At 43.2% G+C, this 121,896-nt stretch overlaps 2 protein-coding genes and 2 long non-coding RNA genes across 5 annotated transcripts; 2 read left to right on the top strand and 2 right to left on the bottom strand.

The window, feature by feature from the left end:
• The first annotated feature begins 55,719 nt into the window (after window positions 1-55,719).
• Window positions 55,720-97,084, top strand: LOC144310421 (uncharacterized). Of its 2 annotated transcripts, XM_077891353.1 has the most exons (6): window positions 55,720-55,824; window positions 59,028-59,095; window positions 59,836-60,019; window positions 87,124-87,251; window positions 88,618-88,705; window positions 96,771-97,084. In XM_077891353.1, the coding sequence occupies exons 3-6, from the start codon at window positions 59,977-59,979 to the stop codon at window positions 96,911-96,913; spliced, it is 402 nt and encodes a 133-aa protein (XP_077747479.1). In that variant the 5' UTR covers window positions 55,720-55,824; window positions 59,028-59,095; window positions 59,836-59,976; the 3' UTR covers window positions 96,914-97,084. The 2 variants fall into 2 exon arrangements, 1 of the variants encoding a protein (XP_077747479.1); XR_013376151.1 differs by lacking the exons at window positions 87,124-87,251; window positions 88,618-88,705; window positions 96,771-97,084 and adding an exon at window positions 61,162-62,223.
• Window positions 83,645-85,577, bottom strand: LOC144304955 (uncharacterized). Its single transcript, XR_013371965.1, has 2 exons — window positions 84,698-85,577; window positions 83,645-84,355 (listed from the first exon to the last, which is right to left on the bottom strand). It is a non-coding gene; the product is annotated as an uncharacterized LOC144304955 (long non-coding RNA).
• Window positions 97,085-104,498: 7,414 nt separating the features above from the next.
• LOC144310422 (uncharacterized) lies at window positions 104,499-107,156 on the bottom strand. The gene is made up of 2 exons (XR_013376152.1): window positions 106,980-107,156; window positions 104,499-104,895 (listed from the first exon to the last, which is right to left on the bottom strand). It is a non-coding gene; the product is annotated as an uncharacterized LOC144310422 (long non-coding RNA).
• A 122-nt stretch (window positions 107,157-107,278) lies between these two features.
• On the top strand, window positions 107,279-121,626 carry ERRFI1 (ERBB receptor feedback inhibitor 1). Its single transcript, XM_077891354.1, has 4 exons — window positions 107,279-107,427; window positions 117,604-117,797; window positions 117,917-117,993; window positions 118,909-121,626. The coding sequence occupies exons 2-4, from the start codon at window positions 117,676-117,678 to the stop codon at window positions 120,069-120,071; spliced, it is 1,362 nt and encodes a 453-aa protein (XP_077747480.1). The 5' UTR covers window positions 107,279-107,427; window positions 117,604-117,675; the 3' UTR covers window positions 120,072-121,626.
• The last annotated feature ends 270 nt before the right edge of the window (window positions 121,627-121,896 follow it).

A 121,896-nucleotide genomic window follows, 5' to 3' on the forward strand; every position in this document is an offset into this window, starting at 1 on the left:
ACAATAAGAAACAAGTGTCTGGAACACTGAGATCTCCTGTGTTGTTTAGAAAATTTTTGTAAGAATATAAAGAACAAGAGTGCCTGGGTGGCTCAGTCAGTTAAGCATCTGCCTTTGGCTCAGTTCATGATCTCAGGGTCCTGGGACGGAGCCCTGCATCGGGCTCCCTGCTCAGCTAGGAGTCTGCTTCTCCCTTTGCCTCTGCCTGCTGGTCCCTCTGTTTGTGCTCTCTCTCTCTCTCTCTCTCTCTGTCAAATAAATAAATAAAATATTTTTTCAAAAAGAACATAAAGAACAGAGTTAATCAGAATTCACTATCATTCTTTATCCTATATAAGGGACTTTAATTATTTGAACAAATGTTTAATGACTTTAATTGTGGAAATTATAAAACAAACACAAAGATAGATCAGCTTAAAGGACCATCTGTGCCCACCCCCATGTTCCACGATGAGCAACACTCCACCTGTTTAACTGGGAGCATTCAAGCCGAATCCCCAAATCCCTAGTGTCACTGGTTGTGTGACAGACAAGGGTGGCATGGAGTCAGCTGTTCCACAAAATCATACTCTCCAAGGTGTGACAACTTTTAATTTACCAGAGAGCTGGAAGGAGGTAGGAGGAATTTAGCCCCTAGGGCAAATGTTTATACTAAAGAATCCTTTTTACATTTTTAATTCAAATTATATTCCAATTCTTTTCTTTTTAATATTCCAATTCTTGATAATAGAAGAGGCACAAATCACTTCAGTTGCTTTTGATTTGAGCTGTGCTCACAAGTGTCAAACACTTTTGCTGCCAGTGGATCAAATAAAAGCTCAAAACTTCTGATGTCAATGGACCAAATACAGATTTTTAATAGTGGCCTCATCTTGCTGCATCAGTGCATTTATCTACCGAGACACCCACACCCCTAAGGCCTAGAGAGCTGTACCTAGTAGCGCCCTGCAGACTTTGTCATATTATGGCCTACAAAGAAAATGCAGTGTCTTAGGCACACTGCGGTAAACAGGTGGAGAATGCTTGTAGCCAGGGGCCTGGGATTAATAGGTCTGCCACTCACGTGAAGCCTTTGTGCTTTGCATGACGGTTGGGAAGTTCTGGGCTGCAGTAAGTGCTATATATATACTGACTTATTTAATCCTTACAGCTACCCTACTAAGAAGGCACTATCATCCTCTGTTCAGTTACAACAAACTGAAACACAGAGGGGTGAAGTTGCTTACCTGAAATCACACAGCCAGGAAGAGGCAGGAATTGCTGGTACCAGATTCTGTGCACTATCGGCCTCACTAGTAAATCTTTCCTGATTACCCCATGTTTCCAACTAGGCCACACCATGACATGCATGAAAACCCAAATTTATGGCCTTGTTTTTGATGTGTCCTCACATGTCATCCATCTCATCTGTCCTTTCAGATTCTCTATACTAGGTTCCAAACCACTGAAGAGCCTGAACACAGAATGATACCCAAATACCTTCTGGCCAAATAACTCAATCACATGAAAACTATTTAACCCTTAACACCTATAGACATTCAAAATATTTGATAACGATAAAAATGAGCCAAAAGTAGCAAGACAAGATCTGTGAGAGATGATTGGTAACCCATTTTATCAGTACTGGATGGGTCAAAAGCCCAGAAAAGAGAACACTTCTAAGTTCCTCCTGTATACAAGATGCAAACTGAACACTTGAGTGTTCTTCTGATTTTCTGCTCTTATGCTTTGTTCTGGCATCATTTCAGATCTGTGTTTTCATCTCTGTGAATTCCTGAGAATGCAATCGTATTACCTAAGTCATTCTATCTGCCCTAAAACAAATATGCAAACAAAAAGCTTCAGAAAGCTCAGTGATTACCTGAAATTAATGCCAGTGTAGACTGACACCGTGACCAGCACAGAAGGGGCTGCTGAAATGAAGCAATAATTGTTTTGCAAAGTTTTTATCATCCAGAACAGCACAAATCTTTCTTTTCATTGAGATGAATCACCTAGCTCAGGAAACAAAGTGATTTTAATAATAATCACAATGACACATCTTATTTGTAATTACAAAACATTCTTGACATCATCAAGGCCATGGGCCTGGAAGAGGGAGGAGGAGAAAAAAGAGCAGGAACATTCCCTCAGCACCTACTATGTGCCAGGCAATTCCATTTCCATGATAAAAATCTTAGAGAGGCAGGTGTGATCATTCTTGATTTCCAGATGAAGAAACAGACTCAGAGAGATTAAGGAATATATCCCAAATCACACAACTAGAAAGTGGCAGAGCAAAGATTAGGAGGAGCCAGTTCGGCCCAGCACTAAAGCTCATGTGTTCCTATAAGCATTCTGCTGCCTCTTAAAATATCCTGAAAAAAGCTTTGAGAAATTATGTGGACTCACTAATTTCCCAAAGATTTGATTTTAACCCTACACCTAATCAGAAAATAACATTTTCTCAAGATGCAAAACTTAATAGTACCACTATTGAGGAAGAGTCAAAGATAATCAACATGCCTGAGGTGTCAGATCACTGGCTTTGATTACTGGCAAAGTTGTGTCATCTTGGGACTAGAATTCTCCAATGCTGCTTGGTGAAGAGTGTGGAAACCTGTATCACGATGGTCATAATCCTTCCAGATATAAATGGATTAAATCTATCTGTTAAAGGGCAGACATTATTATACTGGGAGAAATCCTGTTTGGGATACACCTAAAGCAAAAAGACAAGGAAAATTATGAGAATAAAGGATGGGAGAAGATATGCCAGGAAAATATTAACCAAAAGAGAACTGACATGACTATGTCAATATCACAAAAAATAGGCTCTAGGACAGAAAATGTTACTATATAACGATATAATTTTTAATTCACCAGGAAGACAAGAATTCCAAGTGTAAATGCACCTAATAAAAAAGTTTTGCACCATATAAGTAAAAACTTAACATATAGGGAGAAAGGGACAAATCTACCAACAGTTCTCTCTCAGTTATTGCTAAGTGAGCAGCAAAAAAAAAAAAAAAAAAAAACCTCAGTAAATATATTTGGACAACTGTAATGGTCATACATAAAATCCTGAATGTAACCATCAGAGAATATCCATTTTTCTTAAACACACATGAAATGGTTACAAAAATTAGCCATGTACTAGTCATAAGGCACATCTCAATAAATGTCAAAAAAGTAAATATCACATCCATCACATTCTTTAAACACAGTATAATTAAGTTGAAGTCAATAACAAAAAGATAAGAAGTTATCATATATTGGAATTTTAAAAATAGAATTCTAAATAATTCATAACTCCAAAAAGAAATTATCATAAAAATTTAGAAGTATTTAGAATTATAATGAAAAACACATACTTGTGTGTTACAGTGAAAGGGGCATTCAGAGGAATGTGTAGTCCTAAATAGAAGGGAAAGGATAATGAAGAAAAGAGTAGGCATCAATGAAGTGTGGGGGAGGGGTGCCATACACTGGAAAGAATTGACAAAGTCAAATACTGGTCCTTTAAAAAGATTGATAAAATAGACATTTCTGATGATACTGCTCAAGAAAAATAAAAAGGTGCAAATATTTAAACATAAATCCAGCAGAAGGTATTTAACTACAGATACAGCAGAAACGAAAAAGTGGAATCAATAAACAGTTTTATACTGATATACTTGACAATTAGATAAAATAGACGCATTTCTGGAAAAATGCAACTTTATCAATGCTGACTCAAGAAGAAATAGAAAGTTTGAATAGTCCTAAAATTACTTTAAAAGTTAAAACAGCATGAAAAGTCCCGCCAAAGCAAAACATCAGGCTCAGATAGTTTCACAGGTAAGTTGCCCCAAATCTTCACAGAACCAATCATTCCAATCTAACAAAAATTCTGCTTGTGTTCAGGAAAAAAGACATCACTGTCCAACTCAGTGTAATCTTAATTTACAAAATCAGGCAAGATCAGTAAGAGAAATGGAAATTATAACTCAATCTCATTCATAAATATTGGTGCAGAATCCTTTTAAAAATTTGCAAAAAAGATCCACGTGTGTTTTTAAAAATATCATGTTAAATTATTCCAAGAGCAAGGTTGGGTTGACTTCAGGAGACCTACGAGCATCACTGCCTAGTGAAGAATTCACTTTTCCCAAAGAGAGATCTGGCCTTTGTTCTAGCTCCTGGGAAGTATCCCCCAAACTCTTGAAATTTCCTGAGGGAGAAGAGTGTCTTTGTTATCCCTGGGCCACACTTGAGAGTCTACCTTAATGAGATGACTCAGGGTGGGGACTGTTCATGCCAGAAAGACCAACTATGTGATTAGAGAGCTGGGGCTTTGGGCCGCTTGAAATCAGCCTGACTTGGGCAAGCAGTGGTGCTGCTGGAAACTGAAATCAAAACCACGTGGGCAATAATTCAATCAATCATACCTATATAAGGAAGCCTTGATCAAATTCTGGACACCAAAGCTTGGATGAGCTTCCTGGGTTGGCAACACTCTGCTTATTACCACACTTTGATGCTGGGAGGGTAATGCCTCCCTGAGGACACAAAGGCTTTGTGTTTGAAACTGAGTTCCAGATTCTGCCTCATGTCTATTCCCTTGGGGGTTCTATTTTGTGTCCTTTTGCTAAAAGAAAACTGTAAGAATAAGTATAGCATCTTCCCGGGTGTGTGAGTCATCCTAGTAAACCCAGCAGTCCACATCCCTAACTGTGTAGACAGCTGGTCTAGGAGAGGATAGCCCTGAGGACTCCTGAACTTGACAGTCTGGAGGATTATGCCCTTCGGCTTGAGTTTGGACAACTCTGGCCTGACATCCATCACAGTAACAGACTGAACGAGAAAAAAATTTGAAAATCTCAATGCACGCAACGTGCTTCCTCATTTTGTTTAAAAAAAGAAACTTTTAGTAAACCAGGATTACAATGGAACTTCCTTAACCTGACAGAGACTAAACAAACAAACAGTATAAATACAAAACTGTTTGCAGTATTTCCTTTAAGATCCGGAGCAAGACAAGGGTGCCACTATCACTACTTTTCCCCCCAAATTGCTGGGAAACTATACAACGCAATAACCAGAAAAATAAATTCAAGGAATAAAAAGACAGTTACTATTTTCTGGTGATATAATTTTCTTTCTATAAAACCCAAAAGAATATATAGATATATTTTCTAAAATAGTAAGTTTAGCAAAGTAGCTGCCTATAAAAGCTATATTGAGAAATCAGTTGCATATCGTAACAGATTTAGTCTGGACACAAAATGCTAAGCAGGGAAAAAGGTCCCATAAGATTATAATCAACACGTTGCCATTTCTATAGAGCTCAAAACCTAGCAAAACTAAATAATAAACAAGCATACATACATTTGAAATAAGACCCCCCCCTCTCTCTCTCTCTCTCTCTCTCTCTATATATATATATATATATATATATATATATATATATATATTTAAAAACAATGATGCACACAAGAAAGAATACCAATCACAGTTGTTTGGTAGCCGTAAATAGGAAACATCCTACATACCCATCAACAAATAAATAAGGCAATAATGGGAAACAGAGTGTAGAATGTTCATACAATAAAATATTATTCTATAATAAAAAGAAAGAACTCCACATACACTCAATAACATGGATGAACTTCAAAAACATTATGGTGAACAACACTTTTTAAAAACTAGACACAAAGAGTAGACATTGCTCAATTCAGTGTACATGGAATTCTAAAACAAGCAAAACTAATTTACAGGGGAGAGGAAAGAGCAGTGGCCACCTCTGGCAGGGGAGAGGCAATTGGATGGCAAGGTATATAAAGGACTTTCTGGGGTAGGAAATACATGTTTTGAATAGGATACTGGCTCTGTGGGTGCAAACATTTCTCAGAATTCCTCAATCTATACACTGAAAGCCTGCACGTTGTTTTGTATATAAATTACATCTCCATTTTTTAAAAAAAGAACATATTAAAAAAAAAAAAAAAGAACATATAGAGGCACCTGGGTAGCTCAGTTGGTTAAGCATCTTGGTTTTAGCTCAGATCATCATCTCATGGTTGTGAGATCGAGCCCAAGTTGGGCTCTGCTATCAGCGTGGAGTCTGTTTGTCCTTCTCCCTCTGCTCTTCCCTTATTCTCTTTCTTGAATAAATAAATAGATAAATAAAATCTTTAAAAAAATTTTTTAAAATAATATATGGAAAGAAATTATGTAACCAAAATACAACAAAAAAAAAGCAAAGTCTTGAGAAACACAAAATTTAAGATTGTAGTTACTTGGGTTTTGGGGGGGAGAGTAGGTAAATTGGGAAAAGGAAGGATCACAACTCATTGGTGATATTCTAGCTGCTGATTTGGGTCCTGGGTCCAAGGATTCATTATATCTTATTTAACATATATGTCACATTCAATGTTTTCAAAGTATCAAATAATCTATCTTTAAAGATACTGAAAGCAAATGACCACTTTGAGATGAGAAGAATAAAAAAGATCCATGAAGGAAGTACACCTGAAGGAGAGAGAAAATTTTTATAGGCAAGGTTGGCAACAGAAATTCTAGATAGGATACTGATTTTAAAACTGGCAAACGCTATACTCCCTTCAACAGCACATGTCCTAGAATTGGCAAACTCCCAGACGTAAAGCAGAGCAAGTTCTTTTCGAATGACTGAAGCACTTGATTATAGCCTATTTTACCTTGTTCTTGCTTCTAGAATGGAGGTCATGTGTCACCAACAAGGTGAACTTCGTTGAGCATATGGACCAGGTAATATACTATTTTTTAGCATCTCTCAAAGAGCCAAACATTTATATAATATTTGGTCAATAAATGTGTTGGGCATCTAACCTTGGTCTACAATTGGTTAAACAGAACACTAAAAATTATTATTTTTTTAAAGATTTTATTTATCTAGTCATGATAGACATGGGGGGGGGTGGGGGCAGAGACAAAGGAGGAGGGAGAAGCAGGCTCCATGCCGGGAGCCTGACGCGGGACTCGATCCCGGGACTCCAGGATCGCGCCCTGGGCCAAAGACAGGTGCCAAACCACTGAGCCACCCAGGGATCCCCAGAACACTAAAAATTAGATAAATTTTCTTCTCTGGTTATTAAACTTATATGCTAACTTTTTCACTGATGTTTGTGTGCACGTGTGCGTGCATGTGTGTATGTGATGACGTTTACACAGTATTGGCTCAGAGAATACTGTCATTTTTTAAAAAGACTTTATTTATTTATTCATGAGAGACACACAGAGAGAGGCAGAGACACAGGCAGAGGGAGAAGCAGGCTCCATGCAGGGAGCCCGATGTGGGACTCGATCCCCAGACTCTAGGATCATGCCCTGAGCCGAAGGCAGACATTTCAACAGCTGAGCCACCCAGGTGTCCCGAATACTGTCATTTTTGATAAGCAGGAAGAATTACTGAATGTTGTTGTGAGTCGTTACAAAATATTTAAGAACAGTAGAAGTCCTAAAATCTAATGTGAGTAGGACCTGCAGTTGGTTGGATGATTGAGAATTTGGGTCACATTTTCCATCCTGAAAAGTGAAATATACAACCCCTAAACATTTTATTAGGACTTAAACCGAGCGGTCTCTTTGCACACCAGTCTGCTGACAGGACCTGAGCTGGGTTTTGCACAGGTCCCTAACGCTGGTCATCTGCAGGGGTCCACGGTGGCCATACATCTCCAGCGGCACTCAGCATGCCTGGAAACTCCACCAGGCTGTCGCATGTTTGCTTTCCTCCCCCAGTGGGGCCTCTGGGGCAGCAGCTCAGATCACCTGGGACCGTGTTAGGAACACAAATCTTCAGGCCCTGCCCCAGACCTGCTGAATCAGAAACTCTGGGGGTGGGGCCCTGATACGTATTTTAACACAATCTCCTCATGTTGCTGACGCATGCTAATGTTTGAGAACCACTGTGCTTCGTCCCGAACTCTCTGTCCCTTTCAGTTCCTCAGGCTGCACTGAAAAAAAAGAAAACAAAAAATTCAGAAGTAAACAAGCTTGTCACCGTCAGAATCACTCTTTGCTCCTGCCCTGAGAAGGCGCACCCAGTTCAGATGCACAACGCACCTGGGAATCATCCTCAATTCCTTTCCCTCCTTGATATCAAGTCCTGTCCCCAAGGCGTGTCCCAGGTCACCCACTGCTGTCCATCTCCTTGCCACACCCCAGTCAGAGCCACCAGCCTCTCATGACCGGATTCTGCAATAGACTCCTCCCTGGTCTCGCTCCCTCCACCTCTGACAGCCACAGTCCATTCTCCACCAGGACCCAGGATGCGCTCTTAAGCACAAGTCAGATTCCACTGCTCCCCTGCTCAAAGCCCTTAGGATGGCTGCCCCATGAACCATGAACCTGGAGCAGAAGTCAGACCCTCTATCCAGGCTTAAAAGCCCTCCCTGACCATTGCTCACACTGTTCCGGGAAAATGTTGCTCCCCATACTGGGCTACATTGACCTTCCTTTGGGAAATATACCAAGGCTTGTTTCCACCTCAGGGTCTTTGCACCTGCTGTTCCCACCTGCCTAGAAGGTTCTCCTCAACTCTGTGAAGCAGGATTCTTCTTGTCATTCACATCACAGTCGAAACAACACAGATCCTGCTGCCTATCTGCCTAATCTAAAGTCACTATACCCGACACAGCCTAGCTATTGGGTTTTCCTGTCGGCTTCCCCACAGGGCAGAGACCATTAGGGTCCTTTTTATCACCCCCGCATCTAGAGCAGAGCATGCAATGCGTGCTCAATACCCATTAGCAAATGATGAACACGTGTCGACAGGAGCGTTGGGGAAAGCTGTTGCAAAGCGCCCGTCGCTGTGCATGTGGCCCTCCGTGCCCTCTTTTCCAGCTGCTCACAAAACCCTCCACATAGGGGATGCGCATGTCTCCAGAGAGGCACAGGTCTGACTTGTGCTTCTGTTGGATGCATCACAATGCAAGTTACATTTTATTTAGAATTTCTGTAGTCTAGTAAGCTACCACTCTCCATAGACATTGAAGTATAAAAAGGTCCTCCAGATTCTTATGCTTTGTGCTTAGGATTAATTAGAATTCTCTCGGAGCGCCTGGGTAGCTCGGGGGTTGAGCATCTACCTTTGTCTCAGGTCATGATCCTGGGGTCTTGGGATCGAGCCCCACATCGGCCTCCCTGCTCATCAGGAAGCCTGCTTCTCCCTCTCCCTTTGCCTGCCTCTCCCCCATCCTCGTTCAATGTGTGTGTGTGTCAAATAAATAAAATCTTAAAAAAAATTTCTCTCATCTCCATACTTAGAAGCCCATGATTATATAAATTTCTTTTTTATTTTTTATTTAAAGATTTATTTATTTATTTATTCATGAGAGACCAGAGAGAGAGAGGCAGAGACACAGTCAGAGGGAGAAGCAGGCCCCATGCCGGGAGCCTGACGTGGGACTTGATCCCGGGTCTCCAGGATCACACCTTGGGCCAAAGGCTGCGCGAAACCGCTGAGCCACCCGGGCTGCCCATAAATTTCTTTTTTCTTTTTTTAAAAATCCTATCTCCTTCTTCACAGATTCCTGCACTATTCCCAACTCCCTTCAACCTCCCCACCGTCTCTCCCCAGGGGCTTTCTTGCCCTGCTGCAAATCCTCCCTCCTCTGCCCCCTTGACCTGTGGTGGGCCGCCACACTGCGCTGCCTCTGCACCACTGCTGGACCTGACTTTGAAAACATGTATCTCCCGAAATCGATTCCCTGCTTTGAATGTCCCTGGATGTCACACGGTGCCTTGCCAGCTAGCTTTAACAACCCCCATGGCGCTGCCACCCCTTCACCTCCAGGGGAGTCTTCACTATACCTACTCTTGCCCTGGGTCCCCCTTTACCCCTTGCCTGCACCTTTCCTTTCTGTCCTGCTCTGATCTGCAGCTGGGCATCCCCTCTGCTGTAAGGCCAGGGTGGCCCGGCTCAGAGCAGCCCTGGCAGTGACGGAGGAGCCCATCCAGGACAGCAACAGCGGTCAGCTGCGTCACAGGCACACTCAGTGGTCAGCCGCCTTTACCTCCCCTCTCCATGGCTTCCTCCCTAAAGAACAAGCACCGTGACAATCCTACAGGTGGAGCCCTGAGGCTGATTGCAGTAAGGTATCCCCCACCTGGGGATGGTGGAGCAAGGCTTTGGACAAAGCCTTCTGAGCCCCGAGTGCACAGCCCTGACCCTCGCCTTGTGCCGCCAAGAGCAGAGCAGGGCTCCGGGTGACCACTAGGTCAGTGGAGCTCTTGCTCTTGCCGGGGCTCCCCTGAAGCTCTGGTATGGGCCTTGTTAAGACCAAGGTGACACTGGTGTGCACTCAGGATTCACAGTGTGCAGGTCTGGTCCTCACAGCCTCTAAGCTCTCAGCAGCTGCACTTCTTCCCCATGAGGACAAGGGGAGGGACAAGCTCTGTCCTGGAGCTGCCCAGTCCGCCCCGGGCCACAGAACCTGAGATCGGATGACACGGTTGGCCACCAATTGGTCACACTTCACCCAGGGGCAGATATGTGACCTGCATTTAAGGGCAGCCCCTCTGCATTGCTGATGAGGTTGCATTTGAACAGGATGAAACTTTGGCCTTTGCCACTTTTTATTTTTTTATGTTTTTAATTAAATTGCCTGGGTCACTGACACCTGCAGAGACTATGAAATGCAGCCTTGCATTTTGTTAATGATACACCATCTGTTTGTTCACACTGTGCGGTCACATGATCTTTGCTCTGCAGAACATCCTGTCTCACTGGCCTAAACCAGTTTGTGGGTGAAATGCTTGGGATGGGTGCCAGAAAGTCTTCTCTTCTCCTTTTTTCTTTCTTTTTTCTTTCTTTCTTTCTTCCTTCCTTCCTGTCTTTTCCTTCCTTCTCTCCCTCCTTCTCTCTTTCCTCCCCTCCTTCTTCCTCCCTCCCTCTCCATTTCCCTCCCTCTCCTCTCTCTCACCCATTTTAAGATTGGCTATTGACCTCTAACTGAATTTATGTTACTGTTCATGCCACCCAACAGCCCCGTTTCTGTTGCAGTATTTTGGTCTGACTTCTGACAGGTGCCCCTGGAGACCAGAGGAGGTGCAGACAGCTCAGACAACTGGGGGAGAGCCCACAGCAGACGCTGGAGGGCAGTGCTGCCCACCCAGGCTCAGAGGTTGCAGAGAAATCCACTTACACCCCTGGGGCAGCAGAGGCTGAGAGAGGCTGGAGAACCCCTCTGACCTCACCCAGAGCATCATTGACTCATCTTCACCCATAACATTCAGGACAATTGGCTCATCTCACATGATAATTAGATTAGTTCCCCGAAGAGTGTTGTAGCTGGGGAGTTTTAAGAGCTTTAAATTTTATGCATTTCGATGAAGACTGGTCCTCACAAAGAAAAAGTAGCGAAAGCACAGATTTTGACGCTCCGGTGGGAAGTTCCATTGTTCTTGGACCCCGACGGGGCGGGGGCGGGGGGTGTGGAGAGAGAGAGCCCAGGCTGCTCTGTGATATCTCCCCACGCCCAGGTGCAGGTGCGGGGTGGGGAGGGGGAGCACAGCCATGGATGAGACCCGGGTGTTGACCTCGAGGCACCTGGTATTCGTGTCACGGTTGCATGGCCATGAAATATATTTATGAAACAATTCAGAACTTAGACATTCCAAAAAGTTTGAATGTCTGCCCTCAGACACACAGCTCTGTAGCCTGAGAAACTATGCTTCAGTCGCTGTGACACTATGTGATATGGTGACAAGCTCCAAGAGTGCTCTTCTGAAGGGACCAGGTGCCCAGAGCACCAGGAGGCTGTGGGTAGGATACTGGCAGATGGCCCAGCCCACTGGCATTTAAAAGCCTGGGATGCTCATAGGCGTGGAATCCCAAGGATGCACCTGCCAACAACGACCCCTTGGTCTCCTGGCTTCTTCCTTAGGCTGATAAGACCCCTGGGACTGCCCTCTTCCTTGTCTTATATCAGATTCACTTTCTGGTTGTAGTTGGCGAGGCGGGGTGCCACGCATTGGCTGTCTGATTTCCCCACTTCCTCAGGGGCCCTGATGACAAGGCTTAAGGTGTTCGCACATGTGGTTGTGTTCATCTCTGTGTGTGTGTGTGTGTGTGTGTGTGTGTGTGTGTGTTGACGCCAACAGACAGATCGTTTTGTGGAGGACATGGCCCATGTGGATGATTCATCCTTAGGTGTTTCACACTTTGGGCTTAGGAAATACTTCTCCAATCAGCAGAGAACCAATAACCCAGAACCTCTCTTATCAGCTTCTGATAGGAGTCTGCAGCCCATAAAACCCAGCTCGCACACTCCCTGCTGAGAAACATGTGCACCTGCACTACTTGGCCCAGAAGGTTATTACTCAGTCACTTCGTGAGTCAAGTGCAGGCATTGTTCCTCCTGTCCCCTTGTCGCTGAAGAAGAGCAACCCTGCTCCAAGAGTGGACACTGGGGACCCTGCCGGACATGGGTTTCTTAGCTACCACTGTCGGCCCTCAGAAGGACCACAGCACAGCAGGTTTTCCTGGAGAGGCAGTGACTGATGCTAATCATGGGGGTTTCCTGAGATCTACTCAATACCTCCACACTAACTCAGTTTTGGGAGATCGACCCCTATTGGCACTAAAATAATTTGTGCTGTTATTCCTAGATGATGAGGCTAATGAAAGAGAGAACAGTGGTTTGTGGCCTGCACCAGGAAAGGAACATGACATACTTTTCAAACTTGCTTTAAGAATTCCAGCCCAGCTTCACCAATGAGCGCTTGGTTTTATGCATAAAACAGGTCACATGCCGCTGTCACCCAGGGGTGGCTCTTTGGGCAAGAGCATGATTCACTTTGAGAGGCCACTGACCGCTGGCCATGCTGGGCTTGTGCCGTATTCCTTTTCCTCCTCTGCACAGTGCGACTGCATAATCTTGTAATCCAAAGAAAGCAGAACTTTTTTCTTACTGCCAGCTCCACTACAAAATAAAATAAGATGTCCAATGAATGACCAATGTGTGTTCACTGAGGAGCTACAGACAAGAAAATCCTCAATAATGGAATCTCCTCCTCAGGAGGTAAATTGAGGAATGGTTATTTTTGAAGCAGCTCCAGCCTTGGAAGAAAATTAGAGCAGAAATGTGGTCTTTGCAAGTATCGACCTCAGTTGAAATTTGTGAGGGGGCAGCGCAACTCTGACTTGGTCTTTTCCAGAATCCTCACTCCCCAGCTTCCTGCCCACCCCTACCATACCCATCCTTTTAAAAAAAAAAAAACAAAAAAACTTTTATTTTATTTAATTTTATTTATTTATGATAGTCACACACACAGAGAGAGAGAGAGAGAGGCAGAGACATAGGCAGAGGGAGAAGCAGGCTCCATGCACCGAGAGCCCGACGTGGGATTCGATCCCGGGTCTCCAGGATTGCGCCCTGGGCCAAAGACAGGGGCTAAACTGCTGCACCACCCAGGGATCCCTACCCTACCCATCCTTCAGGGCCTGGATCAACCCTGCCTCCTACAGCAACCACCCCAGGTCCTCCCATGGGTGAACTCCCATGGGACGTAGGGTGTATCATTTAGGACCATCTAGGTCAGGCCATGGCCCTGGATAACCTCAAATCTTACATAGTCTGCAAGGTTCTGGTCTTTAGAGTCACACGGGCAGACAGGGGCCCCATGAGGCATACATTCCTGTGGTCATTGAAGGGGAAGGAAATGGGGGACAAAGAACACTGGCCTTTCGAGTATCCACCCAAAGTGCTATGTATCACTTCTGCTCATGTTTCATTGAGTCAAATGGCCACTCCAGCCACAGAGGGAGTAGGAAGCGCCATTGTACCAGGAGCTCAGAAAGGAAGAGCCACAAGGATCTGGAAAAGAACTCTAGTGACTTCCACGGGGCCCAGATCACCACATGTGGTGCTGCAGCTATGCCAACGCCATTGCCCGGGGAGCCCCAGGCTGGAAAGGGAGGCCCACTTGGTCAGCCCAGGCCATTCCATCCACATGGTCAGGCTGCAATGCATTGCGCTTGGTTCCATGCGAGAACAAAGGCTTCTTTCTCAATGTGGTCGTGCCCCTGCTGCCTGCCCAGGACTGGTACCTGTGGCCGCTCCACAGACACAGCAGGGCGACTGGGGCCTCTGTGCTCCCCAAGGTATCAGGATAGAAGTTGTGCTGCTCCAATTATACCATTGGCTTCCTGAGGTCAAGAGCTTGTCTTCCCCTCCTGAGCCTTCATTAATTCAATAGTGTGCGCTCAGCTCTAGACTCAGAAAAGAAAAAGGAAAAAAACAAACCAACCGCAATCTCTGTCGTCCAGGGTCTCAGACCAACTCTCCTGTAAAACACAGGAATGACGGGCCGCATGCTGTAACCCCACACCGCAGACATTTCCACGGAGCACCTGCAGAGCCCGGGGGAGGATGAGGTGACCAGGAAAGGCTTCTGTCTTCTCTCGAGAGACCAGTAGGCAAAAGCACAGAGAGCTGAAAGTGCTTTATCTCCACATTCCAAGGGCGTAGGGATGGCCAGCCAAACCCCAAGGGTGGGTAGTGATGTTCTAGGCTTTGTGAGCCACATACTCTCTCTGACACATTTTCTTTATGTGTGTATATGTGTGTGTGTTTTATAACCCTTTAAAAATATAAAAACTATTCTTAGCTTGCAAGTAATACAAAAACACAAACAGGCTAGGGCACACCCAATAAGATGGCTAGAATCGAAAAAGGCAGTTAATAACAAGTACCAGGGAGGATGTAAAGAGCCTGGACCCTCATACTTCGCTAGTGGGGGTGTACAATGGGGCAGCTGCTGCAGAAAGTGGTCTGGTGGGTCCTTAAAAGGCTAAGCACAGAGTTACCACGTGACCCAGTGATTCCACCCAAAGGTATAGACCCAAGAGAACCAAAAACCTATGTCCACACCACGCTTGTGCATGAATGTTCACAGCAGCATTATTCATAATCACCAAAAAGTGGAAACAGCCCAAATGTCCATCGACTGGTGAATGGACGGGCAAGATGTGTTATATCTGTATAATGGAATTTTATCTAGCAATAAAAATGAATAAAGGACTGCCACACATTACAACGTGGATGAAGTTTGAAAACATGCAAAATTAAGGAAGTCCGACACAGGAAACCACTTACTGCAGAATTCCGTTGATAGGAAATGTCCAGAACAGGCAAATCCACTGAGATGGAAAGTAGATGAATGGTTGCCTTGGGTTAGAGGGGTTGGGGATGAAATGGGAGTGACTGCTAGTGGGTACAGAGTTTCTTTCCGGGGTGATGAAAATGTTCTCCAATTAGATAGTTGGGTTGGTTCACAGCATTGTGTGAATACATTAAAATACACTGAATTTTATATATTGAGTATAAATTTTATATATGTGAATTACACCTTGATTAAAAAAAAATTTTTTTAACAGCCCAAGGACCTTGGTCTGCCAAAGCCTGGGTCAGTGAATGGAAGGAAGCAGAAGGAAGCAGAAGGAAGAAAAGTACATGAGAGTTTTAGTCTTGAGGGTCATGTTAAAGGGCTGGGCTTGGTCCTCCAGGAGATGGGGAAGAGCCATCCAGGGGCTCAGTGTGGAAGGAATATGAATGGAGGTGCTTAGGAAAGGGTGGAGGCAGGAACACCACCCGGGTGGCTGTCCTAACATGGTGAGAAGGAAGATGGGTGACTGGACTTTTGTTCTAGCCCAGGACTAGAGGACTTCTGTCCTCCCTCTAGGGGAGGAATGGGGGAAGTCCCAGAGGAAGTGTCAGCAGGCTTGAAGATGGAGTAGTTGGTCCACAAGAGTGAAGGAGAGCGAAGACACAGGTGCCTGTCATTTCTAGATTAGGAGTCGGATGCAGATGCCTGGGTCCCAGGATGCAGGAGAGTGAGGAGGCTGAGGAGTGGGCAGACAGGTCCTGAGAGCCCGCTCCTGAATGACTCTGAGGCTCCCGCAGGATGGCCAGGTGGAGCACGTTGATGCCAAGAGATGGAGGGAGAGAGGGTGGGGTAAATACACAGACTGGACATCAGGCAGTGTGCAGGCAAGGGGCATCACGAGAATGCCTAGGGACTGGAACAGGGTTTCTGCTAATGGGGCTAAGGATGGGAATCTTGGGAACATCCACATCTGAGGGATAAGGAGAGGGAAAGAAGGGATCCAGGTGGGAAGAACTGGGGGTGGTCATGGAGCCAGCAGAGGGGGGTGACAGGTGACAGAGGAGGGTGTCGGATATTATAGGATGGTTGGATAGAGGCTAGCGGCACCACCAAATTTTAGAAGAGGCATTTTTGTGGTGTGGTGAGAAGAAAGCCACCAGCGGTGGGCTGCAGAAGGAACCCAAGCTGTGCAGAAGGAAGCTGCAGCCGGGGAGGAGAAAGCAGGTGTACCCCAAAGTGGAGCGTGCTGGAAGGAGGAGTCTTATTGTAGGAGAAGACATTCCATCCTGCGTGAAGCTGAGGAGGAAACACAGGTAAAGGTGCTCAATAGAAGCAAACTATCCTTCCAAAGAGGAGAGGACTCAAAGATGAAAGGTGTGGAACCTTTCTGAGTCTGGTGGGGGAGGCATGGGGTCTGGCCATTCAGAAGCACTCACTCTTTCTCCTGCCTGCATGAGGGTGAGGGTCACCTCAGATGGGAGTCTGGATGCTTCTATCTTGGAGTCAAGTTAGAAGAGTAAGAATGTGAGGTGTCTGGGTGGAGCAGTTGGTTGGGTGTCTGACTCTTGCTTTCATCTCAGGTCATGATCTCAGGGTTGTGAGATCGAGCCCCGTGTCAAGTCTGCCCTGGGCCTGGAGCCTGCTTGGGATTCTCTCTACCTCTGCCCCTTTCCCCTACCCCTTCCCCCTGCCCTGAGCACATGCTCTCTCTCTCTCTCTAAGAAAAAAAGAGAGGGGATCCCAGTGATTCCACCCCAAGGTATAGACCCAAGAGACCCAAAAACCTATGTCCACATCACATAGGTTTAGCACCTTCCTTCGGCCCAGGGCGTGGTCCTGGAGTCCCGGGATCGAGTCCTGCATTGGGCTCCCTGCATGGAGCCTGCTTTTCCCTCTGCCTGTGTCTCTGCCTCTCTCTGTGTCTCTCATGAGTAAATGAATAAAATCTTAAAAGAGAGAGAGAGAGAGAATGTATGATCATACACATATCGTATATGTGTGTCAAGTATAAATTTTAACAGAATCACAAATTTGAATATACAAAAAAAAAATCATTGTGATGGTTAGTTCTTGTCAACTTTGCTAGGCTGTCCCATCCTAGTGTTTAACTCAATGCTAATCAAGATGTTGCTATCAAAGTATTTTGTAGAAGTATTTTTGTGGCCAACATCTACAAATTGGTTAGCTTTAAGTCATGGAGACTACCCACGATAATGGAGGTGGGACTCATCTAATCAGTTGGAAGCCTTAAGAACAAAAACTGAGGTTTCCCGGAGAAGAAATTCTGGTTCAAGACAGCAGCATTGGTGATTGCCAGGGGTCAGGGGTGTGGAGAGTGGGAGTCAGTGTTCAACGTGGATAGAGCTTCCGCATGGGGTGATGAGAAAGCTCTGGAGGTGGGTGGTGGTGATGGTTGCACAAGAGTGCAGATGTACTTAACGCCCCTGAAATGTATGATTAGAATGGCTAAAATGGGAAATTTTATGGTATGTTTATTTTATCACAATTTTTTTTAAAGCCTGCAACATCAACTCCTACCTATTTCCACCCTACTTAACCCCACCCCATGGATTTCAGACTTGCTGGCGCTCACTGAGCCAGTATCTTGCGATGTGCATCTTAATGTAACTGTCCTATTCTATTGGTTCATTTCTCAGGAGAACGCTGACCCATAGTCACATTGTCTGCCTCTTGACAGATGAACTCACCCTTTAGCCATTTGGTAACTGAAAATCTAACATTACAATCCAAAGTAAGTTAGGTTCTTAGTTTAAACTCTGTTTATTTGGCATAACTGGCTCCTCTGGTCACTTTGGGATGCTCCTCACCCTCACCCCATTCATCGGTCCTTATCCTGGATAGGACCTGAATTCAGGGGAGTGTGTCTGAGTGTCACAGACAGAGGTGCACATCGGGTCCATGACTCTCTGTCTTTTCTGACCTCTCCTGACAATGACCTGTTTCACCAGGTTTGGGGCATCACCCTTCATTCGTGGCCCTTGTGACAATGTCCAAGAGTCTGTCAAGGTCTCCAGTTGTCAAATATAGTACTCTTTTTCTCTTGGTGACCAAGTCTGAGGCTTCTTCCAGTCAGACCTCCTGTCCTCAAAGTCATTTCTGTGTTCCTCTTGGGGTGTTGGGATCTCTTGTCTGCTTCTCCCCAGCTGCACTGGGTGTGCAGGTCTCCGTAAGGCTGTCTGGGAGCCCATCTGCACAGATAACTTCCATGCAGGAAGCTGTCCATTGCTGGACATTGCTGTCCATTGCTTCAGGAGCTTCTCTGCAAAACCTCCAGTGTCCAGGTGCAGGAGGATGCAGAGTTAGGGAAGAGTATTTTTAGGGTCAAAAATACCAGACTCCATGTGTGTGGCACAAGTAATGATACAAAGCATTGTGAGAAAAGCTTCATATTCCAAAAAAGCCCAGACCTTCCCTCTGGTCCTGTTTCCTTTTGAAAAACAATGTGTGCAAAGAGCAAGAATTAACCATCAGAGATCTGGGTTGTACCATCCCCTACATGATTTGGGGCAAATTCCTTAATTGTCTTGTGTCTTGATTTCCACCTCAACAAAACAAAAAGGCTGGGATGGGCTGCTGGTTATTCCAGGCAGGTCTCATCTCGTGTGGCCTGGTGAGAACTCAAAGATCCTAGGATGTGACCAGTGTATGCAAATTACAAATTAATAAACCAGAATAAATGTAATGATACTGCCAGGTGAACTGTTTTTATTCACACCTCCTTTGACAGCAGATGTGTGAGGTTTTTTTCTCACACCAACACCAACTGGGTGTCCAAGAATTTAGTTTGAGTCTGACACTACCCAGAGTTAGAGCAGACCCCACAGGTGAAGGGGTTCCGTCCTCATGACCGTCCTCACCTCAGATGCCAATCACAGATCCTGGACACCAGTCCTTCTTGATCAACTGGCTGTAAATCAGGGATTCTCACAGCCCTCTCCTCAGGTTTGATAATTTGCTAGAATAGCTCCCAGAACTGAAGAAAGAGCTTTACTCACTGTTATTACTGGTTAGTTATATACAGGATACATCTCAGGAACAGCAAAATGGAAGAGACGCATAGGGCAAAGTATGTTGAAAGGAGCGTGAAGCCTCTGTATCCTCTCATGCCACCCTCCCAGCACCTGGATAGGTTCACCAACCCAGAAGCTCTCCCAACCCCTTGGTTTGGGTTTTTTTTTATGGAGGTTTCACTATGTAGGCGAGACTAAGTCTTCAGCCAATGATGATTAGCTCAATCTCCAGCACCTCTCCCTTTCCTGTAAGTCCCAATACTCTTGTTTTTTAAGATATTTATTTATTTCAGAGAGAGAGGGAGAGAGAGAGAGAGAGAAAAAGAGAGAGAGAGAACACAAGCAAGTGGGAGGGACAGAGGGAGAAGTAGAGTCCCTGCTGAGCAGGACCCTGGGGTCATGCCTGAGCTGAAGGCAGACGCTAAACCGACTGAGCCACCCAGCTGCCCCAAGTCTCAACCCTTTAACCATGCCTAGGTCTTCTTGGTGACCAGCCTCAATTCTGAAGCTGCCTGGGGACCCCCAACCCCCAGCTCCCAGCCAACTCATTAGCACCATTCCAGAGATTCCAAGGGTTGTAGGAACTGTGTGCCAGGAATAGACCAAGACCAGTATCTATTTCCCACTGTACCATACCAAGTACACTGGATACCTGTGTCAACTGGTCAGGACCTCCGTGGCCAATGGTGAAACCTAACCCAGTCATCAGGCCGGATATGAGAACAGTATAACTCTCATGTAAGAGCATCTTTGGAATGGAAGAAGGGAGCAAACCCCCTTTCACTAGAGATGAGATGAACCCAACTTCTTGATAAGATTCCTTACTTTTTAGGGGCACACAGGTGGCTCACTGGTTGAGCGTCTGCCTTTGGCTCAGGGCATAATCCCAGGGTCCTGGGATTGAGTCCCACATCAGCCTCCCCATAGGGAGCCTACTTCTCCCTCTGCCTGTGTCTCTGCCTCTCTCCTCTATCTCTCATGAATAAATAAATAAAATCTTTAAAAAAAAAAAAGGAAAATAAATAAAAAGGATTCCCCACTTTTTAAACTCCCAGAGCTTTTTTACAATGTAGTAGATTGTGTTTTAAAAAAAATAATAAATCCACATCAATGTTAGTGGTCAGAGACCTGGGTTTAAGGGGTCAGGGCCAGAGGAAGGCCAGCCAGGGGGAAAGATGGGGAGGCAGCTTCTCTGGGGCCACAGGATGAGGCGCGTAGAGAGGCTCTCCAGCTCCTGGAGAACCAGACTGCATTGCTGTGTGGTGCTTCAGAGGCCTCCCCCTCCTCCTCCACTAAACCACATTCCCAGAGAGGTGGAGACTGAAACCAATTTTTCCTGTTGGGACTGGGCAAACCTGCGCCTTTGCCTTCCTTCAGCTTCTGGTTCTTCAAGGGCTTCCAGGAACCACAAAAGCCTGGCTGGGTGAACAGACCAGATGCAGAGCAGAGCACAAAAGAAGCAACTCATGAGTTAACTACTTGTAAATCTCATTGCAAAAAAACACATTGCTTTAACATTTTTTTAAAACCACCTGAACAGTAGTAAATTCTACTGGGGGATGCCTGGGTGGGCTCTTTAAAATAATTGGAATGAGAGTAAGTAAATCCATACATAATACATAAAATTGTATTGAAGACCCTTTGATCCTTGTCAGTGCCTAGGAGACAAATTTCTCTTATGCTTGTTGTCCTAGGATAAGGGTCAGAGGAGACAGTTTCCCTCTTCCTAATAACCAAGGATTGTGCCATTTTATTACTTTTTCCCTTTTAACCCTGTTTTCCTTTTTTACTTACCATTATTTCAAAAATATTTCTATTTTCTTTCTTTTTTTTTAAAGATTTATTTATTTATTCATTCAGAGAGAGCGAGAGAGAGGCAGAGACACAGGCAGAGGGAGAAGCAGGCCCCATGCAGGAAGCCCGGAGCAGAACTCGATCCCGGGTCTCCAGGATCACACCCCAGGCTACAGGCAGCACTAAACTGCTGCGCCACCAGAGCTGCCCAAAAATATTCCTATTTTCCCATAGATCTATAAATTGAAAAAAAATTCAGACCCTGCAGATCACCTACATCTTCACTTTTAAGAAGACATATCTTTTTCCAGGACAAAGAAATGTTTTCCTTCTTCATCTAAAGAAATGGGAGATCTCAAAGTATAATCATGCACATCTTTTTCTTTAATAAAAATACAATTTTTCTCACTTCTGACAATGGAATTTACTTCATTCCTAGAGTGAATTTAGTTTTCGCAGAATGACATTTGTATCTATGTGAGGCGTGCTTCGCCCCAGGCTCTCTGTCCTGAGCGAGAGCAATCCTGCAGGAGTTACCCTTGACCGTTGAGTCCACACAGGTGGCACCGTAGCTGCTGCAGGGCCACCAGTCACCCATCATCCGGGGTAGCTCAGCCCACCAGCCGCTGGAGGATGCTCATGAACACATTCTTTGTCCTTGAGGGGTGAAGAAAGTCCAGACATTCATTGACCCTTGGGCTGCCATCAGCGTCAGAATCCACGGTGTTTGGATAAAACAGTAAAAGAAGTCACCAGTGGAGAATTAGCACTCTTTTTTATTTTATTTTATTTTATTTTATTTTATTTTATTTTATTTTATTTTATTTATTTTTAGGACTTTATTTATTTATTTGAGAGAGAGTAAGCACAAGCTGGGCAGAGTGGGCAAGGGCAGAAGGAGAGGGAGAAGCAGACTCCCCACTGAACAGGGACCACCCCACCCCACCGATGCAGGGCTTTATCCCAGGACCCTGAGATCATGACCTGAGCCGAAGGCAGACACTTAAGCAAATGAGCCACCCAGTAACCCCGAATTAACACTACTGATGAGGCTTGATTTATTAGCCTCAGGGATGCTTAGGTAGCTTCATCTTTACCACCCTATAGTAACAAACAACATTTCAGATCAGTATTACAGCAAAAGGGCCCCCAGTGGCAGCTGTCTTCAACCAGGCAAAGTAGACACAACTGCTGGAGTGTCAGCACAGGCCACAGTGTGCAAATACCCAGGACACAACGGCCAGGATTCTGCTGACAAAGCCATGGCCAGTCCCCGAAGCACTTTCATGACCCCCCAGCCAGCAGTGACACCAGTAGAAAGTGACAAGATTCTGCTTTTAGGCTGACTTACGGAATGCTGCAGTTGCTGGCTTGCCTGGGAGGTGGGGAGTGTGAGATAATCAGGAGAGCATTTCCTATTCCTCTGGAGCCTATAACCCCACCCCGGGCGGTGCCCCCGTAGCTCTGCTTGCATCGTGTGAATGGGGCTTCCTAAGTTGCCGCCCAAAACCCTGCAAGCCCGATGGCACACGTCCTCCCGGAGGCGGGCGGGTCACTTGAGGAGGATGGCGAGGTCGTGCAGGTGGCAGCGGGGCAGCCCACTCCAAGGCAGCTGCGTAGTCTCCTTCCGGGTGTCCCTCCTGCCTCACCCGATGGCAAACGTCCCTGAAGTTGGCCTGACCCAAGGCAGTGCTTTTATGTCAGCAGAGGGGTCAAGCGCATCATTTAACTAATATGAACCTGAGCCCTAGAACCAGCTCTGGTGTTAATTAGCCACGTGCCCACAAATCAACTGGATACATTTGTCTGAGCCCCTTCAATTGTAAATGAGGGGGACTCCTTGGTCTTCAAAATCCTTTCCGTTCTAACATCTATAATATCGTGATTTCCTTTGCTAATACAAGGAAATCGAGCAAGCCGATTATATCCTAAAACCCTAAAATCCATCACAATAAAAATACTGTGCATTGATTTTTACAACAGTCATTTAAAAAAAAATTGAGCACATAAGGAAAAATAAGCAACTAAGACACGTCTGGCCCAGCATTGGCTCACCTTGGAAGCTGAGGGACAAATCAATATTCATAAGATATGATCATAATAAGCACTCCTCCAGAAAAGGGATGTCTCTAACCTCCGCTCTACCCCACAGATGAATCTTTATTAACTACAAGGTCACATCAGGCCCTCCCGGATTGTTTAAATCAGAGGGTTACTAAGAAATGGCAATGTATAGAGAGAGCATCTAGTGGAAGTCCAGACAAGGTCATCACCCATTATGTTGTTGGTCCCTTTGGAATGAAAACTGTGGGGCAAGTTCATCTCTGGGCTGGCTTGCGTCTCCTGACAAACAGATCTACTTCCTTTTGCAGACAATATGCCCTGTGGAATCCATCCCTCCTTGCACCTGCCTGCCGGAGAACGTCCGAGTCAGGGTCTGGGTTTAGCTGAGTGCTTCTCCCCAGTGGAATACAATTCCACTGTATACACTGTTTTAATGGTCTTGGGTTGTACTGAAGTACTGATTGCTTTTAAAGACTTTTATTTATTTATTCATGGGGAGACACACAGAATGAGGCGGAGACATAGGCAGAGGGAGAAGCAGGCTCCCTGCGGGGAACCTGATGCAGGGCTCAATCCCAGGGCCCCGGGATCTCAATCTGAGCTGAAAGCAGATGCTCAACCACTGAGCCCCCCAGGTGCACCAGTACTGATGGCTTTTAATAAGTTATTTCATTCAAGGAGTTTCAGGTTTACAGAAAAATGGAACAGGAAGTACAGAGAGTTCCCATATATCCCCTTCTTCTCCTTGTATACAGTGTCTTCTGTTATTAACATCTTGCACTAGCTTGGTACACTTCTTACGGTTATGAGCCAGCCTTGACACATTATTAGTAACTAAAGCCACCTGTTTACATTAGGTTCACTGTGTGTGGTGTGTTTCAAGGGTTTTGACAAACACGTAAAACCATCTATCCACCATGGCAGTATCATACAGAATAGTTTCCATGCCCTAAAAATCTCTTGTACTCCAACTGTCCATTCCTCCCTCCGCCATAACTGCAGGCAACGGTGATCTTTCTGCTGCCTCCAGAGAATGGCACGTCGCTGGAATCCTACAGTATGTTTGTATCCTCTTCCAGATTGGCTCCTTTCACTCAGCAGTATGTGTCTGAGCGTCCTCTGTGTCTTTTTGTGACTTGATAGCTCATTTCTTTTTATCACTGAATACTATTCCATGGTACGGCTGTGCCACAGTCTGTTTTGTCTATTCTCCTACCAAAAGACATCTTGAGTGCTTCCAATTTTTGGTAATTATGAATAAAGCTATGATTTCTACAGATTTTCATTGCTATTATTTTACTCTGAGCTGCCTCAAATCCTTTTTGGAAGCAGATGGGAGTATAAATTAGTATTGCAACATGCTTAAAAAGTAGTTCACAGGGGTGCCTGGGGGGCTCACCTGGTTAAGCGAGTCTGACTCCTGGTCTCAGCTTCAGGTCATGATTTCAGGGTCATGAGATCAAGCCTGAGGTTGGGCTCCATGCTCAGTGGGGGAATCTGCTTGAGATTCTCTCTCTCCTTCTCCCTCTGCTCCTCACCCCATCCTGCTCACTTGCCCTCTTTCTCTCTAAAATAAATGCAATCTTTTTTTTAAATGCAATCTTTTTAAAAAGGCAGTTAAGATTATATGCTTCTTTGTGTTCACATTCACATTTATGTATATATTAAAATTATATATTTGAAACCCTGCCAATTTTTTTTTTAAGATTTTATTTATTCATGAGAGACACAGAAAGAGAGGCAGAGAAATAGGCAGAGGGAGAAGCAGGATCCCTGCGGGGAGCTCAATGAGGGGCTCAATCCCAGGACCCCGGGATCACGACTTGAACCGAAAACAGACACTCAACCACTGAACCACCCGGGTGCCCTGAAAAACCTTCCAATTTGAATCAAATTTACCACTGATCTGTCTGAGAACTGATCGTGTGTGATGACTGGGACATCCCTTGAGCTTTCTGAGTCTGATGTGGACCAAGCATTGCTCTGTTAGTGAAAGGCTTTGGGGGAACTTCAAGACATGAAAATTTGCACCTCCAGTTTTCTTTCGCTACCTAGCTGGCATCTAACTGAAATCGTCATTCATCAGAAACAAGCAGATAAAATTGCACTTTCTACTATTAATGACACTACAGGATTCTTAGCATGCAACAAATTATTTTCATTATTAACACTATGTTCTGTCTATGCACTTAGAGTGTGCACAGCCTGGGTAATAGGCCGGAGATATGAAGGGCAGAAGTTCTTTATGGGGCATAGATTAGGTTAAGCTCGCCTCTGCATGATCGGAGCCAAAGTTGGGAATTGAATACAAGCCCAAACTGTTTTTTTAACTTTTATTTTTATCAAGGTGAAACATGAGTGTCTGGTTATTTGGGGGTGGGGGGAGCAATTTGTTTGCTTGTTTTATCAAGTAGTGTTAAAAGGTTTATGACAAAGCAGAAAACCATCTATTGACAAATAGATGACAAAACAATGACAAAACAAAAGCCATCTATTGCTCTACTCAGTTTCTTTGGGTCCTTCAACTCTTAGCAGATCCCTCTGATAGTTACTTCCATGTGTTTAAGTACAGTTCTACTACTCTGCCTCAATTAATTCATTTTAGAATCATGTATTGTGATAGTGGAGGATTTAGTGCTCTTGCATCTGAAACATAGATACAGCATTACTTGTGGTTAGATTGATATTCAGTATTTACACTATTAGAACCATGTAAATATTCTTCACTGCTGAATCAAGCAATAAACTATGAGTGTATTTTCTTTCATTTACAACTTTTTTATGTATCCTAAAGTTGGTAGTAGTTGCCTCGTATTTGGCTTTACTTTTTCTCATTTGTACCTTTGCTGTCTTCCCACACCTCTTAGTATCTTCTCATGCCACAGGACTAAAGCTATCTGATAATGAGTTGGTTCCATTTTTGTTTCCCAGAGACTCCTTCTTGGGTGCTGGGCTCCCTAATCCTAGTTAGTCTGTTCCCTTGGTGGCTGCATAAATTAGTCCTTGGACTTCCCATCACCACCACCCTGGAAATTCCCTGTGCTCCCTGAATCCCTCCTTTCTGGGATTTCCTGTCTTCCTTGTTCTTGGTTCTTCTTGGTTATTCCCCATCCTGATGGACCACATCTTCCAGAAGCTTCCTGAGAAAGTATGCAGAGCTAGCTGAAAGGTGGGTGCTGGAGCCAGAGAGACGGGGATCAAAACACCAGCTTTTTTACTGCTGAGGCTGTTTGGAGAAGGCGGCTTTTTGTCTGCTGGCCAAGGAAGCATCCTCCCACTGCACCCTAGAATTAAGTGCACCCACTCAGCTGTGCTGGAAAATGGCAGCCTCCCCAACGGACGAGACTGGCAGGACACCTGCTTTCTGCACACCAGCAGAGCCCAAAGAGAAGAGTGGGAAGGGAGCAAGCATAGTCCTTCTCAATGTCCCCGGTCACATGAGTTACAGCCATGAGTTACAGCCACATGAGTTACAGGGGAAGAGTCACGCATGGAAAGGGGTGGCCTGGCTTGGACATTGGCATTTTTCAAGGTCCTTGGGTAATTCAATGCAGCTAGGGCAAGACGCTGGCCATGAATGTGGCCAAAGCAAGAGAGGTGAGAAGGCAATATCTAACATTTTTATAAAAGCCTCACTGTCTTCTGCCCTCACCTCACTCTGGCCCTGCCCCTCCACTTCCCAGGCTCTAGGATGCTTCCTTGCTTCTTCTGCTCCCCTTCCTCATCAGTGACAGTTCAGTTGTATGATTCTGTCCCAGTTTCAGCTAGGACTGAGTTTGTGTTTTGTTCTCTTGTTTTTCTCATTTTGAGAGGGATTTCCAAGAGTTGGTGGAGGGGAAAAAAGGTGTCCACTGCCATCTCAAAAGCAAACTATTGAGCAAAACCAAACTAAATGCTTTTACCAAGCATTTTACTTAAAGTTTTGAGAAATGACCCAGAGAGATAACAAATGGGTCTAGCTCTATGAAAATATTTATTGTTTTGAAAAGGAATTAAAGATAAAGGGGCATAAGAATTCGTAGCCAAGTGTAGATGGCCTTCAGCCCATATGTAACCTGGGGACCGAGAGCTGCCTGTGTGGGTGTAGGAAAGGCACAGGTGGTGTGGGGGAGGGGGCACCAACAGACCCTCTCCTTTTTAAATTGTATGGTAAAATTCTGTTTATTATAGCAATTTCCAAAGTTATCCCCTTTACACAGTACTGCACAGCATAGCCATCCCCCTCTTCCCCATGTGAACAGGGAGTCCTGACTCTGGCACTCACTGCAGCTGTGTGATCTCTACTGAGGCCTCTAACCAGAGGCACCAATGTGATCACATATGAATGGGTGTTTGTGACCTGGAAGGCATTAATCAGAGGTGTTACCATTATCATAATCCGCCCAATATTTTTTCCTTCAAGCCAAACAGGTAATCTCAACTGTCTGGCAGTTTCCCCACAGAGCATACCCTTCTGCATGGCCAAATAAAGAAGACGGAGAAGGAGAAGAAGGAGGAGGAGGAGGACGACAAGGAGGAGGAGAAGTGGGGAAGGGAGGGGAGGAAGAGGAGAAGAAGAATTCTCTACTTTCACATTCAAAAACAATTATCAGGGTAAGGAGAAAACAAAACATAAAGACAAACATGAAATATCCTATATTTTTAAACCAGTCTTACACATATTTTGGGAAGGAAGAGTTTAGGGAAGCACGGACTAGATTTCAATGAGAAAGGAACGGGGCAAACCACTCGGCAATAGTCTGCTGGGGCTGCCATAACAAAATACCACAGACTACCACAGAAATTTATTTTCTCAAAGTTCTGGAAGCTGAAGGTTCAAGATCAAGGTCTAGCATAGTCAGGTTCTGGTATTAACTGTCTTGCCGGCTTGCAGATGGCAGCCTTCTGGCTGTGTTCACGTGATGGAAAGAGTGCTCTCTGGTGTCTCTACCTCTACTCATAAGGACATAGGTCCTGTCAGATCAGATCCCCACCCTGATGACCTCATTTCACCTTTGTCACCTCCTTAAAGGCACTATCTCCAAATACGGTCACATTTGGGGTTAGGGCTTCAACAAAGGAGATTGGGGGAGACGGGGGACACAATTCAGGCCACAGCACACAACCTCCTCTCACACGTGAGTTCTGTGTCCCTGAACAAGCAGTGACGGAAGATAGTAATGTTCTGGGGTTGAGACAAAAGCTTAGTCTAGACCAAAAGTAGAAAAAACAAAAAACAAAAAAACTGGAATTCACATAATTAAGACTATGGATCAAAGCCAGGCTGGTCTCACAGGCTTGGAGAGCTTTCTAGACTCTGGGGCATCAATAAGAACTGTCTCCTAAAAACTCACTATCTTCTGTCTGCATATTCACGTTCTCGGATATAGGTTGAACCCTTGTAAACTTTCAACCACTATCCTGCAGCCTAGTTGCCCTCACGCAATGATTCTGGAAGCATTTCCTTTTGACAACCGTAGGAGAGGGCTATGGAAAAGCTGCATTTCTGATTCCGAAACCACAAGAAGATTGAAGTGTCTGCATGTTGGCGGTGAGGTCAGAGGATCTGCCACCACGGAATTCAGAGTTCTTTGTGGTTTGACATAATAGCTACCTATTAAGTTCGCATTCTGCCTGACTTGTGGGACTGCCATTTAGGAAGAGAAAGCTATCATCCATCATGTGTCTTTATAAAGAACTTCTTTAACCTTTTTATTATGAAACTGTATTCACAATTATTTAGCTGAGCTCGGTTTCCAGAACAATATACAAGATGTGCAAGTAGAAGGGAAATTGCAATCCTCTAGGATCATGCCAAAAATATCTTCCAAACCCACAAGAATAAAAGGGTTTTGTCACCTTTTTTTTTTTCTTTAGAAGGACATAAATCATAATGAAATATGCCCAAATTCAAGATTTACTTCCAACCAAAACGTCCAGATTATTTCCTGGTGTTAGTTGGGTTATTCATTCAGTAGGCCTCGTCCAATATCCTTCTGTCTGCACCCCTTTGCAGTGATAATTAACACTCAAAGCCTATGCTGATTCCAAGGCACAGTAAAATCCTGAGTCATAATTCATGATTAAGTACTGCTCAGTGGAATACAGAGAAGTGTACTAAAATATTTAGCTGCCTCTGATAGTTTGCTAACTTTAAGTCCTATAAAAATGATGGCTTTATGTGCACTTTTAAAATTTCATCATTATGAAGTGTATTGTCATCTAGGCGGATAGAACTTATTTTCTTTAACAGTTAGCATGATTGATAATTTTTAAACTTGGACAATGTGAAGGCCTCCATCTGTGTTCTTGCCCAGACCCCCCGAAGGTCAGGGCAGGCCTACCTGCTACAACAGGACATTTCAGGCTCCTTTTATCTTTATGCTTCTCTCCTCCTCTGAGCATAAGACTTTTAGCTTCATGGTTTGGGTTTTGTTTTTTTTTTTTATTCAAGGCCTCAAGATGGCTTCTCCAGCTCCAGCCTCATGTCCATACTCCAAACAGGAAGAGGAAGACAAAGAGAAAGAGGACAAGGCAGTGCTACATCTGAAAAGAATTTCCAGAAACTCCTGACAGATTTCCCACACATTTCAGAATCATGTCACCTGGCTACCCCTAGCTGCAGAGGCCTCGAGAAATGTGGGTATTTTATCTGGGCACTGGTGCTGCCCTGAACAAAATTGGGCTTCTAGTAATTAGGGAAGAAGGAAGAATGACTATCAAGTAGGCAAGTAACATATCTGCTACACACACACAAGCAACAGGAGCAGTGACTCCTAGGAAGGCTTGGTCTCAGATTTAATGGGTCATGCAAGAGACAGAGTAGCCCATTAACCATGCCTGGATGACTGTGTCTACACCAGAAGCTACTGGAAGGTCAAGGTTCTGTTCAATCTGTGTGTGGAACCTGGGATAGGGCTCAGACCAAGCAATGAGACTTGGGATAGGGCTCAGATATCTCCTGGGATATCTTCTCAGACCAAGGAGATAAGGGATAGTGTTCAGACCACCAACAAGAACTAGGATAGGACTCAGACCACCAAGACCTGGGATAGGGCTCAGACCAACCAACAAGACCTGGGATAAGGTTCAGACCAACCATCAGGCAGCTCTGTGTAAAGCAGTTACACAGAGGCAATGGCCCAAGACATACTGCTCCCAAAATTGTTCTAGAAGGTAATTTGGCAACTCATGTCAAAAGTTTTGTGACATGGGAACTTCTCCTTTTCAAGAGGCTGCCCATTTGTTTCTGCTCCCCAGGGAGTCCCTGGAACTATTCTGAGACCTGGTGACTCAGCTTTTTCTCCATCCTTCCATCCCTCAAGACCACCTGACACATTCTTTTGTGCCTTCCTCAGTTGGAGCTGGTTTCAGTGGCAGCCTCGGATTTTCCATGCCAAGGGCCTGAGGGGCAGTATTCTGGTAGAGGGTGTAGGATTTGCACAGCAAGATGCTGGCATTTTCAGATCATGGATTATTTAGATTGTCCGGGGGTGAGTGTGGGTCAGGAAGCAAAGTCTTACTCCCACAACGTCTGTTACTGTTGCAACTGGCCAATTTCTACTGCAACCCCAAAACCCAACTTATGCAAAAATAGATATTTCAACTTTATCATACTTAAGGAAAGAGCTATACAATTTTACTTAAAATTAATCACATTAGGAAAAGTATGATTTGCTAACAAATTTTAAAGTGATATATTTTGTGATAAATGTAGGCTTGAGTGTGGATTAGAAGTTACATATGTTTTAAAGCGTCAAAAAAAACCACCCCTGGTTCTATGAACTGCTTGGAATCTTTACACTTTTTAAAATGAGTTTTAATAACTGAGGATTTTTTGGTATACATAAGTCTCATATTTTGCTTCTAAATGACAAGACAGAAAGTTCCAGACAGCTTGTGGTAAGTGCGCCTCAGCAAAAGCAGAATGTGGGTGTGGGTAATCTTTATTCCTAAAGAATGACGAGCAACACTCGACGTCATTGTCATTACATGTTTAACTTCCCATGCTGGACAAATCTAATTTTGATCCAATGAAAATGACTAAGAAATCTGGGAAAATTCACATGGCGGCCAATTTGTAGAAATGTTATTCTGTTCTCTTTGTTAGCCCTCATTTTCATAATTGTGTTCCTTAAGTTTGCTTTTAATCTGAGGTGCATTATGGGTGTGGGTTTTAACATGTGGGTTTCCAGTGTCTGCTAGCTGCCCTGGAGGCCAGTTGAAGACCCAGATGGAGGGCCCGAGGGCTCAGCGCCATCAACTTCTCCACCTGGGGGTTAAAAGAACTTTAATAATTGTTTTTTAATTTTTAAAAAAAGAATCAGCAACACTTTTCTGCCTTCAATGATATGAATCGTTTGGTCCACTTCCTTCCACCCCAAATCTGTTTACCAGTCCCTCAGATCCGCAAGTTGAGGGCCTTCCTTTATAGCCAGCAGATCCTTCCCCAATCCAACTCTGGTCAGACGTCCTGAGCATAGAAAGCCATCCATCCCTTCCGACCAGAGAGAAGCATCCAGCCATGCAGGCCCTGGTCAGGATGAACTAAGCCTGTCATCCCTGGGGAGCTGGTAAGTCAGCAGCTGTAGAAACATACGGTTCTGTTTCAAAACCCAAATGACCACATTTCCCTGACCCCGGGTGTTCTCTGAAACATTCCCTATGAATGACTATAAATCCTGCTCTTGGAATGTGGTAAATTGGGAAATTTAACACAAATACCCCAAGCTGATAACCTGCCTTCTGGCTCCATTATTCATGGAGCTAGATTTTAGAAAATGAATTCTTTTGTTTGAGGTCTTAGGTCTTTCTCCCCCCCCCCCCACCCAAACTGTAAGTTTGTGTCTAAGAGGAAGCTCTTCTTCCTTTATGTAAAGGGACTGTGGATCAGTGTCGGGTTTCAATTGTCTTCTGACCATTCTTCCTTGCCATAGATAGCACCTGGATTTCCTTTTATGGGCTAGCTTCTTCCCCTTTGGGGCAATCTGATGGAATGAAAATCCCAGCACGCTCCTCCCACTGAGAGTGTGAAAGAGGACAGCGCTTCCAGCTCTCCAGAACCACGTTATTTCCACTTCCAAACCCAGTGCCTCAACCTCACATCCTTTCTAAGAGTTCCTGAGATCTTTCCAATGCTGTCCCTTTTATTTAAACTAGACTCTGGGGATCCTGGTGTCTATCATAGGAGCTCACCCATATCTGCTCTGTACCAGATTCCTGGGCAGGACTTTTTTCTATCTCAAATGTATATTCTTTGATCAAAATGCATGTGTTAGATGCAGACTGGAGTTTCTCAGACTTGGAATTCTGACCCGTAGGTGCATTCCCCTAGATCCATGAGGTCCTTTTTTTTTTTTTTTTTCTTTTTAATGAGGTCCTTTTTAAAAAAAAAAAAAAAAAACACGTTTCTTATTTATTTGAGAGTGAGAGAGAGAGAGAGAATATAAGTGGGGAGGTGAGGGAGGAGACAGGGAGAGGGAGAAGCAGACTCCCCACCCAGCAGGAGCCCAACACGGAGCTCCATCCCAAGACCCCGGGATCATGACCTGAGCCAAAGGCAGACGCCTAACTGACTGAGCCACACAGATGCCCCCACAAGGTCTTAACAAAAATATTTTACAGGTTTTCTTTCTGATGAAAAACTGAAAAGAGATTAATACAATCACCTTCTGGTGGGATGATGGTGCTCACAGCACTCTGAATCAAACATTTCACAGAATTGCAGGAATAAGTGCAGGAACACTGACTTTCCAGAATGGCAGCGATCTGGAGGTGGTGATGGAACTTGAGGAGGCCCAGATTCCCAATGTCTCTTCCCCCTCAGGAACTGCCTTTGCTGAAGCAGAGTTTGGTTCAAGAAACAGGAGAGCCCAGTGCTGGTAAATATTCTCTTGAATGAAAGTCATTGATTGCTGGAGCAAATTCTTCTTGAATTGTGGTAAGTGCAGAATATAAAAGTTCAAGGACATAGCAAGACTCGCAGACGGTGATGACTCACCTCCCCACCCCCCCACCCCACCCTGTTGGGGAGACCAGGGGGGGAGCCCAGTGCTAGTCCCTGGGGAGCTGCACTGAGCTATGTTCCATCTGTTTCCTATAAGCTTCTTCGTACTTTTATGAGCTTCCCTCTCTGAAATAAATAGAGAATTTAATCTTACGGCGAGGGGTATGTGTGGTCTTTTCCTACTAGACGTTTATCCAACTGACATACTACAGCTGGTGTCAAACAGGAGATTGGCACCACGGTGCTTACAAAGCTCAGCAAGCTGGGGGAAGACGCAGCAAAGTAAATATTGCTGAGAGAGACAGACTAGCTCTTGGCGTGAGGCCAGAGAGGGGAAGATGTTTCATCAGTGGATTCATCTAGTTTTCCTGCCCGAAACATTCAGGCTCAGCGATTAAGAAAGCTGAGGTGAGGGTAGTATATAGTATAGCCCAAGGGCTGTTTCCTGGCTTCTCCCAACCCCATCAGCCTAAGACTGGGGAGGACAGCTTAGCAGCTATGAGGGAGGTAAGAGCTAAGGAACCTCAGGCATTCTTTTCTTTATTTTTAAGATTTCATTTATTTGAGAGAGGGAGAGAAGCAAGAGCTGGGGGGAAGGGCAGAGGGAGAGGGAGCAGCAGACTCCCCGCTGACGACGCGAGGCGGAGGCACAGAGGCTCAGAGGCTCCATCCCAGGACCCCGAGATCATGACCGGAGTCAAAGGCCACCAATTGAGCCACCCAGGCACCCCAAACGTTCTTGCCAAATAAAACAAAACAACACAAAACCCTGAATCTTACTAAACCTCTAGAGGTGATTTCCATTGCACCAGGAAGATAGAGGGGGCTATAGTTAGGATGTGGGGAATTTCTCCCAGATCAACAACCAGGCTTCTTTGTCAGGGAAATAAGTAAATGTCATAAAAAGTGAGAAAGAGAGAGAGAGAGACTATTATAAATTAAAGACACTTAAGAGAAGTAACAGTCAAATGCAACATGTGGATCTCTTGGGGGACCCCAATTTGAATAAACCAAGTGTAAAAACCCATTATCAAGGCACTAGGCAACAATTCAACGTGGACTGGGAATTAGATGATTGTGGTGGTATGTACTGTGTCATCTCGGCTAAGCTGGAGCTAGATATTCCCTGAGCCCCTACCCGGGGGGCCATTCTAAGCTAGTGGAGGCCAGAAGAGGAATTCCCGTGGGACTTGGTGGAGGAAGGGGAACAGCCACGACTCTCCCAAGATTGTCATGATCTGATGCAGGACCGACAGACACAGAGGGGTCGTTGAATTGCAGCTTGTCTTCCCCGTCCTGTGCCCCCACCCAGCCCTTCTCCCACCACCAGCTCTGCTGACCAGCCGCGGCCCAAAGCTAATCCCCAGATGCTTGGCTGCAGGCCACTGTGGCCCAAGTCGTATGAAAGGATTTTTGTGAATGTGTTAGGCCGATAATGGCATGGCACTCACGTTAGAAAAAAACAGAAAAGTCCTTGACTGTTATAGGTACATACTGAAGTACTTAGGGGTAAAATCATGTTCTGTGTAGGATTGGCTGGAAAATAGTGCAGGAAAACAAGAAGAAAGGTTGGGTTTTGCAGGATGCACGCACAAGGCAGAGCCTTGGGAATGACTGGGAAGGTGGGTGGGGGGCACTGCGAGAGGGGCTGGCCTAGCTGCCCTTCGCATCTGCTGTGTTTGTGTGTGTTCGATGGGGAAAAGGGGAGGCAGGAGATGGTTGAGGAAATGAAAAGGTCCTCAAGACTCAAGTCCTCAAGAAACCCCAACCCTAACTAGCACCCAGCAAATTTGCACAACAACTCAGGTGTGAGATAAGGGGAGGGGGAGGCGGAGGGGCCTAAAAATCCTTCAATGATCCTTGAGCATGTGTGCTAAAAGTGGGGAGGGAAATCTAGAGGTGGCTGGAGGCAGATTAACACAGCTCACACCCAGAAGGAGAAAGAGAACCAGTTAAGCCTCACTGCTGGTGCACCTGGGTGGTTCATTGGTTGAGCGTCTGCCTTCAGCTCAGGTCGTGATCTTAGAGTCCTGGGATCGAGTCCCACAGTGGGCTCCCTGCAGGGATCCTGCTTCTCCCTCTGCCTGTGTCTCTGCCTCTCTTTGTGTCTCTCATGGATAAATAAATAAAATCTTAAAAAAAAAAAAAGCCTCACTGCTGTTTTCAATCCAGAGTGATACATTTGAACGTGTGTGAGCTGTAGTTCTTCCGAACAAGAGGAAAGAACCCATGATCTTGGGATCCTGACATGTGTGCGGACTACTGAGTTTTTTAAAATGATGTTTGGAGGCTGGGGTTTCAGACCAAAGTACGCACTCTTTAAAGGGTACCTTCAAAATGGAAATTTTAAAGTATTTAATTGGGACATAGAACCATTTTTCCAAGAAAAATGTAGAAGTCTTCATTCTGTCAGGCATTGTTTTGGTCAGGACAGAAGAGGCCAGTGCAGGACCGGCCAGGACCAGCCAGCACAGCAGTGGGGAAATGGCAAGGGGCCCGCACTTCTGCACACGGATGTTCTCCAAGGCTAAGCTTCTTGGAAAGGGATTTCTTTTACGACTATTAGTCCCATCATCCCCCAGCTCCGCTTTTGGGTCAGTTTAGGATCTCTGTTGGTAGTCATACAGCTTCTTCAGGCTTCTGAGCCAAACTCCTTCTTTTAAAACAGTGAGGATTATTTAAAATGAGAACTGCTTTCTAATTGGGGATTATTTATGAAGAGGAATGTTACATGGATGAGGTGAAACAGAAGAAAATATTTTGTATTGGAAAAATAAATTATCAATGTGCATAAACTGTGTAAGGTCAGTAAATTCAGATGAAACATGAACCCCATGGAAACAAAGTCCAGAGGGGAAATACTGTATGATATTTTTAAAGAGACAAAAGCTATGCTGAGTGCCCCATCTCAGGATAGGAGAGCAAGGAGGCAGATGGCAGGAGGGGTGCCCAAGGCAAGAGAGAGGGGGTTGCATGCAGGCTCACATTCATAATGAGGAGGGACTCAGACTATAAAATGCCAACCCCTAGAGGACAGCCAGCTCCATCTCCAGGCAGACTAACCTCAGGCCCTCATATCTCCTCATCCCACAGTAAAGTACCAGTAAGATAGTAGGGCAGTCACATGGGGAGCAGAGGCACTGAGTCTTCTAAAAGGTTCTGTTGTGAGTGGTTTGCCCTATGAAGGGGATCAGAATACAGCACCCCCACATCTGCCTCATTGGCATAAGTATTATTTTTTTTAAGATTTTATTTATTTATTCATTATTTATTCATGAGAGACACAGAGAGAGAGAGGCAGAGACATAGGCAGAAGGAGAAGTAGGCTCCCTATGGGGAGCCTGATGTAGGACTCCATCCCCGGACCCCAGGATGACGACCTAAGCCAAAGGCAGACACTCAACCACTGAGCCACCAGGTGCCCCCATAAGTATTATTTTGAGTTGAGAGCAATTGAGCATCAGCAAGTGCAGGGAGATTTCTCTGCTCTCCAGTCAACTGCCTAAAAGCAGAGCATACATTTCCCTTTGTAAAAATGTCCCCTGCCTCCTCTCCGAACCCACTAAATTCCAGCCCTCCTCCACCCACCACCAGGAAGAGGAGAGAACTCTTATCACCAGAGACAGAGACTTATACCAAAACAAGTTTGCAGAAACAGACTTTACTAAAAGAACCCTGATCTTCCATTAGTCCCTCCAAGTGTTTTCTAGTTACCTCCTAATTAGTCATCATCTTTTGAAACCCAGTCTCGGGCAGCCCAGGTGGCTCAGCGGTTTAGCACCACCTTCCGCTCAGGGCCTGATCCTGGAGACCTGGGGTCTTGACCTGGGATCAAGTCCCATGTCGGGTTCCCTATGTGGAGCCTGCTTCTCCCTCTGCCTGTGTCTCTGCCTCTCTCTCTCTCGAATAACTAAATAAAATCTTAAAAAAAAAAAAAGAAACCCAATCTCCCTTTCCTTTGTTAAAATGGTATATAAACCCCCAAGTCAACCAATTTTTAGAGTTTAATTTTTTCTGTGAACTCTCATATGCAGAAATGTTAATAAAAATTATGTGCCTTTTCTCCTATTAAACCTTTTTTTTTTTTTTTTGGTTTAACTTGCAGGCCCTTAGGACTGAACCAAAGAGAGTAGATGAAGTTTACTTCCCGGGATCCCTGGGTGGCGCAGCGGTTTGACGCCTGCCTTTGGCCCAGAGCACGATCCTGGAGACCCGGGATCGAGTCCCACGTCGGGTTCCCGGTGCATGGAGCCTGCTTCTCTCTCTGCCTCCCTCTCTCTCTCTCTCTCTGTGATTATCATAAATAAATAAAAATTTAAAAAAGAAAAAAAAAAAAAAAGAAAAAAAAGAAAAGTTTACTTCCCTGACAAATGTATGCAAGGACTAGCTAAACATACAAAATGGAGACCACTGGATTAATTATCAGCCCCCATGAAAATAATTCATTTAAGGTAATTAAGGTCCTTGAGGCCACCCATTTCCTACTGACAGCAGGTAGAAATACTGACCTAAATCCTTTCGAAGTCCAAAGAGAAAGTTTGATACCAGGTTGACCTGTTTAGATTTTTGACACAGCTATCAATAATAGTACCAGTTTGAGCATTATTGTCACCATAATTAAAAAAAAATAGCTAGAGACAAAATAAAACATAGAATAAACTGCACAATTAGAGAAGTTTTGATATATATGTACACCCATGAAACCATCACCACAATCAAGATAGTGAACATACAGGGGGCCTGGGTGGCTCAGTTGGTTAAGTCATTACGTTGATTTCAACTCAGGTCTTAATCTCAGGGTCATGAGTTCAAGCCCCAAGTTGGGCTCCACACTGGGTGTGGAACATACTTTAAAAAAAGCTAGTGAATGTACCAGTCACTGCCTAAAAGTTTTATCCTGCTCTTTCGATACTATAGTGTTTTGGGGTATCAAAATAGCAGTATGTTTGTGGGTGTAAAACCATTGTTTTAGACTTTTTTCAAGTTTCTGGCTTTTTCTTCAACTCCTTTTTCCTGTGTATCCCTCTCACCCCCCTTCCCAAGTCTGAAACCCTCACCCCAAACCCTCCCAACTGTCATCACCACTTGCCTCCTGAACTTCCCACCAAACCTTCTTGCCCCAATCCCACAGGGGCAGTGGGTACTCTGAGTTCATGTGGCTCTGAGGGTGCCCTGAGGAGGGTTCTGGGTGGCAAGGGGGCAGCAATGCCAGGACAAGCCACATTCTGGGAGATGTAATGTCCTTATGGAGGCTGGGTTTCATCTAGTTCCACCATTACATGAATTTGTAAGGCTTTTTTTTTTTTTGTAAGGCTTTAAATAGAATATTGATGTTATTAAAAATGATATTTTGGGATGCCTCAGTGGCTCAGTGATTGAGCATGTGCCTTTGACTCAGGGCATAATCCTGGGGTCCTGGGACTGAGTCCTGCATCAGGCTCCTTGCAGGGAGGCTGCTTGTCTCTCTGCCTGTGTCTGCCTCTCTCTGTGTCTCTCATAAATAAATAAATAAAATCTTAAAAAAATAAAAATAAAAATGATATTTTGATATATCTTGAAAAAAACCCTCTGTTATCAGTCTTGCCAGTTTGACATATACCAGCAAAAGTGCATTTCATGGGACCATGCCACCATTTGACCCTGATTACAGTACCTTTGATCTCTGAGGTGTTCGTGCAGTTAGCTCAGAATAAAAAACTAAGGATGAGGCATTTTAATCCACACAAGGATCTGGATGTTTATAGTAGAACTTTCTGTGGTTGTCCTGGTCTTTTTTCTATTTCAAAAATCCCTAAAATGTGCCACTTCTCAAATGGATATATTTGGGAAGTAGGTAGTGTAATGTAAGATGAACATTTCAATTGGAATATGTTATGGCTCCAATTATTCTGAGGGGGTTTTTGTTTTTATTTGTTTATTAATTAATTCTAAAGGAACCAGATAGTCCTGGCCCACTCTCCTTTTTGAAATGCTACACTTAAATTCAGGGGGTACGCTTAACATTTAAAGTCTCTCATAATTTTTAGTACTAACTTTAGCATTTTTATGACATTCTTAATTAGCTTTAAGAAAGTTAAATTGATATTATACTCAGGGAGTGAATGCCTGATAAAACTATCCAAATAAAAGATGGTGCTAATTCCCATTCTCAAAAATGGACAAAACCTTTGAAAAGATACGCTTATCTGTATTTTTTCGTCTCAGAGATATGATCTCATAATTGCATGAAATTGCCTCTGAGATATCAGATGTCCTGTGCCTCTGTCCTTTGTGCTCCTCTGGAGGGACGTTAACATTCTTCATGCTTTTCCGACATGAAAGGCTCCTCAGTAAAGCTGACAAACTGGATGTTCCAGAACTGCACACTCTGGAGAGGATTCCAAGATGGCTGAGACCAGGCCAGATGGATCCTCAGATACAGAAAGAGGGGTAGAGGGAGAAGTGCAGAGGTGGCTAAACCGGGGCATCTGCATGACATAAACATAAGTTCTGAAATTATGGTGTATAATATAGTGCCCCAAAAGTGAGAAAAATGGAAGCTTAAAAAAAATGTAATTGGCTCTTCCTTCAAGGGACTCTCCACTTCCTTTCCTTCCCCTCCCCCTTCTCCTCTTCTGCTTTCCTTCTTTTCCTGTTCCTTTCCTCAGAAATTCTGCCCTAAAGTCCGGAAGGGTGGTAGAGCAAGGTTCATGTCTGTGAGGACTTGGAGCCCAGGTGGGGCAGGAAAGGCCTCTGTGCATGTGGCAGACCCGGCCAGGCCGGCAGAGCCAGGCAGGTATGAGGAGGGAGTCCACATGGGGAGGGGGTGGCAGAGATTGACTCCACACAAGGGCTTGATCAAAGACATGAGTATACTTGGAATAATGGGAACCAGGCCTCTGAGTGTTGGAGAAAGGAGTTAAAACATTGAAAGGGAGAAAACAGAATGAACCCTGTGGTTTGGGGTTGGAGCTTAAGGTATTGATACAAACTCAAGGATTTCAGTAAAAGTACAGAAACAAATGTGTGTGTGTGTGTACATTTCTAGCTCAGTCTGTGAGGAGGCCCTTGGAGCAGTAAGAGCTCAATAGCAGTGAGCACATCTGATGCCCAGATCTTGGTTTCTAAATACCATTTGCCAGGAAAAGCTCCCTTGGAGAAGTTACTGGTGCCAGGGCTGGTACAGGGAATGTAGAAGTTGAACCATCTGCATCAGAAAAAAAATGGGAATGCTCAGAGGGTGATTGGAACATGCCGAAAGGACACAGAAGTCAGCCTGCGGGGGTTGACCACACATAGGGGCTACCAAATATAGGACAATTTAGGCATCAAAGAAAAGATGGTGACAGATTATAACCCCATGGATAAAGTAGGAAATCATGAGTCTGTGCTTAATCAAGAGTCTGATGAGGAGTGGGATGGTTCTCAGTACCTCCCTCAAAATACACGTTAATTACAGAGAGCAAAGAAGTAGCTTCATGGCAAAGAAGTCTAGCAGGGACACCTGGGTGGCTCAGCGATTGAGCATCTGTCTTCAGCACAGGTCATGATCTCAGGGTCTAGGGATCGAGTCCTGCTTCTCCCTCTGCCTCTCTCTGTGTGTCTCTCATAAATAAATAAATAAAATCTTTAAAAAAGAAAAAGAAGAAGAACTCTAGCAGATGTCACCTAATCAGATGATTGGTAATGAGAGAGGTTAAAATCCTGCACCAATGCGAAGATGCAGGGAGAGTGCACCAGCACCTCCGAGCTGTTCCTGCCATAGATGTGCACTTAAATCTATTCACGAGGAAGCGTCAGACAAATGACAATGAGGGACACTCTACAAAGCAACTCTCCTTGTCTCTTCAAAAGTGCCATAGTCACCAAGGTCAAGGAAAGGCAGTGTTGGCTATGAACTGGGTCTTTTCTCCATAAGGGTCATTCTTGGGACAACTGGCAAAACTTGAGTGGGGTCTGAGGATTAGGGAGGATATGAATGAGTCACTGCCAATCTCCTGATGTTGACAGTTGTGTGTCAGTTCTGTAGGAGACTGTCCTTGTTCACACAGAATGTACACTGAAGTGTTGAGTTTGATGGGCCATCAGGTTGGCCCGGGGGTGGGGGGGGAGGGAGAAAAAAGTTTTTTATACTGTAATTGCAGCTTTTCTGTAAGTTTGTGGTGCTTGGTAAAAATATAACAACATTAAATAAATAAGTCATCATATTCTTTTCTTTTTTTTAGACACACAAAGAGAATTATTCACCACCTCATAGAAGTCAGTCTTGGAGACAGAGGGAGACCTCCCCTGGTCTGGATGAATCATTCTCTCCATTTCCCCTTTCCTGACTCAAAGTCCAGGGAGAAGCCCTCAGCAGTTTTTGCATGATCCTCGACTTTGCCCATCACAGCATTTATCATACTCTTATTGTAACTGCCCGTTTACCTATAAATTCCACAAGATTAGAGACATTGACTCGGTCACCACTGTATCCCTTAAGACCAGCACAATTTATGGGTTGTCTAGGAAAAACACATTCTTTTATTCTCTCAATACTTCACTTCCAACCCTACATGTGGGGAGGGAGGTTGGTTTCCACACCAAGTAATTCTTCAACCCTCCTGCAGATACCAATGGGGTGTCCTACCATTTGACTCAATTCTGACCCCATCTACCCAGAGGGAGGGTCAGGTTCTGCGGGTAAAGGGCTCAGTCCCGTAAGATTGCTCCCTCATCAGAGGCCAAGTGCATGTCCAGGTGGTTCCCCTGTGCTTCTGACAGACCAGCTATACAGCAGGCTTCCCACAACCTCCTCTGCAGGTTCGATCATACACCACAGCAGCCTACAGAACCCAGGAGAACCTTCACTTGCCAGTTTATTATATAATAAGGATAACAGATGAATAGCCAAATGAAGAGGTACATGGGGTGAGTAGGCAAAGGTCCCAAGCACAGAAGCTTGTATCTTACGGAGTCATCACCTTCCCCACCTGGGGATGTGTTCACCGATCCAGACACTCTCCAAACCCTGTGCTTTCGGGAATTTTAGGGAGGCTTCATCACATAGGCATGATCACCCATTAACTCCATTTCTCTCAAGAACGGAGGCAGGGCTGGGGGCAACATTGAAAGTTCCACGCTTCTAATCATGGTTTGACCTTTTCAGTGACCACCCACAATCCAGGAGCCATCCTGGAGTGTTCTCAGAACAGAAGACACTCCTGTCACCCAGGAAATCACACACATAGGAACTCTATGTCAGGAACTAGGGTCAAAGACCAAATATTAGAACCAAGGGCAGAGACACACACATATATTTCTTACTATTTCTTCACAGGTTTATGATATTTCCTGAATAAACGGTTGCTGAATAGGAGGGAATAGTTCACACTAACCCCCAAAGAAGTCTTTCCTGTCGCTTTAGAATATTTTTTGTTTGACAATTAAAAGGTAAAGACCAAGTGATCCAGCTGAATGATTAGCGGGTTCCTCAGCACTGATGGGGCCCTTTGCCTTCCATCACAGAACTATTATGAGGTTTTACTCTCAGCTCTTGAGTCTTTGCAGAGGAGACATGGCAAAGCCTGGCGTGAGTCACCGCCGTAGATCAACATGACCTTGTTCTCTGAAGGGCTCACCGTGGGGGAAAACCTAAAAAGGAAGAAAATCAGAACACCACCGAGCCTCCTGAGCAGAGAGAGACAAGGGCTCCAGCCCAGACACCTTGTTCCAGACTCTTAATAAATAAAGTTATCAGGGCTGCAAACCCTCTATCTCTGCCCAAACTGCAGAATCGTGGCGGGCCTTCCAAATCATGCAGAATGAGTCCCTTTATTTATTTAGTTTTTTAAATTGTGTTTATTTATTCATGAGAGACACAGAGAGAGAGGCAGAGACACAGGCAGAGGGAGAAGCAGGCTCTCTGCGGGGAGCCTGAGGCAGGACTCGATCCCAGGACCCTGGGATCATGATCTGAACCAAAGGCAGATGCTCAATCCCTGAGCCACCCAGGGGCCCGAGAATGCATCCCTTTAAAGAAAACTTTGCCAAATAACCCAAGGACAGACATTTCTGCCTAAACCTCGAAAATGTCCACAAACCACCCACCCAGCAAATCTCCCTGCATTTTCTCCCTGCAAATCCGGGCAGCCTGGCCGGCACATAGAGACAGGGCTGGCTTTTTCTTCTGCTCAGCCTCCTCACCAGAAAGAGCTTGTGTGAAGAGGGAAAGTAGCCTGTACTGGTTCCTCAATAGGGTCAATTGTTCAGAGCTGCCACGACCCATGAAGTGTTTACCTTTTGTTTCACAACCACACAGGAAGTGAGGGGCCCAGGATTTCTGATTCTCATATTCCCCTCTGATCAAGAATAAAGGAGGTGGGTTGTTTTTCTAGTTGCTCACAAAGGAAACGGTAACAGGTAGGAAATTAGCACTTGGCCAAAGACTCTGGGTCACGACTTTGGGTTTCAACCAAATTCTCCAGCTATTGCATGAAATGCTTCCCAGGAATGACATTGAAATGAGCCTTGGTCAACCTTCTCCTGCTCTCCATGTGCCTTGGGGACGTTGAGCGAGTGGGGCTGAACATTTTCGCCATTTTCCTGTTTGGTCTATTGGATGCCACCAGGGGTCAAGATAAAAAGTTGGACAGAGCCTGGGGTCTGAGGGCTTCATGGTGCTCTGCCCTCCACAGCAGGTGCGTTCTTCAAGGTCCAACCACTCCCTGGCTTTGACTTCTGGGAGGGTCAGTATTTGCTTCAAGATGCATTCACAGAATGGTCCAGCTGGAATGTGCATCAGAGATGGGAATGCTGGTATCGGCTCTACCCCTGCAAAGCAAGCGAAACCTCTCTGGGTTAACTTCTCCTTGCACAAAAGTTTGAGTCATAGAGCAGAATACACTTTAGGGCATTTCCAACTTGGCAATTGCCTTGAAAAATAGCAAAATTGGGTAGCCCAGGTGTCTCAGCGGTTTAGCGCCGCCTTCAGCCCAGGGTGTGATCCTGGAGACCCAGGATCGAGTTCCAGGTAGGGCTCTCTGCATGGAGCCTACTTCTCCCTCTGCCTGTGTCTCTGCCTCCCTCCCTCTCTCTCTCTCTCTCTCTTTCTCTGTGTGTATATCTCATAAATAAACAAATAAAATCTTAAAAAAAAGAAAAATAGCAAAATTTATTTCAAAAAAATTAAAAATTCATAATTCAATCTCAAAAGGGATTGTCAGAACTAAAAATCTGTGATTTTCAATACTTTGATATATTTCTAGATTCAAATCCCAGTCTCTGCACTTGGAAGGTTTGGGTTCAAATCCTGTCTCTCCCACTTACTGGTTACAACCCTGGGGGGGGAACCTCATAACCTCTCTGTGCCTCAGTTTCCATATGTATACAATGGGGGGGGAGAGACAGTATGAATTTCATAAGTTTCTATGAGGATGAAAAATGTAAGTACCCATTAAGTAGTACCCGGGATATAGCGAATGCCCGGTAAATACTGATATTCATTATTATTTTATTGCTATGACATTTTGAGAATTTTCTATTTGAGAAAGAACATGAATATGCAAAACAGAACAAAACTACAATGAACACATCTGCACACAGAGCAAAGGTTTGCACTTTCAAACTTCAAATAATGTCTTATGAACATTAAAGTCCGATCTGGTTTTTCAGACCACAACGGGGAATTCATTTTTGCTTTCCTGGTGATATGCATGCTGTATTTTTAAGTCTCTTCCCACTGAAAATGGTACAAACTGAATTGAAACTAGCCTAGGCAAGAAGAGGTACTGTGTGGGTGGACCCAGAGAAAGGCATTGCAGGAAAGGCAAGGATAGAGTTGGAACCAGGAGGCAGATGAGACCCATGTCTCCTGAGTGGTTCTAGCTCTCATTTCCTGAAGCAATGCAGCTGGCATCACTCAGACTGCCTGGGTTTGAAGCCACTTAAATGCCATCCTTCTGCAGACATACCTTCCCACCCCCCACCTGTGGGAGCCCTGGCTGCTAGCAGCACCCAGCATCTCACCCTAATGACTGAGAGAGCACAGAGGAAGATGGGCTTCCTCTATCTCAGATCCAGCTTGAAAACTCTTGAGGAAGAGCTCTGAATGGTGTACTTTGGGTGACACAGAACCTACACCAGATCCCAGAACTGGTCCCCAGGGGAGAGACAGGTGGGTAGAGGAGGGAGAGAGAGTGAGTAGAATGGTGGCAGAGAAGGAGGCAGACAAAACCATTGGATGTTCAGCACGACATCCTCTGGTTCCCAGAGGAAACCAGGCCCACTTTTCTAAGTGCTTTACACACCAGAGTGCCTACAGATTGAATGAACTTTCCAGTAGGAAATCACAGTCAGGATCGACAACGTGGATTAGGCCATCTCAGGGACACAAACTTTCATGACCCTCCACCTGCTGGGCATTCACTGAGAGGCCACAGGTCATAACGTTTTGTTGATGCAGCGAAAGGCTGCCTCCCGCCCACCAGGCCTCGGACGGGCACCGGGCAGAGGGGACAGCGACCCAGTCCTGCCCCCCTGGGGGTGAGCCTTGAGAGACAGGGAGCACCTAACCGGGGCCCCGGGGGCATGACTTCATCACTAAACTGACAACTGATGAAAACAAGCCAGTGTTTCAGATCCACTTCAACCTGCCTGAGTTCCGAGGGCTTCATGTTGATATAATTTCCACCATCTAAATCTGTTATAAAGTCAAATGAAATATATTTTGGGGGGTCTCACTCTGCACTCTGACTTCCTCACACTTTCAGGTTCATTTCTGGTCTCTCAGGTCTGTCTGGAAGTTCTAAGAAAGATCTTTTTTATAGATTTTGCTCAACGCTGCAAAGGAAAACGGTTTGTTTTCATTCGTCATGTACTGACACAGGCCCACCTCCAGGTCTCTGGGGAACCATATGAGGCATTTTCCAGAGTTATTTCCAGAATAAACAATGCTTGAAAGGCTGGCCTTGCTTAACCACTGCCCACAGCTTTACTTCTCTGCTCCAGGCAGGAGGAGGAACTCCTTGACCTTCTGTAAATATTTCAACACAACCAATTCTCTAAGGAATTAGAATTTGTATTTTTTTGTTAACTCTGAAACATCCACAGAAAAGGCACCTTTTTTATTGTGGTGTGCACATTATAGATGGTGATGTTTCAACGCTCTATGTTTATGGCCATCCACAAAGGAGTTTTACATTCCAGGACCCTCCCACAAAAAGGGCACAAAAGGAGAGTCTAAATAATCAGAGTGAAGGGGTTGCTTTTACCCAGCCATACACGTAGGAAGAACTCAAACACACTCCATGTGATTGAGAAATATTTCTGGCCATAGGCATGGCCTGCGGCATTGGAAACACCCAAGACCCTGAAAATGGGATGGATTAATGACACACAGAGATGGCCAGGAGGCAGAATGTACTAGAAATATGTAAAATGTCCAATTTGTCACTGGCGCATGTACCTGGGGAAAAGCTGTGGCCTGTGCTCAAAAAGAGATTCCTAAATCTTCCATTGGTCTCCTCTGGGGACTGGAAGTGAGTTCTGCGTGTGGCAAAAGGTGGGAATTTCAACTCACTTTTGCCTCCAATCCTCCCCAGTTTAGGGAACATTTGATGAACCTCATGTTGTGCAGACCGTGTGTCGATGGCGTCAGCCTCCTCATGTCAGTGAGGCTGCAAGTGTGGAGAGGACCTTGGTGAGCTGGAGAGGACACCCCAAAAGACAACCCTGCTCAACTCCAGACAATAGGTGGCAATGCATCATTTTGGCAGTCCCTTCTGATTTTTAAAGAGAAATCAGGAATCTCCAAGTTTTTTAATATTGCGAACTTAAAATCTAAAAGGCCGCAAGCCAGAACTGAAAGAGCACAGCTAAGGTGACTTCTTAGGTACTTCTGAAATCTCAAATACCAAGCTTCTTCAAAGAATGCTTTGGTACCCAGCCTGTGTGTCATCTGCATTAACCCTGTGGGGCAGGCAATGGAATAACCAGAGGCACCAGAAGGGCATCTGTGGTCTAATGTGAAATATTTGGTCTTTTCCCCAGTTCCTGTCAAGCATAGCTCCTAAAACCCTTGGAATTTCCTGCGTGAGGGGAGTGTCTCGTTATTCATAATGAGTCCCTTTTGATCACACCTTAGTTTATGCTAATGAAGTGACAGGCTGGGGCCCCTAGATGGCTTCTGATGGGCTGGTCCCCAGAAAGACCAAGAGATTAGAGGGTTGGAACTTTCAGTCCCACCCACCGACCTCTGGGAAGAAGGAAGAGCTATGGATTAAACTCCATAAAAACACTTGAACAAGATTTGATGGGCTTCCAAATTGGTGAACACTTGCAGGTGCCAGAATAGTGTACCCAGATGGGGCACGGAAGCTCCCAGCCCGCCACTCCCGCAGACCTTACCCTATGCACTTCTTCGCTCCAGCTGTTCCTGACTTGTGGCCCTTATAAATAACTGGTAAACATAAGTGCTTCCCTAAATCCCATGAGCCATTTTAGCAAATGATGGAATCTTAGCAGGGAGCCTAGGGAACTCCAGATCTATAGCTAGTCCATGAGAAGTACAGGTGGCCCAGGACTTGCAACCAGCATCTGAGGTGGGAACAATTTTGTAGGACTGAGAACTTACCAGCCAGGTCTGCACTAACTCGAGGCACTCAGTGTCTGAATTGAATTGTTGGACACCCAGTAGGTGTTGGAGAATCAGAGAATTGGTGTTTGGTATTGGAAAACACTCCAGAGCTTTGCAAGTCAGTGGATCTGGCATCCAGTTTGAAGCTCCTAGGGTCCTTTTCTATTATAACAAAGCTTTCAGCAAGGTTTTTTTGTTTTGTTTTGTTTTGTTTTGTTTTGTTTTGTTTTTAAGAAATAGTCTATGCTCACCCTAAAAAGTCGTAGAGGCAGCTGGCATAGATGTCCAACCACAGCATTAGTGTCCACCTAGATGTGGTCTTCCCCCAGTCTTGGATTCTTTTTTCTTTTTTTAAAGGTTTTATTTATTTATTTGAGAGAGAGAGAGAAGAGGGCATAAGCAGGGGTGAGGGGCAGAGGGAGAAGGAGAAGAAGACTCCTCACTGAGCAGGGAGCCCAATGTGAGACTCAATCCCAAAACCCTTGGATTATGATCTGAGCTGAAGGAAGATGCTTAACTGACTGAGCCACCTAGGTATCCCAGGTCTTGGATTGTTCTTTTTTTTTTTTTTTTAAGATTTTCTTTATTTATCCATGAGAAACACACAGAGAGAGACAGAGACACAGGAAGAGGGAGAAATAGACTCCAGGCAGGAAGCCCGATGTGGGACTCAATCCCAGGTCTCTGGGATCATGCCCTGAGCCAAAGGTAGACGCTCAATTGCTGAGCCACCCAGGAGTCCCAGATTATTCTATCTTCTGTCTCTAGCAGGTAGAGTCTGGAATTGTAGGAAAATGGTTTGGTCAAGTGGATTTGTAGACAAGTAAGTAGCCTAGGGGAGAAGGATCTGATAACAAACAATCTCCAGGTAGGTCAGAATGAGGCTGACTGTAATTCCATCGTTAAAGGATGACATCACAAGACAACAAGCTCCAAACGTTTGGGTTACATGAAAAACACGAAGACGCACAGCTGTCTCTGTTTCCTGTCTGCACTACCTGCATTCCTTCTCATTCCCAGCCTTGGCTCACCTGCTGGGGCCATGCTCTCTTCATAAGCCCTAGGATCCGTTACACATGCTGAGAAATGAAGACCGTAACCCTGAATATCCTTATTGCCTAGCAGTGGTCTAAAACGTATACACTAGAGACGCCCAGGTGGTTCAGCAGTTCAGCGTCTGCCTTTGGCTCAGGGCATGATCCCAGTTCGGGGATCGAGTCCCACATTGGGCTCCCTGTGAGGAGCCTGCTTCTCCCTCTGCCTGTGTCTCTGCCTCTCTTTCTCTCTGCGTCTCTTGAATAAATAAATAAAATCTTTTAATTAATAAATAAATAAAATGTATACACTATTTACACTTTCTGTGGGGGGGTTTATTTTTAATTTTGTATTTATTTATTTTTAAATGAATAGAACTTATTTATTAAAACGGGTTTAGATTTACAAAAAAAATCAAGTGAAACGTCCAGAAAATTTCATAGACTCCCTTAGCCCTTCCAATTTACCTTCTTATTAACGTCTTTCTTAGTGTGTGTTGGTTACAGTTGATGAGTCAATGAAGACACATGGTTTTTAGCTAAAGCCCATTTACATTAGGGGTCACTTCTGGTGTTGTACATACTATGGGTACATAATGATATCATTCTGGTATCACACAGAGTAGTTTCAGTTCCCTCAAAATCCTCGTACTCATCCCTTCCACCCCCACAGCCCTGGTAACCATTGAACTTTTTACTGTCTCCATAGTTTTGCCTTTTCTGGAATGTCATAGAATTAAAAATCATCTGGTACATGCACCCTTCAGGTTGGCCTCTTTCACTTAGTAATATGCATTTAGGGTTCCTCCATGTCTTTTGCTGGTTTGATGGCTCGTTTCCTTTTATCACTGAAGAAAATCCCATTGTACAGGTATAACCATCTGTTTGTTCATTTGCCCACCAAGGAACATTCTGGTTGCTTCCAAGTTCTGGCAACTATGATAGAGCTGCTGTAAACATCCATGTGCCGGATTTTGTGTGGACATAAGTTTTCAACTCATCTGGGTAAATGCCAAGGAGTGCAATTGCTCGATCATTGTGAAGAGTAAGTTTAGTTTGGGAAAACCTGCGAAACTGTCATGCAAAGTGGCTGTGTACCATTTTGCATTCTTTCTGTGCACTTTTAAACCGTAATGTCTCTTGGATTTATGAAATCTACAAGTATCTTTTTTTCTGGGTTTGTTGTTGTGGTTGTTTGTATTCCAAGAGAGAGGACAGACTGCCTTGCTTCAAAATTTCAATCACTGCATAGAATTTCATGACATCCCTCCAAATCATTATCCTTATGAACCATGCCATCTGAGCTCATCTGCTGTTTCAGGAGTAGGGGCTATGAAAGGATTTTCCTCCCAGATCCACAAAGTCACTTCCATCAATTTTCTCCCTTCTCCCTGCTGGACTCCTCCACCTATGTGTCCGCTTAGACATGCTCTTCCCCTGGTCTTTGATTAATTCATCTCTCTTCTGTCTTTCTTCAAACTCTTCCTCTCTATGAGATCATACTTGTCAGTGCTCCAACCTTCTCCACGGTCTCCTATCCTCCAACAAGAAGATGAGGAGCAAAGAACCCAACAAGATGTCCTGGGCCCCACAGCCTCCTTCATCACCTTCTCTCTCTGCTCCCTTTTGTAGACATGTCCTCAAGAGTGGTCTACATACCTCTTCTTAATATTTTAAAAATCTCTTCCCCTCTAGAGTCAAGGTGCCTCCTCCCCAAACCCAATCCAAGCTTGCCTTGGGTTGCCTTCCAACCCAAGCTTCCTTTCCAAACAGTACCATGAATGAGTTTTAAACATCCAATAACAGAATATCCTTTATTCAGATGATTTCAGTAAAAAGAAAAGAAGAAAGGAAAGAAGAAAAGAAAGGAATAAGAAAAAATCGAGGGAAAAATTGTCCAATAGTTTAATGAGAATAATATAACTCTGATTCCCAAACTGAAGACTGGATGAGGACATTTAAAAAAAACAAAAAGTAGGCAAATTTCACTTATAAACAGAGATGAAAAATTTGGCAGTGGAGATGGATATGTGAATTACAGAAGGAGATTCCCTAGCAGTAGGATAAGCTGAGAGAATATTTACATTTTATTTAATTTCAAATAATTTTAATAAGAGTTATGTAATAAAACACTGTGTTCCACAAAGGTACAGGTGGATTAATGTCAGGAAATCCACAAATATAATTCACTATGTTGATGATTTAATAGAGAAAAATAATATTATTTTAATAGATACAGAGGAAACATTTGATAAAGGTCAACATTTATTTAGTAAGGCTGTGCACCAAGAATATAAAACAAATGTTACACTTAATAAAGAAATTTTAAATACAAAAAAAGTCGATTATGCGAAAAATTGTGAAGAACACTTATAAAAGAATGATTGTAAAATATACAAAGGCACAAGTACACACCCATAATCTCACTATGGGTTGGTTGGGGCACCTGGGTGCCTCAGTGCTTGAGCATCTGCCTTTGGCTCAGGTCATGATCCTGGGGTCCTGGGATCAAGTCCCACATCAGACTCCCTGCAGGGAGCCTGCTTTTCCCTCTGCCTGTGTCTCTCATGAATAAATAAATAAAATCTTTAAAAAAAACAAAAAAACAAAAAACAAGGAAGTCAGAGATTTCAAGCATGAGGGACATTCAGCCCACAATTGCTGGCCTGAATGTAAAGTGGACTGCCTGGCAAGGAATGTGGGCAGCTTCCAAGTGCAGAGAGCAGCCCCCCCCAGCTGACAGCAGGGAAACAGGACCTCAGTCCTCCAACCCCAGAGCTAAATATCTCCCACAAGAATGAGCTTAGAAGCAGATTTTCCTGCTGAAATTCCAAAGAAGAACTAAACCCAGTCCATATGTTGATTTCAGCCTTGTGATATTCTGAACAGAAAACTCAGCCACACCATGCCAGACTTCTGACCTACAGGACTGTTAGCTAATTAAATAGGCATCAAATAAATTTTTTAAATCTTAAAAAAAATAATTAAACAAGTGTTGTTTTAAACTGCGACATTTATGCTAACTTGTTACATAGCAATAGAAAACAATCCCCCCATCCAACATTTTTTCCAGAGCATTTATGCCTGTCATAAATGTGCATATTTTCCTTCTACAAAATGAAATCTTATTGTATAAACTATTTTATAATCAGCAAATTAAAGATTCAGTTTGCCAGGTTCCACCAAAAGCAAACAAATGTAAACAATTGGTTGAAATTTTCATCAGAATAACAGGGAATCAATAAATCACTTAGAAGACAATTGACATGTTTAGGAAGTTATGGAAATAAGTCAGATAGAGAAAGACAAATACTGTAGGATATCACTTATACGTGGAACCTTAAAAAGCCAAACTCATGGAAACAGAAAGTGGGGGGTTGCCAAGGGATGGGGGAGATGGGGAGATGTTGGTCAAAGACTATGAACTTTTAGTTAAAAAGTTCAGGATCCAGGGACAGTGTTGTGATTATAGGTAACAATATTGCACTAGACACACTGGTAAGTTGCTAAGAGGAGAAATCTTAAATTTTCTCACCACAAAGAATAGATGGTAATTGTGAGATGTGATGAAGATGTTAGCTAACACTGAGGTGGTAATCGTACTGCAATATTTAAGTGTAGCAAAGCAATAGGTTGTACACTTTAAAGTTACACAATATCATGTCACTTATATCTCAACAAAGTTGGGGTGCAAAAGAGCTCATGTCTTCAAAAACATGATATAATTTTTCACTTATTTAGGTCTTTAACATCTGTTGGACAAATCTTATAATCTTATAAAATTCTTGCTTATTTTCATTATGCTTATTTGAAGCATTATTGCAAGTGGTATTGTTTTTATTACCTATTTTTCACTAGCTGTTGTTGGTTTAGCAATGCTTTAGAAATGTAATTGATTTTTGTACTTTGATTTTGCAGCAATCTTTCTTTTTCCCCCCAAAGATTTTATTTATTTATTTATTTATTTATTTATTTATTTATTTATTCATTTATTTATTTGAGAGAGAGAGATAGAGAGAGAATGCGCGAGGTGAGGGGGCAGAAGGAGAGAATCTTCAAGCAGACTCCCCACTGAGCACAGGGCCCAATGCAGGGCTCAGTGCTGGGCTCTATCTCAGGAACCATGAGATCACAACCAAGAGTCAGAGGCCTAACCTACTGAGCCACCCTGATGCTCTGAAGCAACCATTCTAAAACCCTCTATTCATATATGTGTGCATTCTTTAGGATTTTCTCAGAAGCCAAATACATCTCACATGGTTTCTTTTTACTTTTTCCTTACCAATCCTATAACTTTTCCGTTTCTCCTTGTCTTGCCTCGCTGACTAGTACCTCGATCACCATGTGGACTAGCAGAGATAGAACCTGGTGTCTTTGGGTTGGTCTGAATTTTAAAGAGAATGTTTTTAGTGCTCCAGCATTAAATTTGAGGTTTGCTGTCTTTTTGTTTGTTGAAACTGTGTTTATTATGTTAAGGATATCCTCTCCTACTTGTAGTCTGCTAAGATTTTGCAGGGAGGGGGATAATGGATGAATGTTAAATTTTATAATTTGCTTTTCTGCATTGATTGAAGCACTCCATAGTTTTCATTCTTTAATCAATTGAGAGGGCAGATTACAATAGATTTTCCTAGGATTGACTTTATCTTCCTTGTACCTTCCTTCATTTTGTTTGTTAATATTTTATTTAGGGGCAGCCTGGGTGGCTCAGTGGTTTAGCACTGCCTTCAGCCCAGGGCCTGATCCTGGAGACCCGGGATTGAGTCCCACGTCAGGCTCCCTGCATGGAGCCTGCTTCTCTCTCTGCCTGTGTCTCTGCCTCTCTCTCTCTCTCTCTCTTTCTGTGTCTCTCATGAATAAATAAATGAAATCTTTTTTTTTAAAGGATATTTACAGCTAAATTCATGAGTGAAACTTGCCAGGAATTCCCCCTCCCTGTATCATTCTTGCTGGCTTTGGTGTCATGGTTATACAAATTGATTTGAGTTTCAATCAGTTAAGATATGTTCTCTTCATTCCTATTACTTGGGAGAGTTAGTGCAATGTTGGAATTGCTTCTTCTTGAATGTTTGGTAAAACTTATCTGCAGATCAGCCAGGCTTGACATTTCCTCAAAAGAAGATTTTATCTTGTGTTTCAATTTCTTTAATGGGTTTAGAACCAGGTAGTTTTTCTATTTCTTCCTGAGTCACTGTTGATAAGTTACATCTTCCCAGGAACTGCCCTATTTGTAGTCCTAAAGATGTTTATAATATCCTTTGCCCTATCTGTATTTATGTGTCCTAATTCAGCCTTGGTTCTATTTGCTCTGATCAATTTTATTGGGGTGTGTGCTTGGCACAGGGCATGGACAGTGCTTGGAACAAATGATGAATGATTCTCCTATTACAGCATATGTGTACGTTATGGTTAGCTATGTTATATGCAATATGGCTAATGTATATTATATCTTATACCAGTTGTTAAGCTACACTGCCATTTGGGCAGAAGGTAGAAGGGAGATAGGATCGGCATATCTCCCTGGTGATGGTCAAAGCCAATAATCTTACCAATAAAGGACCATATCAATGATACAGAGCCTGCAGACCAATTCTTGTCACCACACCAGCCAAGATCTAATTTCTGGTTAAAAGACTAGAAAAATTTTTCCTTTTACTACATACCAACTTTGACTGGATCTCAATGATGCAATTCCCTTTTTTACAATTACTGAATAAATGTATTACTAAATACTAAGTATTAGTAAGTAATACCAAGTACTACTAAATACTAAGAAGATAATCTAAATTTTAAAAGTCTACATATATTCTATGGATCGCAAATCTATTTTGATTTTGTTTTTTTTTTAATTTTTATTTATTTATGATAGTCACAGAGAGAGAGAGAGAGAGAGGCAGAGACACAGGCAGAGGGAGAAGCAGGCTCCGTGCACCGGGAGCCCGATGTGGGATTCGATCTCGGGTCTCCAGGATCACGCCCTGGGCCAAAGACAGGCGCTAAACCGCTGTGCCACCCAGGGATCCCTCTATTTTGATTTTGAATGTGGGGGAAAATCCCCCCAAAACACTTTCCTTTTCCCTGATTTGTCCTCACACAAAATAGGTTATCACGGCTGGACTAAATAATCCATTTATTAGTCAATTATGGTTTTCCAATCAAGAGGCCTCACATTTGAAACCAAAATTAAGAAGGTATCTTGCTTCAAGGAGAATCTTGCTTCAAAGAATAAGAAAAGGTACATTTTAAGTAGAAAAGCTATTTAGGGGGGTTTGTCCTGAGAGCCAGGAAAACAAATAATTCACTAAATTTGTTCATTCATTCATTCATTCATCCATCTGTTCACCATGTATTCATTTGATGGTGTGGTAATATAATGTGTTTGTCTCCAACATCCCTACAAATGATCCCTAGCACTCTGTTTGACTTGATAACTATGATTTATAGATGTCCTTCCTGGAATATAATCAACGCCATGAGCTGCATCTTCCTCCTAAATATAGTTTAGCTTATGTTTCCTTAAGTGTCTGTACGGCATACTTATCCACATGATGCTTATTTACTATTCGTCCAATCACTCACGTGGCCCATGCAACTGGTCTCCATTACTTTGAAATTTTAAGTAGCTGTGGCCACACGGTCTCTCTGTGCTGTTCCTTTATTTGGTAATCATAATAAGTGTGTAGCACCTTAGGGTCCCCAATAAACATGGAAATAATAACAGATTCCATCCTTGATAACTACTGACTTCACAAAACTAATGAGGCAGTTGCTTTTGTACCTCAATATATTCAATACAAACTGTAATTATTTGCTGCTATGAAATCTATCTGCCAATGACAATAGGAAACTGGATGATTTGGAACACATGTCCTAGCTGCATGTCAAGCTGTGAGTTCAGGCATTTCGAGGTATGTCTGTAAAGGCAGATCTACCCGCACAGGAAGTCAGTGTCCCTGGGGCCTCAGGGGATGTCCTGATCCTAGTCTCATTCCCTTTGACTTACTCTCTTCCCTGAGTGAAAGGACTTTCACTTCCCCTTTCTGATAGAAATTCTTACCTAATAGGTCCCTTCCTCCCAGCCTGTGCACTTCATTATTCTGCTTTCAGTTTTAAAACCAGTGAGATGGGGGGTGGTAAGAAAACATCCCCACTGCAAGATGGCATTGGTAGAGCTGTGATGGTGACAACCAAGAAGTAACAGGAGTGATGGTAAGTATCATGAAGAGTGATGTCAATGCAGAAACTGGGATATGTGGGGTGAGAGATGGGGCAAAGGGGCAAAGAGGAAGGCTACTGTGTGCTCTAAAAAATCACTCTAATAGCACCTCAGAAATTATATTTAAATGGATGAGCCTTGAGAACGTTATACTAAGTGAAATGAACCAGTCACAAAAAGGGAAATACTGTATGATTCCATTTCCATCAGGTACCTAGAATAGTCAAAATTCCTAGAGACAGAAAGTAGAATGGCGGTTTCCAGAGTCCATGGGGGAGGAGGGAATGGGAAGATGTTAGTGGGTATTGAGTTTCAGTTTAGCTAGATAAAAAGAGTTCTGGAGATTTGAACTCATATAATACGTACTCTTGTATCTGGCATCTGTCACTCAGCGTGTTTTTAAAGTTTATCTGTGTGAATCACCAATTTGTTCCCTTGAGTTGCAAAATAATATTTCATTGCATAGGTGTATCACAGTTTATTTGCGCATTCACCTGTGGATGGATATTTTGGTTGTTTCTAGCTCTTTGGTAATTATGAATAACGGTACCATGAACATTCGTGCACAAGTTTTTATGTAGACCTGTGTTTTCATTTATCCCAGATGAATACCTTGTAGTGGAATTGAATCATATGTGTTACTTTATAAGAAACTGCCAAACTATTTTTCAAGATGGTTGTACCATTTTATATTACTATCAGTAATGTGTGAGAATTACAGTTGTTCCACATACTTACCAACACTTGGTATTGTCATCTTGAATTTTAGCCATTCTAGTGGACATGTGTGGATTTAGTTTGTATTTCCCCATGCCTAATGATGTTTCTGTTCATGTACTTATTGTATCGCAAGTACTGTCTCCTGGGAGAAATGGGACTCACCTTTTTTTTTTTCTTAATAGCATCTTGCCAAGAGCTAATGTTTTTAACTTTGAAGTCCATTTTTCAATTTTGTATCATTCATATTTTTTGTGTCTTTAGTTTATATTACAAAATATGGTTCATTTCAAGTTAGTTTCGTTTAGAGTGTAAAGTAAATACAAGGTTCCTATTTTTCATGTGGATATCCAATTTTTACTGCAAATTTGTTGTAAAGATTCTCCTTTTCCCCAGCTGAATTATCCTGGCCTTTTGTCAAAAATCAATTGACTATATATATATATATATATATATATATATATATATATATATAATGGGTCTATTTCTAGTACCCTCTAAATTATTTTATTGATCTATAAGTCTATCTTTCTACTATACTACAATGCCTTAATTACTGTAGTTGAATATTAAATCATGAAATATTGTGTTTTTACTTTCCTTCGGTTCAAAATATTTCCTAATTTCCACTGTGATTTCTTCTTAGACTCATCGGTTATTTAGAAAGGTGTTGTTTATTTTCTTAATTATTTGAAGAGTTTTCAGAGATTTTTCTGTCCTTCGTTGTTTAATTCCTTAACTTTAGCCAAGTTCCGGGTGGCAAGGGATTGGTGAGGTGCTGTCCCTTGGCTGAAAGCTTCTCAAACACTTAAACCATTTAATTTACTTAGCCAGGATGCCTGGGTGGCTCAGCGGTTGAGTGTCTGCCTTCAGCTCAAGGTGTGATCCTGGGATGTGAGATCGAGTCCCACATCAGGCTCCTTGTGGGGAGCCTGCTTCTCCCTCTTCCAGTGTCTCTGCCTCTCTCTCTGTGTCTCTCATGAATAAATAAATAAAATCTTTAATAATAATTTACTTAGCCAACAGTTTTTTCCCATGGCCCCTGAAAAGGTAAATTTCAGACACACGTTCTGAATTAATGAAATCTTAATGTTGACATTTAATATTTGATATTGTATACTTTAAGCAAAAAGTATTACTGATTTTAAACAAATATTAATTTTAAGTTAACACTTGAGTTCTTGTACTTTTTTTAACTTCTGGATTTTCACTCATATTTAGATCACTTAATTTGAAACTAGAAAATAAGATGTCTAAATAGGCAGGACACAGAGGTTTTTTTAGGGCAGTGAAAACTACCCTATATGCTACTATACTGATGGATACATGTCTTTATACATTCATTGAAACCCACAGAATATACAACGCCAAGAATGAACCTGAACATAAACTATGGACTTTGGGTGATTATGATGTGTCAGTGTGGGTTCATCGGTTGTGACCAAGGTATCACTCTGGTGCAGGCCATTGATAGTGAAGGAGTCTATGCATGTTGCGGTGGGGGGCAGGGGGGCAGGGCCATATGGGAATTCTGTACTTCCGACTCAGTGTGGCCATGAACCTAAAACTGTTTTTGAATAAAAATAAAGCCTATTTTTTAAAGTAGTCATAAGATCTTATGATATTCTGAATATTAGATTAATGTTTTATAATATTTTCACATTTGTTACTGCCACTAAATTAGGTTCTCGAATCCCATACGGTTTCAAGTGTGACTTTTTAAAAATCCCCCTTAAACTTTAATAACTCGACCAGTTGACAGTAAAATTACTTAGATTAAGCTATATTATTTTAGAAATGAAGCATTTTGAGGACTCCATCAAGTCCCTGGGATGTGAGTCAGCTATTAAATTAATTATGATCTTAAGGAAAAAGCATCCCTTTTACTACTCACTCATTTGCCTTCCCTGCTGAGTGTATAAGATTAGCATTACATGTGTTGTACAGCTGCCTCTCCTAGCAGTCCAGTAGAGCTTGGTAAATAATATCAGAACTGAGTCATTTATGGTTGAATGACACAGAATGAAAAATAAATGACTTTCAGGCAGTTCCTGTTGCCTAATATGGGCTAAGAAGTAGATACTTTAACTAAAGCGCCCCACCTGTGACCCAAATGAACCTTTCCCTATAAGGATATTGATCTGATTTCCTGATCAAAAAAAGGAATCCAGAAACAGTAAATGATCCGTCTGGGCCTGAATGCAGGTGAATTTTCTCTACCCGGAAGCCTTGTCAATGTCAATGTATCACATTTATTTCTTCACTAGCTAAAGATGTTTTGTCTTGTTTTGAAGAGTTACAGTTAAAGCTGCTATTCCATCCTAGTGGAAAGTCATCCAGGTGGCTCAAGTTTATTGCACTGGGAAGAGGAAACAAGATAACTGAAAAGAGATTTCACGTTTAGAACTTGGAAAACCAGGACTGGTATTTCCATAGGGTTTTGTTTTGTTTTGTTTCAATACAACTCTCCATTCTGCAGTGACTAAGAAGCCCAGAGCAGTGACATCTCATACAATTTAGCCCCCGGCCTCTTACCTGGCAATAAAGGTGAGATTGGTATATAACATCCTCTTTCTTTGAGAAGTAGGAAACAGGAGGCTAACATGACAGCTTTCAGATAACTGAATCAAACTTTAGAAAGCCATAAGAAAAAGACGGCCCTTCTCTCTAAGGAAGTGACAGCAGATTCACAAACTGAATGATTCATCAGTTGCTTTCAAGTTGCAAAACTGATTATGAATCACCGAAGAAAAACTTAAGATCTCACCAAATCTGAGTTTTCTTTTAAGAATCAACAAATGTACCCTCTGCTGTTCATGAACATATCCTTATTCACCGACCTGAAATAACCTCTCGGTGATGCTAAAATAGGTCAACTTGTACAACACATTCCTTAGAAATATTTGTTTAAAAACCTTGATCTGGCTCTGGATTTCTTTTGAATGAATCATAAGAGTCTGGATGATAAAAAGAATTATGTTTAGAAAAATGTATTAGAAACAGAAACATTGGATAAAAATATATAGAAATTTCTTTTGGTAGAAATCTATGTATTTTTGAACCCTTCTTCAGAAGACTGTTCCCTTGAAAAAGGATTCTGGTTGAATAACAACCTGATAAAGGAGGAAGTGACCTTGGCGATCATGACTACCAGTTAAGAGGGGAAATGTTTGAAAGTGGAAATCTACAAGTGGTTCTTTATATAAAAACCATTAACAATAGGTGGAATTCTCTCGAGGTCAGAATGCATACTGTGACGTTTAAGAATCCACTTTATGCTGTTTCAGAACTGCAAACTAATGGATGGGCCAGGAATGCTCCCAAGAAATGATGAATAATGTCAACGCGAAGATTTTAATCATTAACTTCAGAGCAACATCAGACTCACGTCCAGGTTCAGGAGCAAGTACAGGACGGTGGTCAGAAAGATGACATATTTGCTAACTGACTGGAAGCTTCGAGATAGTGAAGGTAGATAAAAATAATATTTGAGTGTTGGGAATTCTTCTCGTGTTTATATAAGGGCAGTTTTACTATCAGCATTTAGGAAATTGAAATATAAATAGACAATAAAAATTTATCTAGACCATGTAAACATTATGGGTTTTACAATTTGGCCTGAAAATCTCCTAAGATTTACTTGCTGGATTTCCATGTGATAACCTCGTTGAACATTAAACCCCAAAATGGAGAGGGGAGATAGATGACAAGGGATCCTCAAACCAAACAGCCCTCAGCTCTGAAGTCTGTTTATCAAGAGGATTTTTAATTCCCTTCAGGGTGTAGGTAAACTTGTTTCCATGGGCCCAGATGGGTCTGTTTCTGGCATTTTTTCTCATGGGGCGCCCTTGGTGGAGTAACAGAGAGGAGAATTTACAACCTGGGCACCCGGGCTTCAGTTCCCGTCTGTCACTCACTAGAGAGGTTGGGGAAGTTACTCAACCTGTCGGAGCCTCGGGGTCCTCATCTCTAAAATGGGCTGATAAAACTGCCTCATAATGTTGTGGTCACTGAATTAGAGAAGGTATGTGTGACAGCGTGATGTGGGCACCCCATGAATGTAGAGCCAGAGTAAATCTTAAAGCTAATGGGAGTCCTCTTTTATGTTTGTAGTATTTCCTAGTTAGAAGTATCTTAAGAATCGCAATTATCTGGCGGGGGCGGGAGGTGGGGTGTGCAGAGTACTTTCAGTGTCATTACCGCCAAGGATACAGGTTTCAAAGACTGTATTTGTGAAGGCTGCATCGCACACCAACAAAGGATTCTAAATTCTCTCCTGCAAATCCCTCTAATTGCCTGAGAAACTATTCTAGGCCAATAAATAAATTGATTACAGTAACGAACAGAAACTCTCTTTCGTGTTGGAGAAATCTTCTCACCATAGGCAATACTCAACAAGCACATGTTGAGATGAGTGTACACAGAAATTTGAAAAGATTCCAGTGTTTTCTTCTGCCCTTCAGTTCATTGCCCTGTGGAAAGCGTCCCTGGTGCCGGACCACAGGACCAGCTGCCAGCCTCTCCTGATTTACAGCTTTTCCTGAGAATTGCTTTCCTCAGAGCTAAAAGAGGATGTTACGTTCATATTTGTTTTACTTCTCCCCTCTCACCAGGCATTTGAATCAACTCAGGTCAAGAAATGTCCAAAATGTCCAGCACGCTTTTTGATCTTTAGTGGAAGTGTAACGTGTGAAACACGCTCACTGGCTACGGACACCTTGCCCTGCTCTCACTTCCAGTGGATGGTGCGGAGAAGGTCACCACATCTCAGTGAGAAATACAGAACCGGCTGGTGCTTGGAGAATGGATGTGTCTTCCTACGAGGCCTTGTGGCTCTCATGAGAGTACGGCATTCAAACTTTTGGGTTCCTTTAAAAAAAAAAAAAAGTCATTATTAAATCTCTGCCAAGATTTAAAAAGTGAAGTGGATGTAGTGACTTCATGTTTGAATGAAAGAGGCAGTTCATTGGGTGGAGTTAATGAGGGCAGAGGTGACTCATGGAGTCCTGAGTTGTGCATATAATTACAGCTCATTTAGAAATAAGCACGTATGTACATGACCTTTATTCTCCACCAAAGCTGCACAAACGTCCGCTTCCATGCTGACACAGACAACCAATGGAAAGAAATTCAAACAGCAGGAGCCCGACATCTGATCACGTTCCAGGAGATTAGATGGCGCTGAGCGGATGAGGCGTTGAGAAATACCACGCGTACATTAATCACACACCTCGAGAGGTCAAGGTGCCCAACTGACGGCGGCTGGTCTCCACCACTGTGCTGGCTTGGGTTGATAATAGTTCTCCAGACTGACACTGCATCTCTGAACTTCCCTATTCCTGTCACCAGCTTCCAGCTTCTCGCACGTTCAACCCTTTAGAGGAAACTGCCTCTTCCTTCCCTTCAATAATCCCTGATGCTTGGATTCTTCTTCATGGTTCGCAGTCCCCTGTCCCCGAGTCGTGTTAGTCTTTGCCCTTAAAATCTCATCCTTGGGGCACCTGGGTGGCTCAGGGGTTGAGGTCTGCCTTCATCTCAGGGTATGATCCTGGGGTCCTGGGATCGAGTCCCACGTTGGGCTCCCTGCATGGAGCCTGCTTCTCCCTCTGCCTGTGTCTCTGCCTCTCTCTGTGTGTCTCTCATGAATAAATAAATAAAATCTTAAAAAAAAAATCTCATCCTCGCCCTTCTCTCCTGTTATTTCCTATTTACGTGGATCCTCTCCTCTCACCTCTAACTTCCTCCACCCTTCAGTTCATCCCATACATCACTGCCAGATTTGGGTCCCTAAAATGCCCTTTGCAGATGTCACACCTAAGCTCAGAGATCACCCCTCCCCTGCCTGCAAGCTTCTCAGCCTGACTTTCAGATATAAAATCTGGCCCAAATCTATTTCCCCAGGGTTTTCACCCGGAGCTCCCTTGCACCTGAATGGCCACCTTTCTGTAAAACCCTCAGCGGGTTTCAGCTGGGGCCCTTGGCCCCAGAACACCCTCCTCTTGCCTCCCCTGTGCCGGTGGAGCCCTCCCTGGCAGGCGTACCCCCTCTGAGAAGCCTTACCCAGCCATCACTTGGCTTTTTTATTTCTGCTACTTGAATGCATTGCTGCTCTCCCTCCCTCTCTCCTCCGCGCCCCGCCACCCACCCCGAGGCATCAGCTCCTCCACAAAGCATTCCTGATCTCCAAGTCAGAAGGATTCTCCCCACTGCCACCTCCACAGCACCCTCATGACTGCTCATGACACATGTCACAAACTGCCTGATTTTATAGTTATTTCCCTGTTAGATTATAAGCTCATTGGCAAAAGGCACCATGTCTTACTCATCCTTTTATGCCTTGTAGCACCCAATAGAGTATATTATCAAGAAACATCTGTTGAATGAATAAAGAAAGCATCTAAATAAAGGACCTTTTCAGAGCAACAGACATCTTGACCCTAATTGACAGAAGTCCTTTAGTCCCGTCTTTTAGGCAACATCATACTAATCATCTTGCGTCTTTAAGGAGGATCCACCGTGGTCACCTCATTCTTCAACAAAAGTTGGGCCAAATTATTTGTGATGTCACAGTTTTGTTTAATAAATTAATGTGTAATAAGGAAAATAAATACCATATTTCAATATTTCAAAATCGTAGGATTATCCACTGGCACATCCATTAGAGGTCAACCCTGCCAGCCTGTGTAACACATTGCTAAAAAATACAAATTATTCAAGTCAAACAACAACTGAGTATGAATAAGGTAGAAAGATGACACATGCACTGGGTGTCAGACCCCAGGTCCAGGAGGTGATTCACCTTAACACACACTCTCTCTGTCCTGCATCCTGCTAAGTGTCCATCCCTTTATAGCAGCATTGCAAAATCCCGGACCGAATACATCAAAAGGTCCTGAAATTAAATGTCATTCTCCTCACCACTCATCTCTTTCCAGCTTCACACTAGTCACTCCCCATCGCCCACAGTTTTTCCTGTCCATGAGCCTTTTTGGTGCTAAAATGCCCTGTGTTCCCTCTAATAGTGACACTAATTGGTCACCACCACGGTTCTGTGTCATGCCTATTTCAAAGACACTCTGAGTACTTTATGACCGTCAGATTATTAACATGTTATTAATTGACAAAATAATTCCATGAAGTAATTAACAATTATGCTCCCCACTGAGGAAACTCAAGCTCAGGATGATTTACGTAACCAACCCCAGGATCACAAGGTCAAAATCAAGGCCCAAACTGGAAAGAAGACCTTCTAATTTGGTGCTATACTTGGAAGGTCAGGCTTTCTTATCTTTTCCCCATGGTGTGCTCTAAAAGATACAAGAAACCAGTAGCAAGGCATTAAAAAAAAAATGCTATCTTCTAAAAATAGCATGACACATTTAATCCCCAACTGCTCAGTTATCTGAACAAGTGCTCTGTGCTCTTATTTTTCCTTGTCTGGTGAGACCTGCCCTGTCTGTAAACACTGGAAATCGTCTTTCCCTTCTTCACAAGACCTTCTGTTCTGCAGTCCCTGGTTCAACAAAGCCTCTCAACTGCTCTTTCTGCTTTGAGTGCTAAGACACAGTTCAGATCAGGTCGCTTCTCAGCACAAAGCCTGCCAATGGTTTCCCTCAGCTTTCAGAGTAAAAGCCAAAGTCCTTACTGTGAGGCCTTTCAGGATGTGGCCCCTGTTCACTCTCTATCCTCATCCCTAACTCCTCTCCCCCTCATTCACTACATTCCAGCTATGCTCTTGCATTCCTCAGGCACATTCCTGCCTCAGGGCCTTTGCACATGCTCTTCCCTTTGCCTAGAATGTTCTTCCCCAGATGACTCAGATACTATTGAAGGCTTTACACAAATATCACCTCCCCAGTGACGCCTTTCCTGGCTGTCTGATCTATCATTTCAACCACTCTTCTGCCTCTATCCCAGCATGTTCAAGATCTGCCTTTGCCCAGTTTTTTCCCCTAGTACTTGACATTATCCAACATATTTTACTCATTTATCTTATTTGTTGTCACTACCCAGTACAACAGCGTAGTGAACATAGTTGTGCCAGAAACACACATCTTTGTGTGAGGGATACTATGTGCAATTGTGACTAATGCTGTCATAAACTGTGCTCACTTGTTGCTCTTTATACTACTCCTAAGCACTATTACAAAGTCACTTGTGGTTTGAATTACTTTAAAACTCGGAATACTATTAATTTCCGGTGAATAATTCCAAGAAACATGGTACTTGGGGAAGAATTAAGATGTTTTCAGAACAGCACAAAAGGCTGCCTGCTGTGGATCTAGTGGAAAAGACCATCCTGCTGAAGTCATTTTCCTGTTTAGTAAACCACAGCAGGCAGTTTGGTGGATATTTTGAGATTTACTGTACTCTGATTCATTCAAAATGAGATTCCACACGATAATTTGTTTCTTTAAAGTGTTTTGAAAGAAAGTCATTTCCATTCCAGTTCATATTTTTATTTAAAAAAAAAAAGCATTTATCATTTCTAAGTCTAGAAGTTACTGAATTTATACCAAAAACTTTCTTATAGGTTACTCCATAAGACTTTAAAATGAGAGCAAGAGAGAGACTTTATTTTTTTAATGATTTATTTATTTGTTGTGAGAGAGAGATTTCACGTGGACACATCTTTTCAACCACATTAGCATTCATCGAGTGCCTTCTGAGGTGTGTCCTAGAGCAAATCATCGAGCCACGCTTTTCTTCGTTTTGTGCGTGATAAGGGGCAAAGGGGTCTGTGGCCTCCTGTGGATGCTGACTGTAGGTGTCCCCTCCTTACCATGCCTTCTTGGGGTGTAGGGATAGAGGCCCGTGCGGTGCTTGGTGGCCTGGTGCAGCACGATGCCCTGCTCTCACATGCATCTCAGGGGCTGCTGCTAGAGGTGAGAGCTGGCACCACATGTTCCAGAAATGCCTCCTGGTGCCATTTGGCACTAGAGCTCGGGGCCTGTGGGAGCTCTGATTTTCTTCTCACAGAGTCCCCACTCCTGCTGATCCCTCTCCATGACCCTGAGCGTGCACACGACAGCTGCAGAAACCACGGCACAGCTTCTCTCCAAGGACCACTGGTTTTGAAGATTGCCGCATTTCTCACACGATTTGGAGCAAACACATGGGATGGTGATTGGGACTCTTCACAGGAAATCCTCTCTCTGCCGGTGTCCCAGTGTTTCTTGAATGCTTCAAAACATCCATTAACAGGCCTCTGCCGTCCTCATGCCTGTATCCCCAAACATCTAAGGCAGTAACTTGCATATAATAAATGTTCAAGAAATAGTTACTGAATAAAGGCTTTAGTTGGATGAATTTTTCAATGTTAAATGTCTTACAAGACATTTATCTGTCTACACAGAAAGCCTCTAATCATGTTTCAACACTGAGCTTTTTGAAAGAAAAGCACTATGCATATGTGCACAAGGCAATACGTTTAAAGCTGAATTATATAAAATAATTTAAAATATATGTAGCATGGCACTGTAACACTAAAAGAATCTGATGCATCAGGTGCTAAAAGGCTAACTCCATATAAACAGAACATCTTCACTGTTCATCCTGCGTACGCTGGTATGTTTACACAGTAACGTGCTAATGCGTAAAAGGAATGAACTAGGGATACACACCACAACGTGGATGTATTTCAAAGACAGGCAGAGTGAAAGAAGCTTCACACATTGTATAATTCCATTTATACAAAGTCTAAGACAGGCCAAGCCAATTGATTTTAGGAAAAATTAGAATGCCAGCTGTCTCGAAGCCAGAGCAGGAAGTAACTGGGAAGGAGCACGATGTAACCTTATGAGGTTATGGGAACGCTCCACATTTTGTTAGAGGTTTGCTTTTACACAAGCATATACACTTGTCAAAACGTATCTGATGGTATACTCAAGATTCGTGAGTTTTATCATTCGTGCATTTTACCTTAAAATGAATAAAAAGGGAGAAAAATGTATATAAGTTGAAGCCTAGTGAATGACAGGCATGCCAAAGTGTTTAGGGTAAAAATGTACCAACAGCCACCACTTACTATGAAATTCATCACAAATAAGCTGGATCCATGTAGGAGAGAAAGGGATATGTGGAGGTGTTCATGAATCTGCTAATGTGTCCGAAAGAAATATAGGAAGGATAAATCAGACATAAATGAGATTGGTCACCTGTGAGGAGTAGATGGGAATGTGGCAGAAAGAATAGCAAAAAGGCAACACTTCTCTGGATGGACATTTCTTTATCACTCCAACTTCAGAATCATGGCAATATTGTCATTCCCCATACACACCAAAAGAGTATTATTATTTTGAATCAACCAAGATGTGGAGGTAACTGAAAATAAATTACAAGCAGTAACAAATGAACCTAACTGTATTACAAAAGAATAACACAACCACACTGAAGAGGGTAGGGAAGAGAAGAACTAAGCTAAGCAATTTTTGGCTACAAACTATAATGCTAAAGATAAAAAGATTGGTGTATAAACATTAGACTCGAGTTAGTAAAGAGGGAGGCTATGGATTAGCAATTCTGAAATCACTTTATGTGTGTATGAGGACTAGATAAATAAGTAAGTATACTGTGGGTAATGAGAAGCCATGTCTTCCACTGTGGAGCTAGAAATTATTTGTTAAGAAAAAGAGAAATCCGGAAGGAAGCCCTGCTATTGAATTGGACCCAGAGGCATCAGCATGAACTCATGATTTCATATATATGGCAATATATGTATGCAAATATATATGTGCACACATCTACTCACACAGATGGATAAATATGGAAATACAGATGTTACACATTAATAACACAATACACTTCCTATCTCCATCCACGGGGAGGGGTACAGTACTCCAGTAGCAGTAAGCACATTTAGGGCCTAGATCTTGATTTCTAAACACCATTCTCTCATAAAAGAACCCACTGCTCCTTGGAGAAAGTAGGGAAAATGCAAAATAAGCCTACAACATCTTGTGTTGCCAGAAAGTAAGAAAGTGCTCTAAAAATGTCGGGGTAGGTCAAAAAGATGTAGGAGTTAATCTGAAGGGAGCTTTGAATGATCCAACAGACAATTGGCGCAACAAAATAAATTGTGATAATACTGGATTATAACCCAAAGAATGAAAGAAAGATCTTTGGCTCCATCTTGATATAAATAAACAATTCAATAGATAGATAGACAAAGAGGGGATGCCTTTTATCAATGTAGCCAATCAATGTAGAAAGAACCAGGGACATAGGAAATCACCATTAGAGAGCACGGGCACAACTCCTCAATGCCAGCTATAATTTGTAGGTAAAGTTTAAGGAGAAGCAGAAGATCTACATAGCCTCAAAACGTCTCCTCCAAAACACTTATTATTTATTTACAAAGTGAAAAATAATAAATTTATAGTGGAAAAGCTGGCACATAGCCCCGTAACCAAGTGATAAAAGATACATCTGTAGCAATTACACAGAGTGCCATGATGCCCATTCCCCACCATGTGATGAACAGAGAAGGGCGTAATCTCATTTCTGTGGTCTACCTGCAAAAAAAATGCATAGTCTCAATTTAATCATGAGAAAACTTCAGACAGACCCAAATTGAAGGAACTTCTACAAAAGAAGTGGCTAGTTTACCTCAAAAGAAATACATCATAAGAAAAATAAAGACAGAGGAGCTGTCCTAGATTGGAGGCGAAGGACACACAGCAACTGTATGCAGGGTGGGATCCAGAATTGCATTCTGCACCAGAAAAAAGACCTTAGTGGGAAGATTGAGGAACTTCAAATAAGATCTGCAGATTCATTGATAGTGTTGTAGTGTTTTTCCCCAAGTTTTTATTTAAATTCCAGTTGGAAAAACAATTTTTAAAATAAAAAATGGGGCACCTGGGTGGCTCAGTTGGTTGGTTAAGCATCCAACTCTTGGTTTCAGCTCAGGTCATGATCTCAGGGTCGAGGGATTGAGCCCTGCTTCAGGCTTCAAACTCGGCACAAAGTCTGCTTGTCCCTCTCTCTCTGCTCCTTCTTCTCTCTCTCTCAAATAAATAAGTAAAACTAAAACAAAACAAAACAATACAAAACAAAACAAAAAACAACCAAACCCTCGCTATTTATTAGAAAGGTTAAAAAAAGCAGTGTTGTAGTAATGTTAATATTTTGTTAATTAATTTCAATGATGACTCGATCATTGTACTGTGGTTTTGTAGATGCTAATCTCAGGGGAAGCTGATGAAGGATATTTGGGAACTTTATGTATCATTCTTGCAACTTTTCTGTAAATCTAAAATTATTTCAAAATAAGAAGCTAAAAAGATGAGATGGGTTGATGGATGGCTAGATGGTTATATAATATGCATATATGAAAATGATCATTGTAGACTCTGAGCAACCGGTACAAGGTTGTTCACTCTACAGTTCTTTCAACATTTCTGTATATTTGAAGCTTTTAAAAATAAAATGTGGGAAACATTTTTTAATTAGGTTTTTTAAATTTTAATTCCAGTGTAACATAGAGTTATGTTAGTTTCGGATGTACGATGCATCCAAACATGATGTATAGAACAGTTCTATACATTACCCTGTGCTCATCATGACAAGTGCAGTCTTTAATTCCCATCACCAATTTCCCCCATCTCCCCAGCTAGGAATATCCAATTTTTAATAAATTCCACTTAACTTCGGTTCTCGTAGTAACTTATTTCTTCCTAAGGGAACATCAAGAGCTTTGTGACCAGTAATTTGACACCAGCAGAGTGGAATAAAAAGACTCTGATCAGGATGACATAGGACAGGAGAACCTCATACCAGACTTGGCAGTCAGAACAATGTTATCTAAACAATGAAGGGTCAAGTGAGCAATAGCAAGAGAAGAACACTCAAGACCTTAAAAGTAAAAATGAAATCATTAATGAGAAGACTGCCTGTGTGTTTAGATTCACGACGCCCTCTTATTCTCAAAGTCCTGAGTGGAGACAGGCCCTGTTGGGAAGCTCCTGCTCCGTCTCCCCAGCAGGCCCATCCCTGTGAGTGCGGCTCAACCTTATCAAGCCACTGATTAGGAGAGGGCAGAGGCGGTGGACCCAGCGAAGCCAGGGCTGGTGTAAGTTGGTACAGTTGCCTTATTTAATATTCTTTAATTGCTAAATAAACTGATCGAGTGAATCAGCCCCGCAGTAAAATGATGTAACGAGCAATAAATCTGCACTGGTAACCTTTGGTGTCGCATATGAATGTACACACTGTAACCCACATATTTATCACCAAACGCGGGAAATGGTGGAGTTGTAAAGAAACACACACATGCTCCTTGGAGACTGAGATCAGGAGATGATGAGGGGAAAAACATGATCTTCATGCTTTACAGATTCACAGATCAGGAAATGTCCTATGAGATAATTCAGAAAGCTTCTGGTTCCCAGTATAGAACAGGAAACGCCAAAGGTTCGATTCAGCCCGAGCAGGATAGACATTTAGGGAAAATTTCAAAACCTAGTTCTCCTGGGACCTCAGAAAGGAATTGACTCAGGAGGGGGAGATTTCGTCGGCTGCTAAACTTTTCTGTTTCGATCAGCCAATTGTGAGTGCTTGGAGCCTCATAACACAGAAGCCAGTGTCAGAGTCGCAGTAGAACTGAAAAGCGCTTTCGCAGAGGCGAATGGTCTCCTTGGAACAGGCGGTATAAAACCTGGGTATGTCAGTGTAGACCTGAGAGACCACATGCATGGAGAAGGAAATGTAGTCCATAATCGTGACCCTTTGGGGGCGCAAATTGAGTCCTAGGAAGTGAATAATCCCAATCATCATGTTTAAAAATAATGGTTAATATTCATTAAATACTACAATGTGCTACAATCAGCAATCATGCGTATTAATTCACTTCGGAACAGTAATTTCTTCCCAGAGTGCTAACCGAACCTCAAAAGGATGCAGAGCTGACCTATTGTTTACTGGCAATTCCAAGAGACAGAGTGATGACCACTGAGTACATCCAGCGCTTGAGCCTCCTCCCCAGGTGTGGGGTGGGTGGGGGTTGTACACACTGCAGGATTGCCAAGGGTTGAATCGAAAATTATTCCAGCTGCATTTACTTCAAGACTGCCAAGTGGGGGGTGGGGGAACCACTGCTGCGGCCGGTACTGCACTGTTCATTTCTAAGTCCACGTGGCACACTTGTACCACGCTTCTCCCTCTGATCTTCAAAGAAGCCATGTCTTAGAGTGAAAATCCATTTTGTGACAAAGCTGCGCTCAGGGTGCCTGGAAAAGACTACAAGTCACCAAAAACACATAGATCCACTCAGAGATTCTGCAACAAGGGTCTGATGTGTTGAGAAGAGTCCAACTTTACCACAACTGTATGGAAAGTCGGTGGGGGGAGATGCGCATGAACCCCTCAGTATTATTTTAAAGGTCAATGAAAAACTCTAATTCTTTTTCTGAGCTAAGGCATTAAACGAGCACATTGGTTTGGCGAGCCCTGACACACGACTTCTCACTGCGTCCTTTTGAGTGAACTGAAAATCAGCGTTGGTTTTTAAAGATCGATTGATTCCACTGCTGCTCCTATAGCTGGACTTTATTGTCAGTGAGAAATGCACATTAACGTGCCGTTTGAAATTCAGGCTTGTGCGGATGCCTGGTCCGAAACACAAAGATCCAGTTCTCCTGAGTAATAATTCGAGTGTCTGAGATTTGTGCTCTTGCTCATGGACCACACCCACCCACCCACCCCTCATCCCAGCTGTCGAGCAAACCACTTCATGGATTTGGGGGAAAGAAGATTTCTGGGACGCCTGGGTGGCTCAGCGGTTAAGCACCTGCCTTCGGCTCAGGTCATGATCCCGGGGTCCTGGTATCAAGTCCTGCATCGGGCTCCCTGCATGGGGCCTGCTTCTCCCTCCTCCTCTGTCTCTCTGTCTCTCGGTCTCTCTGTCTCTCTGTCTCTCTGTCTCTCTCTCTCCTGAATAAATAAATAAAATCTTTAAAAAAAAAAAAGATTTCTTAACACAGCTCAAGATATCTCTTTGACGTTAGGACATGCGAAGACTCCCTGACTGTTTCCAATTATAAAACCAAAGTACTGACTCGGCGAGCTGCTAGGAGGGTCACACAGTGTTCGTGTACAGACACAGATGGCAACTGTGTCCCTTCTGTGAACCATCCCAGAGCTTCTTGCTGTTCATCCTCCACAGCCTGGGGTTACCCTATTATTTGGGGTCACAGGCTCACCCCAAAACACATGCAAGCCCCATTTTGTGGATGGAGTCTTCAATCCTCAATTCGCCCCCTTTCTACTGTAACCACACCTCCACATTCACCAGCCCTGTCTTCTCCATCTAGGGAACAGTGTTTCTGATTCTAGTTCCCGTGTCTCCCCTCCTGGTTTGTATTTCTTCAAGTCCTCTCTCTCAGTTGCTCTTTCTTTTTGCCAACAAGTGAGCTTCAGTGTCCTTCCCTGAAGAAAAACTTTCCCTTTTGCAGGTCCTCCCTAAATCGCAGTGTTCTCTCTCCTGCCTTCTGGTGCTGTGTCAGCTCCTGCATGATTCCCGAATCCCTCCACTTCTCTTCACCCTCATTGCCAGAATGCTGGTCCAAACTCCCATTATTTCTCACCTGGATTCTTCTACTTTATTTTGAAACACAAAACTATGTTCGACCATCCACAAGTTAGCTGTTTCCTAAATGTTCTTAGATCCTTATTGTCACTTAAAAGAGCCAGTATGGGCTCGGGTCACTGGGCTTCCTCTCTCTACACTTTGCTCTGGCTTTCTTCATTGCCTAGAATATTCTGCTCTCTGCCCCCACCCCCAACCATTTCACTCCTGTTCACCCTTCAGGAATGAGCTCAAAGATCGTGCCTGCAGCGGTACTTTGTTAAACCCAGATTGGATCATGCTTCAGTGCTGGGCACCATGTTTTCTTCCATCAAAGCCCTGACCCAAGGGGTAGTGGAAAAGGAGGTGGGCAGGGGAATGGGGAGACTGGGTGATAGGCACTGAGGGGGGCACTTGATGGGATGAGCACTGGGTGTTATGCTATATGTTGGCAAATCGAACTCCAAAAAAAAATACGCACGCACACACACACACACACACACACACACACAAAGCCCTGACCCAGTTTGTGACGATAGACTTACTGTGTGTCATTTGATTAGCATCTAGCTCTCCCATGAGACCCTAAGATCCATGAGAGCAAAGCTTACATCACCTGGCTCAGGTTTATGTCTACAATGAATGGCACAAGTTCCAACCTTTCTCAGGAACTCAGTAAATATTCACTCTTGTCAAATGTTAACCTTTCAGAAAGAGAAAGCTAGACTTACTTCCCCTCCCCACTTCCCATTCTCCACTTATCACATGTGTCTTCCATTCACACTGCTCTCCTGAAAGTCACCGGTGACTTCCTAGTGGTCAATCGAATGCGTTCTTTTAATCCCATCTGACTTGAAGATACCGTTGGACCTTGCTGCCAATGCTCCCACGCGTTCCATTGCCTTCTGCATCCTCCTGACTTCCGGGATAGAGTTCTGCCCTGCTAATCTCTTTGGCCTCTTTGGCTCCTCTCTGCTAACTCCTTAAATGCTGATTTCTCCTCAGAGTTCTGACCTTCTTGTTTTCATCTTCCCATTCTACAGCAGTGATTTCTTAACCTTTGATTACCTCTAAGAATCTGACCAAAGTTACAGATATGCTCCATCCCAGCATGCCAGGTGGAAGCTCACAGAAAATCCTGCTCACAATTTCCAGTGGTTATAGAGCCTTGAAATCCAGTCACTGGAGCCACCATGGATCCCAGCGAAGGACCCCATTCCACCTGTTCTCCCCAGGTGCTGTCCCCCACTTCTAACTACCACTTTTGTTGCTAAATCTCTTTCCAGCTCTGACTTCTCTCCAACTCAAAGCCCTGATTCCAAATGGCAATTTTCAGCTCTTCCTTGATGGCCCACAAGTACTGCTAGCACAGAAACTCACTTATTTCTCCAAACCTGCTATTTCTTCCTGCTTTCCCTGTCTCAAGCAGTTGCCCCAAGCTAGATATCTTTCTGGTTTTAAAGAATTCCTTTTGGTGGTGGTTGAGTGGCTCAGTGGTTGAGCATCTGCTTTCGGCTCAGGTCATGATCCCAGGGTCCTGAGATCAAGTCCTGCATCGGGTTCCCTGCAGGGAGACTGCTTCTCCTTCTGCCTGTGTCTCTGCCTCTGTGTGTGTGTGTGTGTGTGTGTGTGTGTCTCATGGATAAATAAATAAAATCTATTTTAAAAAAATAGAATTCCTTTACTTCATCTGTGGCATCTCTATAAAGTCATCCAGGGTCCCAGGAGAAACAGAAAAGCAGGAAAAGAAAAAAGAAACCCATTTTCTCCATCTAGTTTTCAAAAAGGTTTTCAAAATGCCTTCAACCTTTTTCCTGAAAACAAGCCAATTCCAGAACAAACTAATTAACAAATAAAACATATGCATGTAAAGAAAGGAACTATGAAGTCACCTGAACAGACCCTGCCCGCCCCTCAGCACCATCAAGAATATAATCAATGTGCTAAGGTACAAATGAAGAGTGCGTCCTTAGCAAGAAATAGGGAGGGAAAGAAATGCTCTCACTTTGGTGAACGTCACCCACAGCACCCCTGTCAGGCCCTGCTGTTATATCTAGCCACACCAACACCCCAGTTATGCTCCACAACAACGCCTTGGCCGGCCTCCTCCCTGACCCCATATTTCGTCAAACTAACACTCGGCTCTGCTGTAGCCCATTCCTTCAACCTGGCATGTGTCTCTGCTCTGTTTTGACTTTGCAAGTATTTCCTCAGGCCCAGAACAAATGACTCATATATGGGCAGCCTGTCACCGCCCAGCCTCCCCTCTCTATCTAAAGCCCGAGCTCGGCCTCTTCCACAAAGCCTTCTCCTATGCAGTTATGTCAGCAAATGCTTCCCTGGCATGCATTCTGTATAAAGTGCCATGTACCATGCAGAGGCCAGAATGTACTAGAACAAGGAGGAGATACTCAGCAGGACAAGCTCTGTGAAACAATGCTAACAGCAAGTAAAACACGAGGCTGGGAGACACAAGCATTGGGGTTCAGAATGATGCAAAAATATAATCTCCACTCTCCCTGAAATTGCATCTCCCTCGTGAATCTGTGAGTTGAACATGTTAATCTGTAGCCACAACTGGTCTGGAAGCTCTCTGAGGGCAGGTGCCTACTCTCCCTGGCTCTAGTGAAGCCTCTAGAACTGGCCTCTGAGCAGAGGAGAGGCATGCCGGAGAGCAGAGGAAATGCAGCCAGAGGTCATCTGTTTAAGGAACACATTCTTATAAAGGTGGCTCACCTCCTACGGATCGTAATAGTAGCGAATAATGACCATGAGTATTAATAGGCATCTCGAGGCTTGATTCCATGACTGGGCCTCAAACTGAACCCAACCTTGATTTTTCAAGAAAGTGGTCACTTATGCACCAGAGCACATGCAGTGGAATTTTCAATGATGCTTGGTCTTCTTAGCAATCCTCAACTGAAGTTAGGCTTCAGGATGACCTCCAAGATCTTGTAGTAGCAATCGAGAAATACAACTTGGGGAAAACGAATAATAGCATCTAGGTATCTGAACCCTGCTTTAACTGTCCCGCAAAGGTGAGAGCAATGGTCAATAGCACAACACATGGGGTCAGGCCAAGCAGCTGCCGAGCCGCGTCCGGGCCAGGGTCTGCGGCCAGCTGTTACAGTAGGTGGCTTGCTCCCGCCTGTGAGTCACACACAAGGGAAGCTGCAGTTCTTGACCAGTGCTGTAGGCGCTAAGATCCGGTATTTGCTTTTAGACCGTGGGAGCAAAGACTAACAAGGAAAATGCACCAGAACAGCTGGGAAACCAATTCCCCTCTGACTGCACAAAAATCGCTACTGCCAAGGCATGTTCTATCTTCGAGACAGGGGAGGTCTTCGAGGGATGTGTGCTTTTATATTTTTTGACCCTCAAATTCATGTCTTTTGCCTTTCCCCCAGCTTCACGTATCACTTTACATACCAAGCTTAAAATGATACTGAGCTACAACCCTATTTTATAACACAAAGGATAGCAAAAACATGTCATGGTAAAAAAAAATATATATATATATATATTTTTTTTTAATGTATTTTATCCTTTCAAACACTGCATATTCGGCAACTTTGTGATTATGGATACACACTATGTTGGTGTTTGCTTGTATGGTGGCATGATTTTACCTCGTCCTACCAAGACAGTTTCCTAACTTCATACAGTCTTATTGTCTGGACAGTAGAAATGAAAATTCAGACTTCATCAAACACTACTGGCCTAAGAGAAAATTCTATGGCCTAAGAGAATGCAATTTTTTTAAAGGATTTTTATTTATTTATTTATTTAAGAGAGAAAGAGAGCAAAGCACAAGTGGGAGGAGGGACAGAGGGAGAGGGAGAAGCAGGCTCCCCCTTGAGCTGGATCCCAGGACCTTGAGATCATGGCCTGAGCCAAAGGCAGCCAATTAACCAACTGAACCACCCAGGCACCCCTAAGAGATTGCAAATAATCACCCCTTCTCTTGGCTTTAAAAACATGTGAACAGCTTCATCAGAAAACAGTTCTCTTGAAAAACCACTTAGATTCCAACAAAAAACCATATAATCAGAGTAAATCCACTGCTGGAAAAATCCATCCATTTTAGGAACTATGGTTTATCATTCAATGCTTAGAATTAAAAGTAATTTTTTTAATCAGGCACTCTTTTTTTAAAGTTAACTCGGTGATAAATCCATTTTTCTGGATACAAATATCTGGCAACATAGCTTAGTTTTTAAAAAGATTTTATTTATTTATTTGAGAGAGAGAGAGAGCAGAAAGAAGAGGGATAGAGAATCTGAAGCAGACTCCCCACAGAGCTCAGAGCCCAGAGACCATCTCGAGGCTTGATTCCATGATCTGGAGATCATGATCTGGCCCGAAACCAAGAGTCAGATGCTATTCGACTGAACCATCCAGGTGCCTCACAACATATCTTACTATGTTAACATTAATTTTCATGGCATAGTTTCAATTAACACTTCCTTCTACCTAGCTCTTCCTGCTAGGTATGAGTTATCAGCAGCAGGAACTGGGACATCCTATGTAAAAAAGGCTATTCTTGGGGAGAGTATGTAAAACTATCTAGTTGAAGTAAAGGATACAAACTAGATGCATAGAAATAGTAATGCATATGCTTTTGATTATCTGTATCCAGTCAGATCTGACCGACAAGTAGCTTTTCCGCATCAGCCTGGCCCTTCAGCTTTCTGGGCCTGTAAGTATGCAGGAGCTTATGCAAAGAGTAGTTTAAAGTTGCAGACGGGAAAAGGCAAAATTAATAGGAGCTCACTTATCTGAGAATCACCTACACAGCAACCTCAACTGGTTGGAACCCTGCTAGGAAAAACAGGAGAAAGAAAAGGAAAAGAAAAAGTATTTCAACAGTCAGAACAGAAGGGACAAAGCAGGTGCTCTGAGTATCATCTATGGGGAGGAGTGGACACAAGGAAAACAAGCAGAAAGGCAGAATGAGCCAGTGCCATGGCAAAAACCCCAACACGCTCCAGAGCCCTCGCACATGCACATCGGTCATGGTAATGGGACAGACAAGCCACCAGCACCCAGTAGGCCCTCAGTGTGCACACACTGAGGATGATGGACAGCTGATGATTCTGTGCTGATCCAAGACCTCCGTCATTAAGATTAAGATAAATCATACTTAATGTAATTTTACTCACGTGTGGCCAGAAGTAGAGTGACATTTTACTTTTTTTCCCAACAAGCTTATTATAGAAATAAATTTCTTTTCTTTTTTTTTTTAATAATAGAAATCAATTTCTTTATATAATGAAGCAAGCATCAGCTTATGGAAACAGTTCTCTTGGTTCTAAGACAGGATATGGGTTGATGTCTACTCTAAGGGAAATGGAATCGTGGTGCGCCCCCACAGGAAATGGCCAGGTGTCGAATTCTATACAAAAGGGCCATGTTAGTTTCCATTCTTTGGGGGCAACTTTTGATATTTCTTTGCTCCCATGTACAGATTAAAGAAAATTGCTCTCTTAGAGTCATTACTTTAGAACTCAAGCACATGCTGGGTAATTAATAGGCATCTCAAGTATATGGAAGCTGAGCTCCCCATCTGTCCCCCAAAACCTGCTCTACCAGCCACCTGTCCATCCCTTTACTGGCAGCTCCATCCTCCGGTCACCCAGGCCAGAGCCCTGGGCATCATTCTTGACTCCCTACTTTCCCTCACATCCCACATTGGGCCCATCAGCAAATCCTCTTGGCCCTTCCTTCAAAACAGATCTAGAATCTAACCATTTCTCACCACCCCCACTGCTAGCTACTAGGTCAAGTCACCACAGTCCTTCCGCCTGGATTTTTGCAAAGCTTCTTAACTAGCGTCCTGGCTTCCTGCCTTACCTCCCTCTGAGTCCATTACCTATACAGACGTCAGAGGGATCCTTTTAAACTGCAAGTCCTAAGTCGGATTTCCCCCCACCTCCTCTGCTCAGACCCCCTTTGCCTGCAGAGTAAAGTTCAAAGTCCTCGCCCCCGCCCCTCTCCCAGATCACCCTGCTCCAGCCTGCTGGCCTCCAGGCTGTTCCTTGAAAACACCTGCTCTGCAGGCTTTCCCTCTGCCTGAAATGTTCTTCCCCAAATGTCCCTCCAGCTCACTCCCTCACTTCCTGCAGGCTTTTGCTCAAATGCCAACTCCATAAAGCCTTCCCTACTACCTACACCCCCACCACCTCACCCGGTGTGCCCCATCCTCCTCTCCTGCTTTCTTATTCTCCATCATCTAGCATACTACATATTTTACTTAATTTATTATCGATCTCTCCCTCCTAGGATGTAAACCCCACGAAGGCAAGAATCTATGGCTGTGTTGTTCAGTCCTGTGTCTCTCGCCGGGCACAGAGTAGGGCATCAACAACTGAATGAATGAGTACAATAATAGGAAAGTAAATGGGATATCTTTGACTAGGTGTCACTCTTTTTTCTATTAAAATGAACATAGAACAGCCACACTCCTATGTGCAGCACACAGCACTCGGCAGGCTCCGGGGGTGCAGAGGTGAATAGGAGAGGCACGCCCCTGCCTTCAGGGAGCTCCCAGACAAGTCTAAAGAATAGTGGAAGAGTCAGGAACAGAGATGTTCAGGAAGCCCATCACAAGGATGCTCAGTCTAGTTTAGGGGAAATCAGGAAAGGCCCACTGCCGAGAAGTAACATTCAAACTGAGACCTAAAGGACAGTACAGTTGGCCAGGCAAAGAGAGAAGAGAATTTTCTAGGCAGAGGGAAGAGCAGAACTAGGTCTGGGATTGAGAGAACTGAGCCTGGCTAGTTGAAGGAACTCCAAAAGAAGACAGTGGCAGAGAGAGAGGGAGACAAAGAGAAGAGAATACTGAGAAACAGCCTCAGACAGGCAGGGCAGCATCCTGAGGGGCTCTTGGTCATAGGGATGTGTCAGACCCACGTCCTTTTAACATTTTCTCTGTGCTGTGAAAAGTGAATTGGAGGAGGCAAGAAGGGGCTCAGGGAGGTACGTTAGGAGGCCAGAGCCGACGAGAGCTTGAACAAAGCTAGTGGTAGTGGGAAGTGTGTACTAGGAATGGAGTGTGGGTTCATATAAAACCCTCAGCCTAATTCAGGTACTCTGCTTCCCTCAGATCTCCATGACTCAAAATCACCTGACAGCCTGAACAAACAGAAAGGCTGGCGTTGTATTGGACAAAACCACTTCCATTATTACAATTTTACCAATCATTTTAGAAACCTTGCAAAGCAACTTAATATTATCATTTTTCAGGAATTATCAAAACAAAGCATTGGAGAGCATTTGCCAGATTAAATGTGCCATTAGCAAAGAACAGAAACCATATCTCAAGGATAGCGCTGAAGAAGATGCACTCAAAAGTGTTTTTATTCCATTTTACGAAGGAGGAAATTAAAGCGCAGAGAGGTTAAGTTACTCCCCCAAGCTGAGAAGTGATAGCACAGTTAGAGGAGTCCCAGGGATGTACTGATCACATAGCCAAGCAGTGATAGCCCGGGGACTTACACCCAGCCTTTGGGACACCGAACCTGGCTTCAATCCTCTGACTGTCCCATACAGTGTAAGCGTCCAGTAGAATCCTTTGATGTGTGACCCTGTCTGACTAAATGCTTCATTCAGGACTTTGCTCATGAGAAATACTTCCACCTGTCTACCTAGTGTCCCTATGTACACAACGCCAGGCTCTGTGGACACTGTCACAGATGAGACCAGGCCCTGACTTCATCGGGCTTACGGTCTTGTAAACGGACAATGATAACGCTACCTGCAAAATGCTACAGGACCAAAAGCACAGAGTGTTAGGGGCATATGTCAGGGGCAAGGACCTGGTTTTGGAGAGGATAGGGCCAGGCAAAACCTCTTTGAGGAATTGTCATTTAAATTACCCAAGGAATGGGGTGCTGGAAGAGCATGAGACTCTTGATCTTGGGATCATAAGTTCAAGCCCCACATTAAAGTGTAGAGATTCCTTAAAGAAATAAATAGTAAATTACCCAAGGAAGACTCTTCCCAATGACCACCGCAGTAACCTCGCTCCAGAGTGAATTCCCAACACAGATGCCCTTTTTTGCCTGTGTCATGTTTTCCTTCCAAAATAATAATGGCAGAGTGTTTTCAGGACGAGCTTGAGCGTTCATGGAGTGGCTTTGTGCACAGAATCTCATGTGATTCCCACAGCCGCCTCGGGAAGCTGGCCCTATGGATGTTAGAATTCTCACGTCACACTCGAAGGAAGTGGGGACTCCAGGAGATTCCATGAAATGGTGCAGTTTCACACAACTGATAAGAAGGGAGCTAAGCCTAGAGCCCAAGAGTTAAGATCCAGTCATAGCTCTTCTGGCCGTAAATTTCTCGTTTAGTTTACATTCTAACCTCCACTCTTTCTCTTCTTTCTGACCAGTTTCTTCTCCTATCAAAGGCTTCCATTCTTGCACCATGCATGGACAAGAGGACGCAGGATGTCCGGGAGGTGGCTGGGGAGGGGAAATTTCCAGAATCATGTGCAATGGATGAAAGAGCTCACGCTAGATTAATGAAGAACTTTCCAACACAACTTGTGATGATAATTTTGCAGGAAAGGGAGAGATAAAGGATGACAGGAATGAACGGTGCAATTTACTCCCCTTTATCGGGCCTGGAACGAAAAGTACTCCTAAATTCCAGGAGTACGTGTTGGTTTTATTTAACCAATTAGTCACCGGTTAGATGAAGCAACTTTTTGAAAAAATGGCGCAAGAGGGAATCCACGCACAGACACTGGTCATCAGAGAAATGGAAATAAATGCATCCTGAACGATGAAAACAAAGTCACCTAGAATCAAAGGGCAGCATCAAGGTCGTTTTTACTGAAGAGCTAATCTCACAATAAATGTGAAAGGAATCAAGGGCTCTGAACAAGGATTTGTAGAGTTAATCACCACCACGGGTGTCCTGTGGTGCCAGGCCCTGCAGGATCTGTTACCGTGGCTGGGGTGCAAACCTGAGGCAATCAGGGACACTGTCTCACATTCATGGGGTAAATGCTGTTCAAAGGGGTACTGCAGGATCACCTCACTGTGCGAGAAAGTTCTGGAATTCATTTTCTACAAGTCTGAGATAGCAGCCAGATCTAATGCACTTTTTCTCTTGAACAAAGGAACAGCCATTCCCAAGCCCAGTCCAACCTGAAATACCAGATTTCCTAATGAGAAGTCAGCCCAGAGGCCTGTCCCAGGAACCTCCTGCCATGCTTAACCCCTTCCTTCCCTCCTGCAGGTTCCTAGAATTTTACTTTCTTTTTTTGTTTGTTTGTTTTTAGAATTTTACTTTCAAATATCATGAAGGTTACTTGATTTTTAAATAATAATAATAAAATACAGTGAAAATCCTCATGTCTAACTACTTTTTAGCTATAAACTTGAATTAACATTCCTGTATACATACATACATAATCATTCCAAAGAGTACCTAACAAGAAAACTGTAGGAGGTTAATAAACAGTACCATCAATTATCACAAAGTCAGGTATCAATCTTTCTAATTCATATAATTTTTTGGATAAAAAGAGAATGGAATTAACAGTTCTGATCATTTTTAAAACAATGTCACCAAGAGATCTTGAGTAGGTCGCAAGCAATATATGCCAGATGTCTCTTAAATTATCTAATGTCTCTCTGTTACTAATTAAACTCTACACAGTCTCATTCCAGACTGAGTTTCTTTGATTCTAATTGTTGGTATTCCTGTTGTCCTTTTTAAAAGTCAGTCTTTGAATTCTGGAGTTTAAAGTCTTTGTGATTCCTCTCAATCATAATTAATACATGTAATGGCAATATTAGCAGGCTTTTTGATCTCTTGCATTTAATTTATGAAGATTTAAAAGAAACTTACTGGATATGAAAATTTTTGATTATTAAAAATCCTGTGATCAGGGTGCCTGGGTGGCTCAGTCAGTTAAACATCTCCCTTTGGCTCAGGTCATGATCTCAGGGTCTGGGGATTGAGCCCAGCATCAGGTTTCCTGCTCAGCAGGGCTCAGCTTCTCCCTCTGCCTCTGCCCCTCCCCCTGCTTGTGTTTGTGTGTGCTCTCTCTCTCTCTCTCTCTCTCAAATAAGTAAATAAAATCTTTTTTTAAAAAATTCTGTGAGGGCAGCCCGGGTGGCTCAGTGGTTTAGCACCACCTTTGGCCCAAGTCCCACATTGGGCTCCCTGTGAGGAGCCTGCTTCTCCCTCTGTCTGTGTCTCTGCCTCTCTTTCTCTCTGTGTCTCTCATGAATAAAAAAATAAAATCTTTTAAAAAATAAAATTAAATTAAAAAATTCTGTGAAGGATGCCTGGGTAGCTCAGTGATTGAGCCTCTGCCTTGGCTCAGGGCATAGACCTGGGGTCCTGGGATCAAATCCTGCATTGGACTCACTGTGGGGAGCCTGCTTCTCCCTCTGCCTATGTCTCTGCCTTTCTCTGTGTATCTATCATGAAGAAATAAATAAAATCTTTGAAAAATAAATAAATAAATAAATAATCCTGTGATCATAAAAATAATGGACTCTGAAGCATAAATCTTTTGTTAGAAACAAATAATTCTGAGGCACCTGGATGGCCCAGTTGGTTAAGTGCCCAACTCTTGGTTTTGGTTCAGGTCATATTCTCAGGGAACAACTGAGCTAGATTTCAGGACCCTTATGTGGGGCTCTGCACTCACTTCAGAGTCTGCTTGAGGTCCTCCCTCTCCGTCTTCCTCCCTCCCCTGCCCACTGCTTGAGTGCACATATACTCTTTCTCTCAAACAAATCTAAAAAAAATTTTTAAAAAAGGATAAATTAGAGCAAATGAGGGTGAAGATTTCCCCCTACACAAGCAAGACCTTCTTCATTTGTCTTTTCTTTCCTTTGGCTTATGAAGGTAGGATAGATGAAAAACAAGATAAATACTCAGTGATAGCAAAAGTGTGGAGGCAATGGACATTTCCAAGTACTGTTGGTAGGAGTATGAATGAATAAAACCTGTTTGGAAGGTAAGCTAGCAATTACTATCCAAAGACTCATTTATTTCCTTTGACTCAATCATTCTACTTTGATCAATTTGTACTAAGGAAATAATTAAAGATGCACAAGAGTTTGGGGGTAAAGGATGTTCATTTCAGCATCATTTATAATGGTGAAAAGTGGAGTCATCCATGGCGAACTGAGGAACCATATGACCATTCCCTGATTCACGCAGTCAAGGAACCAACACCAGATGTCTTTACTTCTTACTCACGGTTCTGCTGTGTGGTTAAGGTAACACCACATGAGGCGCTTAATCTACCCACTGGATTCTTCAGAAACCCAGTAAATGACCTGAGTAAATTACAGATAAGCTACCAATCAGCCAAGGCTCTGACTAAGATTACTAAAATCCAACAACTGCAGTAAACTTCTCTGCCCAAGAGTACAACGCTCCTTTATTTTAAAAGATTTTTAGTTTTCTAAGAAATCTACCAACAAAGAACAATCTGTTGCAATAGATTTTTAACATTATCTGATTATCTATTTTACAAATAAACACAACAACAACAAAAATAAAATGTTTTTACTGTATTTTCTCAAATAAAATCTATACAACTCACATAACAGCTTCTTTATGGAATGAGTGAAGCACTAAGGTTGTCACAGCCAATGTTCCAAGCACTTTGCACACGCTAATTCACTGAATCTCCACTATAGTCCCAGGAAGTAGGGGCTACCATTATTCCCATTTCACAGATGAGTAAACTGAAGTACAGAGAGCTTAAGTAATTTGACCACATAACCCACTAGGAAATGCAAAATTGGAATCCAAATTCAGGCGGTCAGCATTCAGAGCCCAAGGTCTCAACCACCACACACACTGGTTTTAAAATACAATAATTAGATAAAAATGTAATAATTAAAATATATGGCACCTAGATTAATATTGGAAATACATTGGGATTTTTGTTAAACAGAAGCAGAGGAGAGAGGGAAGAGATGGTCAGGGAAGGCTTGTTGAGGAGGTGATGATGCCAAAACCTTCACTCAGCTTGGGGATGGGAGGCAGTCTAGTGAAGAACATTCTGGATCAAAAGACAGACCTAGGAGTCACTGGCTTGTCCCTGAGGCTAGAATACCAGGGATGATGACAGCGAGGTGGACAAGGTTTATGAAACAAGAGATCTGTGCTTCATCTTGTCTTTGTCTTTCTTTGTCTCTATGTTCTATGTCATCTTTTTCTCCTTCCTCCTCTTCTTTTGCTCCTCCTCCTTCTTCTTCTCCCTGTGAGAAATGAAGGATTCTCAGTGGTACAGTGATATGATCAGGAACATATTTCTCTAAAAGCCACCACCATGGCAGCAGGGCAAAAGTCAGATCAGAGATCGGAAGATCCTGAGGTCAAGAAGACCAGTTCAAGAACAAGAGGTAGAGTAGCCGCAGGGCAGCTGAATTGTAGAGGAAGGCACAGATTAAGAGCGTCATTTAGCAGATGGAATTCAGGCTTTGATCACCAATTAGATGTGAGGAATTAAAGGAACAGTGATGTGACAGAGATAATTGGCTAAGGAAAAATTACTTAAGCCCATGCAATATATTTTAGAGAAACCATGCTCGGTAGATTACTTTTCAGCAGACCACTTGAGTTCTGGAAGGGGAATTTACTTTCTTCCTTCCTTATTAGATCTCCCATCTTTATATTAGCATCATGAATCACCATCATTCTGTTTTCTCTTTGAATGACTGGATTATCTCAAAATAAACAAAACATAAACAGAGTTAGTTTCTCAGCCACCTTTCCATAATCAAATTTCCTTTGATTTCGTTAGGGACCCACGAACTCACAGTTAATGCAGGCATTTCCTCATATCCTTGTTTTTTTAAAGCATAAAAATAGTTTTAAAGTATAGACCTGATTCTGCTTTAGAAATTCAATACCATAAAAATCTCCACTTTACCTCGCTCAAACCTTACCCCGAAAATAGTCAGTTCCATTTCCTAACATACATCTAAAGGAATATAATTATAAATCTATGTCCTGAAGGATAATTAAATAACCAGGCGGAGTATCTCAGCCCACAGTAAATGTGCCCTTGTCTTGTCTAAACTGCAATTCAGTCTAACCAGGATAGCAAGTTGTTGAAACCATTTTCAGAGGCCGATTAAATTATGAGCTGAGAATTATACATTTAAATTAAATAATAAAAGCCTTTGAAAATGACTAAAAGCACTAGAAAACAATTCTCCCCAAAGAACCAGAAAGCTGCATCTGAAAAGCCCATACTGGACACAGTTGGGATGACACATCACAGAGGCATGAAACAGCTCTGCTGTCCCCAAAGACGGGACCCAGATCTCTGCTAAAGCTGCATGTCCCGACCTCCGTGGCTGGGATGCTAAATGACAGCCTAATTAGGCCCTAAAAAAGAAGGCTTTGTCTTTCTTCTCCCAGGAGGTGCAAAGGTAAAGCTGGAATTGTAATTTGCTGGATGGCCCAGACCAAGCGCAGCTTTTGCACCACCCTCTGAAGTATAAGCAAAGTATAGAAGGGAAAAGCTTTAATGGAAATATGAGACATTGCAACAATTACCCCCCAAAAAAGCTATTTTGGACAAATGACATTTAAAGTCCATTTGAAGTATTTTCTAAACCTAGTAACATTCCCTCTTAGCAATAAATGCTGTCACTAAGTAATAACAAGAATAAGAAAAGTACATCGGCTTTGAGGTCAGATAGGACCACCACCGCTGAGTAGTTGTGTGACCTCATGCAAGTTACTCAACCTCTCTGATACCTCATTTCTTTCATCTGCAAAATGGTGGTAAGTATATCTACTTTCACGAGATGGCATAAAGATTAAATGAAATAATATGTGTAAATAAATACAGCCTCTAGCACAGTGCCTGCTATGTGACAGTTTCCTATGAATGATTATTACAATAGTATGCCTGGAGCTTCTTCCTTAACTTTGTATTTCTAGGGATGTCTGGGTGGCTCAGCGGTTGAGCGCCTGCCTTCGGCCCAGGGTGTGATCCTGGAGTCCCAGGATCAAGTCCCACATTGGGCTCCCTGCATGGAGCCTGCTTCTCCTTCTGCCTATGTCTCTGTCTCTCTCTGTGTGTCTTTCATGAATAAATAAATAAATAAAAACTTTAAAAAATAACATTGTATTTCTAAAAAATAAGTTATGAGAGATTTTTTCCCCCTTTTGCACCAAGTAGAGGCAAAGTTGGCTCTTCTCTTCCTGCCTACCCAACCTGCCTCAGCTCATGATTTGAATCATGGAAAAAACACAACTAAACACTTGCTTTTTTTTTTTTTTTCTGTGTGCAACCATTATCTTACTAAATGCTATGGTAGATTTGACAGAAAAGAAGGGACAAGCTGTGCCATCCTAGGTCTTAGGACACAAGCAAGGAGGTGAGACCTCCAAAGATGAAACAACTAGAATAGAGCTTAAAAAAAAAAAAAAGATTCAGTGCCAGATTTTATGATACACACTGACTTGCCATGGTGAGTCACAAGTGGAATTCTCGAACTATCTGTGGTGAAGAACCATTTTTGTTTTAATTTCCAACCCATCATGAACCAACAAGTGGTCCTATTGCCCATCCCTGTAACATAGCTCATGCTACATCCAACTCATCATGTGAGTCTGACAGCACCCAGAATGGATTGTGCCCTGTCAACAAGACTAACTCACGGACCACATCCTTGGATGTTGTGGTAATGCTAAATTGCCCAAAGTCTCTCAATTTCCCTACTCATCTTGTCGCAGACCAGTAATAGTTTTTGAAATAGTTTTCAACTAGTAATCTGTGGACTTTTTTCTGAGTCATCCTGAGCTGGACCTAACGGGGTAGGATTCCTATTTTTCCAGGGGCATCCCAGAAGGAGCAGTGGAGAACAGGTAAAGCAAGCACCCAGAAGCTAGAATAAGCCCTGTATGTGCTTGGGATAAATATTTTTTATCACAGCTTGGAACAAATCAATAGATTTTGGGTCAGGGTCTAAAAAAGAATATCAAGAACTTCTGTATCTCATTATTCAAGGAAACAGTACATGCAGTACGGCTCCCAAAGACAATATAAAGGAGAGGACCTACATGAAGGCATTCCAAAACCATTGCCTAATTGGCTTATCAGCTATTGAGGAACAGACTCCAGAAGTGCACTCTTTGGTAAGAACGGTCAACATCTTTGTTTGCACACACATCTTAGGATTCCTCTTAGGCATCAAAGGTAAGGAGACAGGAATGAGTCCAAAGCTTGGGTCAAGCCCTGCCTGTCATGAGCTAATGAGCTCAGGCTCTCAAGCCACGCTCCTAGGCCTCAAATCCTGGCTCTTCCATTTACTAGCTATGTAATCTTGGCCAACTGGCTTGATAGCTCTCTGGTTCAGCTTCCTCAACTAAGTGGTGACAACAACCATGCCTCCCTCAAAAGGTTGTCATAAGACCTGAATGAGGTCATGGGTGTAAACCCCTTAGAACAGCACCTTGATGGGCCACCTGGGGGACTCAGTCAGTTAAGAATTCAACTCATGATTTCAGCTTGGGTCTTGATCTCAGGGTCATGGGATAGAGCCCCATGTCAGGCTCCATGCTCAGCAGGGAGTCTGCTTGAGACTCTCTCTCCCTCTCCCTCTGCCCCTCGCACTTGTGCTTGCTCACTCTCCTCTCTCACAAATAAATAAATCTTTAAAAAAAGAAGAACAGTGCCTCACACACTGCCAGCACCAGCTGCTGCTGTTAGACTTTTCTCCTCCAGCAGGTTCATCCTCAAGGCCAACTCTAGAGGTATTTAGGAAACTGTGGTCTGGTACCCTTTAACTCAGATGATGAAGCCCTGGTATTCAAAAGCCTGAGGTCTAAGCAGAGCACATGGGAAGTGCTCCTGCTTTGCTTTCGCTTCTCAGATAGTGGCTACTCATATCCTTCAAAGGCCAGTTCAAATGCCACACCCTCAAGCTGTATTAATTAGGAACTGCATATAGTAGAAACCCATCTCCTGTGGTTTAATCAAATAAGGGCTCATGGTGAGCACCTCACAAGAATTCAGGAGATAGACACCAGTGGGCAGCAGATCCCACATAGCATCTGTACCCCAGGCTGTTTTAGTTCTACCATCTTCATCCCGTGACTTCAATCTTCATATCACTCCATGGAAAAAGCAGAAGGAAGCACTGAGGGTGAAGAGGTGGGACTCATACCAGGAAAGCCATACTCAGCTGGTGCCATCTACTTCACTCCCACTATGTGAGCAATCAATGTGATGTCAGGTAGCCATCTCTAATTGCAAGGGAAGTACAAAGATGAATACCTTGCTGATCCAAACAAAATCAGGGTTCTGTTCATAGCAAAAAGGAGAAGAACGTTTAATGGAGAGGCAACTAGCAAAGCTTTCCTTGACCCCTAAGACCAGCTTGGGTCCTGCTGTAAGATACTTCCATAGCATCATATACTCCTTCTTTGTGTGTCACTTACATGTAAATTGTAATTCAATAACTTCTGATGAAAATAATGTTTAGTATTTGCTTCATACCAGAACATAAGCTTGGGGAAGGCAAGAACCATGTCTCTTCTGCTCTGCTTGTCCCAGGATCCCCAGAATCTAGCCCAAAGCCTCGTAACCGGTAAGTACACAATAAATATATGTGGAATTGGTAAACAAATCCCTTCATAAAAGCTTATTGTTAGACTTACTAACTATACACAATTAACTTCACTTTTTTCTTGTTTAAACTCAGACTAGAAATATTTATATGCCTTATAAGGTTAATGTTATGAAGAATATGTGAAAAGAAAAAATCAAGAAACACTGGGAAAATATGTCGAGTAAAAACTTAATATGTGTGGCAAGAGAGAAAACAGAGCCTTAGAATTCATCAGGGATATGCTTTAAGGTCATGGGAATAGAAAAATGTCACACAGGAGAATGCCAGGAATATAATTGTATTATTTCATGATAAATATGGGAGGTGGGAACATATTTAGATATGGTTGCTTTTTCTTTTTCTTCTCCTCTTCCTCTCCTCCCAGGAAAAGAGAAACATGTTCTTATAAACTGAATTTAACAACTCAGCAGAACTCATTTAACAATGGAAGTTCATCTTCATTTATTCACTCTACCAACAAATCAAACACTTGCGGGGAACATGCACCATCTTGGATCCTCAGAGCACAACAGTTATCAAATGAACATGATCTTGACCCACACAGCACTTCTGTGCCAGTTGGGACAGTGGGGCAAGACAATAAAGGAATAAATAGATGTACTGCTGGTGATAAATGTTATGAGATGCTGTGGTAACAGAATAACGAGAGGGAGGTGATATTTAAGCCACCACCCAAGAATGAGAAGACAACTATTAGAATAGCCAGGGAAAGAACATGAGGTGATCAGAACATTATGGGAAAGGGGAGAGGGGCTTGATATGGTTCCTTTCTCTGATCCTTTCTCCTGTTGCTCTCTTTTACTCACTAGCCAACTCTGCTGTTACTTGAACATGCCATGCACACTCTTGCCTCAGGCCCTTTGCATATACTGCCAACTTATGCTCCACTTAAACATTCCCATATATCTCCTTATTCACTCTGATTCAGATCTCTGCCCAGTAAAGTGATAGGGAAATGGATGATGCTAGAACTGTATTCATTCTCACATTAATTCAGTGCATTTTGGTTGAACTCTTACTGTTCTAGGCCCTGGGGATATCTGGTTAGATGCACGGTGAATTTCTTGCTGTTGCAGGTCCTACACTGTACTTGGGGCAAGAGCCAAACATAAAATGTCAGACAATGATCCATGTAAGTGGACGAGGGATTCTATTTTAGAGAGGGTGATCAGAAGAGGCCTCTTTGTTTTTTTTTTTTTTTAAATGATAGCTTTATTTTTTTTTAATTTTTATTTATTTATGATAGTCACAGAGAGAGACAGAGAGGCAGAGACACAGGCAGAGGAAGAAGCAGGCTCCATGCACCGGGAGCCCGACGTGGGACTCGATCCCGGGTCTCCAGGATCGCGCCCTGGGCCAAAGGCAGGCGCCAAACTGCTGCGCCACCCAGGGATCCCAGAAGAGGCCTCTTTGAAGAAGTTTTGAGCAGAGAGCCAAACGCTCTAAGTAAGCCATGAGAAGACTAGAACAAAGATACAACAAATGCAAAAGTCCTAAGGCAGAAACTGTCTCAAAAATCCACAAGAAGAGATCTCAACAAGGATGTTAAAAAATGATGTGGAAACTATATTAAAATTTTGTGTCCCCCTCAAAAGATATGTTGAAGTCCCAGCCCCCAATACTTTACAATGTGATCTTACTTGGGGAAAGGGTCTTGCAGGGTTCTACTGCGTACATTTACATGCTGAATCCAATATGACCAGTGTCCCTTACAAGAAGGTAATTTGCAGAGATTGAAGAGACGTGCAGCTTCACGTCCAGGAATGCCCAGGATGGGTGGCCATCACCACCAACATGAGGAGGATTCCCCCTAGAGTCTCAGGAGTGTGGCTCTGCTGACACCTTAATTTTGGACTTCTGGCCTCCAAAGCTGTGTGACAACAGATTTCTGTTGTTTGAAACTTTCTGGTTTGTGGTACAGTTGATGGTAGCCCTGGGAAACAAATAGATAACTTTTAGACATCCAAGTTCTGGAGGTGAAGGGAGAGTTTGGGGTCAAGACATTCATTAGGAGATATAATTGTAATAAGATGAGCAAAGAGGCTAGACTTCAGTCGACAGCAAAATCCAATAGTCTGTCATTCACAGGAACTACATGACCATGAGCAGATGCCAGCTTTTGAAGGAACCAGATGGCTTACATTCTAACATGCCTGTACAAATATAAGAAGAGCCAAGTGGGGCCATAGTGTTGGATTCAATCAATGCCACAGCAATAATCATCAGCAGATAAAAATCACCATATGATGTAGACCATTAAATGATAAAACCATAACACACAATTCATGATCCAATAAACATAATAAATATATTTCACCTTAAATGGTGAAATGCTACCAATACACCTATATATTGGTAACTGGTGACCTCAACAATTACCAAAGTGACAGAATTAAGTATCAGAGAACAGACAAAGAGGTAGCCCAGGATGATATAGCAAGTACAACAGAATTATCAGGTATAAGTGGAGAACAGTGAGGAAGAGAACTTATTTTTTTCCCTATGCTTCCTTTGCAAGTATACAGGTATCTCCAATAAAAAGTCACCAAATTTTAGAGCAGACATTGGCCACATTCTTAGATCCAAACCACAATAAGAACAAAAAAATGAACAAAAGGAAAAGGTACCTTGAGGTAATCAAAACTTAATAAAGCATGGAACAACATGGAGGATGGGATAAAATTCAGAACTTGTCAGACCATTTTCACGGTGATCAAGATAATACCTCAATTTGTAAGATGCTCTCTTAAGTTAAAAAATCATGTCCATTGGGTTCTAGGGTATGAGAAAAGTCTGTGTGGTAATGGCGTCATCCGTCTGATTGCCGGGGTCAGCTTGGTGGATAGGTCAGGCCCCACCCAGAGGGAGCAGGCTACGCTTTTTGTGGAGAAGCTGTACCTCCCCCCACCCTTACAGAAATTCTACTATGTTTTCTTTCTAACTTTCTGCTATGTTTTTCTAACATATGCCCATTTTTAAAGAAATCTAACAGATGCCCATTTTTAAAGAAATCTCATTGCATCTAAACTCCAGGTCCAAATTTTTATTCCAGCAGCCTGATCATCAAATTAAAAACTGTGTAGAATCCATTTTTAACAAACGATGATCCTCAGACTCAAGAGTGTAAGTGGGTGTCTGGCAGCAGCAGGGATTTCCTGCCTCTTCTGTTGGATGAAATCTCTAGTTATGACATTGTTATGTCACCAAGACACAGAGCTTGCCAAACCTCATCTTCAACATTTATGTGGGTTTTCCCGAATTCCCTTCAGCAATTTAAATCTGAGATGTTATTGCCAGCTACCAGGGAAATTAAATAGGGAATATTCAGGAAATATAAAGTGACTAACAGTTAGCATTGCACAATTCTTTCTCATGGGCATTTTCCATGGCTGGGAAACAAACTTGAGGGTACAGTGGAACACAGTAAAATGTTCACAGACATCCTGAGGTTCAGAGTCTTCAGACATATGGAGAAATTTCTGGTCCTGTTCCTGGAAGGACTGAATGTTTTCACAGTAAACCTCTCTGCCTGGGGCTTGTTCGATTGTATCTCAGTAGTCGTGATTAAATACAATCGGCATTGGGCATGAGCAAAAGTCAAGATTAAATTGATGGACACACAGTCAGCCCTCTCTCCTAAAGGTAATGAATTCCTCGTCACCTGAAATCAAGAACTGTCCTTAGAATCACATCCAGGACTTCCTATCCAAATGTCACATTCCACAGTCATTTGAGATTGAATTATTACGCCTTCACCAGAAACAGGGAATCTAAAGAGTAAGTGCTAACTTGCTGCCTAAATAAAGAATGGAGACAACGTTGAGAGATAACCCTGGTGTGGACCTCACTCCACAGTGTGACCCAACTGGAGAGACATGGCCCAGGAAGGGCTTTTAATTCTTGGAGGAATAAAGGATGTGAACACTATCAGCTGAGAGTGTTCTCACATGTAGAAGATGGAACAAGGACAGAAAACCCTACATGCCGGCTTGATGTGAACTAAAAAGATACATTCCAAAAACAGAAAATAGAGTTTTTTGGCCAGGATCCTTTCCATCTGGAATCTCCTCTGTTTTCCAGCATAAAAGGAATCAAAACCTTTAGTGAAAACTTGACTTTTAAAACAGGTGTGTTTTATCTTAGACTTTTTTGTAGAGATTGAGTTTGTTGTTCATGTCAGTGTTAGCGTGTGAATGCACCCAACATAGGGAAGGAGTGAGAGGTAAGTTTGTTCTCTCTCTCTCTTCCTGCCCTTAAATTTATGGAACAATAAAACTTTAAAAACATACTTGTTGGGCATGTGGGTGGCTCAGTGGTTGAGCTTCTGCCTTCGGCTCAGGTTGTGATCCCGGGGTCCTGGGATGGAGTCCCACATCAGGCTCCCTTCAGGGAGCCTGCTTCTCCCTTTGCCTATGTCTCTGCCTATCTCTCTGTGTCTCTCATGAATAAATAAATAAAATCTTTAAAAAAAAAAACTTGTTATTTTCACAAAACACGTTTATCTAAACTTCTGTGCCTTATATCCTAGAACAAGGAAACATTTACCTCTTTCCTAGATACCACTGTATCTGTACATTTCTAATTTCCTTAGAAGAAAAGACATCTATCTACAATCTATTTTTGTATTTTTAATCCAAAATGAGTAGTATGTGCTTTCTCTGTCCCCATTCATCCTGTAACTACCAAACACAGGGGGTGAGGGGTGGGGGTGGCAACGCAGAATCTATAAAATCCTGCTTCTGTGAAATGTTCTTTGTACCTACTGATCCTGTCTCACAAACTAATAAACTGTCTAACTCCATGCTAGTCTGCCCTCCAGAATACACATGAGAGCCAGATGGAAATTCCACTGACCAAATTAAAACAGACTAATTGGGCATCAAATTTCTCCTGAAAATGTTCCTTCCCAGCATCATAGATGAGGTACCGTGTGGGTGTCGGATGTACAGCTAAGAGGAAGTTCATCCTTTCTGTACAAATAAATCATTCATATTCACTTTACTAAACTTTCTTATTGGCTCCTGGAAATGATCAAATGTAGGATGTGGGAAATTTAACTGCTCAAATATTTCAAAGGTTTATTCAGTGAAAGGACACAAGAATATTGGAAACAAGACAACTAAATCGTTTTTTAGATAACACATGTTCCTTTGCAAAAACAATTCTAGAAAAATCCAAGGCTATATCTCGGATACAGACATACAGATGCTCTTAGCTTCATATGGATGCATGCAAAAATATCTGCCATTCAAATATGCTAAATGTTTAAAGAATTGATCTTAAGACTAATGTAACATTAACTCCTAGTTCAAACTATTCACCAAAAACACATTGTATAAAATTAACCTTCCAATTAGGGAATTCCCATCAACATAGCCAGCTCCATGAATTGCAATGAACTTTCCAGCTATTGTACAATTTTCATGATGAAAAATAATAGAACATCCAAATTTTTTTCAGAATAGTTGACCCAACCTAAATGCCACTGATTATGTTTATAGAGGCCTTAAATAATTCTGTATTCCTCGGTCAAGGTCAACATCAACAGTGACAAATCATGTTAATACCATATACCCTTTTTTTTTTTTTTTTAATTTTTTTATTTATTTATGATAGTCACAGAGAGAGAGAGAAGCAGAGACACAGGCAGAGGGAGAAGCAGGCTCCATGCACCGGGAGCCCGACGTGGGATTCGATCCCGGGTCTCCAGGATCGCGCCCTGGGCCAAAGGCAGGCGCCAAACCGCTGCGCCACCCAGGGATCCCAATACCATATACCCTTGATATGATGTGATAAAAATGGCATTTTACCTCTCTACGGTCTTCCTCTTTTAAGCCAAAAACATCATGAGAAAAACATCAGATGAATTCCAATAGAGGGACATTTGACCAAATACCTGACCAGTCTTCCTCCAAACTGTCAAGGTCATCAAAAACAAGAAAAGCCTTAAATTGTCACAGCCAAGAGGAGCCTAAAGGAGACATGATGACTACTGTTATATGATGCTGTGGATGGACTCCTTAAACAGAAAAAGGACATCAGGAAAAGTGGACATCAGAAAAAGGACATCAGGAAAAAAAATTAAGGAAATCCAAAAAAAAAAAAAAAAAGAACAATGGACTTTAGCTGATAATAATGTATCAATATGGGTTTATTAATTGTAAGTAATGTCAACCCATGGGAGAAACTGGGTGCAGAGGACATGAGAACTATAGACTGCTTTCTCAATTTTTCTTTAAGTCTAGAACTGTCCTAAAAAATAAGAACTATTTAAAAAATTTTTATGGCTATCGTTTAAAATGTCAGCTTCATGTCTGTAAGTTATCTGTAAATGGTTCAAATAAAAATTATATAGACAGAGAAAAAGAAGATTAAGACAAATGTAATAAAATGTTAAATCTGAGGACACTGGGCAAAGGTATCTGAGAATTCTTTATACTAATCTTGAAACTTTGATGAAAATCTGAAACTATACAAAAATTTTTTTAAAAATTTAGGGTAAAGAATTGCCGTAAACCATCACAACAAAAAAAAAGACATATCCTAAAAAGGGAAAATATTTGTAACATATGTGATAGACAATGAATTAATTAGTTCATATAGAAGTCATAAGAATAAGGCAATACCACAATAGAAAAGATAAATAAACAAGTCACAAAAGAAGTATAAGGGCCAATCAACATGTGTACGTATGTATGAATGTATATACATATATATGTATGCATACATGCACACACATATCTACTCAACTTTAGTATCAATAAGGGTGATATATATTTTCCTAAAATAAAATTTTACTTAATAAATTGACTCTCAAAAACAAATAAAGAAAAAACCTAAAACTAATCAAGAAAATCCAAAGTTGGAGAATGTATCATTAAATGAGCACTGTACTGCTAGTGGGTGTCCCAACTGGTCCAATAATCTGGTTGTAATTTGGGAATCAAAAAAGTTTTGAAAGATGTTCAATCCCTTTGATTCAGTATTTCCTTTACTTGATAGCATTTATCCCGAGGAAATAAGCAGAGGGGTAGAAAAATTATATACAAGGCAGTTCATTATAACATTATTTATAATATTATGTAAAAAGCTTAACCATTGGAACTGGTCAGGCATAAATCATGCTATATCCATATGATGGATTACTAAGTAGCCATAAGAATATCATATTGTGAAAGAGTGCTTATTGACAGCAGGAAATGTTAATATATACACTGCTAACACTAGTTATCTTTGGGTGATGTCATTACTGTACTGGCAATAATCTCAGACCATGAAAAGAGATTCTGTATGGGTTGTAAGACATAAGTAAGGTAATTCTATTTCTGAGGGAACACAATGGCTGCAATAAGTAAATAACAAGCCTAAGGATCCACCTTTGAAAAATGACATGGACTTTACAGTAAAATATTGAGTTTTCCCAACTTAAAGAGATGCTATGTGTTTATTCATTTTGCAAATATTTAAGTGCCTGCCATATTCAAAATATTATGCTAGGTGCTCTGCAAGGAAAGAAGAGAAGCCTACCAAGTTGGATATGGGACTCTCTCTGTCCTCCATGAATTTACAATGTAGCAAGGATGCTCAAAACAGTCTTGCAAATAACTGTAACATAAAGCGGAATGCTGGAGAAGGGAAGGAATGTGACCAATTGAGATGACATGGGAGAAAATGGTATCTGAGATTAAATGGAGCCATCTTTTAACTGGTTGCTATTGCTATGGGGAAGGCCAGGAATGAAACGTGTAAGGATAGTGCAAGGAACAGTATGATCATGGAGGAGAAGTGATCAATGGAAGGTTTATTTAGGAAAGTGTGAGTTTTCTAATTTGGCTGAAAATGTGAAGTAGCGTGAGCTAAGAACTGGAAAGATAGGCTAAAGACAAAGACCAAAAAACCTTAAACGCCCATCTGAGAAGTCTGCACTTACTATGTTAGGCAAACTTGGTTATTAAAGGTCTCTGAGCAGTTTCAAATCTGAGAAAATGTGTACTGATAAGACAAATCTGACTTTCATTGCCAGGAAAAAGGTGGACTAGGTATCCAGAGAAGCCCTCCTGGTTGCAGAGCAACTCAACTACAAGCACAATATTTGAAAACATCTTTGAAGTACATGACTGGACTGGCATCTTTGAAGTACATGACTGGACTGGACTGGCAAAATAGTAGATGAAATCCTCAGAGATCTGACATAGGAAAAAAGTATGACTCCAAATGGGTAAGAAAATGAGAAAGTTAGCATCTGCCAACTCCTAATGGCCAAGAGCAGGGGGTCAGCAAACTATAGCCCGTGGGCTACATCTAGCCAGGCACCTGCTTTTGTAAATAAAGTTTTACTGGAACACAGCCACACCCATTCATTTATGTATTGTCGATGGCTGATTTCATGCTATAATGACAGACATAAGTAGTTAGAACAGAGACTATGTATTTTAGGCCTGCAAAGCCTAAATTATTTGTATAGAAAATGTTTGCTGATTCCTGGCCTTGAGTTTTAGTGGGTTGAGTTTGTGGGATTTGGGAGACAACGCCAGGAATCTGCATAGAGTGGGATGCCATAGAAAAGACTACAAAAAGTTGGAACCCTAAAAGGTGACACTTTTAGTAGATGAATTAGGAAGATATTTATTCAAGAGAGAGACAGAGAGGATACTTCTTGCCTATCTTGGCTGTGGTGGAAAGGAAAAAAATTCCCCTTAAAATTTCTTATTATTAACCCATCCTCAGATCCTACATTATCTGTGTGTGTGTTGGGGGGAGGGGGTGTCCAAAAAACCCTCAGCCAAAAATTTAGTTTATTCAATTAATCCTGGTTCTGTAGGCCTCTTGGTGTCTAGCATCAACAAAAACCAATCTTTGAATTCTCACGAATAAAGTTCCAAAAAATAGAAGCTTCAAATCAAAAAGCAGAAAATGCAGGAGTTAAAAAGGTTAGTAAAACAAAAGCAGAAAAAAGCAAACATCAGGAGTAGACCCATAAAATCATAGATATTAGAATTATTAGACTCCAATATAAAATGTTATGTTTACTATAAGAAATAAAAGAAGATATAACCAAAGGAAAAGATATTATCAAAAATGACCAGCACATTTAAGATTGAAACAAATAAAACACCAAAAATGATAAATATAATAATTGATATCATAAAGTCAATGAATGTTAAAGTAGCAGATACAGATAGAAAATAGTAAACTGGAAGGCAGATTTGAAAAAAAAATACACAAAACTCAACACAGAAAGACAAAAATAAAAAGTACAGAAGAGTTAAGAGACACAAAGGACAAAGTAAGAAGGTCTCTTACTCATCTAGTCAAAGTTATAGAAGGAGAAAAAAGAACAAGGAATGTACAATAGAAGTAAGAGAAATAATACCTAACAATTTTCTAGAACTAATGAAATATAGTGATCCTCAAATATAAATGAAATAATTTCCATAGACTAATTATAACTGCAATGCACCAACAAAAAGAAAGGCTTTACGAGCACCTGGGTGGCTCAGTCAGTTAAATGTCTGCCTTTGGCTCGGGTCATGATATCAGGATTCTGGGATTGAGCCCCACACTGGGCTTTCTGCTCAGCAGGGAGTCTGCTTCTCCCTCTCCCTTTCTCTCTGTCCCTTCCCACCGCTTGTTCCCTCTCTCTTTCTCTCAAATAAATAAATAAAATCTTTTTAAAAAAATCATAAGGAAGAGAAAATACATTTACAGTATAGTACTGTATTTATCAAAAAAATTCATGTGTAAATGGACCTGTGCACTTATATTTCCAAACCTCTGTTGTTCAAGAGTAAACTATATTGACTATATAAATAGTAATAATAATAATAATAATAATGTCCAATCAGTGGTGTTAAAGAAAGAGAGATTAGAACTATAGATGAGAAAATAAAAATTGGGAGGCAGTGATATGAGTTCACATGGTCTTAATGTGTTCTTTATATTTTTCAGGATAAAGATATTACCTTTAGACTACTGTTAAGTATGCATTTCATAATTTCTAGATAACTATTAAAAAGAGAACTAGAGAGTATAATTTCTAAATTGGGGGATGGGATGTGAAAAAAATATAACAACTACCCAAAAAACAAGAAAGAAGTAAAAAGAAACTCCCTAGCGCAAGATAAATAGAAGGTACAGAATTACATGATAAAAGTAAATAATGATTTTTAGTAAATATATCAATAATCACAATATATATAAGTGAACTAAACTATCCAGTTAGAAGACAACTTTGTTTTTAAAAAACTAGCTCTGTGCTTTTTACAAGACACACCTAAAACTTAAGAAAACCTAAAGATTAAAAAGAAATTTTGGGAGAAGATTCACCAGAGTACAAACTAGAAGTCACTAGTGTGACTATAGTAATACCAAACAAAACAAACTTTAAGGCAGAAGTTATTACTAGTAGAGGCTCATTATATATTAAGAGAATATTCAATTTACCAGAGACAAGTTTAACAATTCTAAACTTATATGCACCTAATAACATAGCCTCAGAATATCTAAGTAAAAATGTCAACAACATTACCAGAATAGAATGAGGGAGAATAGACCAACAAAAGCCAGGGAGAACAAAAGGTAGCTACTATAATGAGCTACCTAGATCCCCTGAGGGCTGAAAGTCTTACCTCTGGGATTAGGCCCCATACTTCTATGATTGCTGCCAGAAAATAACCCTTAGCTGTCAACACTCTTTAGAGAATGTCTCAGCCGAACAAAACTGCTTTGCGCAAGATTACTCTTCCTCCCAAGGACAGCCCACATCCAATGACTGGCCAATGGGGGTGGAAGGAATAAAGACCCAGCTCCCTTGCCCACGCTAGGACAACTCTGGAGGGCCAATCCAACTCCAAGCTTTCCATATGATCAGCTAAGGCCTACCTTGGGCCTGCAACACAGCTCAACTTCTCCTTCTGCCCAAATCTACTCCTTCCTCCTCCCTTTAATAGATTCCAAAAGCACATTCTAATAAACTATCCTCCATCCCAAAGCTTGCTTCTCAAGGAGGCCAATCTGCAACAGATATCCAAGGGATAAGCACTAGAAGCATCCAAAATCACGGAATTAGAAGTCAGGAAAGAAGATAGGGCTACAATTAGATTTTGGTGTAATTCATATACAGGCGATAATAAAAGTTTAGGAATTGAATGAGATGGCTAAGCTACAAACAAAGATTGTTCCAGAGGATGCCTGCAGTTAAGCATCCTAGGAAGAGAAGACCAGAAGGCTGAGGAGGACCAAGGAGGAATGTCAAAAATGTGTGACAGTGTAGTGTCATCAAGGTCAAAGATTAGAAAACTTTAAGGTCTTTGTAAGTTGCAGTGTTAAATGTTTATCCTATGGACAAGAAAATTGTTGTTGTAGCTACTTGACATATACCAAAAACATCCATTTCCCTTTTCTCTTAGTCCAATGTCCAATTTGACTGGAGGAGATTACCACCTCCTCTGCTTTTAGGTGATGTGCTTCAGGTGTAGCTGATTCTACCCATGGTTCCAAGGGTGGGTTCATGCTCAGGCTTGGCCTATCAGAACACTCATTCCCTGCTTCACTGTTTGAAGTAATGAGAATCAGGCCCAGGGTTTTTCTCAAACTATTAAATAAGTTTTTGGGGTTTTTGCTGGTTTTTTGTTTTTAATTAAATGACCCAGAGTTTGCTGGCTGCCATCTTACCTCAGAGCTGCTGACAGCCATCATGCTTCCCAAGGAACCTCAAAAGAACAAGGAATGTACATTAGAAGTAAGTGAAGAATAGGACATGAAGTCACTGCAGAATAGGACAGAGCCAAAAGTTGGAGAAAGCCCTGATCTGGGTGACATTAACTGAGCACCTGAATAAAGCAATGCATGCAGCCACACACCCTTAGACTTATCCATAACAGAAGCACTGAATTCCCTTTTTTTCTTTTTTAAAATTATTTATTTATTTATTTATGATAGTCACACACACACAGAGAGAGAGAGAGAGAGAGAGAGAGGCAGAGACATAGGCAGAGGGAGAAGCAGGCTCCATGCACCGGGAGCCCGACGTGGGATTTGATCCGGGGTCTCCAGGATCGTGCCCTGGCCCAAAGGCAGGCGCTAAACCACTGTGCCACCCAGGGATCCCCCTTTTTTCTTTTTTTTTAATGAATCTGAGTTGGATTTTTCTATCACTAGCACACTAAAAAAGTCCTGAAAATGTGAGGATAGATATTCCACATATTCAATTTCATATTCCACTTTTTACACCAAGCTTGATAATGGAAGAATTTGTAGTGCTTGAAAGTAACTGTCTCGGCTTAAACCCACAGTTACCAGTTTTGTAATCTTGGGCATATTACTTCACTCAGTCATAAACTGGGTATAGTAACAGCATGGACTTCACAGGGTTGTGTGAAGGTTTAATTAACTCATATAGGTAAAGCCTGAGAACAGAGCCCACTTCCTAGTAAATGCTATAAAAGTGTTAGTTCTTATTAGTTATTATTATTCTTAATTATAAAATCTGCATAAGCATAATTTTAATAGCCAAGTACATAGTCAATATTTTATGTGCCAATTGTCCTACTCACAGGCCAGTTTTTCACTATTATGAACAACACTGCATCAGACAACTTTGGGTGGAAAGCTTTGTTTATGATTATTTCTTTAGTGTAGAGCTAGTGAAAATACTGGTTCAAAGAATCTATTTGAGTCTCAAAGTTTTTTAAGAAGGCGGAATCTACAGTCTTGTTATAAAGACTCTTTTGCATTTTTATATCAATTAGGTTTCCTGTGTGCTTGTTTATAATCCCTACCACCCAACATTCTCTGAACATTTCTCTAGCTCTCTGCCCAGTACCTAGCATGGACTGGCACATATTGAGTTCAATAAATTAAAAAAAAGAGTTCAATAAATATTTATTGATGATTGTATGAATGAATAAAGGTAGAACCCCTGGAAGTGTTGGCATTCACTGAGTTCTCAAAATGCTACTGTACCTAGTCACTGGGTATATCCCCTTGTCCTTGCATGATAAATGATACGAGAAAACGATAAATCTGTTCGTGTTTAAAAGTTCTGCAGGGGTTTTATGTACAAATGAAATCTGTTTTTCTAAAGGACACATGTCTATGGATATTTATGAGTATGGTTTTACAAGATGATGCTCACAGATTTGTGGCTACTTGTTACCTTCCCTTCAGAGATGCTAAGATTCTTCCCACCGCCCCAAGTGGATCTGCCCAAGGATTGCTGGTGTCTGAAATTTCACTATGGCAGATCCTCTTCTTTGGCTTAAAATTTTATAGCCTCTTAAATGGAAATAATGCAGATCAAGTAAGACACTTTATCTTATAAATCGGTTATGCTCCTGGTATTTAACAAAACAACTTACCAGACAAATTAGATCATGTATACTAATAAGCAATAGAGAATTTTGGAATCTTGCAAAGAAAGGTATTTAAAAATCCCTCAACAAGTATGTTACCAGCCATCACAATGAGAATATAGCAATAATGATAAAAACAGGTATTTTTATTGAACCCTGCCTGGTGCCTGGTTGTGTTCTAAACACTTTCCCACGTACAATCTCATTTCTCTGGCCGGGAACCCTGTGGAGTAGGAACCACTATTATCTAGTAAGTGTTTGAATCACTTAGCTGGTGAGAAAGGATGTAAGCCCAGAGCCTGGGCTCTTCTTCACTGCACCAGATTTCTTATTTTCCTTTTACCCAGAATAAAAGAAAATATGTGTCACTGACAGATCAATCTGGTAAAATAACAGCAAATAATTTCGGAACTAAATCCAAAGAAGTAAACATCTCAAAACTTTCTTTTTTTAATGTAATAGTTTTGCTCTCCATTTATGTTGAGCATGCTGAGTAATTCGCCTGTGTCTATATAGACATACCTCACCTTTGTTGGTGGCAATGAAGGAGTGAAATAGATTTCTGAAATCTCTTCATGAAGGGTTTACATTAATATTTTTAATTAATTTATCAATTTATTAATTTATTTATCTGGCAAGGGACTAGAGCGCACCCTACTGGCCAGCTAATAGGAAATACAGCATTTACTTGGAGGAAAATGTAAAACGTTAAAATTTGAAGATAAAATCAGATTCACGTTTTAAAAAACCTGAAAAGCACTGTCTTGCAAACATCCACGTATTCAGTTAATGCACCTATTGGACACTAAAATGTTTCTAGTTATAAGTTCCAGAAATGGGCTAGAACTGGAAATACAATAATCACCAATAGCATCACAGGTTTCTTAAGGAAGAATCAGGTCAATGAAAAGTGGTTCAATTTAAAAACAAGCAACTATAGAAATAGGCTCCCTAAAACTCATACTAAGAAAAAAGTAGTTAAACCATGACCCTGACATTTAAACAATAGAATGATACATTAAAATCAGCCTGCTCAGTCTTCTCACAGGCTTATACTGCACATATGTTTTTTTCATGAATGAATCTCAGCTCTTACCAGGGTGGATGTTTTGCAGTAACCCACAAAGGTTATTGGATATATAAATATATATCTGTACCTGGATGTCTCCAAATCATAATGTGGCATATTAACAAATGACCTATAGGAAATGCAATTTTTCCATTATCGTGTATTTTTTTGTACACTTAGCTATAAATTAATAAAAAATAAAGGTGCATAGTCACATTTATATCATGAATAGACAAAAGCAAATGCTCTAGAACTAAGAGGGTAAATCAGAAAATGTCTTACTTTAAAATACTTCTTCATAAACAACATGGAAACACAAAACTATCTATAATCAAGAAGAATAAACACCAAAATGTGTATCCTTTTCTGCAGGATTCAATAATATTCAGACATAAATTTGGGAGGGTTGTAAGGCCTCTGTCCAGCATGTTCCTGCTTACACATGTCTCGTGGTATTGCTAAACAGGAGGAAAAAGAACAATGTCTTTAGAAAAGCAGTGTCTGTGATTCTGTGGTTTCTGAGCCAGAACTGCTCCTTGCTCTCACTCCAAGGACAGCTTCTTCTTACACCAAAAATGGGCAAGTGCAGAGGGACAATTTGGGTCAATGTAATGTAAGTCTAACATTTTAGATGTTATCTTTAGGTTTTTATATTAAAAAACAATCGGCTAATATAAATTCCTTGGGAAGTGCTTCAAAATTAAATGGACTGTAAGAAATGTAAAAAAAAAAAAAAAAAAAAAAAATGTCTGACTTTAAACTTCTCTCTTACCAGAGACAATTTAAAACAAGTTAGGTTCAGTACAAAGGGAGTATTTTTATCCTAAACCTCTAGTTAGTCTAGTGTTCTAATCTGTTAAAAGTCCATGGATGCTCACTTGATAAACACAATATGCTATTATTTCAAGTCGCTTAGCATTTTCTTTTTAAACTCTTCCCAAAATATTCTACAATATTACTGACATGACTGTGTTGTTACAAAATATCACTACTAAAAGATCTGTGGGATGTAAGTCTACTCATGCAATTCAGCCACAGCTGAAAGAGCGATATTTACATGTACATAATTGTAAACAAAATTCAGTAAGTTATCAGCTATAACTGTTTTTTTTCTCCAAAAATGAATAAACCAAGATGTTGATTTTGCTGGTTTAAAATAGATCAGAAGTGGGGCACCTCAGTGGCTCAATGGTTGAGCATCTGCCTTTGGCTCAGGTCATGATCCCAGGGTCCTGGGATTGAGTCCCACATCAGCCTCCCCATGTCTCTGCCTCTCTGCCTACATCTCTACCTCTTTGTCTCTCGTGAATAAATAAAATCTCTTTAAAAATAGATCAGAAGAAAAAAATGTATTAATTGTATATTACTCATGTGATTTTATGAATTTTGATAATTTACCAAAACAGTACACCATACAGCTCATAACCATATAGCAAGTATCCTGTTGATCTTTTTTCTCTAAAGAAGAGGTGTGTTTGATGGTTGCTCTGGTAATTATCACTGTTAATGAATAGGGGAATGTAACAGCATGCCAATAAGGCCAAAGCACAAATTACAACTGTATTGTAGTGGCTTGAAATAGCGTAACGAGGGTTCCTTTTGGATGGAACTTGAGCTCATCTAGGTCCCCATTCAGTAAATGCCGCACTGTGAGGTCTGAAAAGATGTTCTCTGGCAAGTTCTCAGGCAGGTCCTTTTGGTACACTGATAACAGCATTTGGGTAAGTCTGAAACATAAATGAGACCAAATTGGGAGGAAATGATCTGAATAGATTTTCTGTGAATCAAAAAACCCAATTCAGTAAGAAAACCAGCAAGTAGTTGTGACTAATTTCCATCATCCTAAAATAATATTAAACAAAGGGCAATAAGATCGTAAGTTGATAGTCGGACTAACTGAATTGTTGGATAAGCAGCACAGGCATGAAAATGACCCAAAAGCCCCTGCAGGCCAGAAGGAGCCCATCCAAAAGAAGAGTAGAGCTCTGCTAAACATTTATTTATCCTGCAGCTGAAAGGGGGCAAAGGGATCCTTCAGGGGAGTGTGTGTGTGTGTGTGTGTGTGTGTGTGTGTGTGAAGGCTTCCAATTCAAAATTAGGCCTTGGAATTAAATTTAAAAGAATGTAAGTAAACAATACAGGAGAAAAGGCAAATCATTTCATGGAGTGCGTGAGTTAATAATTAACCCGATAATGAGGTCAGAATCTCATTCTATATGTTAAACCACCCCAATTAGGGAGTGCTAAATGTGTAACTCTCAGGCACAATTGCTGAACCCCAGAAGGGGCTCTAGGAGACTAAGGAGGTCAGCCGAAGGTCTGTGGCCTCCACTTAAAGAGACAGTACCATTGAGGGGACTGTTGTAGTTAAAACTGGAGGGTTTCTGTCTGTTTGCTTTTTTTCTTACTTTAGTTACTCTTGGTTTGTTATCATTTGTATTATTTATTTTATGGTTAAACTATAAGCCTAAGTTGCATCACCATCCTGAGGAGAAGCCTCCTCCCTTGGGCTTGCGGGAGTTTTGTCCTTGGGCATCACTGGCTGCCCAGGTGCCCAGAGATGCTGAGAGCAGCGTGAGTCTCCTAAGTAAAGGCAAGACTGGAGGGACACCTGGGTGGCTCGGCGGTTGAGCATCTGCCTTCGGCTCAGGTCGCGATCCCGGACACTCAGGATCAAGTTCCACATCAGGCTCCCTGCATGGAGCCTGCCTCCCTCTGTGTGTGTCTCTCATGAATAAATAAATAAAATCTTTAAAAATTTTTTTTAAAAAGGGCAAGATTGGAGCCGGAAAGAGGCCTGCCTGGGGTTGGGGGTGTTCCTTATGGAAGCCCAGGGGCTACCCTGGGCAGGGCAACCGCCACCAGCGCCTGGCACTGATTTTCAAACACGTGGTAAGAGGAGAGGTGGCTGGCAGACCTGCGGTAAGCGGTCTCATGAAAGGCCTTCAGCAGGGTGGCCTCGCTGCCCCTCGAGGTCTCATCCTGTCCCAGGCAGTCCCCTCCGCCCGACACCGTGCAGCTTTGTCCACGTCCACACTGTCCATCAGTGCTCCACTCTGCCCCGCAGATGAGCTCTGTTCATGTCCATGCTGTCCCACACTGTCCATCGGTGCTCCACCCTGTCCCACTCTGTCCCCCTCTGCCCCACACTGTGCAGCTCTATGTCCCTCACTGCCTCACACTGTCCATCAATGCCACACTCTGTCCACACTGTCCCCCTCTGCCCCACACCATGCAACTCTGTCCCTCCACGTCCACGCTGCCCCACACTGTCCATCAATGCCCATCTCTGTTCACGCTGTCCCCCTCTGCCCCACACCGTGCAGCTCTGTCCCTCCACGTCCACGCTGCCCCACACTGTCCATCAATGCCCTCAGTGTCCATCAATGTCCCACACTGTCCACGCTGTCCTCCTCTGCCCCACACTGTGCAGCTCTATGTCCACGCTGCCCCTCACTGTCCATCAGTGCCCCTCACTGTCCATCAATGCCCCTCACTGTCCATCAGTGCCCCACTCTGCCCATCAGTGCCCCTCCCTGCCCACCAGTGCCCCTCCCTGCCCACCAGTGCCCCTCCCTGCCCACCAGTGCCCCACTCTGTCCACGCTGTCCCCTGCTGTCCCTCCCCCGCCCGGCCCGCCGGCCCCCGGGGGTGCGGGGCCTCCAGGACGCAGAGGCTCCCCCAGCCTCGGCCCCGGGGGTCCTCGGCCACCCTCGCGGGGGCTGCGGCCCGTGGACGCAGCAACGGCCGCCGAACCCCGCCGGGGGTTCCCTTTGGCGGAACGCGGGCCGAAGTCGAGCTGCCCGCACACCTGGGAGAAGAGTTCAGCGTGAGGATTGTGGGGGGTCGGCCGCTGCCGCTCGGACGGGGCAGGGGGAGGCGCGGAGGCCGCCGAGGCCGGGAAAGGGCTCGCTCCGAGACAAAGGCGGCAGCCTCGCTGGGCCGCGCGACGCCGGTGGACCCCACGCCAGCGCCTGGGTCGCGGCATCGCCCCTTTAAGCGGCGCGCGGCCCGGATTGGTCGAGCGGGGGAGGTGGGGCGCCGAGCGTCGACGTCACGGCCCCGCCACTCGCTATATAAGGCGGCGTCGGCTGCCGCGCCGACGGCGGCCGAGTCGAGCGGGGAAGGCGAGTGGGGAGCGGCAGCCAGCGAGCGGCGAGGCGCCTGCGCGGTGTCCGGGCCCCTGAGCCCGCGGCGCTGAGCCAGCCGGGACGGACATGCGCGGGAGGGCGCCGTGGGGCAGCCGCGGCTCCGCGGGGGTAAGGGGCCTGCGGGCCGGGTAGTGTGGGGAGGGCGGCGCTGCCCCGCGCCCCCGCCGGGCCCCTGCGCCGGGCTGCGGGCGGCTCCCGACGCTGGGCGGGTCCCCGGGGCGACGCGGAGTCTCCCGGGACTGACGGACGGAGGGCCGGGGCGGGGGCCGGGGCCGGGGCGGGGGCCGGGAGCGCGGCGCGGGGCCGGGGCTTCGGGCGCGGGGGGCCGGGGTCCTGCGCCCGCGGGGCTGGCGGCGGCCTCGGCGGCGGCGCTCCACAATGGGGCTGCGCTGCCCGGCGCGCTCGGTGCCCGCCAGCCGTCCGAGGGCTGCGCGGGGGGCGGCCTCGCGGCGACCGCGGTCGTCCCCGGGCGGAGGAGTCCCGGCCCCCGCCGCCTGGCTCCCGGCTCGGCTGCGCGGTCCTTGGCCCCGAGCGCCCGCAGCGCCGCTTCCGAGGGAGCCGCAGCGCGGAGCCGTGTGTTGGGAACGTGACTGCTCATTGGGTGTTTTCTCGTGTGTATTTCTGTGTATATGTCACAGCCTCGTACACATGAGATGACTTCTCCGCGATTGGTGCTGGATTGGTGCTTGCTGAGTCTTTATTAGGATTTCGTCATTGCTTGAAAGGAACCAGTCTCTTACCTGATATAAAAAAAAATTATACATATGTGTGTATATATATGAATAGATTGTTAGTCATAAACTTAAGTGCAGTCAGAATAGACTGTAGCTTTAAAAGAGATGTGTTGGTGACTTTAGGTACACCTGCAACACAGGTAGGGCCGGACTGGTTCCTAAGCAACTGTCAGAGGTGAAGAAAGGTGAGGTTAAAATGCCTTCCCCCCCCCCCCCCCACCTTCTGAAGGACAGTATTCTGCACGGTTGTCAGCTTTTATAAATCTTGTAAGAACGCAAAGGGTATGTGTTTGTTGAGGCTACTGAAACACTCACCATGCCGAGTCTTGCTTTTTTTTTTTTTTTTTTTTTTTTTGCATTTCTGTAATTATACAGTTTTCAGCAAAGTTTTACGTAAACAGATCAAAAACAGGAGGCCGGGTATCCATTTGAAGAAATGACCAAATTTTGCCAAGACAAAAAGTTGGCTTCTTGCGAATTATGCTATGATTGGTTACCAGTATGTTATCAAGTCACATACTGCTCTCTTTTCCAGATATGAGCAGATCTGAAAAGAAATGCATAGAGCTTTTTAGCCTGAGCTTCAGACACTAATTGTCAGCTTCTTCACTTCACTCACAGGTTTATTTTCAGCTGGGTGTTTCAGTGGAGTCTGGCTAATCGGTGATAGAGGTCCTGGTCTAACCATTTATAACCTGACATATATTCGATTGTAAACTCCTTAAGGGCAGGAACTCTTCCTTGTACAGCTTCTATCTTGTGCAGCCTTGCACATAGTTGATGGTTGATAAATAATTGCTTGAAAGCATATTGTACATCTTTAAAGCTCAGCAGGATTGGACCAGTCACTGATAAGGGTGCAAAGCAAATCTTTTTTTATGGCTGTTATGAAATGCCTGAATTATTCATATTTTCGACAGGTGAAATTACGGTTTCAGTAAATTGTTTCTCCTCCTTTCAGCTCACAATAGCTACTGGCCACTCTTTCTTGAGGTTTAATTATATTATAGACTTGAGTTTTTGTGTGAAAATAACTCTTCACTGCTGCTTCTCAGAAGTTGAACCAGATAATACTCCCTTTCAGCTAATACTAATGGTAGCTTTTAAAAGCAAGTTGCCTAAATTACAGGTACAATCTAACATGCTTGAAACTGACCTGAATGTCTGCATACCATCAGGTTGCTTTAGAAAGGTGAGCAGAGGAGGGAAAGGTGGTGCCAAGGGTAATTCCAGGAGTTTGAATGTCATCAGCTCCCTCTGCCAGAGAAACAGCTCTCCTTTTAATCTAAATAAATTTGAATTGGTACCTCTTCGTGAGGATTCCTTTTGCACCTTTTGGTGCTGGTGTTTGGCCATGCTTTATAAAAGCTAACAAATAACCTACTAGATAAACAAGATCCGGTTGTGGCATTCTGGCATTATGGGCATGGCATTAGTGTATGCTCTGTAAAGGTGGGTAAAACTGCTGAGTTTCAGGGTGCTGAATGTTAGTTACTAGCCTAATAGAGAAATTTGATTTAAGGTAGGGAAAAGTTAGTGTGGGATTCAGATTTCAAAAGGAGAAATGGATTCTGCAATTTGAAGTCATTGTTGATGCTTCAGCCCAGTTCCTCATACTGTAAAATGGGGCAGTATTACTAAAAGGTAAAATCTGCTAGACCTCAGGGAATATATTTGTAAAATATGGGGCTTGGCTACATGAGCTTTAGTCCTGTCCCACTCCAGAGTGCCATGATTCAACATTTCAAGGGAAGCAATAGGAAGGTAAGGATGAGAAGACATTGTCCAAAGCTCTTCTTGAAGACCCACAAGAATATGAAACCTGGCCAGGTACAGATTACTTCAAATAGTATTCCCTCTACGTGGAATGCCCTTCCAACTCTTCTCATGGCTGCCTCTTTTTCATCCTTAAATTTTAATTTAAAAAATCACCTCAGGGAGGTCTGCCCAGTTGGCCCTCATGACTCCAACCTCCCCTCCCTGTCGTCCCAGGGAAGTCATCACAATCTGAAATTGCTGGTTGTCTCCTCATTAGATTGAGGCTTTCTCAGGCAGCAGCCACATCTCTTTCACTAGCATAGTATCTACTCCAGAATAAGCACTTGAGAACCATTTGTGGAAATAACTCATCCTTGCCCTCTAAGAATTTGTGAGCAAAACCCTGTGCGTGGAGCTCCAGGTCCTATCTCTGTGATTGACACTCACTTAGGTCTTGAGCTTAGCCATCCCCTCATCAGTTTCCCCACTGATAAATAAGAACATTAGAAAGAGAAGTGAGGTTGGGGGTACCTGGGTGGCTCAGTCGATTAAGCGTCTGACTCCTGATTTCAACTCAGGTCATGATCTCAGGGCTGTGAAATGGAGCCCCACTCCCACCCCCACCCCCAGCCCAGTCATGCTCTGCACTCATTGGGGAGTCTGCTTGAGATTCCCTCCCCCTCCTTGCACATGCTCGCTCACACTCTCTCTCTAAAATAAAATCTTTAAAAGAAAAAGTGAGGTGGTTATCTAAAATGAAGAGACCGTGGAGAGGAAAGGAGTGAAAGTGTAGCAGGGGTGTGCTGCATCAGAGGACAGAAGAGCCTCACTGGCCTTTCTGCTAACAGGAAGATGTTTGGCCTCACTTCCTCATCTGCAAAACACAGAGTAATCCCTGCCACCTCTCACAGGGATGTTGTGGGGATCAGGTGAGATGATGTGTCAGAAAGTGCTTTGTAACTTGTCGAGTGCTTTCCAAGTACAAGATATTCTGGTATTAAATCCCAGACTTTAAAATGGAGCCTGATTGTAGGGCCACTGCTGGGAACCATGCTGCGAGAGTGTATTGAAAGGAGACCCATGGGGTTTATGTAGGGACCCCTTCTTATGGGTAAAGACAGACCGGCACGGGGAGGCATCAGCTGGCATCAGCATATGCTCCGATTGAGAGCTTTGAAAGAATTGCTTGAAATGGTCACAGAGTATAAAATTGATACCTTAACCCACCCTTCCAGAGGATACATAGGCCAAATCTGAAGTTAATAAAATAACTTTCACAGGAGGATTTGAGGAAGTCGAAGTAAATCAGGAACTTTCATAGTCTAAGGGTTACCCAAGAAAAACTTACCAAGCAGCAAATCCCTAGAAAAGCCATGTGAGCCACCCTTCACATAGGCCTTGTAGTGGGTCAGATCTTATTACCGGTTGAAGATCATGAGGGGTTTGGAGAGGCCAGGTGGTGTGGTGAGAGCCTGGCCTAAGTCTCTAGGCCCCACCATTCACCAGATGTGACCTGGAGCCATCTCATCCCTCATCTGTAAACCGGGGTCATAATAGTAACTCACCCTTCAGGCTTGTTGAGAGGATTAAATAACTTATATGTATAAATCACTTAGAACAATGCCTGTCAAATAAGTTTCCAAGAATTAGTTTATTATTTGTACTGGTTTTATGTCCATTGTAACAGTCTGGAGTTAGCCATTGGGTGACTCCAGTGCTCATTAAGTAAATTTAAAGTTTGTAAAATTGGGCTATTGTGCTCCTTGTCATTAAGATTAGAATAGAACCCACGTATTTTTTCCATTTGGAAATCTATTATGTGTATGTCTAAAAGGAATAATATTTTTCCATCCTGTGTGTGTGTTGCTACTCATCGTAGCATCTGTAGGAAGAGTACAAAGGACAAGAGACTACATCCCCGCTGACGCACATTTCTGCCACTGCCTGAAGACTGTGTAGACACAAAGTGAATCAAAAGGCTATTGATGACGATGGCTGTAGAACGAATAGGTTTTTTGTTAGTTTGCTGTTTCTTAAAATACTCAGCTAGAAAATACTCTGAATTATTCGAGAAATTATGTCACTCGGCTTTGATTTTGACAGTCTGAAGATAAATTATTTTCCTTGTTGCCTCAGTTTTTACCACCTACAAGTGGGTTGTTATGTGCTCGCCTGCTCAAGGGAGGATGGGAGCCACAGGGGACAAAATGTCTATCCTCACCCCGCAGAACTACGTCGCCACAGGTCCTGAAACCATCACATTTACCTTGATTTCATGCAAGAGCATTTTACTTACATTTTATTTATTAACATAAAAGGTGTTAAGTCCTCTGTGCTTTTAACACGAAGGCATTTATGCTTCCTGTGGTAGCAGGGGGCCACAGAGGACATTCCTGCCTGCCTCCCCCTCCACTCTCTTCCCCCAGATCAACATCTGTTGCAGTGAAATCTGAGAAAAACCCTGAATTAGGGCCTTTGATTTTGAGAGTCCTTTGCTCAGTGAGTAAACTCAGGTCATGCAACACTGGAACTGTCATAGACACTGCATGTGTTAGATGACTGTTAAATCAGTAACTTTCTCATATTATTAATAAAAGTCAAAGTCTGTAAAACAGCTGCACTAATGTTCAGTGTGTCCGATAGCTCAGCTGCTAGTGCTGTAGACACTAATCACAATAAAAACGATGGGATTTTGTTCTGTTTTTAATTTTCTCAAAGGTGATTATTTTAAGCATTTTCAGACTGAAGATAAGCATGCAGATGGTAGTTTATTTGGGGAGGATCTAAAATCATGGAATTAAAACAAAATTCTTTTTAAATAAAAAATAAAATCATGGAATTTGTCATGTTCTGTAATCAGTTTCTTTTTACAAATCTTGGCTCCGAATAGGATTATCTTCTATCTCTCTCTGTAAGGAAATAGTCTTGTAGGTAGTTGTTAAATAAGGTTGAAAAGACCATTTATCACCCTGAATAAACAGAAATCAGGTTCTAAAACCAGATTGAAAGAAGGAAATTACATCACACTTTTAAATAAGGAAGCGCTGGGCAGAACTGGATGAGTTGTATGACAAAAATGTGCCCCTCCTCCTCCTGTGGATTGCTTTTGAGATTTATTAATGAGATCTGGTGGCAAGGTAAGCACATCTAGGTTACTGTCTTAAGGTAGCCTGGTTTAAAAAACAAAAACGTTTCAAAGTGACTTTGTCAAGCTAAAGGCATGTGATTTCACCTTAATAAAGCATATATGATATGCTTTTCAGTGTGGCCGTTTTTGGTTTGTTTTCCTTAAGGAAAGTGACCTTAAATTTAACAACAACAACAGTAGGTGCAGAAGGAATCATGTGGAAGAAAAGGTGAAATTCATTATTTTCAGAAACCTTCCCCCTGGTTGCTTAAGTGAATGTACAGTAATAGAAACCAATTGAGAAATTTACACTGTTAACCACTTAAGTTTAGGGTTTTTACCCAGCCTGCAAGCTGTCCATTTTAGATTTTGGAAATAAATTTAATGAAAATTCCTTGCCTGCTGCTTACCTAAACTGGCTACATTATTATTGGGGGGCGTCTGCCCATGTTAGGTTGATCCCTCAGTTCTTCACTGATTTACACTAAATGTAAACCTGTCATGTCATTACTTCTTTTAAAAATGAGATGAATATTTTCTCAATATCCATTTAATAAATATTTTTCAGAAATGAATGATAGCAGGATCCACACAGGAGAGGGGAACAGAGTCCCATCCCAAAAGATTTGGAGGATGATCAAAGAATTGGGACACAAAGTAACTCAAGGACATAGAGACCCTGCCCTGGCCTTCAAAAGGGAGCCAGTTAGTGTACAAGGTGGTGGGACAGGTGGCTTCCAAGGAAAAGGTGAATTCTAACAGAGATTGGGGAAAAGAGAAGCAAGATCTTGAAAAAAGGTGGTTCAGGGCCTGCCTTGTTGCAGAGGCCTTAGGGCCAGCCTGCAAGAGCTTTTATTTAGAGGCTTTGGAGACTTTTGAGCAGTGGAAGATCCAAATTTGAGCTCCAATTCAGGAATATAGATCTGGTACTGGTGTGTTAGGCGGATTAGGTTATTTTCAGACCCAAGGCAGAGCGATGCCCGTGAACAGAAGGAAGGTAGGTCTGAGAGGCAGTGTGGAAATAGGCTCTGGGACTGGATGATTGAACATACGTCTGTTGGGACTCAGGTTATGAAAAATGGTGCCTGTGGGAGAAGTGGGGTCCTCGCAGACCCTGAACTGGTTTGGAAAGGGGGAGGGAGTGTGAAGTAAGTGACAGGAGTTGGGTCTGTAGAGTTGCAGATGCCAGAAGCCCAGCCGAGTGGAAAGATAATCACCAGACAATAGGAAATGCAAAGTGGAAGCTTGAGCCCGGCCTGGAGTGGAGATGCAGGAGATTGAGAAGCTGTCTATGCAGGGTTGAAGCCACAGAAGTGGATCAAAACTCAAAAGGCGCAGGGTGGGGGAGGGGGCGTGCAAGGAGAGCAAATCAAAGTGCAGCCGCAAGAAACAGATCGTTTTACGAGATACTGTTTCTTGTCTTTTTGAAAAAGTGATGTTAATAGGAAAGAGTAGTCCACATTTGGGATTGGTATTTAACTGCAGTTTTGACACTAAAAAGGGTAAAGATCAGTTCACAAATTTTAGGGACATTCTTTTGCCCAAGGTCATTCCGCTCCTGTTCTACACCACGCTGCCTGGGTTCACATTCGCTCTCACATTTTGCATTTCCTAACAGAATGCCATCTTATGCTTAGAGGTCCTGATTTCCCCACATAGGAGTATTTTTGCAGTTGCTTTTCTAATGAATTGTCAGGTAGAACTGGCTTAACAGTTCCAGAAACAGAACTTGAAACACTGCAGCACTGGGATGCCCTGGTGGCTCAGTGGCTGAGCGTCTGCCTTCAGCTCAGGGCCTGATCCCAGGGTCTCAGGATTGAGTCCTACATCGGGCTCCCTGCATGGAGTCTGCTTCTCCCTCTGCCTGTGTCTCTGCCTCTCTCTCTCTGTGTGTCTCTCATGAATAAATAAATAAAATCTTAAAAAGAAAAGTAAGAGAAACCCTACAGCACTAGTGAAATTTCCCTGGACCATTGTGTTTCTTTTTAACTTGAGGTTGCCCGGGCTGATTTTTCCCGAGGAGTGTACGTACTGCAGATGTGGGGAGGCGGGGAAGAATCGCAGGTCGCCTCCTGCCTCTGCTGGCATTCCTAGGACCATGCTGAAAACATTTGCTTCCAAACCTACGGGTAGGTCACCCTTCCTGAGTCTATGGTTGGAAGTTACTTCCCAAAAGAGAACATGCAGTTATGTCTCCCTCCTCGCTTCTCCCATGCAAGCTAGTAGGAAGTTCGGACAGTTTCATAACACGTCCCATTCACAATTCCCCATTGAAATGTAGAGGCAGGTCACCTTCTATGAATACACAAAGACACTATTGTGGTCAGAAGTGAGCTGGCTTAGTGAACACAATTCTTTTTATACTAAAAAAATTTTTTTCTTAAGAAAGCTAACAAGTAGGTGATGGAAACAATGAATAAAAAATAACTTTCTAGAACATATACATAATTTTAAGGGGCCACTGAAATGTGAGTTTAGAATTCCGAGGCCATTCCAGCAGAGGCGATAGTTACACAATCATTCTGTTGAAAGCTAAGATTTAGATGGCATTAGGAGGCTGACACACAGTAATTACGAGGAGCACTTGCTGGCCTGCAGACAGGTGGGGGTTGGGCCTCCAGAATCCCCCGCAGCATTTTCCTGTAATCTGGATGAGCGATCTCTAAACGTGTGCTTTCAAACTACTTAAATACCATATTCTTCTTCCTATCTTGGCCTTTCGTTTTTACATCACCACAGATACTTTCCCTGTGCTCATGCCCGTGCTTGTAGGGTGCTCCGGGAAAGCGCCACATACCACCAGGCCAAGTGCCCGGAGGGGGCGCCAAGCAGTGTGTTCTAAAAATGGGTTGTTGGTTGTTTTTTGTTTTGTTTTGTTTTGTTTTGTTTAATTTTGCGTAGCTTTCCTTAATCCACGTAAAGTAAAAACACGTGTGTTCATTTCAAGCCTCTGAAGACCAAAAATTTAAAAGATCCCCCAATAACTTAGATTTCTTAGATGGTGGGGTTTTCTTTTCCCTGTTCTTAATCCTATGCCTTGGAGAGACTGCTCACAGGAAAAGAGCGCTTGACTGTTTGAAATCCTGTTTGAAACCTATTTAAGTCTCTGCCTAATGTATCAGAGCAGCTGGCTTTGGGATAATAAAAAGCTGAAGAACAGCCCCATGTTCGCTTTGTCACCAAAACATGACTGTCTCTCCATTTCTTTTTGCATGAAGCACAAGCACTTGCAGAGTATTTGTTAGATCTGTAGCTAAAAAAGAAAAGACCCCGTGCTCTATTCATCGTGTACATCCAGTTGATACTGGTGATGGTAATAATTAGATGGCAGAGTGTAGTACTTCATTCAGTGAGCATTTGCTTCTTGAGCACTTGCTGATGTGCCAGGTAGGGATGATTTATGATTAGAACCTAGCCTCTTTCCTGGACTCACAGTCTAGTGGGTGACAGATGTGTCCATAAAACAAATGACCTGTGTACCCCCTTCCCCACCCCCACTGCATGCTCGCCTCACTCATCTGTGTCACCACCAGTCCCCAGCACACCACCCAGCTCTGGGTGGCTGCACACATGCTTGGTGAGCACAAGATAGAGCGTCACAGAGTGTCTTTGCATGTCCCAGAAGGGGTCAGTGTTACACAGAGAGTTAACAGATTGTGTTCTGGTGTCTAAAAGAAAAAAAAAAAAAAAAGCCTGCACTTTCTCTAAAGAAGCATGTATCTGAAGAGAACAGGGATGGATGCTAACGAACACTTCTAGAAAGAAGGCACGGGGCGAGCTACTGGTTGACTGCAGACATAGACCATCTGATGGGGAGAGGGGGGTCCTCACGCTGGGGAACTACTAGATTAAGAAAAGGGCATTTACTTAGGCCCTGTAATCTTGCCTTGGAGCGAGGCAAGACAGGAATCACGAGGCACTTCATACAGGAGAATGTGAAGAATGTGCCTTTAAGTTTGTCTTTGAGAGGGAGGAGGAAACTGTCCCAGGCCTCTGCTGAAGCTGGTGACCTTGCAGAACTTGATTTTTACAGGATAATGGAAATTAGGATCTTCATATCTATTTCTTTATTCTCAAGTAGGTAGTAACTGGAGAATTTGTCCTCCCAGGGTCAACCCTGAAATAGAGAATCCAAACAAATGCTTGGCCATGGAGTAATCCGGTGCCACTGTGGACTCTCTTGTTCAGAGCATTGGGTTTTAGTGAATGTTGATTCTGCAATATTGAATACAGTCATTTCTGAGATGGCCCTGGTGGCCTGGGAGACTGTGAGCTCACTATGCGCACGCTCTGGAAGGTCGGGTCATAGTTGGTTAGAGAACTGTGTGCGCGCTTTGGCCAGCAAGCAGGATCTGTTGTGCAGCTGTCGGGCTGCAGTAGGAGGTCTGCCTCTGCTTGCTGTGGATCGTTTCTCACTTTGCTGAAAACATTTCAGAGCTTTGATTAGTATTTCCAAAAAAAAATTGTTCTCAATGTCTCCGTTTAAGTACCATCATGAGAAGTAAGAATTGGTTCATGCAAAAATGTGAGGATGAAGTGAACATCTGTAACTAAATTTTTCTGTCCCACGTCCCCCACACCCCCACCAATTCTCTGATATTAGCTGTGCGTGGGTATTTCCGAATTGTTTATTCTCTTGTCTCTTCTGTCTCGCCCCCCACCTAGGGAATGCAAGCTGCTGGTTAACTGCAGATCCCCAGGCCTCAAGGGTGTGGAGACCTCCCAGAGTAAGGCACCATGTCCACGGCAGGAGTTGCTGCTCAGGAGATTAGAGTCCCATTAAAAACCGGATATCTGCATGATGGCCAAGCCATGAGGACCGTCAGGACCTGCTGGGGTGGCCGCAGTGAATTTGAAAAGTAAGCGCAGGATGGAATGGCCCTGAAACCTCTAAGCCGGTACTGTCAAAATGAGATCTGAGATCGGGGACATGACAGCTCCTTATTTGTGACCCAAGATGTCTTTGCTTTCATTTCAGTCACTTTTTGAGCATCGACCCAATCACCATGGCTTACAGCCTCGACTCTACTGCTCAGGAGCGCCTAACTTCTCTTGGTACGTGTCCTGGAAACTAAAGCAAGGCTAGTGCTTGAGCAGGAAGTCCACAGTCGGGATAGTACTGGCTGGTCCTCCAGCCTGATGTTCGAGTGAGGAAGCCACCTGAACTGTTTCCAGCAGCAGCCTGACCCCTGGTGGCAGCAGGTTCTGGAGAGAGCCGTGTGCTTGGCTTTCGAGCCACCCTGCCTTTACTCTGAGTCACCGATGCCCTGACCACACCTTTTTGTGGAAGTGTGATCTTTCACAGTCAGTGAATTCTGATCCCTGCTCTGATCCACACTTAACTTCTAGAGACCTTGGACAAGATCTCTCCTCTCACGAGTTTCGGATGCGCGTCCCAGGGCGATCGAGTAGTGTCCACGTGGATAAACACTTAGGAGAGAGTGTGATGTGCAGTCTAGGACTTCTGACGTGGGCACTGTGTTCCTTAGATTTTGTCAGGAGCATTTAGCACATTGCCAGCAGGTCTGCACTCTTCCTAAGGTCATGATGGCACTAACAGTGCAGACCCAGTCTCGCTTTACTCACACCCTGCCTGCCTCGTGTCACCGCGTCTCTTAAGTGGCTGGGCTACTGTGGTGTGGTCTTCACGTAAATTATATGCTGCTCATCATCTGCGAGTTTTGCACACGTCACAAAACCTGCCAAGGTGTGTGGGTGTGCACCAAGCACATGTCCAAGGGAGATAGAAGAGATAGCTTGTTCTTTGAACCCAATCATGTGCAGGAACAATCTCCTGGCCCCTAATTAACACCTGTGGCTCTCCCATGGGTGTTCTCAGGGTGGCAGCCGTCAGGTGTGTGCTGCCTTCGCAGGGAGCCGTGGGCACACAGGTAGCTGGGCTAGGCCTCGAGCGGTTGGGGAGGGTACTGCGCATGCGGGCCTTTCCCTGACCTCTCTCGTTCCTTCTAGGGCACGCTGCGACGTCTGGTCCAAGGAACGGCCCTACTCAGAAGCCCAGCCTCGCCCCTCTTCTTATTCCCCCAGGCGAAGACTTGGGGCAGCGCGAAGAGGAGCGAGTCCTGTGTGGCTTTAAGAAACTCTCAGTGAACGGGGTCTGTGCTTCTCCTCCTCCGCTCACACCCATAAAGAACCCCCCGTCCCCCTTCCCCTGCACTGCCCTCTGTGATCGGGGTTCCAGGCCCCTCCCGCCGCTGCCCATCTCCGAAGACCTCTCTCTGGATGAGACAGACTGCGAGGTCGAATTCCTCACCAGCTCGGACACGGACTTCCTCTTAGAAGACTGTACGCTGTCCAGCTTCAAATACGATGTTCCGGGCAGGCGAAGCTTCCGTGGGTGCGGACAGATCAACTACGCATATTTTGATACCCCAGCTGTCTCTGCAGCGGATCTCAGTCAGGCTCCTGACCAAAATGGAGGGGTGCAAAGTTCAAATCCTCCTCCACCTCAGACCCACCGAAGATTAAGAAGGTCCCATTCGGGACCAGCTGGATCCTTTAACAAGCCAGCCATAAGGGTGTCCAGCTACATACACAGAGCTTCTCCAAACTCCGATGAAGACAAACCTGAGGTTCCCCCCAGGGTTCCCATACCTCCTAGGCCAGTGAAGCCAGATTACAGAAGGTGGTCAGCGGAAGTTACTTCTAGCACCTACAGTGATGAAGACAGGCCTCCCAAAGTGCCACCAAGAGAACCTTTATCCCGGAGTAACTCCCGCACACCCAGCCCCAAAAGCCTCCCGTCTTACCTCAATGGGGTCATGCCCCCTACTCAGAGCTTCGCCCCTGACCCCAAGTACGTCAGCAGCAAAGCTCTGCAAAGACAGAACAGCGAAGGGTCTGCCAATAAGGTCCCTTGCATCCTGCCCATTATTGAAAATGGGAAGAAGGTTAGCTCAACACATTATTACCTACTACCTGAGAGACCCCCGTACCTGGACAAATATGAAAAGTTTTTTCGGGAAGCAGAGGAAACAAATGCAGGCCCCTCGACCCAACCCCTGTCTGCTGACTGCAGTGTCATCTCCACCACAGAGAAGCTGGACTCAAAGACAAAACTGGACCTTGGTGGCCACGTGAAGCGCAAACATTTGTCCTATGTGGTTTCTCCATAGGCTTTGGGGTGGTGGCTTGACAGGGGCTCCCTGGGAGCAGATGGTCCTTAAGCCACTTTCTGGTTTAGTTGAGGTTCACAGGGAAAGGTTTTCAGATCCCAGAATGAAATATTCGAACCCACCATCTGAAAGAGACAGGGTTAGAGCGGCCGGGACGCATGCTCAGGCTGGGAATCCCTGATTTTGCTGTTCCGACCTGGAGTGTAAAGATGTGCAGGCAGGGAGAGAAGGCTTTGTGAGCACGTTAGTGACCCATAGAAGCCTGTGGTGGAAGCACAGGCTATAGTTGCAGGTTAACCAATTAGTTGCTACCTTAGAGTCACATATATTCAGAATGATAAAACAAGCCAGAGGATGGCTCCTGACTGAGAATTGAGCAAATGGAAGAAAACACAGTATTCCTTAGATCAGAATCATTAAAAAAAAAAAATGCAAAAAAAACAAAAAAACATAAAACAAAAAAAAAAAAAAACAATTTTCACCTAGTCCATTTGAAACTGCCCAGCTCTTGGGCCCGAGAAGCTCTGTCTCCTTTCTGTCTGCAAGCAGCCTGTGCCACCCAGGGCAGGGCGCGCGTCCGTCCCGTGGCTCTCCCTGCCCAGGTTCAAAATCGTCCCAAGGCCTGGCTCCCCACAGCTCCTCACTCTCTGCTCGTGGAGGGGAGGATGGCGGTGTGCCGGGCAGCCATGCTTTCACCTGTGCATGCATGTCTCGCATCTCGAGAAATGAGAAGATGACAATTCATTAATCATTTCTCCCCCAGAACTTCCTGCTCTGTTCTATCCACTAACGTGGCCTGTTTGTAGCGTGGGCCTCACAGCCACAGGGGGCCTGTTAGACTCATGTCGAAAGCAAACCGTTCATCAGTGTTTGGGATGTCAGTCACACAGTCGTGAAACAGTTTGCTGCATGACAGCGTCACCAGGGAGCATGTGTTGTGTTTTTGTACTGGTTGTGTTTTTTTTTTGTTTGTTTTTTGGGTTTTTTTTTTGTTTTGTTTTGTTTTGTTTTTTTAGACTGTATTAAGAAACACGTACAGCACAAGCTGGCCTTGTGTTGCTGGTTCCTGTTCAGTATTTCCTGGGGATTGTTTGCTTCTTTAAGTAAAACACTTCTGACCAATAGTACAGTATGTCTTAATGGCACAGGTCACATCAGCATCTTTCTGCTTTTGAGACTCTCTCGGCTGGCTGCTTCACCTGGATTCAGGGAGACCCGTAGCCTGTGCTTGGGTTTCCACGTGCTGCGATGTATCTTGTATAGATAAGCACAAAAGAGAAGGTGCTCACTAACAGAGGTACATTACTACAATGTTCTCTTAACAGTTAAACAAGCTGTTTACAGTTTCAACTGCTGAATACTATTTGAGCTATTTAAAGCTTATATTTTAGTATGAACTAAATGAAGGTTAAGACATGCTTTAGAAAAATGCACTGATTTCTGCATTATGTGTACAGTATTGGACAAAGGATGTTATTCATTTTTGTTGCATTATTTTGAATATTGTCTTTTCATTTTAATAAAGTTATAATACTATTTATGACACCGTTAACAATGTTTCTTGCCTAAACTCTTATAAAAGTTTATGTCTCAAGTACGTCGACAAGTATTACCATCTTTAAGCACGAGGGAAGATTTTTTTTTTACAGCTTCCTAAATGCTTGAAATACACTGTCATCCCTAAAAGAAATGTGAACGATTGATACACACGCACAGTGAAAACGGGCTGTTTGTTTTTACCTTCAACAGTTCAGAGAGGGGACTGGAACTGATGCCAGGGTGTTGCTGTCAACACAGCTACTGCCTGGAGAGAGGAACATACGGA

This window comes from Canis aureus, chromosome 3 (genome assembly GCF_053574225.1).
Source record: "Canis aureus isolate CA01 chromosome 3, VMU_Caureus_v.1.0, whole genome shotgun sequence".
Lineage (NCBI taxonomy): Eukaryota > Metazoa > Chordata > Mammalia > Carnivora > Canidae > Canis > Canis aureus.

What these genes read in the sequence shown, in the direction of transcription:
- LOC144310421 (XM_077891353.1), top strand. Translation starts at nt 59,977, where the DNA reads ATGACATATTTGCTAACTGACTGGAAGCTTCGAGATAGTGAAG. An exon ending in CTCCAGAAGTGCACTCTTTG is followed by an intron (nt 87,252 to 88,617) that starts GTAAGAACGGTC and finishes GCTTCATACCAG; the next exon opens with AACATAAGCTTGGGGAAGGC. An exon ending in AGCCCAAAGCCTCGTAACCG is followed by an intron (nt 88,706 to 96,770) that starts GTAAGTACACAA and finishes TTTCATTGCCAG; the next exon opens with GAAAAAGGTGGACTAGGTAT.
- ERRFI1 (XM_077891354.1), top strand. Translation starts at nt 117,676, where the DNA reads ATGTCCACGGCAGGAGTTGCTGCTCAGGAGATTAGAGTCCCATTAAAA. An exon ending in GGCCGCAGTGAATTTGAAAA is followed by an intron (nt 117,798 to 117,916) that starts GTAAGCGCAGGA and finishes CTTTCATTTCAG; the next exon opens with TCACTTTTTGAGCATCGACC. An exon ending in GGAGCGCCTAACTTCTCTTG is followed by an intron (nt 117,994 to 118,908) that starts GTACGTGTCCTG and finishes CGTTCCTTCTAG; the next exon opens with GGCACGCTGCGACGTCTGGT.